Source organism: Haliotis asinina, chromosome 5 (genome assembly GCF_037392515.1).
Source record: "Haliotis asinina isolate JCU_RB_2024 chromosome 5, JCU_Hal_asi_v2, whole genome shotgun sequence".
NCBI lineage: Eukaryota > Metazoa > Mollusca > Gastropoda > Lepetellida > Haliotidae > Haliotis > Haliotis asinina.
This window is the reverse complement of record NC_090284.1, coordinates 46,084,754-46,206,649: the sequence shown is the minus strand read 5'-3', so window position 1 is coordinate 46,206,649 and position 121,896 is coordinate 46,084,754. Positions and strand designations below refer to the sequence as shown.

The 121,896-nt window shown below is 39.9% G+C and overlaps 1 protein-coding gene across 1 annotated transcript; it reads left to right on the top strand.

Annotated features, from left to right (window-relative positions):
- The first annotated feature begins 496 nt into the window (after window positions 1-496).
- LOC137283628 (endoplasmic reticulum magnesium-transporting P-type ATPase-like) lies at window positions 497-71,603 on the top strand. The gene is made up of 29 exons (XM_067815221.1): window positions 497-534; window positions 3,115-3,365; window positions 5,179-5,330; window positions 6,765-6,958; window positions 9,800-9,957; window positions 12,616-12,721; window positions 13,390-13,476; window positions 14,367-14,480; window positions 16,630-16,797; window positions 17,218-17,440; window positions 19,173-19,225; window positions 39,456-39,521; window positions 46,679-46,800; window positions 47,495-47,588; window positions 48,183-48,291; window positions 49,266-49,368; window positions 50,018-50,179; window positions 51,218-51,401; window positions 52,453-52,536; window positions 60,660-61,220; window positions 62,582-62,681; window positions 63,636-63,744; window positions 64,805-64,979; window positions 65,642-65,887; window positions 66,816-66,952; window positions 68,311-68,414; window positions 68,983-69,076; window positions 70,078-70,245; window positions 71,391-71,603. The coding sequence occupies exons 1-29, from the start codon at window positions 532-534 to the stop codon at window positions 71,461-71,463; spliced, it is 4,200 nt and encodes a 1,399-aa protein (XP_067671322.1). The 5' UTR covers window positions 497-531; the 3' UTR covers window positions 71,464-71,603.
- The last annotated feature ends 50,293 nt before the right edge of the window (window positions 71,604-121,896 follow it).

Below are 121,896 nucleotides of genomic sequence, written 5' to 3'. Positions count from 1 at the left end.
GTTAGCTCCCTTTTCATTTAACCATCCGATATACGTTATGTGTGGTTTTACACTTATTCACTGACAATATCACACCTCTGCTACAGGTTAAACGAAACGGCAATCAAGGAATAAACGGTCAATGGCCATCTTATGTCGCTTTCAGGTGTGCTCAGTAATAGCCAAGGTAAATCATATGCCATGGTACTGTGACATAGGCAATTCATGATCACCGTCACAAATAAGAAACAACAACAAAAACCCCAAACCAAAAAAAACCCCACCAAACCTACTGCGTACCTCCGAATTACTTATGGTATAAATTTATGTCAACAAATCCATATCATACTAAGTTCAAAGCTGCAGCTAAGCTAGACATGCATATCTTCTATCACGACAAAATGAGCACTTGCGTCGTCTGCATTGTCCAAGATGGCCTTGACAAACGAAGGTTATCATTGGTTGATCAAGGAGGGCTATTCCCATCTCGACCAATCACACTTTAATATTGCGAAGGCGGAAGTGTCATAATATGGCGGTCTGCTGCGAACTATGGTGAGCTTGAAATGTGAAAGAAGACTGACATTGTATCTGTCTATAAACTTCTGTGCTGTGTAGTAATTTTGACGCATTTACTGTATAACTCTTTGGCGAAACGTACTGATAGTGATACAGATTTGGGTCTGGAGGTCATGAGCTAGGGGATATTGCGAAGGTCGAATCTCGGTATAAGCTATCTTGATTCCCGTTATGAAGGTGTGCAAATTGGTAAAATGAATGAGAAAATGGCAACATGCAAAGTCGGAAGAGAATTAAGTCTCGCATCTGAACATGACTTAGCATGCACCCCAATGTTACATTTTATGGTTCCAGAGTTAGATTCAAACCTGAGGCGAATTCACCACGTTGTTATAACTGATGTGTATCAACACACCACATACACACGCACACGAGATACGAGAAGAACCCCAAACGCGGAACAGAATTGCGATACTTATTTTGTTGGGTCTAGATAGATACCATTTTTGTGAGTGCAGACATCGTTAGCAGACTCTGATCACACATTTGCTAGTTTTGAAGCTCATGACAACGAAAAGCTGAAATAGCAAATGATTTGATTTCTATTGCATATGTTCGGTCCAGAACAACATACACTCATTTTGGTTTAGACTGACTCATTAAAACATAGTGACAATGAAGACCACAATGAACACATAAATGACAAATGTATTTTTCAATACTGTTATTACAACTACACAATCTGAAGTAATTCTTGAAAAGAATAGAGACTTTAACTTTCATAACATGGATAATTAGTTTTGGGTCTGTGGTGAAAGAAAAAGAAAGGCTTTTCTTTGTTTATATCCACAGTCACATAATCCAAACAGGGAATCTTGAAGTAATGTGTCATTAGTGACACCTAAGGATATGCACCCACAAAGATTCAAGTTTTTACTGTCCTGTTTTGTGGCTTGTACAGAAGGAAGCCTTATACAATTTCATTCAATGTTTTCTAATGGATCTAGATTAAACTTATCATGTTCATAGTGTTCCTGTTATTTCATGAGAATAGTAATATTTACGCATTCTATGTATTTATAGGAGACCCATGAAAGACTCATGCTTGTTACAAGAGGAAACTAATAGGATTGGGTGATCAGGCTTGCTGACTTGTCATATCCCAGTTGTTTAGACTGATGGTCATGGTGTTGGCTACTTGACGTTTTGGGTCCAAACTTGGTTATTTACAGACTGCTGCCATATGCTTGGAATGTTGCTAAGTGTGGTGTTAAACAACAAACAAATAAACATGAACTGTGAATTTGATGAATATCATATTTTTTCAACTGTTTCTCTTATGATAATGATCAGTTTGTGATATGGATCTTCCATCTCTCAGCACTCTGTTGAACCTTAAACATAAAAATTGGTGCCTGACTCTGTGGGTGTGGGACTCAACCGAAAAAGTACTAGAATTTGTACTTTACTAAGAAAGTGAAATCCCAAATATGACATATGTTGCAAGACTATTCACGGCGTATTGACATGTAGAAACATTGCAAACAATTGTTTTGTTGTGTCATCAACGGTGGTGACGTCATAAAATCATATTGTGATGTAAAGTTAGAATGACGTCACAGATGAGCAGCTCCAGATTCTACCATGGGAACCAGTTGAAATAGTCAGCTGATGACACTTCACTGCTGTACCTATCCTAGATGTAAACGAGTGCAGACAGTTAAACCGTTTGGTTCACTTTTTATTTACAATGTCAATAAACGTTATGTGTTGTCCAATTTTAGGTTGGAATGCTGGAACCATCAGCGTCAGCCAGAGGTTTCAAATGAAATATTCCTGAAATGAAATATTCAAATATTTAATAACACCCGGAAATTGGACAACACCTGACGTTTATCTCCTAAATGTTTTATGAAACATGCATTCAGGAGGTACACACCCTTATCCCAGATTATTGCATTGATACACTGTATAGTTCAAATGGATAGAATTATCATTAGAATGTGCTCACGTTATCAGAAATGACGCAGCCACTATAACTTGAAAATGCTTGACAACGGGCCATTACCAAGCCCGTTGTTAAATGATGTCATAAGTAGCTCAGCTGTTGATGTTCAATCACCTGTGCCTTGGGTATGACTAGGGTTCTTTATTGATGGTATTTCGGACTAACATTCATCACATGTACATTTTCCATCATGCACTTTCTTGCCTGTGCCAACCATAGCAGTTGTACTTTGAATTAAAACATACAGCATTGAAAACATTGACTATAACTCTAACATTGTCGAGCACTGAAAACAATGGTGGCTGGTATTATGGGCAAAGGTCAAGGTCCATTTTCGTCACTTTTAATAGTGACGTCATCCGTGTTGTTATATGACATGTCCATATTTGTAAAAAGTGCGTCAGTGACCTCCGTTCTTTGTTTTTGCAGTAAATGATTAAAAGACAATGTCTTTTTTTGTTCTTATTTTATTTAAAATTCTACCCATTTTAGCAATAATAACAGTAACACTATTTTTCAGGGCATTATCATTTGCAGAAGCCCTTGAATTCTCATCATAAATAACAAGAGCATAACTGTTTCAGCCTGACACATTGTTTTGTTTCCAGGATCCCCTTGATGTAGAAGGAAGTCCAAGGGTGACCAGTGGTTATACAACAGAAGACGCCTTGTTTGTCCTGTGTCAAGAGCTTCAGAGAGAGATTGACAAATATGACTGCCAAAAAGGGGATTGGCTAAAACTCCTACGTTCTTTTGTGCACACAAATGTTCAGTCTCTCTACCACTGGACTACAGCCATCTGCACAGTTTTACTCGCATGTGTACTTGTAACTACGTATGCTATTCATAGCAGTGTTGGGTAGGTCCTTAATCCTTTGTCATATATTTGGTATGCCCATTTAACAGTATAGGTTTGTATGGCAAATAACAAATAGCTTTAATTATCTGCACATGCATGTTACATTTTCTAATAATACGAAGTAAATGTAGTTATTCTTGTTCATTAACAAGTCTTTTGTTATTTTTTTGGTGACACATCTAAACATATTTGTCTTTTTGTGACACATGTAAATATGTCAAACCTTGTATTTTGTTCACAAAAAATGTAGATTTATAGACCAGAAATGGTAGTGTGATTCTTTTAATCCAAGTGCATAGCAGTTGAAGCTGTTATTACAAATAACTCCTTGTTGTAGACACACTCACCTGTAAGATTATAGTTACAAATGACTTCCTTATTGTAAACACACTAGCCAAGAAAAAACACCATGACAAATACCTTCACTTTTTGCTCACATACTTGCCCAAAACACCACCATGACATGACATTTTTTGTGGACCTGTCAGTCAATAACACATTCTAGAAAAAACAGACACCAGATCTAATAACACCATCTTGACAACCGACTGCCTGTTTATAGACGCTCTAGCCAAAGAAACATGAAACAGATGACTTCCTATTTGTAGGAATGATAGCCTTTAACACCATCATGACAGATGAGCTTCTTTTCGTAGACACTTTAGCCAGTAAAGACACCCTGACAAATGATATCCTTCTTGTAGATGCCAGAATAAAACCTGCCCTTTATAGCATGCCTTACCTTAAACTGACTGAACAAGCTGCTTGGGTGCTGGCATTTCGCTGTGAAAAACTAAGGGATTGACTTGTTTTTATGAAACAAGTGTCTGCTTTCAATGTACATTCAGTGAATTCTGTACTTAGAGTTTAAAACTTGAGTATGGTGTTCTTAAGAAGGAATTCCATTGTGATGCAAGTCTCATGGTCCTTCTGGTCTCCAGCCTTTAAGTATCACTCCATCATGTGTATAGCTTCCTGTAATAGAAGCTAAACATGGACGTATTACGATGTAGTGATATCTGTAAATAATGTTGTTAACCATCACATAGTAATGGATCAGAAAACTGCATACAAGTTCATCATCAGCTTGATTTTAAGAGGACACCAGTGTTAACGAATGGTGTTTCACAGTAACAGGACATTGGGTCCTGTAAGTTTCAGATGTCTGCCTGACCCACTGAAAATTCACAGGACCCACAGAATAAAATTTAACACACATTTCAGATTTAACATTTCTCATTATTAGCTTTGAAATTATTAACATTATATAATGACAAACATTATAAACATAAATTTAGAAACAGTGAACAAGTGTCACATGCCACAAATAACAACTTCAGACAAAATTGTTGTGACATATTCAGTCAGACACTGGGGCCAGCAAGTTGGGGGCTTCTGTCTGACCATTGGCAAATCTGCCAGATTTGTCAGAGGGTCAGACACTATTCGTGAACACTGGGACACTGCCATCTGTTCCCATACCTTTAACATCCGTTATGTTAATGGTGTTCTTATTGTGCTTTATAATTGTCTTAAGCATGTAAAATGTTTCTTAAAAGTATCTAATAATTGGAAAATAACCCTTAAATTGATCACATATTTCAGGAAAAGTGACTGCAACTATTAATTTGCTAATAACATTCACCAATGTGGTGCTTGACTATTGGTCATCGAAGATTCATGAATTAAGTGAAAACCTGTATTGAATATACGTTGTGAAATGTCTACAAAGGGAGATAACTTGTGTTGTTCTATTTTTGCCCAGTCTGTTTGCTAATCTTGTGTTTTTAATGGTGTATGTACACTGTTTCAGCAATCCGTTTGGTGTGTGTACATGGTGGCTAGTGTTGGCATTCTTCCTAGTGTTGGCAGTTGTATTCAACTCTGCACTCAATATTTGCTGTGTTTTAATGACTCGCAGAGAGTACAGTGACATCGTTAAAAGAGTCTTGAAAAAGATATGGGGTGAGGATGTGTTTCTGTCTTTTAACTTCTCATGCTTTTGCCTACTAACCTTACCTGAGGCGTGTTCAGAACTGTGAGTGCCTGCAAAATTGCCTTCTGCGAGTGCTCACATGGGTCCTGACCAGATGCGAACGCTTGGTTACATTAAACCATTTATGACCAGTTCGTGTTATTCCAGGAAAATCTGAATAGCTTTTTGTCTTCTTGTTGGAGGTTACATAAATGGGCGAGTGGTGATGAATGACATTAAACATGTACACAATGTTTCTTGGCTATTTCTTGCCACTTCGTCAGATGGATGCTAACTAATGATGATGATTTGAATGGTTTTTTTTCCATTAAACATGGTCACCGTCTTTGTTTGCTTGGCGAAGCAGCTGTGAGGATGGTTCATGGGCACTGGTGCAGGCACAGGCATTCAGGATCGAGCGTTAGCGGGCTTTCATGATTCTGAACACACCTCTGGATGTAATTTCACAGATTTAGTGTTGTTTTGATGAGATGTGTAGTAGATGAGAAGACATATCATGGTGGATACAGTTTCCTGAGAAAGAGGGCTGCACAGGGGTGGTGCGTACTGCATTTTCACGAGAGTTTCAATGGTAATTTAATCAACTTCCGGGACAAATGGTGGGGAGTATGCACCTCTGCAACCCACCTCTGGATCTGCCTATGCATATGACGAAGAAATTGTTAATATGGTTGAAGAAATTGTTAATACAGTATTCTCAAATATTGAGAATATTTTTAATATATTATTACTTTGTGTTACTATGTGATTTTTCCTTTTCTGTTTTTATGAATGAGGATAAATGAATGAACTAAAGTAGAAATGCTGCCATTCTTGTGCCGTAGATTTATGACAGAATGTCAAGATGATTCCTTAATTAGCATTTTTACATAACCTCGATCAGGAACTGGGGTGACTCTCAGAAGAATTACTGTTTCTGTCATGTTCAAAACAATACCACTATTGATAGTGACTTACAAAATCTAATCAGTTGAAAGATCAAGACGAACAAACTGCATGTCCATGTACAATGCTGACTTAGAATATTGCACAAGTGTATTCATCAATGAGTTTCTGTATAAATTGTAGTACATGATAACAGGAGGCTTTTATCAATACATACAGAACAGTCTGTTGTCTCATATACCCATGATGGTATGGACTAGGATTTGTCTTCATCATCCCATGCTTGCATAAGAGGCAACAAACGGGACTCTCTGACGTAGTTAACACATCATTGTATTCCAATTGCATAGGTGCTTTTGATCACTGGATTGTCTGATTCAGACTTGATTATTTACAGACCTCGGCCATATGGCTTGGGTACTGCTGAGTATGCTGTTAAAACAACAGCCAGTGGAATATCTCTAATATTACTTGACAAACCTCCTGACATCAGTGCCAATGTTCTGTTCCTTATTCAGACTGTAGGAAGGTAACGGAATGGAACGCTTCCAACTACCCCAGCAGCACATCCCCCGTGAGCCCCTGTGTGTCCCTGCAGTGGACACTGCGAGATGGAGAACGGGTCAACCTACCGCAGCCACTTCTGGCCATAGGGGACATAATCATGCTGCGACCTGGACAGGTGGCGCCGAGCAAGTGTCGAGAGCTGGAGGTAAGTCATGACTTATTGAATCGCCAGTTCTATGGATAGAACAACCACTAACAGAACAAAATGGAGCAATAAATATGGGTGTTAATAGCGAGTACAATGCAGAGGTCCAGATAAGCTGTGTATCTGGGTAAAATGTGCACAGAAATTTCCAATTTCTCTTTAGAAATTAATTGTAGCATACCGCTTATGCATTAAAAGTGTTAGATATGCAAAGGTTAAAATCACAGAATATGTTTCTGTTTTTTGTAAAAATCATATGGTTGATTGAAAATGAGTGTGTTTTTATGAAATCATTAACAATATATTAAGATAGTTTTGATTAGGTATGACATAAAGCTGTACATACCTGCTCACAAAACTTGCTCAATGACATATACTTAGGTGAGTCGCTGAAGTACATAAGCAGTGGGTAATGGAAAATCAAATACTTACTCAATGTTCATAATACCAGGGAGACTATATATAGAGGGAGAAGAGACTCCCATTGTAGCTAATATGGCGGCAGCATAGTATTTAAGATTGAGCCCAGTTCATTTCAAGCAGCTGATTAAATTTGCTGAGTGTTATAACTACTTAAATCCTACATGTAGAAGATACATTAACTGTTTGGTCACTTTTGTTTAATCCAAATAATTGGTATTTGTGTCCGTATAAAGACAGTAGATTTGTAGTAAAGTTTCAAGTCGGTAAGTTATAGCTCACTGGCTTCTATTCTCGATTCACTGCGAAGATAGACTAAATTGTGCCGATGAAAACTTCTTTAACACTTTCGTTTAATTTTTAGAAGGGAAACATACCTTTAGTTGAAGGATATTTGCAAGTAATAGCAATAGTTTTATGACTTAATAAAATTGATAAGGTGTTATTTAGGTGTGTGAAAAATATGACCTATCGCCGATCTGTTCTAATCCGCAATGGAAATGCTACACGCTGTTGTTTGAGTGTTTCAAGTTTCTTCAAAAACATCTTTCACATACACCTTTAATTATTATGAGGGAAATATACTATCAGGTGAAATGTGTTTGCAAGTAATAGTGATAGTTTCATAATCTAAGAAAGAATGTTAGGGTGTGTTTGGAGTGTGTGAAAAATGTGACATATCGATGATCTGGTCCGCCATTGAAATAACACTCGACGTTGTTTGAGTGTTTCTAGTTATTATTTCAAAAACATCTTTCACATACACCTTTAATTTTTAGGAGGAGAATATACTTTCAAGTGAAATGTGTCTGTGTGTGAAATGTGTGAAAAGTAATAGCGATAGTTTCATAATCTAAAACAAAAAGTTAGGGTGTATTTGAGGTGTGTGAAAAATATGACATATCGCTGATCTGATCTGATCTGATCTGCCATTGATGCTTGTGATGCTTGAGGGTTATAGTTCCATAACTTCTTTCTTCTTGTTCTTATTATCTGACTAAACTGGAAAGGTGTTTAGGACGCTTTGTGACAGTTTTGCACCTTCTGTTTTTGAGGGTTGTATTACAGTGTCAGTTAACATTTTGTTAATGTCCATTTCATGCCCCACATGCAGTAAGACATCTGAATTAATTATTAATGTAAACAAAAATGTTTCAAGTAGATTTTTAAAAAAGGACAGCTGGAGTTAACACATGTGTTTTCACGATACTTTTGTGTTCTTTAAAATGTTTTTGGAGGGAAGGCTGTGGTGTATCATTTATTCTTTCATTCATTCACATGTACTTCTTTCTTTTATTGTTTCTTTCTTTCATTCAGTCACATAATTCTTGCTCTTAATTCTTACCATAATTGATTGATTGATTGATTGATTGATTGATTGATTGATTGATTGATTCATTGTAAGATTCTGACTGATACAATGAACTGGCTGAAGTTCTGTTAAACACGTGAAGTAGCGCTGTGAACGAGTCAAGTTGGAGCATGACGAGGTCACACGTGACCTATCCCTGTTGTAGAGTATCCCTGATAATACCCATGCCATACAGTAGCCATGTGAGATAAATCTTCTATGGAGCTCTTACATTGTCTGGTAGGAATCTAGTGTATAACATGAAGCATACATAGCTACAAGGTATCAGTTTCATTGAAAACATATCTCTCAGTGCTAGCAACCACAGTACAAAGATCAGGACTTCAGTTATTGGGTCTTGACTTGATTGGAATGTATGTTCTAATGCAAAATGAACACATTGAAGTTTAATTTGTAAAATACAGTTAAATGTTTCCATCAATTCATTGTGTTTCTCTTACCTCAGTTTTGATTCTCGAACTGAACTGACTTTCTATATGCACGATGGAAAGTACCAGCTTACAATGTCTGCAATCTAATAGACATTCCAGAATATTTTTTCTGAAGTTTCATATTTTTTAATCAAGAACTTTGTATAAATTTACTTCTGGAATTGAACGTGCCATTTTGAAACTAATGTCTTAGGAAAGCTGCTTTCTGATTGCCTAAAGTTGACTTCATAATGCAAAGTTGGCAAAAGTTCTTTCGTGACCTCTTATGGTATTTCTTCAGCATTAGCAAGCAGCGGGTGGATTGTCATGAGATCATCAAAGAAAGGGTTATGCACGGGTGAGGGTAATCAGGGAAAAGGGAGATAACTTTTGTGATGCTTTAAATACTGTTTGTTTCAACTGTTGTACATCATGTTTGGGGTTACACTTTGTTAGTAAATTACAAATCCTAGTACTTTTGTAGGGTTGAGTGTGCTGGCAGTTAGGTGCCTGGGGGTGTAGGTTTGAATCCCAGATGGAACTCAACCCAACCCAAGTGTATTCCTAAATATAACATCATGTTAAACAAATTAAGTTTAATTTAAAATTCCCAATTTAAGCATATTGTTGTTGTGGCAGGAGAGTGATGATGCCCAGGAGTTGGTGCTGATGGCAGGTGAGGTGTACTCCCCTGAGATCGATGGTGTCACTGATTCCCTAGCTGGACCCCAGGGTAGGATACCGCTAAAGACAAAGAAGTTTCTCTTACTAGAGACCCCATTCCTGCAAAATGTGAGGTACGTGTACATACGTAAAGAGACTTATGGCAAGTTATGTGAATGTTTGGGTTTTAAGGTGGCGATAACATATACAGTCAGGCCGCGTTAGTCTGGACCCCGACAATCCGATTCCCGCGATATCCGAACAATAACTAGCTGTAACCAATCTTGTTTACTATGTATACTCATTACCTGTTGATTCAATAATACGGTGCTTTGTTCTCCGTATCCGAACGTTAATCAGCGGTAACAGATTAGCTAATTACACATAGTTTTGCTTCATTAATCCGGCGGTACATCAAAAAGGTTCTGATAATCCCGTAATTCACACCGTGAGACCCATTCAGTGGTAATTGTTAAGTGACACTTCTGAGTTGAACATGTCGTAAGTTTGTGATTTTGATCAATTAGTAGGTCTCACTTTTGGTTAGTTGGAGTAATACCTGTCATGCTTACTTCCTGCATAAAACACTGATCAACTGACGCTTGTCAGTCACAATGGCAAGTCCCACCCCTAGGCATAAATGATGTGAAATTACTGCCGCACAAAAAACAGAGAAATTTGTAGATACAAAGAGAAAACCCTAAAGTCAGTTTTGATCTTATGTGTAAACATTTTGGTAAAGAATTCGGATATTCTATCGGCAAGAGCACAATTTCGGACATCGGATATGTTTTGTGTAATGAAGTCTTTTGAAACTGTATACGTTCATATATTTTTGTATTGCCATGTCAAAGGGAAGTAAATGTAGTTGTGTCCATAAAAGTTTGTTTCAGTAGTCCGTACGTTTCACTATCCGAACGTTTTTGATGAAAAACAGAAGTGTCCGGATTAACTCGGCCTGACTGTAGATGTTTTTAGTTTTGTGGATGTTATTAGTTGCCCTGCTTTTCATAGTTAGCATTTTTTCCCCTGACATGTAATGCTGGCGGTAGCCGAGTGGTTAAATTGTCATGCCGAAGGCCCTAGTTTGATTCCTCATTTATTTGATTCCTCACGTGGGTACAACGTGTATATCCCATTTCTGGTGTCCCATTGTCGTGTTGTTGCTGGAATATTGCTAAAATCGGCATCAAACTTTCCTCACTCACTAGTTTGGATATATCTGTAGGTTGTTATACTCAATTAGACTAAAATGTGCATCAGGTGTCCAAGACCTCAAAAGATTTTGTAATTTTTGTTATAAATGAAATTTTGTGTATTAGACCTACCATGAAACTTGATTTATTTAGAAATGACAATGTCACTGGTGGTTGGTGTTTTACGAGGGGGATGTCAATAAGTTTTGAGCCTTGAGCAGTTTTCATACCCAGGTGTCACAGCCTATGGTACGACATTGAACCTTGGGATGTAGCTGATGTTATTCATAAGTTTTGGTATCCTACTCTCAGAAGTTATTGAATAGCTCACACTGACAGAAAGAGACCCCCCCTCATGGCAGTGAAAATGAATAAAATTGAGTGTAGAGCAGTGATTAAGTTGTTAGTTCTTGAAGGAAACTCGGCGAAGAACATTGAAGAAAGGCTTTCAGCAGTTTATGGGAATTCTTCCCATTCATCTGCTACCATGAAACGATGGGTCAATGAATTTAAGCATGGTAGAGAGAGTCTTGAAGATGACCCCTGTCCAGGTCACCCAACAACAAGCACTAGTCAGGAAAACACTGACAGAGTGCATAGACTTGTGCTGGAAAATCATTGAATCACACTCCATGAGTTAGAGGAGACCACAGGCATTTCACACGAATCCATCAAGACAATTCTTCATGAACATCTCGTCATGTCTAAGGTGTGCGCAAGACGGGTGACAAGAATGCTTACAGATGAAACGAAGCAAACAAGGGTCACCATAAGCAACTCCATGCTAACCAGATGCAACAAGAAGCCAGAAGATTTTCACTTTAGGCTAGTAACCTGTGATGAAACCAGGATCCACCACTATTATCCTGAGAGCAAACAAGAATCCATAGAATGGAAACATGTCACTTCTCCCTGGACCAAAAAGTTCAAAGCCTCCAGATCAGTGCAGAAGGTAATGGCGACAGTCTTCTGGGATAGCAAAGGCGTCATCCACATAGATTACTTACCAAAAGGAAGAACAATGAATGGGGAACATTACGCTAACTTGTTGAGGCAAGTGCGACAGTCAATCAAGGAGAAGCGCCGGGGCAAGATCAGATGTGGTATTCTTCTACATCAAGACAGTGCTCCAGTACACACCTCTGGCGTTGCAGCCGCTGCTGTCCAGGAATGCGGGTACGAAATCTTGCCACATCCCCCCTACTCTCCAGACCTGGCACCAAGTGATTACCATCTGTTCCCAAATCTCAAGAAACACTTGTGTGGTCGTAGATTTCAGGATGATAATGAGCTTATTGCTGCTACTGAGGCTTGGTTTGAGGACCAAAATGGCGCCTTCTACGGAGATGGCATCAGCGCCTGGCAGAAAGGAGGGAACAAGTGTCTTGACTCACAAGGGGATTATGTTGAAAAATACATGTGGTTCATACCAATATTTTGTGTTTTTCTATGCAAGGCTCAAAACTTATTGACATCCCCTCATAAATATTATGATTTTCTGTTCATCAAATTCTCTTTAACACCTGCAGATAGGACACAATATTGTGTTTATCTCCTGAGAATCTCACAATTTTCGTCTGTTATGATCTGACACAGGGATATTCTTGGGGAGGATATTTCTCGACCAGTGAGTATTCTGGACAATGAGCGCCATCTACTGGTTCAAGTGTGGTTGGAGAGGAGAATTATACCTTTAGTACTGGTATGTATCATGTCATTTATGAAAGTGTAACAATGTCAGGGTAAAGTTCATTCAAAGATTGATATATCATTATTGAAAAACGTTATGGATAACAATTTCTTTCATTTTATGTTTGCGACTTGTCGAGAAGGAATTTCTGTTATGCAGCGTCACATACAAGAAATAAAAGATGTTGTTATCCGTGAAGTTTTTCAGTACTCTACTCCCCAACTTGTAAAATGCCACTCAAAGAAGTTGTCAGATTGTTTATAAAATGTCAAAGTATGGATGGAAGATTCTGTGAAAAATTGATGTTTTTATGCATCTGGACATTTGGCAGAGTGCCTTGTGGTCCGTGCAGTAGAGATATCAGTGGTGAAGATTAGAGTTAAAATTGATTTTCAGTAATCCATGCTTGTTGTCAGAAGCGACCAATGGGATTGGGTGGTCTTTCACCAACTTGGTTGACACGTCTCACTCCCAGTATCCCAATTGCGCAGATCGATGCTCATGATCACTGGACTGGCTAGTGCAGACACAGATATATAGCTGGAATAGTGCTTAGTGTGATGTTAACCAAAAAACAACCAACTGTAGGTAATCAAAACCCATGATGATGTCTTGGAGCACTGATGATATATGTGGCCATTGAGTAATGTTATTGTCATGTAATTGTTGCCTGGTTGCAGGTGATAATGACACTGACCAATGTGCTGAGGTGGACATACCAGGACAACCATGTTGGCCACTGGTCAGAGATGCTGTTTATTCTCCTGGTAGGTGGCTATGTGTTGTCATGGTTATGTTAACTTCATAACTTTAGCTTGTTCACAGGTTTTTCAGCACCCTGCCCAGCATAGTGGGTTTCCATCAAAGTGATAAATGTCATTCATGTGTTTACTTATTTATCAATAAACATTTTCAAATTGAAAATAAAAGTTATGGAATTTTATTCATTTTAGGCCAGACCAGTTTTATTTCTTGTTTTACGGATTTTTGTCCACTGAAAACATAAAGGCAGGCGGGGAAAAAAAAAAATTCCAATCAAAGTAATATTCCTTCTAAATACTCAAAGTATTTAACTTTTGGCTATTTATGAAGTGAATGTGGGTAAAAAAGCAACCTAAAAAGTATTTTCTTATGAGTTTACAATTTTAACCGGTAAGAACATTAGGATTTTATTTTTTTAGTGGGGAAAATTCCTTTTAATTTTTTTCTTATTCTTGAAAAAACATGGCAGATCTGTAAAACAAGAAATAAAATTGGTCTGACCTTAAGGATGTTTTTTATTTTCCATATTCAAATGTATTTGGCTTTGCAGTTATTGCACTCATGAAAGGCCCTTTTTCCTATATAAGTGAAATTGTATCTGTTACTAGAGTGTATTTTCTGTAATTTGTATTATCATTGATTAAGTGATTATCATTGGGTCACAATGTTTAAAGTTTTGAGTGTGCATTGTGGGTCACTTTTATTATCATATATGTTCAGTGGCAATAGTATTTTTTCGTCTACATCAGTACATCACCATCATTTGACACAGTCTGCCTGACTGCTGACTTTGTAAACAAGCCTCGTTTATCATGTCTCACTGTAATACCAAGATTCTGGTGAGTTGATATTTGATTATTGTCTGACATGTGGTGGGATATTACCATGATTACAGATTCACAGCTTGCTGCCATTGCTGACTCTTGTGTTCCCCATCATGTGGGTTCTCATCAACATCTATGGCCAAGCAAGGATATTCTCCGTCTTTGAAGTAGCTAGGACATTTAAGGTAGCCTACTTTACCTGGCCTTGTGTTACATAGTTTTTTTACCTTCAGACCCGTGAAGATTCAGGCAAGAACTGGTCTTCAGTAACCCATGCTTGTCTCCACACATGAAGATCCAGGCAAGAACTGGTCTTCAGTAATCCATGCTTGTCTCCACACATGAAGATCCAGGCAAGAACTGGTCTTCAGTAACCCATGCTTGTCTCCACACATGAAGATCCAGGCAAGAACTGGCCTTCAGTAACCCATGCTTGTCTCCACACATGAAGATCCAGGCAAGAACTGGCCTTCAGTAACCCATGCTTGTCTCCACACATGAAGATCCAGGCAAGAACTGGCCTTCAGTAACCCATGCTTGTCTGCACACATGAAGATCCAGGCAAGAACTGGCCTTCAGTAACCCATGCTTGTCTCCACACATGAAGATCCAGGCAAGAACTGGCCTTCAGTAACCCATGTTTGTTGTAAGAGGCGATTAACTTGATTCGATGGTCAAACTCACTGACTTGGTTCACCTGTCATCATATCAAATTGTGTACGTCGATGGTCATGCTGTTGATCACTGGATTGTCTGGTTCAGGCAGGATTATTTACAGGTGCAAGGTCTATTATACTACTACTGCTGCTGCTACTACTATTAGTACTGCTGCAACTGCTTAAAGCTAAACTGACTTGCTTTACTATAGTTATTCTGGATTTTAAATTATTCACAGCAGAACCATTTGCTCCCCTGAATTATCGACTAATTGTGTCTGATGGCCAGATTTAGTGATTTCCTGATGATATTTGCTCATAATATCAGTCACTTGATTGTGTGGTCTACAGACTGCCATCATACAGCCATGATTTTGTTGAGTTTGATGTTAAGCAAGAAACACAGACTTTCGGTTTTGGAACTATGTAATTCAAGGGCTCCTTTAGTGTAAATATGATAAAAAATTGTTGGGCAATATGACTTTGCTGCCATGATTACACACCTACAACAACTTCCACAGGACTGTGTTCAAAGATCCTTTCATTAAATGCTTCATGTTTTCACATCAGCATGGTGATGAGGTGAAAATTATTAAAGGGAGACCACTCTGGCAGCCCTATTGACTTGTAGGTGTGGAGTACATGATAGGGAGGAAGGAAGACAGTTAACAATACTTTGATGATAAGTTTATAACATACATTACATGAATGTTTGGATGATAACTCTGAATGTGTATTTGATATGTAGGAAACAAACAAACGAAAATGATGAAATTTACTTATTAGTTGTTTATATTCCTTGATAAATGCCCCCGATATTGATGCAAGTTTATGTGAATTTCACATATGGCTTACTGTAGACAATAATGAATTTAGTGACATAGGTAGAAGGGAATCACAAATTATAAGCCCCACCCATTTTGTGATCAATTATCAATTATTGAGAAAGCAGTGATAGGCATGGCCTGATTATGCTCTGGTTTTTGGAAACAAATGAGAAAATAATTGCCTGATTTGCCATGTAATCACTGGCAATTCAGGGTTTCCCTTCACCCAGACAACATGCGTATATGATGCAATGTGAAGTGAAAATATGCGTAAGAAACAAACACTGTGTCGCTCCTGATGCAATAAAATAACTAATTGAAACCACACAATCCAATGCTGAAATGTAACTTCTGATTTCAAACTTATTTGAAAGTATGCACAATAATGCTTTAGAATTCGGACTTAGAGAAATAATAATTGTGTGTTGAAAATTGACCATCTTTGTAAATTGTTTGACCCCCAAATTTTTATTTTGACTCCACCCCTAAATTTGCAGAGTCAGTCTGACCTCCCAAATGTAAATGTCTAGGGGAAACCTGCAATTCTATTTATAGATATAGGAAACCAACATTGTTTGCTTGATGTGCAGGTATGAGCGCAGTCACCAGATTTTTTATTTATGCCTCCATAAGACCAAACCAAAGTTGTAATATTCTGTCACTGCAGGAATGTGGTACTGAGTGTGATGTATAAAGTTTTAACAAATGTATGTTCATGACATCATGGGGAGCTATGTACCATGGTCAACATTACTGCAGTTTTCTGATTTACCATGTTTATATTCAGTTACATTTGGTTTTATTCATTGTGATATGTGGATTGTACAATTACCCCCTTTTGAATATTCCAGCAAGCTGTAGATGAGAGTTTTGACAGCATGAGCACTATCTCTGTGGATGAGGCTCGTGTGGACATGTCGGGCAAGTTGGTGTTTCGCTGGTTCAGAGAACTGTTCACTGGAACGGCTCCTGTTGTGTCCAGACAGGCTAACATACTCCATGTGCTGGGCAGTGTGACGGTCAGTTCATTTGTGTTTCTCACTACTGGCACCAGCAGGAGCATAGATTTAAGAGTTGCTCAACTGAAGATGTTTCAGTGCAGTTTAAGTTATGTTTCTGAGTGAAGACTCTGCTGATAATAGCCATCCTGGAAATGTTGGAGAACATCGTGAACTCATTCTTGAACAGTTTCTGTTAATATTCAGCATAACTTGAAACATTACAAATTGTAAATGTTGAAATTCCAGTGTGAAGTTAACAAGAGAGATGTAAGTTTGAAGCTCGCTTCTGAATTTAGGAAAATATGAACTAAAAGATCCACAATTTTAAACAAAATAACATTTTCCCCAAGTTTCCCCAAATTCTGGATGACTTCCTGAACCATTTTACAAATTGTTTTACCAGTGTACTTTATAGGTAATTGAAGGTTTCTGTTGCAGTCCCTGTGCTGTGTAGACAAGAAGGGCATCTTGTCTTGGCCAAATCCTTCAGCTGAGAAAATATTTTTCTTCACCCCTGGTCACCGTAAGAAAGTGTCCCGCACTAGTGACATTGCTGTACTGTCACAGACTCCCCTTACTGACACTGTCTTCAGTGACATCCCAGAGGAGGAGGCCGTCAAGAAGAAGAAAGACTCTGGCAGGAGGTCAAGTAATTCCTCAGGTAATATCATACCTCTGTAGATTCATTGTAGAATTTGTCTTTAACAGTGTTTGCCCGCGGCATGAACATTTACGAGTCATCATGACTCTCTGGTGTCATGAAAGGTAGTCCTGGACTTGTGGGAGTCAGCCTCAGTATGGAACTTTCATTAAGACGTCAACTGTGATTATTTAATAATGAAAAACAAGGTATAGCAGGTCAGGTGTTTAATCAACACTGAGCATTTAACTGGCAAACAAGAAACTAAGTAGTTTTAAACAACAGCAAATTACAAGCTTAGATTATCTGAACTAAGGGCCCAGTAGCATTGCATTAACAAAAACGCAAGCTTTTATATTCACTGCCTATTTGATATAATTTGTGTGTCAAATATGCAGGTTTTTTGTGTCCAGGCAAACACAGCTTTAAAAGTGGTGTCTGATAATTTATAGACAAATCTTCAAGGCTGTTGTCATGGCTATCTGCATGATTTGCCATTTGTCTCAAAAACTGCAAATACAGATTTGTGCATCAAATACATAGGTTTCTGTGTCGCAGCAAACACTGCTTTAATGATGATATTACGATTCATCGATACACACACATGCATTAATCATAGGCTGCTGATTTGGCAAGTCAGTGAACAGTCTCTGGGCTCTTTTTCATGATGTTATATTTTTTTTATGATGAGTTTTTTTTCACAAAATTTGCTAATTTCAGAGACAAGTTGTTTGTCTATGTCATCACCTGTAACTATGGTTACACTGTTTTGCTCAGAAACCACATTGCCTTGAAGCTACAGCTTAACTTGCGTTTCCAAAGTACTGATGTGTTTAAATATTTGTTAAAGTGATGCTGTTGATACATTTGCTTGTTTGGAGTATGGATACCTTTGGATTTGTAGGCAGTAAACAGGGTGTAAAGGATCACTAAAAATAACCACAGATTCATTATGACAGTTCTCGTAGACTTATGTTGTAAAACATACATGAGGCTCAAAGTATCCATGCAGCTACCTCATATCCCACAGTTTGACATGATTTTGGGTAGTCAGAATGCTACAATATCATGTGCATCCATGCCTACTAGAAGTATCTTCATGAGTGCCACAGTTTCAACAATCTTGAATGGTTCTACGTTTGTCTGATGTCCATAGTTATGGTAAACTGGTTTGAAAGTTGCAGGTGAGTCAGCTTTCAATCGATATTATCTCATGCCAATATTGAATGAAAGAATTGGGATTTATGGTTTTGATGATCTATAGTCCATTTGAGTCAAAATTTCTCCAATGAATTGCACTCTAACTCAAAACAAATAATCATAAATGACCCAAACTAATGCTAAAGTGAATAGGAAAAGCACACCAGCTCTACAGAACTTTTATATAATCTTTGTCAACAATATATAAAAAAGTTGTTTAACAAACCATCATTATTTTTGTTCGATACTGCAAGATTTGTGACAAGGGTGTAGCAACAGCTCAGGTAAGCGATAGGTGTGTGTGATGTTGATTTCATTGGTAGGGGATCAAGTTTTTGTACAACTTGAAACCCTGCTTTAACTTTTGTATTGTGTGTCAAATAACAGTGCATCAAGTGGTTCCTATGAGGCATTGCTTCATCTATAAAACAGCCACAGGAATCTGCTGAGATGGTGTAATTTGATTTACCATTCCTAAGAATGATGCATTCTGGGGCTTTGCTTGCCAATTCTCCAAAGGAAATGGGAACATGAATGTTTTTCCTGATTTCAGTGCAAGGAGTTCAGAATCATATCGAAGTGCTGGATCTCACTCATGATGCAAAGGTAGGATTCTTCCTGTATTATTACTTTCATGTGTGTGGTAGTCAAAACATTTTCCTTGGTGTGATGTCATTTCTGAGATGGGTAAAACTGAAACTCTAATGTGTGAATGTGAGCTTAGTTCTAACTCAAACACGGATGGATTATGAATCAAAAGCATTTATAGTCAGGAGGCCTCTCACTGAGAAAACAGGATTATCTAGATTTTGAGGATTGGTGTGTGTAATCATGTACAGTCAGCTCTCATCAATCCAACAATAATGTTATTGTTCAACTGACAAAAAGTAGGGAACCATTTAAAACAGTGATTATTACTCTCATTATTCTGACATTCTTGCATTCTGACTCCCACATACCAATCTAGCAACTGATTACTGTAAATATGTTGAAAAAACATTTGTTAATCCGACAATCAACACAGCCGGTCAGAGAATCCGACAGGAAACAAATAATCACATGTGAGTGGTAATTAGCGTGTTCCTTAGTGGCTACTTGACACCCACATCGGTGAACATCACACTTGTTACTGTATGTGTCTGACTATAAGTCTATAGTCTATAAGGCTACAAGTATAAGACCCCTTCCTCAACCATGTAAATTTGACCATTTCCCCATATTGGGTAGATCAACGTAGTGGCTGTTCAACACTGTAACATGACAAACACGTTCAATTTTGATGGTCAGCATCGAAGTTGTAAACAAATAGGTACACCTACAATATACCTACCACCCATATTGTTTAGTATCATGCCACCATAACCTTAACGCTAACCTTAAACCTTACCCTAACCCTAAGCCCTAAATAGAAACACAAGATAATTAATTGAAACGATTTAATTATGAAAAAATTATAGAGCGCAACACAACAAGTTATTACTTTTGCTGAGCTGAAGTTTGAATTTGGACGATCAACTGTATCTGACGTCCTGAAACGTCCTGCTAAGCGGTTTGAGTGTCTGTATGATTGATTCCAATGCTTCAAGCTATATGAGGCCAAAACATTGTTGAACACGTTGCAAACATTTCTCACACGCCTCTTAAAGGTGTTTGTTAGTGATTATATAGGTATGTTATGGCATCTTTGTAATACATGATAATAAGGATGTATTATTATTTTTTATTACTGTAAATATTTTTACAGTGAAGATGACTAAATCTTCCCTTTGTGACATGCATGCAACAGTATGATGGTCATGTCATTTAATTGATCTTTTCACGCAAATACATTAATTTATACAAACCTGTAGAGGTTATGAATTCTTTGAAGAATGTCCTCCTTGGGGTACATATATAGCATTAAAATGTCCATTTAAAAATGCCTACGACAGTTGTAACAATATTGAATAAATATTTTACAAAACAAAAACTCGTTTTTGTCTTGTGAGACCACCCCTACAGGGCCCCCACCCGGGCCCCTTAACAGCCAAGAGCAGGTAACTCTCGCCGTGTACCTCATACCTCACTTTTCATGCTGAGATTGTCAGACAGAATGTGGGGAGGCGGGTGGCCGTACCCCAAGGAGGACATTCTTCAAAGAATTCATAACCTCTACAGGTTTGTATAATTCTTTTTCAGAAGAAGTCCTCCTTGGGGTACATATATAGCATAAGACAGACTCCCAACGAACGTGAGTCGGGAGCGGCATTCTGTCTGCTGATGTGTACCCTACACACACTCTCATACACTGCCGAAGCTGCGAGAGATAGAATACACTTACCCAATCACCAAGCCGCTGATGTCAATCAGGCGGGGGCGTGGCAACATAGGGCCGAAAGAGCCAATCGACAATAACCCAGCAAAGGTGATGGACATATGACCACACCTCATGCCATTCACTGTAAATATTCCCCCAAACCAGCGAAGTAGTGCCGGGAATAACAGTGCAAGGGTAAATATGAGCGTATGTCGACGCTAATAGTGAAAAAAACGTCTAGAGGTAGTTTCTCTTTGTGTTTTTGTTGTTTTTATATATATATATATATATATATATATATATATAAAAACACCACCACCAGGGGATATCCGTCACCAATATAACAAGAAATGTTTCGTGAAAACCCACCACCAGGAACATTTCATGATAAACAAAGTCGAGATCTCAGACGCTCATTCAGCTAGGGGAATCACGACTCTGCCCACTGGTGAGAACTGTATGGCCAAACCGAGCACGTTCCCGTGAATGTTTGTCCAGTTGGTAGTGACGGATAAACGTGCTCGGTCGGCTCCAAATAGCCGCAGAGCAGATCTCCTCAATGGGCAGAGCCGCGGCATAAGCCTGTGACGTAGCCACTGCCCTAACAGAATGAGCCTTTAACCCATTAGGGATAGGTAACCCTTTATGAGTATATGCCATACAAATGGCAGAGACAAGCCACCTAGATATGGTTTGCTTGTTCGCCGGCAGACCAGCTCTTCCCCCGCCATAACAACAAAACAACTGGTTATCTTTTCGGATATCAGCAGTTCGTTTGATATAAGCCCTAAGGGTCTTACGGACATCTAAGACGTGAGCACGTCGAAGAGAGGTACCGGGCGAGGGAGGCTGCATGAGCTTAGGGAGCTCGATAGGCGCTGTAACATGAAAAGCGCCTGCGATCTTAGGACGGTAAGAATCCGGCAGTCTAATACTGACCCTGTCTTTGTGAAAGACGGTCAAAGCAGGATCCGCTGACATTGCATGAATGTCACCTACCCGCCTGCCAGACGTTACCGCCACAAGAAAGGCAGCCCTCCACGTTAACAGCTGGAGAGAAAGAGACGATAGCTCGTGAAAAAGAGGACCGGACAACCAGTCAAGAACGACTGACAAGTCCCACAGGGGACTAATCCGCCGGACAGTCGGACGGATCCTATCCACACCCGCTAAAAAACGCTGAACAAGAGGGTGCTGCCCCAAGAGAGCACCGTCAACAGGAATATGGAATGCCGAAATGGCCGTGGAATAGCCCCGGATAGTAGAGGCGGCTAGGCCTGACTCTAACCGGGACTGCAAAAATTCCAGTACTTCAACTAGAGTTGAAGAAAAGGGATCAAGAATCCCCCTGTTGACACACCAGCGCGCATAACAGGCCCATCTATCCTCATATTGAACGTTTGTCGAATCCCTCCGCGAAGCCAGAATTGTGTCTGCAACTGGTGCAGAAATTCCGCTCGCTTGGAGGCGATTCCTGACAGTGGCCAGGCCACCCACTGAATCCTGGGATTCGGGTGCGGCGCTCCGTTCTGGGATAGTAAGTCCGGTCGAAAGGGTAAAAGGACAGGAGGCAATGCCAGAAACCTCATCATTACCGGAAACCAGCTTTGAGACGACCAAAGAGGAGCAAGAAGCACTAACAGTCGAGCTGGTTGGGTGGCAAGCTGCGAGAGGACCCTGGGAATCAGCGGCAGAGGTGGGAACGCCCACAATACCCTGTCCGTCCAATCGAGCTGGAAAGCGTCCTGAGCGATGGCTCTCGGATCCGGTATCCGAGAACAAAACACCGGAATCTGGTTCGTCCCCCCAGAGGCAAACAGATCCACCTGAAACGATCCGAACAACCGGGAGATAATCCCGAATATCTCCCGATGCAACATCCACTCGTGAGGAGCTAGGACACGTCGAGAGAGCGCGTCTGCTCGAACATTGTCCACCCCGGGGAGATACACGGGACACACCCGAACATTGAACCGGTCGCACCACTGTAGAAAGTGCCACGCCTCCTCTAGGAGGGACGGAGAAACCGTACCGCCCTGTTTCAGGATATAGGTCATTGCCGTCTGGTTGTCCATCTCTAGACGTACCACACAGCCTCGAACCGTCTCCCGAAAGTGTTGGAACACTAGCCGGACAGCTCTCAATTCGAGCACATTGATGTGCAGGCGCGTTTCGTGCCGTAACCATAGGCCCGAAACTGAATGGGCGCCCAGCACGCCACCCCACCCTGTGAGGGAAGCGTCCGTCTGAATTGAAAGGGTTGGTGAGGGAGCGTCCAGGGGTAACCCCCTGGATAGATTCCCTACCACTGTCCACCACCGTAAATGAGGAAGGAGCCACTCCGGAGTGAGGAGAATCATCTCGTAACTCCTGCCGTGGGACCACATTCGCGCCAAGGCGTACTGAATGGGTCGCATCCTCAACCGCGCCCTCCAAACAACGTCCACCGTCGCTGCCATGTTGCCTAGCAACTGGAGCCAAACCCGAGCCGAAGCCGAGGGGGACTCGAGGAATTGCATAACAACTCTCTGAACTTTGGAGATCCGATCCGGCGACAGGGAGACTATGCCTCTCGCTGTGTCGAACCGTGCGCCTAAGAAGATCAGATCCTGTGTAGGAACTAGGTCTGACTTCTTGAGATTGATAATCCAGCCCAACCTGGTGAGAATACACATTATGGCGAATGTTGCGTCTCGACTCAAGTGAGCGGCAAGTGCTCGTATAAGCCAATCGTCCAGGTACGGGTGACAACACCTGCCCTGTGACCTGGCCACTTGCGCTGGGATTAACATAAGCTTGGTGAATACCCTCGGAGCCGTAGCGATGCCGAAGGGAAGCACCCGAAACTGATAGCATACCCCGTCGAAGGAGAACCGCAGGTACTTCCTGAACTCGGGATGCATCGGAACATGCAGGTACGCATCCTTGAGGTCGATGGACGTAAGCCAGTCGCCTCTTTCTACAGATGAGATCACTGACCGTAGTGTCTCCATCTTGAATGACGGTACCTGCAGCATAGTGTTCAGCCGTTTGAGATTGAGAATCGGTCTGAACCCTCCGTCCTTTTTGGTGACCAGGAAATAAGTGGAGTAAAATCCCTCTTGTTCCTGGCCCCCTGGAACCACCTCGATGGCCGCCTTGTCCAGTAAAGACTGAACCTCGGCGCGGAGAACCTCGGCTTTCTCCGGAACTACCGGCACAGGAGTGCGCCGAATTCCGGAAAAGGGAGGCGGGTCTCTCTTCCATAGTGGTAAGTGGCCGTCCCTGAGTGTGGATAGGACCCAGGGGTTGGAGGTTACCTTTTCCCAATCCGACAGGAAGTGGGAAAGGCGGCCACCCACAGGAAGGTTTGGCAGAAGGCAATGAATGCCCGACGTCGGCAGTGCTCCGACTGCTTGATTCGGGATCACTTGCAAGGGCTCCGGAGGATGACTTACTGGGAAGCCGGGGCCGACTTCCCTTTCCTCGGAAAAGGATGCTGGGGCGCCGCAGCCTTGCCCTTGCCCCTACCCTTACCCTTACCCTTCCGCGCCTGCAAGGGCTGTGCCCACTTAGCAGAGTCCTTGGCCGGAGCCGAAGGATAAGCGGAGGAAAGCACCGGGGGACGCGCACGAGAAGTGTGAGGCTGTTCTAACAAGGGTTTAGACTCCTTGAATGTAGACACAGCCTCCGCGGCCTCCCGGACTACTGATGCCGCTCCCGGGAAGAGAGTAGATCCCATCCGGAATGGCAGTGAAAGTAGCGCTTGTTGAGTGGCCGGCGAATACCGTGCCACGGACAGCCACAGTCTACGGAGGCCCATAACTGCAGACATCATCTGACACGCCGAGGACCTGATCGAGTCCCGCGCCAGATGTGACTGCACCTCCGTAAGCTGTTGAGCGAGCGTAGGGGAAACACACTCCTCCTCAACACCGCCGCCGTCAACAAGCCGACGCTGCAATACCGAAGTATATGCGGCGTGTATTGTGACCTTAAGGCATTGAGCTGCATTTCGGTACTGCTCCTCAAACGACCTATAAGCCGATTTGAGGGCAGTAACGTTAGAGGTGAACGGAGGCAGGCGGCGTCCTTGCTTAGCCGAAGCTAAGGAGCTGCCAGAGGAACCCCCCAGGGCGACCGATGCATAGATACAGTCGTCGACCACTGGAGGGTTATACAAGTCAAGATCACCCATCAGGTAACGTCGGTCTAGCTCCGGCAAATCGAAGCGTGACCGCGCTCCCGTTAAAAGAGGGTTAATCACTTCTGACAAAATAGAAGGGAGGATGCGCAACCGAGAATCCACCACCTTGGCTGGGGCAAAAGCCTCACCCGGCAGTCGGAATTCCTCGGGGTCAGGTGTCGCCGAAGCAACCACGACCTGCGGCAGGACAGAAGCAATACGCTCCCGTACCTGCCTCAGCGAGGCGCCGAGCGAAAACGAAAACTCACTCGGCCCACCCCGGTCCTCCCCCTCCTCCATTATCTCCTCGGCGCGATCCCCCATGAGTGACACCTCAGATCTGTCATCTAAGGATAGCTCCGGGGGATCGGTCGAGGGAACATCCGAAAGAGAGAGAGGCCCGAGCAGAGCCGAGCGGCCCGACGCCATAGACCCGACGCCCGAGACTGAGTCTGGGTGGCGGATCGCCGGCAACGCTCCCAACATAGGCATGGTCCCATGACCAACACTGGCAACCTCGGAGTGGCTGGCAACCGACTCTAAAGTCGGTTCCTGCGCACCCCTAATGGAAGTCCCCACACCGGCGCCAGAGGCGTGGCTGGGGAGTCCCATGGAAGCCGAAGCCGGATACACACCCGACTCCGGACGAACGCCGATCTCCTGACGGAGACCGGACATCGCATCCGAAATCAGGGTATGCACCGACGCCATTTGCTGCTGTAACAAAGACGAAAGTAAATCAAAAGTTAACGGTTGCGAGGGTTCAGTGGGAGGTGCTGCGGAGGTAGAAGCCACCGCTGGAGGTGGAACCGAAGTACCCTTCGCTGGTTTTGCCGTATCCCCCCCCGAGACTGACGCCGAAGACGCCTTCTTAATATCTTTTTTAGCTTTTTTTGAAGGCGGCTCCTGAGCCCAAATATCCCCCCCCGCCTGGATCAAAGATCTATAAAAGATCAAGTCTGCATGACGGGATTTTTGAGCCCTGGGGGAAAAGTCCTGACATACGGCGCATCCTTGCTCGTCGTGAGCTTCCTCCGCCAAGCAACGCAGGCACAGAATATGCTTATCCCTCGGGGGGAGTTTTGCGTTACAAGTAGCACACACCTTGAACTGGAAAAAACCGAACCGTGCTATGATTAATAGCAAGGCCCGTTAATCCAACAAACACATGAGTATTTAACAGAAACAATAATACGCACTGGCGATATTTAACCGTTAAATAATAAGAAAGCTATTTATGAAAACATACAATAGCATATAAGGATTTCTTTACCATGGAAAAGAAAGGTAAAAAACCATACAAATATCCGGTTTGTATTTAAAACCACCTAAAAGAATAGGCAGAAGAAATAACCACCAGGTACGTGCCGCCCGCCATCTTGTCAGCCACATGACTGAAGACCACGGTAGCCACGGAAAGTTACAACATTTCATGAATGAAAAAGAGTGAAATATGCATTCCTAATACCGCCCGTGCGTTAAAAAGGAACCATACATACGGTTTTCGTAGCTTTCTCACTCATTTCTCTTCAATTCGTAGGTTCTCTAAGTATGAGAGCTTGCTGATGGACGACTGTCCTCAAAGACGACAGCATGAAAAGTGAGGTATGAGGTACACGGCGAGAGTTACCTGCTCTTGGCTGTTAAGGGGCCCGGGTGGGGGCCCTGTAGGGGTGGTCTCACAAGACAAAAACGAGTTTTTGTTTTGTAAAATATTTATTCAATATTGTTACAACTGTCGTAGGCATTTTTAAATGGACATTTTAATGCTATATATGTACCCCAAGGAGGACTTCTTCTGAAAAAGAACTGACATTCTCGTTAATCTGACATATTTCTCTGCAACCACAAGTGTCAGATTAGCAAGAGTTGACTTATGAAATTCCATGTCTATTTTTAGTAACAACCCTAGCGATTATTGTCATTGGCTGGACACCTCACTTAGCCTCGACCCAAATGAGTGGCATTTTGGCATGAGGCTATGGTGTATCACAGTAGTAAAAACTTAGTGATGGGGCATGGATAATTAACCCATTCAACACCGCAGACCGGAACCTGACTGACATATGAATCATTTTTTAGATCTGTCACTTTTCATTCACAATGTATAAAAACATTTATCATATTTCAAATTACTATATATTATTGACAAAAGTAGAATTGTAAACTATTTTGCGTAATGTAATCGAAAAAAATATATTTCGGACACATACTTTACCGAAGTTGTTTCAACGTACTATTTCTATCTTCTATTAACATGTAAAAGTATAGAACTATGTTCCCAGTAGCCTCTATCACAAGGACATGAATCTGCTCCATGTAGTCTGGCATGGCAGTATGGCTGCAGTAGATGCCCCTGTATATCATGCAGTATGGCCTTTATCATTGATAAATTCTTTGTGCCCTTAACAATGGACTTCACAATGTTGACAATGCAGCAGAAGTGATTTCTGCACTATTGTCCTACCAGCACTTTGTTTATTACAGTTAATGTAGGGAATTGGTGGATATCTCGCAGATGATGATTGGTTCATTACCAATGATCATTTATTGAAAAAAAGTTGGTTAGCGCCATTTTTCAGATTTTTCTGTTCAGGTTATTGCAGATTATATAATTGTTCTTCAAGAAATGTTCTGTCATAACCTTGCAGAAAGTGAAGTGAGTTTTCTAAGAAATATTCACATTTTCAGACCCTGACAACTTCTATCATATGTTTCACTGTCAAGTGTTTCAAGCACTAATCAAGCACCATTAATTGTGTTTGGTTTATATTGGTTGTATGGTAACAGCAAGCATTCTTTGATTGTTTCAACTGATTGGAACACCATTGATACCAATGTGTACCTTTGTGATGATCTTGAACCATGTTTGCCCTGCTCTGAGAGGCACCATTGCCATACATTAAAAATACTGAGTACAACATGAAGTGTATGTGGTAATTTTTCCATTTTGTCAGAAAATACAACTGGCTAATAAAACCCCAATTTGCTGACATGAACTCTTTTATGATTTTATTGGTGTAGGAGAAAACACGCCTCCAAGGTTTTGTTAGGCAATGTAGAACCGGAGGGTTAGGAATTTCCGGACCGTGATGGTTTTACATTTTCTACCAAACTGAGGAGATGTGTTTTCTCTAACATATATACCGTCAATGATGGGTAATTACAATGTAGATGATCATTTAATGAAGCTACATAACAATAAATGAAGTGCGCATAAAATCAATGTAGTGGCAGTAACTATAAGTATATAATTTAACCCCACCACCTTCGTCAGCCCAGTGGCCGTGCGGTAAAGCGTCTGCGTATGGATGTGAGATTTGCTGTTCCAATCCTGCTTCAGAAAACAATTGTATTGTGAGTTTTATCTTGACCGATATTTTTCAATTGATTTCAAACACTCATGTATCATTTGAATGTTGATGTTCATATAAAGTTAGGAAAAGTAAAATCTGGCAAGCGGTCTTACTAATGAAAAGTAAAACCTGGGAAGAGGTCTTTCTAGCGAAAAGTAAAACTTGTCCCTCAAAACAAAAACCTCAAATGTGGTTATCCAGGGAAAACAGGAGATGACCCAATATATAATGAGAAACCCCCTTAAGGTTTATAAAGTGATCTCTACATCAGTTTTCGCAGTTACCAGGGTGCTTATTATGGTAAATACATCATAATTATAATATTTTAGCTGCATGCAGTGTGATGTGTCTCCCAGTGACTGTTTTATTGTCCAACCACCTTCTGCAAGGTTATTGCAGTTTAGAAATGTCTGAGGTGATGTTTGAGTTATTAAATGAAAGACAGTTTGAAATGCCATATAACAGTTAGTGAATGTATGTGTTGTATATTAAATGTTTTTCAGTTTTGAGTAAAGAAAGACAGGAGCATATTACATATTTCCTGCTTGCATATAGTCAAACCCTGTTTATCTGGACATTTTGGTTTCCGGTACACTTGGAACTTTTCCGGATAGTTAGGTGTCTGGTTAACCGGATCAAACAAGCAGAACATGTTGACAATGTATATTGGAAATTTAGCTATGGGAATGGTTTGAAAATTCTCCATGTGGGCTTTGAATCATTGGAACTGAATTTTGCCTAAAAATCATACGGAAGGCAGGATTTCCAGTCTGTGAAAACGGGGTTTGACTGTATGCGGTAGTATACTGATATTATTATGAAATTAACATGTTAGTGTCTTTATGAGATCGTGTCTAAATCCTTTTTCATCAAGATTGAAAACTATAGGCAGAAATTTCAAGGACACCTTTACCTTAACAGCATTTATTAGCATCCAAGTCCAGCTATATTTTCATGGTTTGACTTCTGGATTCTTTAAACCACATTGACACATCTTAATATAGAATGAGTGAGTTTAGTTTTACACTGGTTGTAGCAATATTCCAGCAATATCCTCGCGAGGGACACTGTTTCTGATTTGAAGTATGTATGTATTCAGTTTTTGTACAAAATATTACTTGGCCTGTGAAGTAGGTCTAAAGGGCACATATTTAGGGAATCCACATCAGTGGGTATTTAGATATCTGGGAGAAATGTATGTAGCTACCCTGAATTGTATTTTAAAGACGATAAGTGTGATATGATCATTTATGACTTCCATGCACTGTGAAGAGTTACTTCCCTTGAGCATGTCAGAAACCTATGATCTTTGATTTCATTCCTGGTTCTGGATGTGCCAGAACTAATCTTGTGCTTGTAGGGGTGTCTCTCTCTCTTTCCATCTCTCAATCTCGACTTGTTGAAAACCCAACACTGCCAGTAATTTAGTCTGCCATGTCTTCTATAGTCTGTTTGGCTCTAAAGCAGACCTATGAATTGATATTTAGCTCGAAAACCTAAAAAACTAAATGGAACGCTCATCATAATCAAAACATCATACCAACTCTGTCAGGTTTTTGCAGATATTTTGTCCTAAGAATAACAAAAAAATTGTTTAACAAGCTATCATTGAATGACAGAGTTCACTGTGCGAGGAGTGTAGAGAGACGGATAGTTATTCCAAAAGCATGTGCACAAGTGCCGACAAAGTTATTTATATACCTTTTTTGAGACTTAAGTTATTGACATCAATACAGTAAACATGCACTTGTCTATAAGGCATTAACTGTTACTTGAAAGTTAAAATGATAATTTAAAGATTCTATGACTAAAAAAAAAATTTAAATAAGCAAAATGATTAATACTGGAAAGTCAACTGGACACTGGTACAAAGTGACATGCAAATTTGCTTGCCCAACTGAAAAGAACAAAATGGACTGGAACATCAGGCAGTGGGTTATTTGCACCCCTGTATCTTGTGATTGGAGGTAATTTTTAACTTACCTTACCATAGGTCTTATGCATATTACCTCAAGCTTCGCTAGAAGAGATCAGACAGTCGTTGATTCGCCATTCCCTGGATGGCTACCTCATGTAATCTACGAATTTAGTCACGGAAGTGACGTGATTTCCCCACTCGCGCGATCACTTTTACCTCTAGCGTTCGTCTTTTTGGACGTGTTTGGTTCGCTTAGTTTACCTACTTTGTGGTTCAATAAATTTGTTTCCTCACGGGTAGGTATGGTTTGTATCCCTTAGGTGTGCGTGTTAAGGTAAGTAATCATTTAACTGCACTTACTTTGCTACCTCGTGTTGTTTTTTTCTCTCACTTCGGGGTGGGTTCGCCCGGGTCGTGTGTGAGTGCGGCATGGCGTCCGTGGGGGTATTATATCTTGCTGGTTTTTTCTTCCTCCATGTGATTTTCCATGTCGATTAGTAATTTTGCCCTTGTTTCACAGCATTTATATGGTTTTTTTTCGTGCCATGTTGCGATGTACGCAGGCAGCCATTTTGGTTGTTTGGACTTCGCTGTCACGAGCTTACGGGCGTGCCTACTTTACAGTGGGGGTGCGTTGGTGCTGCATTTCTGGTATAGGGGTGCATCTTGTGATTGGAGGTATTTTAGGGATGGACAAGGTCATATATTTTCACCAAAGATATAAAATCACTGAATCTTCTATACAAATTGAGTTTCAGATGAAAAATATCTGTACTGTTCAAATTACTTCAGGCTGGATTTGTACAAGTTAACAATAACAAACAAAAATAGAAATAGGAATGTATAACTGACTATAAACATGGAGAAATATTCATTTTAAGTGTATACAAATGCTATTTTGTTAACCTTGTCTGCATGCAAGATTTTAGGTATTTTTTACAGAAATTCCAGATTATTTGACACTTTCAGATATACATTTAATTGTAATGTTAGTTAAGGAACACAAGTGTATCTTGCATAAGGTGTAGTAAACGAGTGTTTGTGTTTTTTTAAAGTATGCACTTGCATAGGCCCTGTCTCCAGACAATTTATTAAAGAAGCAAGTGTAGATAAGGGGATAGTACAGCCCAAGGATGCCAGTCCATTAGAGAGATATTTATATGCTTTAGAAGTTATAATTTAAACTATTAATTATTTTGTAAGTGATTTGTACTATTCTAGCTCTTACTCTGACATCTCTAAAGTGGGATGTTTTTATATTTTAAAAAGTTTGTTTTTTTTTGTTTTTTTATGTTGAGTAGTAGAATACTTACAAAGTTTAACATGAAAAAAAAATTGAAAGACTACTCCTTGCATGTAAAAGATTCTCATAAAATCACACTTCAGGGAAAGACCCCAAAATACTCCTTTTGGTCAAACACCTCTTAAATAATATGCTGTCTGTTACAACTTAATTACCAAAAGTGTAATGATGCGAGTTAAAGTTTAAAATAATTGTATGGAAAATACAGGTGGCAAACAGTAGAAGTAAAACTTCCTAAACCAAGTTTTCTCATTTCACTTTCTGCAGTTTTGCGCTCCCAACCACTCATAAGGAACAAAAAAGTTCAAGTTGACTGAGACTGTGCTAATTGACTCCGCCAATAAATAGGTTGTCCAGACTGTTATAGGTTGAACTGCAGGCACAACCAGTGTGCTTCTACGTCAGTAGTGTCCTCTCTGTCTAGAGCAGACTGTCCCACATACTCTCACCAGCCTAGAAAACTGATATAAATAAACATGAAACGGGCGGGCAAGTCCATTTTAACTCGGTTAGGGGGTTACTTAGTGGCGCGCTCTGCACCAGATTCACCCAACCCCTATTTTAATGATCTCTCCCAGGTTTGATGTCACCATGACATATAACTAAAGCTTTAAGGGAGGAGTTAACACACATTTTAAATCTTAACAGATAAAGCCTGTCACAGTTTAAAAACTGGCACTTGACTTGCCGATTTTTTTTTAGGTCTGATGTATAAAAGTCGGCTGGATATATTGACTGACATTCTGACCTGTGAGTTGGTTATGACCTGTGGATAAGGTTGCTGTCCTCTGGCGACCTCAGCTGACCCGAGTCGGCAACTAAACAGAGGTAGACAACCTAGAAAAGGGGTCACTGTCTCCTTAATACACTAGTGCACAAGCAAAAACAGCCGGCTAGGCTAGGGGTGAGGGTTCGGCTAACTCCTCAGATGAGTGCTACTTTGCGAAAGCTGTGAATGCCACACATTGAAACTAGAGCACTAGGCTGATCTGTGGGGAAATAGCCTGTTGGTCAAGTACCAGCTTGCCTTGGATATATTGATTAATTTATGATGTGGACAAAAGACATTGTTATGCTCACTTAAGAGGTGATTGTGGTTGTTTGGTTTTGATCATGACATATTTAATGTATGAACCTCTTGTGTTAACAAGGTATGAAATGGATCCGCTTAATTGGTTAAGGAGGTGGATGTATTACTGTCAATTAGTATCTATATCATTGTATTGATGTGAGTTGATCATCTCATTAAATTTTGAATTACCATCTTGAAAATGTTTCTCTTGAGAATGTTACTGTAATGTATGTATTTTTGCCTGTTTTGCAGTCAAGATTAAAATAGGACATTTTTCTATTTTGGAACTTTATGTAGAAATTTGTTGTTTTATGAAGATACCAAAATTTGTATGATTAGTTTTAGAAAGATTGCCATGGCTCAGTTGGACCATCAGTTTATTTCTTTTAATTTTTTCACAATAAAAAATATAAATACAATTTATTGAGAGAAGACAACAAGGAAAACAACAAGAATGGTAAAAAGTTCCTTTGTATAATAGCACTGAGAATACTTTGAAAATGAATTTTGTTGATTAAAATCTTCAGTCGGTGTTTTTCTTTTGTCTATATTTATGATGATATTTGTGAAAAGAGAATATTTTATCTTTTGTAAAGGAAAAAAGTTACAGTTTTATGAACTGGAATTTTGAAATTGGAGTTGCTTAGTAACCATGTATTCAAAAACTTTATACAATGACCATGGAAAAACATCTTGTTTTCGAGAATCGAAAAGTGAGTCAACATATTCTGATACAGCGTTTGAGGTTACAGTTAAAATTTATTCCATTCTGTCAGCAAGCCAGTCAGTGTAAAAATGAAGTGTGTACTCCAAAGGGAAATTAATTTACTGATTTTCTATGCACCAAGTCACACATTTAAATGATGAAAGTAGTTCACTTGCAACGTGCAGTTCACCCACATGTTAACACCCACGTATGACTGACTGACATTTATGTAGGGTCATCTTGGTGTGATCGACATTGTTGGTGCAGTTGATCAATGGTGTCAATCGTGCTGACACTAGAAATGAGAGCAGGCAACAGTAGGATATCAGACCATTGGGTTAGTCCATTGAGTTATTCTTTTGGAACATACCATTGGTTGGTGATACTTTCTCAGTGGGAGATAATTTTAATGATTACTTACAATGATAATGTGCCTGGTAGGGATATGGTAATGATGTCAGGAGTATAGTAGTGATGAGGTTTTGGGGTTTGTAGTGATGAGGGGTGGGAAAACAGTTCTGATTAGGTTTAGGGTGATGACTGGTAATTTGGTTTGGCTAATGCAGTGGTGATGAGGGATGGGAAGGCCGTATACTGATTAGGCTGGGCAATAAAGTGGTGATGAGGGATGGGACAGCTGAACAGTGATTTGCTGATTAGGGTTGGTAGTGATGATGTCAGGAGTGTAGTGGTGATGAGGGGAGGGGTGATAATGACCAGGGGACAAGGGTTGGTAGTGATGATGTTTAGAGGGTAGTGGTGATAAAGGATGGGGGATGATAGTGACAGGTTGGTAGTAATGACATCAGGAGGGTAGTGGTGATGAGGGGTAGGGTGATGGTGACGGGTTGGTAGTGATGACGTCGGGAGGGAAGTGGTGATTAGGGATGGAAGTGGTAGTGACAAGGGTTGGTAGAGATGAAGTCAGGAGGAAAGTGGTGATGAGGGATGGGGATGATAGTGACAAGATTTGGTAGTGATGACATTGGGAGGGTAGTGGTGATGAGGGGTAGGGTGATAGTGACAGGTTGGTACTGATGACATCGGGGTGGGGAAGTGGTGATGAGGGGTGGAGGTGGTAGTGTTAAGGGTTGGAGGAGATGACATCAGGAGGGAAGTGGTGACGAGGGGTGGGGTGATATAGTGACAGGGTTTGGTAGTGATGTTTGGAGGTAGTAGTTTGTTGGCCAGGAATTGCAGCTGTGCTTAGGTTTTGGTGGGTGGTAATGATGAAGGAGGAGGGCTGTGGTAGTGAGAGTGACTGACAGGGATGATGAAGGGCATGAGGATGCTTTTGTCAGAGAGAGTGATTGTAATTGGTTGTGTATTAGATTATAAGATGGTTCTATTTCAGCAGGGGAATTTCACTGGAGCAAAAAGTATTGAATACTCTATATGTAGGGTGTTTTAACAGGAGTTTATCTTTTATCATGACAAGTTTTATGAAGAAGATGGACGACAATTTTTATGATATATAAACCAATCAAAAACTAGGGGATATTCCATTTTGCAAGCATACCACTAGCCAATGCCAATGCATATGAGAAAAAGTAATATGTATGCATGTAGATTAAACAATTCCACAAGGAGTGAATAAATTGTCACATTTTCCCTCAACAGGCATTAATTAACCAGATACAATGGAAAGCTCTTTAACAGTCCAAATATACTGCTGAGTCAGGGTTTCCCTTCCTGTGTACAATGGGCCAGTCCAACTTCATTGACTACCCTCTGCAGCAGCAAGAAATTACTGTCACCCCCAGTCTAAAATGGGAATTGTTAAATAAAGAAAGTGTGCCAGAAATATGATTGCCCCAATAATCTCATTATCGATTTAGACTGTGGGACACTATGTCTCTCCACTTCCCCTATTCTGAATGGATTCTTCCACTTGGAGGCAAATACAGGTGACAGACAGCAGGCCTTCTCCAGGATTAACCCAGACTTCCAGAATAATGTTGGTTGAATTCATTTTGTTGAGGGGGAAGGACACTGTCAGTTGTCATTGAAATGAAGCATTGAAGGACAAATGGTGTTCTGTTAGGTGATAAGCAATGAAGCAGGAAGCAATGTCTGGCATTGATCTTACCAATGTGATAAGTGCTGTATTAAATGTCTGGCAAGTCCAGACGTCCTAAGTCTGACCTCCCTTCCTGAAAGGAAGGTAAGCGAAATAGACTATCCCAACCCTACTCTATCAGGGCCAGCTTATGAGGAAGTCGGTCAGAGGGGATAGGTCATCTGTGAATGAGACAAAAGTGCGGATGTACTCTATGTTCAAGTGTTAATTCCCGGTCCTTTGTATTGTAGTATTGGTTTGTTTGTTTATGAGCCATGGTTAAGGTTATTATGACCCAGTGCAGGTGTGACCTCCCATCAAGGTGGTGCTGTGGATATAGCAGCTCCTTAGAGAGCAGACATCAACAGTTCAGTCGCAGGAGGCTTCATACCAAACATTGTTTAAATATGATTTTTGCTCTGTCCCAGCTTGGCATTTGGAATTAAGGAGATAAAACAAGGACTGCTGTTTATTACATGTGGCAGGGTATCCATGTTATACTCACAGTGGTAAAATAAACTGTGTATTGAAGTCTTGAGTGTTGCCTTGCAGCCTTGCTGCAAGGCTGTACTAAAGGCTAAGCCCATCTATATATAGTAATTTTATCCTTTAAAGATATGCAAGTCTAGATAAACCAGCAGGATGCCAGTTTGTTAGCGATATATTTATATTTTTAAAGGTATCATTTAAACTATTAATTATTGCCTTAGAGACTTGTGCAAGTCTAATAGCCTTTTTGGAAGAACTGCATGATACATCATGGATGTATAACAAATCTATCTTCATAGCAGACACCCTTATAAACAAACAGTTCAAGAATGAAAGGCTTTAGTAGGGACAACTTGGGTCATTTTTGTGTTACCTGTGAAAGTCCCAGGGTAGAATAGGCCTTCAGTAACCCCTGCTTGCTAAAAGGCTAAAAGGTGACTATGCTTGTAGGAGGCGACCAGTGGGATCGGGTGGTCAGGCGCTCTGACTTGGTTGACACGTCACCGGTTCCCAGTTGTGCAGATCAATGCTCATGTTGTTGATCACTGGAACGTCTGGTCCAGACTCGATTGTTTACAGACTGCTGCCATATGTCTGGAATATTGCTGAGTGCGACATAAAACTGAACTTACTCATTCTGTTTTTTATGTACCCTAATTATCAGAGCCATGTCTATGTCTGATTGACAGAAGCAACGCAACCTTATGATGTGCATTAATCTTGATTGTATCTCTAAACCCCTGACTGCAGTGTGTAGTAGGAAATCAATGTTCAGAAGTGATGTAATGTGAAAATTTTACAAAACGCATGCATCATATGATTTAGAGAATAATTAGTACTATCCAACTTAAAGTCATTATATCTCTGTCCTTAAATGTAGTTTAGGAGGTTCAGCAGGATTTACTCAAGGTATATTAGTTAGAAAATATCATTTTGAAATAGTTGATAAAGGAAAGATAATAATTATCTTATGGCTTCTATCCTTTAAGCCGCCTCTACACATGTTGTTTTGAATGTTTCCTCAACATTCCTGTAAGATATTTGTAGGTCTATAGATATCTCTGAACTAAGTGAAACAAGAGCCATAAAATACCTTGATGATGATGTACTGGATGGACAGTTAGTCGCTGTAGTGAAAATGTTTTTGACAGAAAAAAAACCAAACCAGTTCACAGTGAAATTAAAAGTAGACTTGCGACGTAAAGAATCTAGACTTGGTCTTTCTTGGATATATTTGTTTCAGGGTCTGCCATAGAAGTTTCTTTATAAATTTGGATAGGGTGTTCAAGAGAATGTGACAATAATTAGATTCTTCCGTTTACTTGTGCTTTAGTAAGCTGGTTTAGAAAAAAATGAACTGTAACTATTTTTGTTTCCCACAGGTGCTTGCTGGAGAGTGAATATTAAAACAAAAATAAAATTTTAAGTTTTGTATTTAGTGGTCTGCTCTTAAAAGCATAATGATGGTATGCATTAAGAATTCAAGGTTATCTTTACACCTGGTATCATAAAAGTATGAAATGATAATTTGGATTTGGTATTACCGAAGACCCAAGATACTTGAGACAATTCTCAACATATTTGCTGAGTATAGTGTTAACCAAAAAGCAAACAAACAATAACCACTACTGGTGTTTCTCATGTATTACATCACATCACAGCTTGTATCATCTAAATTATCTCCCTTTGTGAATGAAAGACTGCCACTTTTAAATTTTAACGAAGTTAGATTGTGATACATAAATACACAATTCTGAATGCAAACAGATGGAAATAGTTTACGTGTCAGTTGATTATTGATTAAGTAAGTATAATATACTGGATGAAAAGAGTTTAGGATATTGGTCTTTTTAGGATTGATATTTTATCAGTGTGTCAATGAAAAGTAGATCATTATTCAGAATTTCAAAATTTATATATATCCCTAACTGTTTTTTCCAGTATATGTGAATATTAAGAATTAGATCTCATTCATCAATGCATTATTTCGTCTTTGGTTTTGTGGTTGTATTGTTTGGTGTGTTCACAGGTAATTTGACCACTGAGACATGAAAGGGACTGTTAGGTAGCCTTGTGATTAAAGCGCTTGTCACAGTAATATATGAAACCCATTTCTGGTTTCGATTGATTTGATTTCGCTGGAATATTGCTAAAAGTGGTGCAAAACCTAACTCTTTCATTCACTTCGAGAGGTTAAAACAAAGCTGAGTCTTGTCAAACTGACCAAGTATTTATTGAACTTGATCATGCATCTTGAATGCCACTCAGTGCTTTATCATTGAATTGACAATGACATCACTAAGTTTATGAAATTGTGAATTTCGTTTCCTCACATTGTTTTGATGCTAGTGTCTATATGTAGGTCAAAACACAAATGAGGATTTTTATACTTTATATACATTCATATACTTATTCTGATTGTTATACATTTATTAACTAATTTTGATGGCTCCAAATATCATAAAAACCAAAAGGTAACTGTGTTATCTAAGTCAGGACTATGAGGTGTCAAAATAAATTCATTATCTATTTTATGTTTCTAGCATATTTTCTATGAACCTTTAAACCGACATAAAACATCTTTTGCTTACAAGCAGGCAAATGCGATAGTTTTAAGAGACTTGGGATGCTTCTGTAGTCAGGTGGCTACATTTGTACATTCTGATCAAGTGCAAAATAAATGTGTTTGAAGGGACATTCAAAAGTAAAGCTGTGACTTGTATAGTCATAGAACTCATAGGCCCACTGTTCATCATGCCAGCTTTTATATGACACTCAAAGAAGTATTGTCACAAGTTGTATAGCTAGATAAAGTCACTCGGATAATATACCAAACCTCCTTATTTTGTATGTTATCTGACTGGTGAACAATTGATGATGTCTCTACAGGCTCCTAAATTGTGTTATCACAACTGTTTATTGACATTAACATTTCTTGCTTCGAGAAATCTTTTCACAATCACCTGTACTAAGGAAAGTTTGAAGAAATAAAAAAAACGTTAATATTGATCAATATGTTTTAAAGTGACAAATTCAATAAATGTTTTCAGGCAGTTAATGTTTATTATTAGCAAGATATATTGATTGTATACAGGAAAAATAACTCTTTGTTTTTGCTGTGTGTTGTTCAGGCATTAAATGTTCTGCCTTTTGTAGTTTATATATAGAGCATTAAAAAGAGCAGGTGATATTCCATTCAATGCCAGTACATATGAGAAAAAGGTATATATATTCATACAGATAAAACATTTCCAAAGGAATGAAAAATAAATGGTTACATTTTCCTTTAATTTCTCTTCATCATCTGTTTCCTACTTGGCTTCATCATTTACATTTATCAATCTTGTAACTCCAATATCTCGTAACTTTTGGAATAGTATATAAAAATCATGTGATTATTAGGAATTTCATTAAAGTCTTGTATGGCTCTGAAGTGAAGTATAAATCTCATAATGTTTTCCATACATTTCAGAGTACGTTTGGGCTACATTTTGATGATCCATCCTGGAAGAGACACCTAAACTCATTGAAACCCTTGGTAAGTCACAATACTGCCATTAGCAGCGAACTGCCACTTTGCACTGGGAGCGCAGGTATGGTCTGTTTTTACATCTTGAGGTTTGAAATGAAAGTGAAACATGTCCATATTGTTTAGTTTAAAGAAATATCTTATGTGTAATAGTTTCTAAGACTACCATCTGTCCTACCCTGCCCCACAATGAGGCTCACATGATAAATGTCAGGTAAAGTGTGTTTGTGAAAAACTGCTTCTGTTTACCCTGTAGAAATTGGGTACCTGATGGGATAACTCATATGATAATATGTATTCAGCAACTTGCACCTCAGGCAGCTTAGCTTACCAGGGATAATGATATATGTCCATGCCTTCGCAGCGTGGAATTTAGTGCTTTATTAGCGGCCTCATTATTATTAATATTTTCTTTTAGACACTAATTTATTTTATATTTGACAATTTGTTTTGCCCTGAACTTTGGAATTAGACTTTCATTGTATCTTATAAGCACATTGCTATTGCCTGATGTTCACCTCAAGTGCCTGATGTACACGTCACGTTCAGGTACTGACTTTCAAAGAACTGAAAAAAAATATAAAAAACATCTGTCCTGGAAAGCTATTTGCCTTGAAATCTGTAACAAGAACATGCTACTGAAGCATTAAGTGAGTCCGGGACAGTCTGCCATTTGAGTTTAAAAAAATCCATAAAAAGATTGGTTTGCACGAAAAAAAACCTCAGCAGGATTATTAAAAAGAACTGGCAGAGCCGTTACACAACAAAGTCGTATTATTGACAAATGGCATGGTAGCTCATTATCAGTTGATCGACTGGTGACATTTCCCTCACTTTAGCTACTGCAGTGGGGCTATTTGCACTGCAGACCTCCAGGACTAAAATGTCATGTCAAGTGGCCTACATATCACTGCAGGTCACACCAACACATGCAGACCCGTTATGTAATTACACCAGCGATTATCAAGACATGACTTCCATGTCAGATGTTTGTGTGGTGACCTGATAGCGACACTTTGGCACTTATCACTCCTTATGGGGAGAACTACAAATACTACTGGAATTTGAGGTCATGTCAAGCAGATCTAGATCACTGGCGAGATGTGATAATGCATTCGCTCTGAAAGCCTGATTTTTGCAGGGAGAGTCCATTGGTTTCTCTAGTCCAGTCCAAGTGAGAGGTATGCCAGATAGCTTGGGCTGTACCTAATATGTTGTAAGTTTATGTAAGATTTAGTTCAAGTGAATGTGTGGCAAGGCTGTAGGTAGTGATCATATTTTTAGTTACAGTTAATGGCTTCTTGACTGACTCTTAGTCTGCAGTACTTCCATTGTGTTTAATCAGGGATGTACATAGACTTGAACAAGGCTCGAAGGTAATAATTAGTAGTTTAAATGATAATTTCTGTAACAAATAGAAATAACAGACTGGGGACCTGTACTGTCCCTTTTTCTTGGCTTGACTGTTTAGAGGATAGAATTGCTATATCTCCATGCTTAGCTTTGCTAGGAGCAAGGCTAGGGTATTTATATCCTTGTCTACTAATTAGAATCAAGTTTTAGTCAAATAAATTAATGTGAAGGTAAGTTAATAAAAGAAGTCTAGTATGAAAAGGAACCCTAATGTCCCATTGCAGAGCTGAAAAGGAGCTCATAGTCTCTGATTGTTTTATGTAATGTATATATACACCTGGAACTTAATTAAGCACCCCCTGATATATTTCATGATAGTAGAACAACTGTTAACCATCGTTAAACATGAATGGGACTTTCTTGGACATCATGTGAGATTGAGAGAACCCCCTCTCCAGAATCTTGCTCAGTTGGAAGCTGCTTTGCATGAAGAATGGCGGCAGTTGCCACTTGATCTTATCAGAAGGTTTAATAGTAGCATGAGGAGGAGGATTCAAGCTGTCATCCAAGCACCAAGGGACACTCTGGATACTGATGCCAGACACATCAGACGTCAACATGTGACATTCCTTGTGCATATATTCTTGTGATAGTCAGCCATTGACAATGCTACGACCATACTTGTTCAGTGACTGTTTTCATCAAAAATCAGTAGTGACCAAATCACATTGGTTACTCTATTGAAACAATACAAATTGGAATCATTTTCTTGTTTTTCATTTGCCAACAGATCGTATGTTTCACAGTCACTAAGGTTCCACTATATTTGGAATAGTGAGAGAGTTACATTAAGTTTTGTTTCTCATCATCCTGAAAATAGTGGGGGTGCTCAATTGCTTTCCAGGTGTATCTATAAATGACCTTTTCACTGGTCAGATGGCAGTGGATAGACAGTAAGGAATAGATGTTGTTAACTCTTAAAGTTACGCCTTTCTTGTGTAGTGACTAGGCATGTAATGGTGCATTGAGGTGTCGATAGATGCTGTTGTAGAATGGATGGTAGGAAGAAAAACTATTTATGTATTGATAGTATGTGTGATTGTTGATAGTTTAGTAATTGACTGTTAATAAATGCACAGCGCAAAATATACAGGAAGTACCAGACTTGTTTGCTTTGATTTTGATTTATCCAGCCCTGTTACCTGTGAACATGGGTATAATGTTCGAGGCCCATTTTCTGGTATCCCCTGCCGTGATATCGCTGGAATATTGCTGAAAGCAGCGTGAAACCAAATTCACTCACTCACTCACTCACTCACTCACTCACTCACTCACTCACTCACTCACTCACTGTTACCTGTGAACTGTTTACCTGATCTAGGTGTCAAGTTATTGAAAGAGACTGAAACTACTTCAGCTTGTTTTTATTTCATGTAAAGTATTCATTCATTTGGGAAATGACTTCAAGTGAGACAATTCATGGAGAAAAAATATATTGCAATAGTTAGTCGCCTTAGTCTATACTGTCACAGTAGTATGTTGCAGTGGTTGGTTCCCCTCAATAGTCCCACCTAGTACTGACCCTTTCCTGAGCCCCTCAACTCCCCAAGACTAACAACTAGTCTCTGAAATGTACATATTTTACTGGAAAAAGTTCACATTAAAAAAAAGTAATGTAATGAAATGGAGCCCTGAGACTTTCTTTATTTTCAGAAGCTAAGGAAATCTAGACTTGCCACATTTTCTAGACGGGCATGGGCCTTCTTAGATATATTTGCTTCAGGGTCTGTTCAACAAACTACAACTCCCCCAAACCCCTTGATTACGATAGTTTAGAACATTGATGATCACTATAGCTGTTAGGAAAGAAACATTGGTGTATTATTCTGCTTCTGTTATCGTAAATTTTGATTTATGACACTGTAAAAATTTCTTGTTGATTTATTCAAAAGAAATAATTAACAAGCATCGGTCAAGAAAATTGTAGAGATTGGCCATGTGTTTTGGTGGGTCAAGAGGTCATCCTAGATGTATGTGGCGTCTGTTTGGGTCAATCCAGAAAAATAAATATTGATGCATTTTGGTTAGGTTTTGGTCTGTCAAGAAAATGTACAAAATTTGTCACATGTTTGTTTTGGTCAAGAAAATTAAATGTTATTTTGGCATTTGTTTGGTTTGATCAAGAAAATTACAGTAATCTTCTGTTACATATGTTTTGGTCAGTTGAAAAACTGAAGCATACATTTGGCCTTTGTCAAGGGTCAGTCAAGAAAATTAAACATAACTTTCACATGTGTATGTGTCAAATATACATTTGGAGAGGATGATCAAAATATAATGCATATACTCGAGAGGGCAAATCAGACAATCATGTTGAACAAAAAATCATCAATTCACAAGGCAAAACCAATCAGAATGTAGTCTGGCTGGGACACTCACAAACTTCTAACCAGTATCATTAAGTTCCATTTGTCTTCAAATCATGTCACCCTGGTTGATACAATATCATGTTTATCACATACTTCATCATCATAACTTCAGCATGTTCAGTGATACCACTGGTAGATAAATGTTATTATAGCCACACTGACAGTTTTATGAGCAGGAACTGCCTGATTTCTATAATTACATGCCATTACAGGACACGTCTCTCCATTACCAATATGTGCCACTCTGCCCACTAACACGAGGCTATCTGTTACTATGACAGTGTCACAGTATTGATTTAGCACTGTGGTGATTGCTGAACTTGGAGCAGGGAGTGCAGCCACAGATTACTGGTACACGCTAGGGCACTTTCAGTGCAGATCAGGTCATGACCAGGCTGTCACAGGGTCCCTTCAGTACACACAGGGGGAAATCCAGGCCTTTCTGCCTCCTCACAGTGCCCCACTGTTGACTTAGTGCAAGGCTTTTGACTAGAACTCGGTCAAGTGGTCATTGTTCTCATGATGCCTGAGGTTTATTTGTAGCAGGACGGTGTATGGTGTGATGTTGATACAAGGGTGGGATTGATTGCCGTGTAATTGATTGGTGACAGTGGTGACAAGTCAGGGAGGGGAGTGTGGAGGGGGAAGATGTTGCAGCTGTGTCATTCACAGACAGGAAGGACTTCCCCATTGACTGCATGCTGAACACCTGCTTGATGTCTTTGTGAATTACGAGTTGTAACTGATTATCTGTCATTTGTGAACTAATATTGGTTATCATAAGCCTTTGATAGGGACAAACAGCTTTCTGTCAAGGGAACAGAAGAAGAAGAGTATTGTTCTGGTGACGTCATGTCATCAATTTGTGGTGTCATCAACAATGACATGTTATTTTGTAGTCTTCAACAATCAAGCATGGTGATGTCATATGGTTTGACATGACCAGTCATGACATTGTATGCCAATTGTGTAGATTGATACTCATGCTGTTGATCTCTGGAATTTTTGGACTAGATTCGATTATTTACAGACTGCCATCATATAACCGGAATATTGCAGAGTGCAGTGTAAAACTGCACTCACTCACTCACTCACTCACTCACTCACTCACTCACTCACTCACTCACTCACTCACTCACTCACTCACTCAATCTTTACAGACTGCCATCAAATAGCTGGAATATTGCTGAGTGCAATGTAACACTCACTCACTCACTCACTCACTCACTCACTCACTCACTCACCCACTCACTTATCAGACTAAACTTTCTGCTCTGTGTTCAAATGGTATTTTGACCAAATATAGACATTTCTGTAACACCAGTAAGTAAAATTGCCTTGTCTGTTGGACTGAGTGAATTATCTAGTCTTCTTAATAAGTGCATTGGTCTGGGGCTTCAAAGACCTGTGGATTTTTCACCTTCCACATGCTGTTGTTAAGCGATGTTCACTCTGTCACTCTCCTCCAGATTCCTTGACTTGATTTAAGTATTTGATTGTTAACTATTGATTTTTATGTGACACATTTACTCAGCTAATACTGAATAAATGAACTCAAATAAACTCAAAGGGACTCAGTCAATTATAACTGGGTCACATAAAAAGACAAATCATGTAGAATCATTTCACAACCTGCTACAAAATTAGTTATAACTGTATTTGCTCCAGTGATGTCAATGAAGTGTGTTAGCAGGTTGTGAAGTGCAGACAGGTAGCAGAAGGTACAGACAGGTAGCAAAGAGTACTGACAGTTAGCGAAGAGTACAGACAGGTAGCGAATTGGCCTACATAAGCTATGATATCATTTCGTGGCATGAAATGGTTACAGACTAGTACAGACAGGGCACTCTGACTGGAGTTCAGGTCAGGCTGAACATGGGAGTGAATTGCACTGCAGTGCACTGGTTTAAGTTGGAATTTCAAGAGACAAATTCAGTGTGGCCTGAGTGTGACTGGTTTGGACTGGTTTGGTTTATTAACTAAGTTATTACAATATGTGGGTCAGGTCAGGTGTAGTTTCAGTGTGTGTTTGTAAAAGTGCATTCCTCAAAGTTCATGTTGCATTTGGTTGCCTAGTTTTTTACAAGAGAGTGTTCAATATTGCAAGGACTCCTGGTGCATAATAGGTTTGTTGCCATAGTATTCCTCCAAATATTTAATTTTAAACATTATCGGCTTTTATGCACCATTTAAAACATGGGCTTGCATAAACAATAAAACAATGAAAATGGGATTATTCATTCAGGTGCTTTGTGACTAATTTTTTTAAAATCCAATTACTGTTTTTTTTACTGGCAGGTCAATTCAAAACCTTAAAATGTGGGATTATTTAATGAAATATCATTGTGAAATGAAGGGTTGCACATGGTATAACATTGAATTACGTAACAGTGTTTTGAGCATTTGTTCTGTCTGACAGACACTGAAACAAATATACACAGTTCTTGTTATTCAATAGGGGTAGTGGGTAGCCCAGGGGTTAAAGTGCTGAGGACCCATGTTCGAATCGCCACATGGGTACAGTAGAAGTTAGTCACTGGTCCCACGGGGGATGGGAGGATGGGGGGGCATGGGTTGATGTACCCTCGATGTTTGTTTACATGTTTGGGAACATAAACATCAAGGGTACCTCAACCTACGGGCCCCGAGGGATCAGTGAACAACGTATTTATCTTACTGAACACCTCAGTGTTAAATTTGAACTGTTGAAGCATGGGTATCAGATCGTACTACCTGTGTGAATCAAATGATTCTTGCAGTTTGCTGTATTCTCATGCAGGTTTTGTCTTGGTAAAACCGCCACAGTGTAATTCCCATTCTTAATATTCACAGGTACCACGTTATCATGTTTGAATTTTTTTGTCAAAATGTATGTATTGGAATGTGAGACAAATCTTTTCCCTATATTTTGAAGACAACACATAAAAAATTATTTGAGAGTTATCTTCCTTCCATCAAATTGCATTCGCAAAATATCCATAATTTCTGTGCATCATGTGTGATTCAATGTTATTGGAGAAAAAGAAGTACTACCACGAAGTACTGAATAAGTTGCCATTGTCAGCGGGGGACATTGAAATGTACTTGCTTGTAAGTGGGGTACATTGAAAATAATAGAAGAGCGCTTAGCGAGTCAGAAAATTGTGAGGTAAGATAATGTGTCAAGCCCATTTCAGGTGTCCCTGTCTCTAATATTTCTGGAATACTCACTCACTCCAGCAAATCCTATTACTGCTAAGGGACATGATCACTTGCAAAGTTCTGCATCTTCTGAAAGCATCATGTCATATGTCATAGAAGCAGAATTTGATTTTGCTCCCAGAATGTCCCTTTGATAAAGGTTTTCACAGTAACTTTGATTGGGTGTGATCCTCTCTGTTACAGGGCTTGAACATCCTTCTGAACACATGCAATCTGGCCACAGAGGAATGGTACACTCAGTTCAGTGACCATGTTGCCTGTGCTGCGCTGGAACATGATGAGACAGTTGCAGTGGTCAACAGAAGGTCAGTACTGTCTGGAAGTATGCACTGCAGTTACAGTGGAGAGTCTCATACGGTGTATACAACCGTTTGAAATACCTGCCTGCCCCACCACCTAGGATGGATTAATGTTATTTTCGCTGTCCCTACAGATGGTCAAATTCTCAAATTCACCTGCCCGACAGTCACGTTAAAATTTAGATATATGCATGGTGATATTCATCAAATTTCAGGATAATAAATCATCATCAATTCACTCATAAAAATGGATGATGAATTCCTGTTAGATGATAAACTACATCACTTGTCAAACCTAAATTATTTGCATATGGGTAAGTTTTGGTCAGGGCTGGAAAGTTTTACATCTACATTTTAGGCCTGTGGCCTGGCTAAAATTTTTGGTTTCATATCCTGGTGTACACAGTGCAGAGTATATATTGAAACCTTACAGAAACCTATAATCTCTGAGATTCTCTCTGTCCTTGAAACTGTCAAAACATTATAATGTTCTCATATTGACAGTAACCTGTTTACATGCAGACTTTAATCAAATATGACCTAATGTGATGATGATGGTGATGGCACTTGAGTCCATTGCAATCTTAAGGTTTTATATACATGTAGTACTGAGTGCATTCAATTAGCAGGTCCCAACATCAAGACAGGGATGCCTTTATCTTTTGATCTCAATTTTGAACATATTTTCTCTTGTCTTCAGGTGTATGTGTGATCTGGCAAAGGAGATTGGCTTCTCTCACCAAGCCCTTCGCGGGTTCAGTCATGATGAGTGCCTTGGCATGTACAGACAAGTGGTGAGATTTTCTCGAAACAAATCCAGGAATGAACCTTTTCCGCAAATCCGCCGAATTCCGTGCTCTCTTATTGTTAGGAATGAAGATTTTTATGGATATCAACTTCTTTATGAGAGAACACAACGTTTCGGAGTTAATGCTTACTCCTTCATCAGCCTGATGAAGGAGTAAGCATTAACTCCGAAACGTTGTGTTCTCTCATAAAGAAGTTGATATCCATAAAAATCTTCATTCTTATGTATTTTCACTTCTAAATGACATTCAAAGACTTCTCTTATTGTTCATAACATCTATTATATTGTCTCAGTTAACACGACTCCAAAGAGGCCTAGCCCATATTCCTCTTTTGTCACTCATACCCATTCTCATCCCTGCAAATCACACTATGTTTGTACACACCTAATGGATGCAATGGAAATAAACCACAAACTATATCAGATGTACCAGTACCTTGCTTCATTCAAACCCTATGCAGTTCTGATTCTAGTTTACAATGTGAGGTTAATATCATATGCTACTATGTAGCGAATATGAGATCCTCATTGTTAATAACATGACCTGGTAATGACCACATTGCCTTGTCAACTGTTGCAGCCTGACGAGGAGTCTGCCAAAGAGAGAGTGAACCGAGCCAAGTCGTTCATCCAACACAAAATCCCAATGCCCAACATGGTGTCCGTGGTCACAAGAGATAAAACGTCAGGTTGGTTTCCCTTGGTTACTAACTGTAACAGATGCTGCTGTGGTTCATGATACAGTTACTACAGAAATGTACCCCAAGGATTCTTTCTGTATACACACATACTCAAAAAAGGCAACAAGGTAACAAATATCAGGTTAAGTGGCCGGGTCATTTCTGATAACATGCAAGTGGTTTAATAATCCTATCCATTTTAACTATAACTGTCAGCTGAGATGTTGCTAACTGTAGCTTGATAGCATGGATCTTATCTATCTCTGCTGATGTCTGTTAGTATCTGGTTAGGTTAATCATTCAGTGTATTAAGTCTTCCTTCTATTTTAATTGACCCATGAAGGTCCTAGGCTAGAATAGGCCTTCAGCAACCCATGCTTGCCATAAAAGGCGACTATGTTTCTTGTAAGAGGTGACTAACAGGATTGGGTGGTCAGACTCGCTGACTCGGTTGACATATGTCATCGGTTCCCAATTGTGAAGATCGATGCTCATGTTGTTGATCAGTGGACAGTCTGGTCCAGACTCTATTATTTACAGACCGCCGCCATATAGCTAGAAGATTGCTGAGTTCAGTGTAAAACTAAACTCACTCTATTTTAATAAATACCCTTAACCCTTGCTATTTCTTATTAAGTGATATCTTTTTGCCAACTTCACTTTCGTGATTTTCAACTCAGTAACAATAAAAATACTTCTTCTGAACAATAGTCTCTCCTAGATCTGCACCTTTAAATTCAGTATTGTCTAGTTGAAGCAGAAGGCCCTATAAGTTAAAGGGCTTGGCAGGGAATGATACTGTTTAGAGTCGAAGGACAGGAGGAGATGTAAGCCACAGTACATATCGTCAGTCCAGTATTGCTCATAATGAGTTGCTGGATACAAGGTATAAATAATTGAAACTAGATTTTATTTCCAGGATGGTAAGGGGAATTTTTGGGAGCAGTTTCAGTGTACAAGTCAGTGTGTTGCTTGTATTGCAGGAATGTGTCAGCTGTTGACCCAAGGCACAGCGGACATTGTGCTGGACTGTTGCACTGACTACTGGACAGGCAATGACCTGTGTGTCCTCACAGAGAATGATAAGTAGGTAGTCTGGACCAGAGGTATAAGCTATTCTCAGTGTCTAATGTTTCACAAGTGATTGCCCCATTGGCACATCTGTATTTGTTCATTAGAGTTGTGAGGCGGTGTCGTAGCCCTGTAGTTAAAGTGTTCACTTGTCACGCCAAAGACCTGGGTTTGATTCCACTCGTGGGTGCAATGTGTGAAGCCCATTTCTTGTGTCCCTGCTATAGTATTGCTGGAATGTTGCTAAAAGTGGCATTAAAACCAAACTCACTCACTCATTATCGTTATAAATGATGGGTTTAGTGTGCCTATTTTGAATCTTAATTTTATTGTAAATGTCAAGTTTTGTTGGTCTTCAAAGAAAAGAACTGATATTAACCAAATAACCTGCTGCTGCCAAATAGGCTGCTTTGTGAAAGGAGCACCAGGCCAGTTTTACTCTTTCTAAAATGTTGAACAATAATATTACCATAGGTGCATCCTTTAGTCAACATCAGGCACATGCTTGTGAGTCTAAGGGAGATAACTCTATGACCAGGGTTAACATGAAGTTCTCCCGTGTGAAATAGTTCATCTGATAAAGTAATTTGATAAATACGCATTATGTCTTAGGATTATGTAAATGATGCTTCATACTATCAGTGTGGCTGAACATGTGTTTCAGAAAGAAGATTGTTGATTTCTACCACAGGAACAGCATGGCAGCCTACTGTACAGCGTTCTCCTACCGCCCCCTCGCACAGAACATCTCCCCATTACTGGAGAACATGTACATTGAGCTGCCGGATAAATTTGTCCGTCTTCTCAACTCTGGCAGATCAAATAGGTACTAGCATGTCCTTCCTTTGTCTCCCTATCTTCAGCATACTACATCCATGGTCTAGCGGATGGTGCTTGTCTATGGAGGGGAAGGTGGGGTTCGTGGGAATGAGGCAGTTCGTATTCCCCATGTACAGAATAAATGAAAAGTCAAAAGAATTATGTCTGAACATTTAATACACCAAAGCTGAAACAAAACAATAAACCCTAGTAAACATCCCCCCACAATGCACATTCATTGAAAATGTGAATGATAGCTGAGCTTCTGTATAAATGTCTGCCCGATAATGGAAGCTATATGTTTTGTATTTGTCAACCCCCGACTGGAGCTGGACGTCTTTGCCCCTCAGCAATATGTCTAACAATACACTGACAATGTTGATCTGACTAATGCAGTTATCAGCTGTGACTTTGAAATGTATGAGATTTTAAAACCCATCTGCCTATATACCCATAGCAATGGGTGTATTCTGGTGGATGAATGAAAGGAAAACATCTGTTTCCCTTGGTTCAGTTCAATCCCTTTCAGCATTGTATGTTTGTTTCTCTGTACTGTGCCTGACCCTCAGCATTTTACGGCAACATTATTCTGTTTCTGAGTCTTGTCAATGGCAAAGTTTTGTTTACCGCAAAAGTGACCAAATGCCAGATAGAGTTAGTGACTCAACATCCTTGACTTTGGACCACAGCAAGGGCAGTTGTGAGACGTTTTCTACAACACAGTGCTTGGTTCCTTTCTTGTAGTCAGTATCTTGTAGTCTTGTAGGATTTGGAATGTGTACCAACTTCATGTTTGATGGTTACTGTTAGAATCATTGGGTATTTTCAAATCAAATAATTTAAGATAATCCCAAAAAAAGTATTCGTAAATTCTTCCAGCTTATAATATCCATAACCTATTTCCATACACCTGTACAATTAGTTACTGACTCTTGCTCAGGTGACTGATTGATGCCATGATGCCAGGTGACTGATTGATGTCATTTGTAGGTTTTGAGAGTATAATGGAAGTGTTATATATTCATCACTCTTTCTGTGACTGTAGAACATCTGAGTGTGAAGATCCCGAGTCTTCTGTTCTCTTGACCAAGTCATCGAGATCGTTCAGTGTGGACTCCTTGATGGAGAGTGAGAGTATGTCGTCTATTGATGACATTCCTGGATGTCACCAAGCTCAGAGCAACCAGATCTTCATTGGCATGGTGACTCTACAGTACCAGGCCAGGCAGGTCAGTTACCATGTATACATAGAGTCAAACCTGTCTAAACCGGCACCCCACAGGACAGAAATAAATGCCGGTTTGGTTGCTTATTAGGACTGGAAAGTCGTGCCTGAATACAGAACAGACAGGTACTGGATCAGACAATGTGTTTATGATCATAATATTGTTATAAAATGGAAGGACCAAAATTTTATGACGACTTTGACAGTGTACCAGATTAGACAGGGGCTGGTGTTGACAGGTTTCACTGTACAGTGTTTTTGTGAAGAATACCAGTAGGTGACCAGTAGGTTTTACAGACTAAATGAAGAAATGAAGAGTTTTATACTGAGAAGGTTTGGATGAAGAATAACTCACTTGTGCAGAGTTTATTAAATTAAGAAGTATACTGTTTCTTTCTTTCAACAGCTAGGTGACAAGTAGATATAAAGATGCTGCATTGAATGTGTACATTTAGGAGTTAAATGTTGTGTTTTCAAGAGGTTACCTGTACATTTAAAGGAGCAAAACTGAGTTTTGAATCAGACGAGTGTATTGAATTTGTTTTGTTAAATCTACAAGTAACCCAGGTCTGCAATGAAAACACAGTATGTTTATCTTTATCTGCTGTGACTCTTTGTGAACTCTTTGGTGTTTGTAATTCAATACTTCACTTAGTGCTATGACCAGTAGCAACAACCCATGCTTGTCGTGGAAGGTGACTAATGGGATTTGTTGATCACTGGATTGTTAGGTTCAAACTCGTTTATGCAGGGATCACTGCCATTTAGCTAGACTATTCCTGAGTGCATGTTAACCAACTTACCAACTGTTTATGCTATATTCAACCATGAATGTGGAAATTAATCAAGTCTCATTGTCAATATGAGATTATGTATCACAGTCAACCTGCTGTGAAGCAAATTGTATTAAAAATTTGATGCACATGTTCTGTTTGATCTGCCTTAATTCTACAGATTTTCTTATATGTTGGGCGAGACATTTGATAAATGTGTCATCAGTGTTTATATGATTAACTGTTACCTTATTCTTATCATACATTTGTTTAACCTTGCAGGAGATAGTGCAGCTGATTGAAAAACTTGAAAGTGCTTGCATAAGATTTGTCCACTTTTCAAAAGAAAATGAGCTGCGCAGCAGGGTAAATATTGTTACAGTCTCTGTATGAATTTGTGAGTGTTTGCTGAGTTGATATTGAGAAATTCATGGAAGATCATACTAATGTTGCTGAACTCATTATGTGAGTGAGTGAGTGAGTGAGTGAGTTTTCGTCGCTTTTAGCAATTTTGCGGCAATATCACGGACACCTGAAATGGGCTTTACAATTCTTTTTCAGAAGAAGTCCTCCTTGGGGTACATATAAGCATTTTTATGTCCATTAAAAATCCCTACGACAGTTGTAACTATTTTGATAATAAAATATTTACAAAACAAAAAACTCGTTTTTGTCTTGTGGGACCACCTTTACAGGGCCCCCCAGGCCCCCTACAGCCAAGAGCAGGTAACTCTGGCCGTCTACCTCGCACCTCACTTTTCATGCTGTCGTTCGACTAGAAAGACGTGTGTGGTCCATTTAGATAGTTTTTGTGCTATCTGCCTACGGAATTATGAGTGAGAAAGAGTCAGCTACTGTATGTATGGTTCCTTTTCTTTCGCACGGGCGTTAGTTGGAATTTCTTGGCTGAAATTTTCATTCATATATTGTTGTAACTTTGCCGGTCGGGTCCTATCTTCCTGTCATGTGGCAGGCAAGATGGCGGTCTTTATGGCTTCTTTTTAGTGCGGGAAGTGTTTCGCTTGCGTCTCACTTATTCCTACGTGTTTCTTATTAGTATGTTTTACGTTCTAAGATGTCTTAACCCATTTGTTCTTGTTTCAGTCAAAATGGGGATGTTGGTTTTTAAGACTTTTCGTCTTTTTCATTGCATTACGCACTTGTGTGTGCACACTTGTTATTGCATTTATCCGCTTATACTTTCTTGTTTAGCTGGGTTAATGTATTTTGGCAATTTATTATCGCCCGTGCGTTTATATTTTGCATATTGTGTGTTCAATTGCGTATGTTTTCTGTACATCAGTTACCATTAGTTGGTTCTGATTGTTACAGTTTCGGGGTGCACCCAAGTCTTGGGTCTAGGCTCAGGCACGGGTGCTGTCCCTGTGGGAATCTCAGATCCAAGCTACGGCTCTGGTGTCGTTTTCCCAGCTGGCTCTAGGGGTTTTGCACCAAGCACCGGCTCGGGTGCAATTCTGCTTGCCGGCGCCGGTCCATCGGGTCTCGTACCGTTGGTCACCGGCAACCTAACTGGTGGTTCTCGAGCACCGGCTTTGCCGCCTGCCTCGGTTCCGCTCAGTGCATCGGGTGTCCCTGCTTCGGCAGCCGACCCCACAGGGTCTCGACACCCTGGTTCTTCAATGAGCCAGGGGTAGGCGGACTCGGACATCTCGGCTCTTCTGGGTCTGTTGTCCTTGTTGACGGGTCCCTTGTGCGTCGGGGTTACCGGCAACCTAACTGGTGGTTCTCGAGCACCGGCTTTGCCGCCTGCCTCGGTTCCGCTCAGTGCATCGGGTGTTCATGCTTCGGCAGTCGACAGCACGGGGTCTCGGCACCCTGGTTTTTCAGTGAACCAGAGGTAGGCCGACTCCGACAACTCGGCTCTTCTGGGTCTGTTGTCCTTGTTGATGGGTCCCTTGTGCGTCGGGGTTACCGGCAACCAAACTGGCGGTTCGAGCACCGGCTTTGCCGCCTGCATCGGTTCCGCTCAGTGCATCGGGGTCCCTACTTCGGCGGTCGATCTCACGAGGTCTCGACGCCTTCTTTTTTCGGCGAACCGACGGAGGCCGATTCGGAGCTTTTCGCTCCGTTCGTCCACGGGGCAGGTACGCGAATGGATCGCGGTAGCACTGACCCGATTCCACGGAGTTTCGTCTTCCTGGGAAGTGTTTACTCCGTGCAGGGTAGCCGAGATCAAGGGGCTGTGCCGCAGGTGGTCGTCCCTGCGGACGCCCCCGATCCCGCGGAGTTTCGTCTTCTTGGGGAAGCGTTTGCTCCGTGTAGGGTGGCTGAGGCTCAATTGCCTATTTTACCTTCACTCCTCAGTGAGGTAATTAATCCGCTCCTTTAGGGTAGCCGTTCGCGGTTCGATCTCCCGGAGCTTGACCGGCTACTTGATGGGGGACGATGCGCTATTTGACCCTCCCGTTGTCGACGAGTGCGTGTACGCCTCGATCGCGCTTGGGGGGTCGTCTGGCCACTGCCAGGCGTCGGCTTGTCAGGGTCGCCGCTTGCCGCTTTGTACCTCATCGAACCAGGTGTTGCGCTCGGTTTCCGCTCCTTTGAGGAGCAATATCGGAACGCCGTGCAGCAACTTAAGGTTGCGGTGCACTCAGCCTACCTCTCTGTCTTGCAGAGGCAGGTGGTGTCGCAGGAGGACGGGGACGAGGATTTTTCCTCGTCCACGTTAGAGCGGCAACTTACGGAGGTGCATTCACATTTGACGTGCGACTCAATGGGTTCACGAGTCAGATGATATATGCTGTGATTGGCCTTCGTAGGTTATGGCTGTCGCCAGGTATTCACCGGCTACACAGCAGGCACTGCTGTCTCTGCCTTTCCGACTGGGCTTGACCCTGTTCCCGGGGGCTTTGACGGGAGTTAGTGAGGCTGCGGAGGCCGTTAGTCAATTCAAGGACTCTTAAGTCTTTTCTTGAACAACCCTCCACCTCTCGCTCGCGGCCTTCGGTCCTCAGCTCAAGCTATCCTGCGACTCAGTCTAAGGATGCGCCGAAGTGGACTGCTCCACTACAGGCACGGAAGAGCAAGGGCAGGGGTAAAGGGGGCCACACGCCACAGTGGAAGCGAGAGCTTACTCCTTTTGCCGGGATTCGCTGCACTCCGGTGCCGAAGTCGCCGGAAAAGGTGGCAATCCTCCGTGCCGAAATTCAGTCTTTACTGGACAAGGCAACTATAGAGATGGTTCCATCAGGACAGGAGACTATGGGGTTTTACTCCACTTATTTCCTGGTAACCAAAAAGAACGGAGGGTTCAGACCCATTCTAAATCTCAAGGGTTTGAACAACTTGATAGAGGTGCCGTCTTTCAAGATGGAGACACTGAGGTTAGTGATCTCGTCTGTAGAGGCAGGGGATTGGCTTACGTCAATCGACCTCAAAGACGCATACCTCCATGTGCCGATGCATCCCGAGTTCAGGAAATACCTTCGGTTTTCCTTCGACGGGGTTTGTTATCAGTTTCGTGTGCTCCCCTTCGGCATCTCCACAGCGCCAAGGGTGTTCACCAAACTCATGCTAGAACCAGTTCAGGTCGCCAGGGCGCAGGGCAACTTTTGTTTCCCGTACCTGGACGACTGGATCCTCAGAGCGCTCTCCCAACACCTAAGTCGAGAATCCACACAGTAGGTGATGGATATTCTCACCAGGCTAGGTTGGGTTATCTATCTTAAAAATCAACTGGTGCCGAGGCAGGATCTGGTTTTCTTAGGGGCGAGGTTCGAGACAACCCGAGGGGTGGTTTCTCTGTCCCAAGAGCGCATTTTCAAGGTACAGGGCATAGTGTTAAGGTTCCTTCAGTCCCATATTGCCTCAGCACGGACGTGGCTTCAGTTGCTAGGCAACATGGCGGCGACGGTGGACATAGTCTGGCGTGCACGTCGGAGAATGCGTTCCATTCAGCAGGCGTTAGCACAACAGTGGTCCCACTCGGAGAGCTACGAGAAGAATCTGGCTATTCCCCAGTGGTTGATACGTCACTTGCGGTGGTGGACAGATACTGGGAATCTATTCAAAGGTTTACCTCTGATGACCCCGGTACCGTCGCTCACAGTTCAGACGGATGCCTCCCTCACAGGGTTGGGGGGGATGCGTCCTGGGCGACCTCACGATGTCGGGACTATTGTCCGACCAAGAGGCGACCTTGCACATCAATGTGTTAGAGTTGAGAGCTGTGACGTTGGTGTTCGAACGCTTCGTGGATCAGGTTCGAAGCCGAGTGGTTTGTCTAGAGATGGACAACCAGACGGCGATGTCCTACATTCTGAAGCAGGGCGGCACTGTGTCTCCGTCGCTCCTTCAGGAGGCGTGGCAGTTTTCTACTATGGTGCGATCAGTTCAGCATACAGGTTATGCCTGTGTATCTCCCAGGGGTCGACAACGTGCGTGCAGATGCGCTCTCACAACGTGTTCTGGCTCCCCACGAGTGGTTGCTCGATCGGGAGATATTCGGGATTATCTCCCAGTTGTCTGGGTCGTTCTAGGTGGATCTGTTTGCCTCTGGAGTGACGAACTAGATTCCGGGGTTTTTGTTCGCGGATTCCTGATCCGAGAGCGATTGCCGCCGATGCCTTCCAGCGGGACTGGACGGACAGGGTGGTGTCGGCGTTTACGCCAATTCCCCTGATTTCCAAAGTTCTGTCTCAGCTTGCCACCCAACCAGCGCGGCTACTAGTGCTTCTCGCACATCTGTGGTCGTCTCAACGCTGGTTTCCGGTAATACTCAGGTCGCTAGTGTAGCCGCCGGTACTATTACCGCGGCGACCGAACCTACTATCCCAGGACGGCCAGCCTCACCCCAATCCCCAGGATTCAGTGGGTGGCCTGGCCACTGTCCGGAATCGTCTCCAAAAGAGCGGAATTCCTGCATCAGTTGCAGACACAATTCTGGCTTCGTGGACGGATTCCACGAATGTACAGTGTGAGGATAGATGAGCCTGTTATGCGCGCTGGTGTGGAAATAGAGGGATTCTCGATCCCTTTTCTTCGACTGTAGTTGAAGTATTGGAGTTCTTACCGTCTCGTTTAGAATCTGGCTTAGCCGCTTCTACGATTCGAGGCTACTCCCTGGCTATTTCAGCCTTCCACATACCCGTTGAGGGTGCCTTGTTGGGACATTACCCCCGGGTACAGCGTTTTCTTGCAGGCGTGGACAGACTGCGTCCGGTCGTGAAATTTGTCTTGAGTATTGGAATGGTTACCCACTCCTCTCGTTTATGACTTGGCCAACCCGTCGTTACAACTGTTAAGTTGGAAAACGACTTTTTAGTGGCGGTTACGTCTGGTAGACGTGTTAGCGACTTACACGTCATGTTTTCAGACCCGGATCTTACTATGTTCCATAAGGATCGGGTTAGCATTCGCTTACCGGATTCATACCGCCCAAAAAAATTCGATCATTCGCTCTGAATGACCGCGCCTATCGATCTAACTGGGTGCATGCTGCCTGCGTCGTCTGATAATACATACCGTAAGGTTCGTGTATTAGACGTTATGAAACCTCTTAAAGTTATTTTAAGAGAATAGCCTTGCTCCGTACGGAGAAACAGCTATACTGAACATCATTGAAAATGCACCACCTGTAAATTTTGAAATAAGGCAATAGAATCTTTTGGAAATGGAAAATTAATGGTGGGAATTTTGATAATAACACACTAGATCGTAAATAACGCTCTACAGTAAAAAACGGATCGTTCGAACACATCATCGAACACATCACATGAAAACAACAAAATTCATGCACATCACACATGAAGGGCACAAATTGCATGCAGAAAGCATGCTGTTCAGGGGTATAAATGACCTTCGGCACAAAACCGTTCTCATTTTCGCAGTACTTTCGTAAGTAAAGTTTTTTCGCCATGCCAAGATTGTCACCAGAGGAACGAGAACAGGCCTTGGGTATGTTGCAGGTCGGCGCTTCAAGCAGAAACATTGCACGACGATTTGGGTGTCATCATTCGACCATTCTGAGGCTTGCTAACAGATACCAACAAACAGGAACCAGCAGGGACCGGCAACGCCCAGGTCAGGCACGTGTTACCACCCCTCGTCAAGATCGAGACATTGTACGGCGCCATATTCGGGATCGAACCTTGCCCGCTGCCAGAACCGCCAACGCTGTCCAGGGTCGACGTGGTTTGATCAGCGCTTCCACCGTCTCCGCCGTCTCCGTGCGGCAGGGTTACGTTGTCGACGCCCTTACGTTGGACCCATCCTGACTGACAGGCATCGCCGTGAACGCCGACAATGGGCTGAACAGCATCGTGTGTGGTTGTTACGACGTTGGCATGGTGTGGTGTTCTCCAACGAGTCACGTTTTCACTTGCGAAATGCTGACGGGCGTCTACGGGTATGGCGTCGCCGGGGTGAACGTTATCATCAGGATTGTGTTGTGCAAACCGATCGGTGGGGTGGAGGCAGCATTATGGTGTGGGGAGGGATAAGTTATCACCACAGAACCGCTCTGATTGTTTGTCGTGGCAGAGTGAATGCCGTTTACTACCGTGACAACATTCTTCAGAACAACATCGTTCCCTTCTTTCACCAGCATCAAGATCTGCACACATTTCAACATGACAATGCACGAGCCCACACTGCACGTGTTTCGATACAGTATCTGGCTAACAACAACATTCCTCTACTTCATTGGCCTGCATTGTCACCAGATTTGTTACCCATCGAACACTTGTGGGATTACATCGGCCAACGCCTCGCACGTCGTCCGCAGATCAACAACCTTGGGGAACTCGACAATGCCTTGCAGCAAGAGTGGAATGCAGTGCCTCAGGACTTTATTCAGAGACTTATCCGTTCAATGAGGAGACGTTGCACAGCTTGTGTTGCTGCTAACGGGGGTCATACACGCTACTGACTTTCCATTTTGACCCCATCTTTATTTCATTGTCAGCTGCATTAAATCTTCACTGTTTTGCTTGATTGTTTTTTGCTTCTTTTCTTTATCAAACAATGGTCTACACAAATATGTAAAATTTACATAGATTGCTCACTTCTGCTCTTAGAAATCCACAATTTTAGGGGTGGTGCGTTTTCAATGATGTTCAGTATATTTTGCTGTTGTGGTGGCGGAATGGCTGGCTATCCGACTGATACACAGACGGCATCCCGATGGATTGTATCGGCAGGCTGCAAGGTCTATATACATAAAGGCTTATCTCCCCAAAAAGGGGTTGTCAGCTCACTCAGTGAGAGCAGTGGCCACGTCAGAACCGTCATTACCAACTGAACAGACACTCACGAGAGTGTGCTCGGTTCGGTCAGTCAGTTCCCTGAAGTAGACAGAATAGTTCTGCTCAAGCTGATTAAGCTTTGTTTGATAACTATATCTGTTTGCACTTGGTGTTGGGTAACTATCCATTCCCATTTTATCGGCGGTGATATTTGGTGATGGTTTCTTAGTCCCGCCCCCTTTGGCTGGGTGCCTTACTTTCCTTTCCATTTCCCTGCTTAGCTTGCTAGTGCGGTATGGACAAGGTTCAGTTTGGCGAGTGTCCCGTACGTCCAGGTCTCCAAACTTTGATTTGGGTGGGCAGGGTTTCTCATTTGGGATTTCCCAAATTCTAGCCAATGGGCATGTAAGCTTTAACAAGCGGGTCCTCAGCTTTGTCACGCCCCCGCCTTGATTGACATCAGCGGTCAGGTGACCAGGTCGGTGCCTTTTCTATTTCCGTGTGATTGTAGATTTGCACTTCGATCGAATGGACTGTTGCTGTCAGACAGAATACCACTCCCAATTGCTTCTCTTCGGGAGTCTGTTTAATGCTTATATGTACCCCAAGGAGGACTTCTTCTGAAAAAGAATTATACAAACCTGTAGAGGTTATGAATTCTTTGAAGAATGTCCTCCTTGGGGTACGGCCACCCGCCTCCCCTCATTCTGTCTGATACGTTCAGCATGAAAAGTGAGGTGCGAGGTAGACGGCCAGAGGTACCTGCTCTTGGCTGTAGGGGGCCTGGGGGGCCCTGTAAAGGTGGTCCCACAAGACAAAAACGAGTTTTTTGTTTTGTAAATATTTTATTATCAAAATAGTTACAACTGTCGTAGGGATTTTTAATGGACATAAAAATGCTTATATGTACCCCAAGGAGGACATTCTTCAAAGAATTCATAACCTCTACAGGTTTGTATAAATTGTACCCATGAGGGGAATCAAACTGAGGTCTTCGGCTCGACAAACTAATGCTGTAACAACTGGGCTACTCCATTGACATTTTGCTTCTTGACGCTTGAGACATGAATCTAAGGTTGCATTAAAGATGAGAAAATTCAAATCTAGGACCTGAAATAAAATGTAACTTGGTTATTAATGTTGACCTTTCATAATGATCAGTTTTCAAATGAAAATGTGCTAAGTTAGTTTCAGGAATCTGTAAGCATTGTTTACAACTGCTGATGGAATACTTTCCCTGCAATTGTGGAAGAGCTGTCTCTTACATAATATGTTCTGTGGCAGGTATTTTCTGAGAAGATGGGATTGGAGGCAGGCTGGAACTGCCACATCTCCCTCATGTCACATGACAACTTTAAACTTGAAGGCAACATGTCCGGGCCGGAGTCTGTCTCCCAGCGCCCATCTCACCATTCCAGCCGCCATTCCACCGAAGATCTTGCGCGCGACACAGCTGGTAATGTGGCCTCTAAGGCACAGTCAGCAACTGATGCAGTGTGTTCAAGAAGCTACAGTGCTCCCAGCATAATAAACCTGGAGGAGACGCAGGTGAAGTTTGATGTGGACAATATCTCTATCAAAGAAGACCAGTGCACCGTTACCATCAAGGAAAACTCCCCAGTGGTAGTGTCCGGGGACAGGGAGGCCCATGAGGAGGATGAAGATGAGGTGGGAGAGGGGGAAGGGGAGACGCAAAGACTCATGTCACCGAAACGACAACGGGGCTGGAGTTCCAGTGATGATGATGCTGAAGGAGAGACAGATTTTCAGTCTGACAGTCGCTATACGTCCAGTTACGTGACTGACAACACTGATGACAGTCTCACTGGGGCGCTGGATAATAGGGTGAGTCAACTGCATTGTTACAGAGGGGAAACTGCAACATTCAGATAATTCAGTGTCAGCTTATGTCATGCAAAAAATGGAAGGATTACAGAATAGCCAATAACTTTCGCCATCTCTGAACACTTTAGAACAGCAAAACAATGTGTGCAACTGAACTGAAATTTTTAGTACTTTTCTGTCTTAGTGTACTTCTTATCTTAACCTTTGGATATCATTACTATCTTCATTAGGGTTAGTATAAAGAATGTGGTTAAGGTTAAGGTAATTTTTAGGTTAGGGTTAGGTAACTTTCCCATGCGTGTTCACTCCAACTCCCAGAATCCATAGCTCAAATTTTTCAAACACACAGTGTATAATTGTTATTTGTGATAACTTAGTTTTCATTTGAAAATTGTTAGTAAGTTTTACAAATAGGAAGTCACCCCAAATAATCTGATTTGTATCCCAAAATGGTTATTCTTTATTTTGATGCTATTTGTTAGAATTCTTTATAGATCTTGCTTCACTATACTAGAAGTGCATGTGACACTAAAAATTATGGCTAGTAGGTATCTGGTATTCTGTAACTGTACCTAAAACATGTGGAATCGTCATCTGATGTATTGGTGCTCTGTTCACATTCATGGCATGAACAGATTTTATGTTAAACTGTGTATATTGTATCCAACATTCAATGTTTGGATTTCTTGCTCATATTTATTTGCACTACAGATAAAGGGAGGTAATCCAAGTCATAGACTTGAAGTATTGGACTTTTTCTTATGTTGTTTGACCTGTGCCAGAAAGTTAAGTTGTTTTTTGACAGTTCTCAGGATTTTAGGGTTTTAGTTATCATCTGAACTGTGATGTCAGTGACAAGATAAATTGCATTGTCACACTCAAAAATTTGGTGTTACACATGAAACTTTCAAGCACATCATAAACGAGAAAATACAGATAGAAATTCTGCCAATTTGTGATCCTTGGAACAAATGTAGACATAAAGCACTAGAAATATCCATATTTTTCCTAATCCTCTCTGATACTTCCTGTGTATCTAGAGAATATAGGGACAGAGGTGTCTTTTCAACCTTTCAATGGAAACCAAGATAAGCAATAAGCATGAGTCAGGATAAGTATAAAATAACAAACTTGGTCAATGAAATTTTGAAGTTTATGATGAAATATCACAAGGTTTGATGATCTACAATTTTTTTGTGTTTTCTGTTCTGCTAGGCAGTGCTTCTTATGAAGACTGTTAAATGCTCATGGTAATGTTTTTCCTTGAGAAGTAATCAAAACATATTTATTTCAATGTTGAAAGAATGCATTGTTACACAACAAACTATGGTTTTGCACTGTCACTCATATGCTTGATGCAGGCAAAGCTTCCAAGAGGTATTGAGAATATCCGTCCCCATCTGGCCAGCACCGACAACGTCCCCCTCCTTGTCAACCTCTTCACTGACTGCACACCTGAAGGTACGGAAAGTGAATTGTTTCGTTTTCAGGGGTATTGAGTGAGCAAGTGAGTGATTGAGTTGACTGCTTAGAGTGAGTGAGTGAGTTAAGTCTTATGCTGCTTTTAGCAATATTCCAGTAATATCATACTGGGAGACACCAGTAATGGGCTTCACACATTGTGCCCATATGGGGAATTGAACCTGGGTCCTTGGCGTGATGAGTAAATGCTTTAACCACTAGGCTACCCCACTGCCACTTGACTGCTTGGAACAGTATTTCAGTATGGTGTTGGCTATCAGTTTTTCTATGGGGAAAGGCTGACATAATGTAAGTTGAAGACTTTTTACTTAGATCCTGTACACTTGGGGATAGTACTTACAAACCTGTATTAATTAATGGGATTTACAGGACTTGTGGCATGCTTAAGGGACATTACTCTGCCCAAAGAATTGTAGCTTGCATGACTGCACCATCCATGAGTGAGTGAGTTTAGCTTCATGCCACACTCAGCAATATTCCAGCTATATGGTGGTGGCCTGTCACTAATCGTTTCTGCACCAGACAACCCAGTGATCAACAGCATGAGCATTGATCAGTTGGGATATGATGACATGTTTTGACGAAGTCAGCAGGCTTGACCACCTGATCCTGTTCGTCACCTCTTACAAGCATTGGTTACTGAAGATCATTGGTAGCTGTGAGTCTATGATTTCTCCATCTAACACAGCTAATTGATTGTGGTTCAGAAGGCCCTTTAGAATTCTTAGATTTCCAAGATATCAGCTGAAAACTGCATTTTGTGAATATGAAGTAGCTTGGTTTGTAGAGGTTTTACAAGCAGATATTTTAGATATGATATGAATTTTCAGTAAACTGCACGTTTTAATATTGAAATATAGAAATAATATGAAGTACATTTTTCCTATCATTAGATTATCACAAATAGCTGAAATTCTGTTGTTGTTTTGACAGCCACCCAGGAAATGATGAAGATCATGCAAGAGAATGGGGAGGTGGTCCTGTGTATGGGAAGCTGTGCCAACATCCAAAACACGCCACTCTTCCTGCAGGCAGATTGTAGGTGAGTGTTCTGGAGCAGATTGTAGGTGAGCACACAGGTGTACTGGAGCAGATTGTAGGTGAGTATTCAGGTGTACTTTCGCTGACTGTAGGTGAGTGCAGGTGTACAAGGACCATTTGTAGGTGAGTACACAGGTGTTTTGAGGCCGATTGTAGTTGTGTACACAGGTGTACTGGGGCTGATTGTAGGTGAGCACACATGTGTTTTGAAGCAGATTGTGTAAGTACACAGGTGTTCTGGAGCATATTGTAGTTGAGTACTCAAGTATACCTTCTCTGTGGGTGAGTGCACAGGTGTACTGGGAAAGATTGTAGGTGAGTACACAGGTTTACTGGGGCAGATTGTAGGTAAGTACACCAGTTTACTTGAGCTGATTGTAGGTGGGTAATTGGGGGTACTTTGGCAGATTGTAGGTGGGTAAATGGGGGTACTTTTGCAGATTGTAGGTGGGCAAATGGGGGTACTTTGGCAGATTGTAGGTGGGTAAATGGGGGTACTTTGGCAGATTGTAGGTGGGTAAATGGGGGTACTTTGGCAGATTGTAGGTGGGTAAATGGGGGTACTTCGGCAGATTGTAGGTGGGCATGCATGAGCATGAGTACTCAGTTGTTCTCAGGCCGATTTATATTATCGGCAAATGAACCAGTGGCAAATGGAAAAGCTTAATTACACTTGAGTGCACACCCACCAGCTCTTACTGGGTTTGGTATCGTGACTGCTTCATTTCAAGGGAGGTAAGCCCAATTACAAAATATTGCACTTTGGATTTGCGATTATATGCTTATAATGTTGCTTCTTTGTTTTTTCGTAACCAGCAATGCATTTAATATATGATGAGTAAGTGCTAACTGTGTTTTAATTATGTTTGCTTTTTTGGTTGCATGTGACCTTTAAGTAGAGCACATTGTATACCGAACAGTTTTTTTCATGTTTTTATATCTAAGACATAAACATGAATGCTTATTTTTATGTGATTTCATTTTTTTAAACTTGAATTTCTTTTGCTGTTCTGTATTAATATGAAAAAAAAATGAAAGAAAGCTTCCTATGTTTATTGCAGTTTCTCCCTGGAGCCTCTCTACCCACAAGTGTGTGCCAAGCAGCCGGTGATGGCAGAGCCATGGGATGAGGAAAAGCCCACCCCCATGCAGATAGCCAGTGCCCTGATCAGTATACCCTGCCCACTCTCCTTCAGGAAGGATGACAATGTCAGTCTAGTACAACTCATTGCAGAGGTAGGTTGGCATAATGTGCATTGTGGCTTGAAAAAACAGTGCAGGATTTATTGCCTTATAAGTGGATGTTTCCACAGTCGTTGAAAAGCAACACATGTTTTGTAACATCACAACTCACAAGCGATCTCCATCACAACCAAATAGAGCTTTACAACCTGTCAGTACCCCTTCTAAGCTCATAATTAATCTGGTGTGAAGCCCATTTCTGATGTCCTCCATTGTGATATTGATGGAATATGGCTAAGACTCACTAGATTACTCGCTCACTCATAGGTAATATTTAAAATTTTCTTTTTTTGTTTTTAACATTCCACCAATATTTGTATGTAGTGGAAATATTCTGAACAGTAACAGTCTATTTGATTTCATCGAGACCAATGAATTGCTCACCAACACAAAATGTAATAATTGCATCAAACCCAAATTTTGCACATGAAGTTGACAGACCAACACTGATGATTTGTCCAATCTCCCCCATCCCCCTTCATAAAATATTATGAAAATATAGCACTTGCTGTTAGAACAGCCAAACTGAGTTTTGCTGCAATGATTAGATTTTTTGTTAGTAAGCAATTCATCAGTCTCAAATAAATAAAACGGGCTATACATGAGTTTTGTTTCAGCAATATAAACGCATAAATACCCACCCCTGTGTGCTTCAGGCTCGCCACTTCACCCAGGCAATGAGGAACTGTTTCTACCTGATGTTGTGTTTCCACCTGTCACTGACCTTGACCCAGGTTCTAGCCAGCATGCTGCTCCTGCCCCCTACACTGGACACACGCCACCTGCTGTGGCTCCTCCTGGTGGTCGTTCCACTCCTCAGCCTCACTCTCATGGGCAACCCTGTCGACCCTCGCATCATGACGGTAGCCACTCGAAAAAACAAAGACCATGTCAATGGAGAGGTGAGTCCAGTCTTCCTGTCACATATGAGAATTGATGTAAATCTGCAATGGAAGACCCCCAAGACCACTGACTGTTTTTTGTGCTTCGCTGTTCTGATATCAGTCCTATCCATAATACTAAGGTAATAATTATCCCCCGCAACACGTTTTGTGGGAGGTATTAAAATGCACCCTCTCTGTCCATCTGTCTGTGCACATTTTTCTTTTCCATATCAAAATTCTGAAACCATTCAATATTTCACCAAACTTGACACATAGATGGGTCTAGTGGTGTACTGGTGTCTTTTGATAGTTTTGGAATTCTGAATAAAATATTTTTGGTGTCTCCATGGCAACAAGTGTGACTCAGACTGGAATTGGAGGTAATGTAGGGGATATTGATGACTGTGTCTTCTTGTTTGTTTTATGCCCTTCCCTTCCTCTTTAGATTTGTTTATGTATCTCTGTAGAAACAAACAGATTTCAAAGACAGTATGTTTAATGGAAGTTAAAAGGCACAGTTCTTTCAGAGGTCACTTTAAGAAAAGCACTCTGTTGTACAAGGATTTCTCATGGTGCTGCACAGCAGTGCTCCCAAGACACACTAAACATATTTAACTGTGGATATTTTAGGTCATTTGGTACACTAAATGTGAACACTGATCTGTTGAATAAAATCAACCTCTGTTTTTCTGATCAGCTTTTCATTCACTTTCGCCTTTCAAATTGTAATCTGTCAGCCAACGAGTTTGTGATGTTTATGAATATATTCTCTGATCTAATGATTTATGAAACGGTCTTAATATAAGTCTTGAAAGATTGAATATTGTGTTCAACAGGCAGAAATTTCTTTCCATTAAAATGGTTCAATCCCCCTCTAAGATTGAACAATGTTCTTGGAGATATTTTATAACAGAGAATATGAACCGAATTCGTCCATTGATTTCAGATGCTAGGGCAATATATCGTGCAGTTTAGCCTGAGGTTCCTGCCTTCTGTGATAGTCCCCCTGTTGTGCTATGGCCTGACCCTGTACTCCTTCTGTAATAGGACCACCAACGTCACATGTGCTGTATATACATTCAGGTACGTACTATGTCTACAGGTACTTGTCTATTTTTAGGATCATCACCAACATCACATTTGCTGTCATACATTAAGGTACGCACTATGTCCTACACATCTATGTATATACATTCAGGTACGTACTATGTCTACAGGTACTTGTCTATTTTTAGGATCATCACCAACATCACATTTGCTGTCATACATTAAGGTACACACTATGTCCTACACGTATTTGTCTCTTCCAAGGACCATCACCAACATCACATGTGCTGTCATACATTAAGGTACGCACTATGTCCTACAGGTACTTGTCTATTCCTAGGACCATCACCAACATCACATGTGCTGTCGTACATTCAGGTACGCACTGTGTCCTACAGGTACTTGTCTATTCCTAGGACCATCACCAACATCACATGCTGTCATACATTCAGGTACGCACTATGTGTCCTACAGGTACTTGTCTCTTCCTAGGACCATCACCAACATCACATGTGCTGTCATACATGCAAGTAGGGTCAGTGTCCTACAGGTTCTTGTCTAGTCCTAGGACTCTTGCTGTCACATGTGCTGTCATACATTCAAGTAGGGTCAGTGTCCTACAGGTTCTTGTCTAGTCCTAGGACTCTTGCTGTCACATGTGCTGTCATACATTCAAGTAGGGTCAGTGTCCTACAGGTTCTTGTCAAGTCCTAGGACACTCACTGTCACATGTGCTGTCATACATGCAAGTAGGGTCAGTGTCCTACAGGTTCTTGTCTAGTCCTAGGACTCTTGCTGTCATATGTGCTGTTTATACATTCAGGTACATACTGTCCTATAGGTGCTTGTCTAGTCCAAGAACTCCCATCATCACATGAGCTGTGTATGCATTCAGATAGGCCGTGTACCCTGCAGTTATTTGGGCAAACACAGGACCACCACTATGATGTGTTTCACAGATACTACAGGCTCCTACTCTGATCTTTATTTCATTGCTGTGCATGATCTGCTTCCTAAGCTTGCTTGATATGAATTTTCCAAACAATGCCTCAGGGAATGAAAGCAATCAAATAATAAAATATAATGCCAGAATATGATACTGTCTTGTGGAAATGACTTAAGAAACAACCGTGTAGGTGGACATCCTGTTTTTTGCCTTGAATTTTGCCTTGAGGGTGTCCCAGTGATGATTTCCAGACAACTAGGAGCCTAGAAACACATCTCAATTTTCAGTTGATTCTTGTGGAGAGGAAATACATTTTTCTTCCAGGATTAAACATAGCTGAAACCATAACTACTGTTGATGTTTTTCAAATCTTGCTTCATTTTGAAAATATGATACCAATTTCAGAATTATCAAAGCATTTATGTGGAATATTTGTTTTTTGTTTCAGTGATGATGGAAATCAGACAGTTTTTCATAACTGGTATGAGAAATACTCAGGAGGAATAATCCTTGCTCAAAACATATTTCTTTTCCTGCTTGTATTTTACTTTGGTGAGTACAGATGTGGAAGGGGCACCTGCTTAGTATGAACAGTGGCTTTATCCTAATTCTGCAGCAGATCAGTAGAAAATCCAGAACATGAATTGCTCATTTCCCCAATTCATCTTTATGAAATTACATCTAATGCTGCTGTGTTATTGCGACTTGGAACTGGCCTGAAATAGGAGTAGACTGTAATGCTTCATTATTCATAATTTCTCTGAATACAGTGTTAGAATTAGACTGCAAGATCTTCCTAGAATAAACCTTACCCTTTGCAACAAATTGAACAAACAAATGTTTTCTCTTCTCAGTTTGCCTTTTTTGAGACAAATTCAGTTGATATCACATCAAGACTGATAATATCCATCTGGTATATTTATATTGAGTTGATATATGTTTATATGATGTAAGGGTGTTTGGTTATGTACTTAGCTTAGGTTAAATAGATTCTTTGTTACTTTTCAATGACCTTGTGACCCTTTTGCGTTTCAGTAAGGGTGTTTGGTTATGTACTTAGCTTAGGTTAAATAGATTCTTTGTTACTTTTCAATGACCTTGTGACCCTTTTGCGTTTCAGCCTGCATATCAATGAGCTTCGTCCACTGGTCAGATCACCTATGGAAGAAGCTTCCGTTTACAAATAAATTGTGGTCAATAGTCACACCCACTCTGTAAGTAGGTATTGCAGTTTCTAATTGTGTATGGTTGTTCATGCAGATTTTTCTGTGGTGTTTGGGCATTAACTGGCAGGAATCTTGTGATCTCATGACAATGTAGTTACATGGTATCATGGCTACATACTTACAGGAATCTCATGACTGGGCCTCATCTTAAACTGTTATGTATCTATGGGTCTTTGTCACAAATATAAAATCATATATACTCCCCCATTTTAACAATGATTGGTGGAAACCTAAGGACTTTCGGAACACCATTAATTTGAAACACATGTCGTTTCAGTGTGCGACTTTGTTGATGATATTCTATGTTCCTTCAGTGTTCTTTGTTGCTCATGACATTTGTCCTACTGACTCGACCACAGGTATTGACAAGGTTGTCAAATTAGACTGCTTTCATGGAATGCCAGTAGTGAAGAAGGGGCAAGAAGTAGCCCAGAAATGTCGTGTTAGACAATAAGAAGAAGTTGCCATCAATACACTCGTCTTATTGATTTATTACTGACATAAGCGATCATTGTTCTGTGGTCATGTTCTGATTTGCCCTTGGGAAAACCACTTATGTCTGGGATTTGACACTGCATCAAAATAGTTAAAGGACAAGGTCAGCAGTAGTGTTCATGTACACCTTCCAAGGTGTGGAATGTTTCCTGACAAGTTGCCACAATGTCAGTTGTGTTTATATTAAACAGTCAAGGTCACTTTTGAGGTAGTTATGAAAAGTGCTTTATCATACTTTCTCTAGAATCTGGTAAAAAGATTACAGTCAGTTAACCTTCAATGAACCTACAGTTCCATTTGTGTCAAGGGAAGTATGGCACATGGTTTGGAAACATCAAAGGTCAGACTCAGGTTCAGACTGCTGTCATAAAGCTGGAATATTGCTGAGAGTGACGCAAAAACAACATACTGACAAACTACAATCAATTCTTAGTCTACAAATATGTCTGATTTTGATTCAGTCAGTTATAATCTGACCATATTTTCTGTTTCAGACTGCTAGCCCAGCTGGTGTATTTTGTGGGTGATGTGGCATTGCAGTATCGGAGTGCAGCCTTCACTCTGCCACTGTCTAGTGTCCACCCTGCCGTGTGGGCGCTGGGGTTAGGCTGGCCAGTTGTTATCATCACTATCAATGAACTAGTCAAGAGAAGGGAGATCAAGTAAGTTAGTCATTGGATAAATTTTTCTATACCCCATGTTTGACACCTGTTTTGTGAGGATGCGGATTCAGGTATCTAAGGGACATAACTCTTGACAGCATGATGTATACTTGTTGGCCACACAAACACAGAGTATATTCAGTGAACACCACCACTTACTATTGCCATAATAAATTTGTGGGGTTTTGGAGGTCTAAAGTTTAAAGTTTTGTTTAAACAGTGTCTCACTTGTGCTTTAGATTGCTTGTCAGGAGTTTTTAAAATGGCTAGTAGAAGCCTGAATGTAGCTACTGAGACCATACTGTCTAATGAATCGAAGAACTTCTTTTATTTTGTGAGTGCGAAAAGAGAATATGTACGTAAAGGATGACTGTGTTGATACAATGAGGAAACTGATAAACAGGGCTATTGCATTGCTGTTAGTTGGTGTGTTATAGATATTACGTATGAAGCTTAGCAAGGGTTTGACTTCTAAAATAACCCTGATTATCGCTTCAGCGAGTGAGTGGGTCAGTTCAAAATAAAAGTTTCATTGGTATTAAGCCAGCGACATAGTAATGATATCAGGTTTATAACATATTCAAATCCATAATTACACATAGGTACCCACTAAAGCAAATTTTGCTGTACATCTGGCATCACAGTATTATCAGTACACAGTTAGCACCATACCTATGTACAAGTCAGGTGACACATCTGTATTTGTCATCTTCAGAGCAATACTATGTTCAGTTCAGATGGTCCCAGGTACAGTAGATCAATGGCCTCACCATGTCACAAGTGTAAGGTCAGATTGGAGATGTGTGATCTGATTGATAGATTGTTGTTGTTATTCCTGAATAGTCAAGTCTGAACCAGACAATCCAGTGAACAACATCATGAGAATCAGTCTACACAGTATGGATACGATGAACTGTGTCATCCAAGTTAGTGAGCCTGACCATCCAATCCTGTTAGTTGCCCCTGACTAGCCTGGCAACCTGGGCCCCTGAAGACCAGTTTTAACCCCGATCTTTACAGGCCCAGTCAGATACGAGATATGCCAAGGTGGTTTTGTACTATGCATTATTCTTTAGCCGTATACCTCTGTAGCAGATGGTCAATGTGTATGTTCCGGTTATTAGAGAATATATTTTATTTTTCAGATTGGCAGTGCGGCATCAGAAAAGGGCACGGTTAGATTTTGGAACCAAGTTAGGAATGAATTCTCCATTTTGATGCACTTGTATAGGATTCCTGTCGTGCGTGACCACAAGCTGCCAAACATCTTTCACTTCCTATCATTCTGTGTGAACAATTTAGTGATGAACAGTATTTATTGTCAACTATTTAAGCAACACATTTTATCCATTGTTTTGTTATGACTCATTTTGTATTCAGCCTGGGAGAATCTTTGAAAACACTCTGTGTTGCAGGTGTTCTTAGTTGTCTGTATGTTATGTATTTTCATTCAGAGGACTCCTGGACCTCGTGGTCCTTGTGTCTGGAAGTGTCTGATTAACTGTCAATAATTAAAGGCAAATAATGATATTGTCACCTGTTAGTGTGGAATAATTGTGTTTCTACAATATGCTTTCACCAACATTTTTACGATAATACTTTCATTTTGTGTAATTGAATTCTCAGTTTGAAAACTGGCTGTGTAGAAGGTACTGTTATTTCTATACTTGAGGAATACCAACATGTTAATGGTAGCGATGCTTGGTGTATCTTTGAAAAATGAATAGTGAAAGCATTTTAATGATGATTATCATGATTATCAAAGAGAAAATTATAATATGTTGTATTGGTGATCATGTAAATGCTTTTTATCCATCAATAGGTCTCCACATGGAGTACTTATAGTTAGTTCTTTGTTTTCCATGTGTTGATCATGCACACATATTTGATCATATTCAGTTAGTGAGCATAGGAGTGTTTCAGGTGCTCCACTTATTCTAGTATTCAAGGCCCAGATTTTCGAAGTTCACCTAGTGCTAAGATAAATGTAAATTAATGTTAATGTAGTGCACTTATGAGTAATATCTTAACGCTAAAAGTGCTTCGAAAATCTGGACCCTGGTGTCTACAGGAATTTATCTGAGGGTCGAAGTATTTCTGTGTTAAATTTAGTAAAATGAATATATTTTGTAGTACATGTATTTCCTTACTCCTTTGTAAGGGATTTATCTGGACATGCTCAGAGGTTGATATTTGGCTCAAATCTGCACTCAAGGGTGTTAATGTGCAGAAATGGAAAAAAGAACCATTCAAATTTCCCAGTTCATATAGTCCCAGTGACCAATAACAGGGCTCTGTCGAGGTGATTTGTATGTCACTGATAACAAGTAGATTATCGAAGGGTAGGCTTGAATGCTTAGTTTAACATTATTGCATATAATCAATGTTGGGATTTCGATAAAATTCATGGACAATAATGAGGACTTAAATGGCTTTATTTACTGTTCAACATTGACTTCAGTTTTGAAATACCTCTTACTTTGAGGAAATAAGTCTTACTTTTAATAAAGGTCCTAGCTTTGGAAAAAGATCTGGTTTGCCTTGCAAAGGCAGTTACTTTGGAATATGAGATAAATCCCTGATCAAGATATGCTTGAACCATTTCCATTGTTTATGCTATTGGTAGTGTTTTTACATCGGGGAGGGGAGGGTGAGTGTAACAATAAAACTGAACCCACTTTCCATCTGTCTATATATACTGAGGGAAAAAATACGGGATCACCTGAAAGGACAAGTGTTCCTTTATTGTTGTTCAGGTTTCTTCACAAGTTTTGTATTGCATAGCCAGCGAAGAAACCTGGAGAATAGAAGGGAGCACTTGCGCTTTTATGTGATCCCTTATTTCTTACTCTCAGTATATATACATAGTGTTAATATTGATGACCCCACTTGACAACAACCTCATGCTTTCTCATAACATTGACTCTTGGCAGTGAAATTTCTTATTTATCTTTGCGGAATTTTAATATCTTTGAGCACTTACATCAAGAACTAGTGCACTATGATGCATGTTCTATTTATTTTGGAAATGTGCTTCTCCTCTGGTCTTGTTCAACTCAGAGTTGGTGCTCGGGAAGGTATGAGTCTCCGATGTATTGATGCTTTGTGAATCCATGTAACACTTAACATGCATTTGTTTAAGCTTTAAGGTTGCACTGTTTTTCAAAAAGTATTGTGTATCAACCAATCAGCCAAATTACCATGACTCGCCAACATAGGAACAAGAGGAAACATGCAAATATTTAGAAAATGGAAGAACGTGAGTTTCCCTTTTGTGAATAAAATCATCTTTGTGATGACTAAGAGCTACCTCTTGCCTTATGAAATGTTACTAAAGGATTATAAATATTAATGTTGCCATCTATAAGTAAGTGTTTTGTATTCATGCTGAGTTTATTGTCATCTGAGTGAAACACAAACAACAAATCACTAGTTAGCTAGTTAGAAAATAGAAATATTTTATGCAAAAACAACAAAACTCAAGTAACGCGATATGTATCATTTATCATGTCTCAACTGTTACTGTGAACAAGGTCTTGTGACAGCTCTTGTGGCTTTGACTTGATGGGAGTCCACTGATATTTTTAAATCATTCATATTATAGTACATTCTCCGATATAATGCTCATAATTAATAGCTTTTCAAACACATATATTTCTGAGTCACACTGAACACTTTCTACATTTTCAAACGGAGTGTTGATGTTATTTTTGGAAGGTACATGTATTATCATACCTGGCTGAAGATTTTCATCTTGAATTCAGGCCTACCATACAAACGGTGAACAAATCATCAAAACTGAACTAACAGGGGACCAAATTGTGCAGAGCTGCAAACCTGACACTGGGATGTATGAACATAGGTTTAAAGCTTAATACAATAGGGGGTTGGTGCACTACATCCTGATATCAAATTTTCAAGATTTCAAGACTGTTGGTGACGAAAAACATCATTGACTACAGTCTGTTCGTCCCCCCTCGCCGCCATCTTTGATGATATTTATGCTGTTTCGGGATGCTATGGTTGCCGTTTTTGGATGATGTGACTGCAGTTTTGTGCACACGGCAACTGTTCTTGGGCGCTATTGTAGCTGATACGCAAGTTTTGTTGCTATTTCGAACAATTTGTTTTCCATTACAGGGGGTTTGTTTCAGTTTTAGAGGACAATGTGGCAGTTTCTGGTGATTTTTGTTCTGTTTTGGTGTACATGAGTTCTGTTTTGGTGTATATGAATTCTGATTTGATGATTTGTGCACCGTTTGTATGGTAGGAGAGGAATTGTATTTGTTGTGCCATAGTTCCTCATCATGTACTGTAGTGATTCTACACTGTACCCTGTGCCTTGTGTACCTTCTGTTGTGATTGTTGACAAATGTCCTGTGTACTTCCTGTTGGGCAGAGCAACATCTGAGGCTGAAGTGAAATTTACTTCAGTGTGATGTGTTGTATTCTGCTCTGTTTTATTTGAAAAGATATGTTTTACCTTTGTGGAGATTCCTGGTTAGAGTCCCTAAGCAATAGCTGTTTTGCTGCACTTGGTGTCTAAATTGATATTGTTTTCAGGCACGATAACTTAGTTGATTGTGTGGCATCCTGCCTATGGGCATTGTCGATATCTCCTGTGTATATGTTCTGATAAGTCTCCACTATACCCTGAATGCATTTATGACCCAATAATTTTATTACCTCCCTTTTCTGGCTCCGTGTTCTCACAGTGGCCAATCAGCCAGTATTACCGAGATTGCCAGTGTCAACAAAGGTAGTGGTAGCAGCTGCAAAGGTTTGTTTGCAGTGCGATCAGATTTGAGGGAAATGATACAAACAACAGGTCAAGAATTTTAAAAAATATATGCAAGATATCCTTCTACCCCTGTATCATTTGTGTTGCCATGTTTAATCGGTTAGATAATTTATAAGCAAAAGTGTCTTGTGTGCTCAACTTTCTAGCGTAGACCCCCGACTGGATAAAAAGCCAGCCAAAGGAGGAAATAAAGTGGTAGATGTGTACAGGGTAGAGTTATCAGAACGTATACCTAGGAGATTATTGAAGATGGCCCCTGAGTGTGTAGTCATCATGTCCTTGCCTTGTTTGTTTGGTCCTAGGTTGATTATTTTCAAAATGCTGTCAATGAGCAGGATTGTTGATTTGTTTGGATTTTATACATAACAGAAAACTTAACTGAACAAAACCGATTTTAGTTTTATGGACCTTTGGTGAATTGACACCTCTTGATATTTTACCTATAAATTTATCATGCATCTACATGCATTTGTGTAGATTTTTTATAAACTTGGATACATGATATCAAAAAGTAAGTCTTACGCAAATCATTTTTTTTTCATATTATTTCTTTTTGAAATTAGAATATGTTAATCATTTTCAATCATTTATAATGTGAACAAAGTACTCCATGCGTAGTGACTTCATTGTATTGGTTGATCCTGAACTGATGACTGAACTAATCAAAGAAAACGATGCGTTAAATTCAATTTTTGTAACCACTTCTTGGATTGGTTGTTAGAAACACAGTCAATTTAAAACATGTTTTGCATTTTTGAATATGTCAAAATGGTAGACTGTCACACATGCACTGTGCCTGGGAACCCGTCTTGTTTCTGAATTAAATCTGTGGTCATCTCACTGACAAAGGTTAACAGTGGGGTTGCACCTGAGTTAGTTTAAGGCTATTACCTCTAGATAATTTTCAGTGAATATTTTTATTTTACTCATGGAATTTCAGTAAGTCATTGCATGAACAAGCAGAGAAAGGAGTTCCCTTTGTTGATTTCATTTTCCAACTATGTTTTTATTGTGCTAATAATAACTAGGTCACAAAATGTGTTTATCATGGAAGGTGATGTAATTTTGTATGTCTGAATATTTGTAAAGTACTTGTCAGGTTTATTTACAATCTCATATCCTTTGATATCCCATACAAACAACAGAAGTTCAAATATCACTGTGAATTTATGCTTCTGTATCAAGACATTTTCATGTTTTTACTCCAATCTTACTGCAATATTTTCCTGAAACTTCATATTAGAAGTCATCCCCAGTAGTCTATGCTTGCCGCAAGAGGTGACTTGTTTGGTTGAGTACTTGTGCTTGATGACTGTATTGAGTGACATCTTTCTTTGCTGGTCACAATATCAATCACAGGTTTGTCTGGTCCAGCCAGTTCTTTGTAATGTTGTTCAGCTGGAATATTGAGTGTAGAGTAGACATCAGGTGAACAAATCATTGAGATGTGTATTCAGTATCTTTAGCTGAAGCCTATGTTTCATACCGATGAGAGGGCTATGAAACATGGCTGTGAAACGTAGGCTTCAACAAAGTATTTTTCTTTCTCTTGACATGTTATAACCCACAATATCCTATCAGCTCAGCACAGGTGCTTTAACCTAGAGTATTGCAAGTAAACGTACCTGTCTCTCCTTGAGAGTCCACTCTGTTTAAACCAGAATTTTTGTGTGATGGGAAGATAAAGCTTTATACAGTGATTTGTGGTATGGCTGGGATGGGTCCATATTTTCCATATGACCCCACCCTGTATTACCCTAGCAGGATACTCGTTATGTAAATTCCTGACATCAAATTTGTAAGAATTGGCAATACATTCTTCAGCTTGAAAGCTAAAATATCAAGTTTTTTTAATATCTTAACCATGTATTATATTCAATTATGTCTAATTCTTTAAAGACAATACAACCTTTTAATTATGAAACAATAATATTTTATATTAATTTATCTACTAGTCACATGATCACAGTGGATATGGGTATAGAGATGGGTGCCCGTACCATCTGGGTTACCCATCCCAGCCCTGGTTTGTAGAGATATAATTGTATAGTAGGGTGATTGCTAAGTTATACTGGCATTATTCAAAATATGATTTCAAGAGATTTAACTGCATGAGAAACCTGACCTAGAAATGCTCAATAATTAAAATGGTTGTGTCAAATCTTTTGGATGGTTTTGTCTTTGAATCCAAAGATCAGTTTTTCACTTTGCATTTACATATTCCAAAGGCTAACACCATACATCTTATACTGTGTCCTCATGATTGGGACATGATTTATAATAATCCTGACAGATTATTTTGCATGCTTTGCTGTGGAGGGGTAGCCCTATGGCAAAAGTGATTACTTGACATGCCAAACACCCGGATTCTATCCCCAACTTGGGTACAATGTGTGAAACCTATTTCTGGTGATGCCTCTCTTCCTCCCTGCCCCATGACATTGCTGGAATATTGCCAACAGCTGCGTAAAACCATACTCACTCACTTTGCGTATCTCAAAAGCACCAGGCAGTTATCTTTCTTTTTTTAAACTTTGTTTTAACTTTTTTCCCCAAACAACTTATGTTAAAGAAAGCACCCATTAATCTCATACCAAGAAGGATAACATACAAGCACACTAGTCACTGTTTATGCTGAAGAATACTTTGACCATTAGGTACACGCTGTTGGTTTTGCATGGAAAAAGTACATGCACTCGATATGAAAACCTTTGTCAATAAAAGTTCCTGAATTGGAAATAGAAATGCCAAATTACACTCCCTATTTTGCTTTTTGGACTTTAGTCCGTGGAGACATTAATACTTAGTTCTCAAATGCTGGTAATTTTAGGTAGCCTCTTTCAGGAAGCTCTATACAACAACAAACTCATTATGTTATCTCAAGTACTGATGTTGAATCAGCACTGTGCCTATTTGTGGACAATAATGATTGTAATGATTCAGGGATTGATCTCATTAAGTAAACAATTTTCTGATGAAATCTTCAATCAAGACATGATAACCTTCAGTCCTTGTGACAGTAATTAGTATGTCTTGCATCTAGGAATTATAATGTAACCATTATGTATGGAACTATGACCCTTGTATTCATGGGGGTTTCATTACGTTTAATTAAGATATTCAAAGACCAGCTTTCTTATCATCAAACTCATCCTCTAGGATATACATAATACCACGGTTTCATGTTTCCACAAGTACAGAAGTACAACTCATGGACCTGGATTTCACATGGAGACCTACATAAAGAGCACTGTATAGTCAGTGCTGAACCACATCAATAAATTGAAGCCAAGTTGGAAATTTTGTACAGCACAAGCTATTAAGTTTATTTATAAGCTCCTGTTTTCTTTCAGTTTCATATTGTAGGTCAAAGGAACACTTTGCTCAGTACTAACATGCATCTTGGCTTTGAAAATATTATGAAAATAATACTTTTAGTTAAATCCATGAAAATACAGTTCTGTCATTGATGGCTCATATTCATGAATACAGAGAATTTTCTGTGTTTCATCTTCCATTTATTCTTTTATACAATGTTTCAGGACTTCTTCTGGTTTCATCATCAGATGAAATCCAGAAATTTCTCTATGCTCATCAAATATCGTCTTCTAAAATGCCAATTAAGTGTCTGGCAAGTGTACAGTTGCAATATTCAGTGCTGATGGTATTTGTCCTTAGATGAAGAGAAACATGGTCAAAGTTTTCTTTCCTACCTCCTTTGTAAGCTTTTGAGTACATGTGTGGGTATTTTATTCCAAATCTGAAAATTGCTATCAGAGCAAAATAGGGTGCTGTGAAAGTGAGTTGTTGTTTACCAGTCAGTTGATACATGTTTTATTTGTTTAATTGCAGTCAAAAAGAAGGTTGCACACAGATCTGATGCATTGAACATGTGACAAAGTCATATATGCAGGACATGAACAAGCAATGTGAATTTATATATGTATGTAGTGATGCCTTGTTTAGTGTTGACATCATTAACCAGATCCTGTGCCAATCATCTCTTGCGTGCTTTTGTTGTGTTCAGGTGTCAAGTCATGCATTCATACATTTTACAGTTTTTACAGTTTTACAGTGTGTGTTTTCTTGTGTTCCTTATAGGGCTGAGATCAGTAGCCAGAATACCCTGTATGGATGGGTAAGGCGTTGGACATGGTACCGGTCTCAATCCCTGGACCTGTTATGATCATGTGACTAGAAAAATTAAGAATGCCTGAATATGTTATTCTTTCATGATTAAAAGGTTTTATTGTCTTTGAAGATTTGGACATAATTTACAGTTACTTCTCTTGAATATGATACATGCTTAAGATATTGAAAAACTCAAAATTTTAGCCTCCGAGCTGAATATATTATTTTTGCAAATTTGATGTCAGGAATTATCATAACTGGTATCCGGTGGGGTAAGGGGATGGGGTAACTGGGTAAAAAATTTGAACACATCCCAGCCCTAGGTCCTTTTTTGTGTTCCTTTGCACCTGTCTGTCTGTTCAATAAGAGATTTTTAACTCTGCAGTGTTTAGATGTTGTCAGCAGGGTCACCCACAGACATGTGATTCTCACATTAGTGTTGGGAGATCTTGCTACTGGAAGAAGACGAATAAATCCTTCAGATGCTTGTTTGTGTATAAATGGATACACTGATGGCTCCATTTCATACAGTTATTATTTGAGATCTCGGACACTGTGGCCTTGAACTTTTAGGTTTCTATGACCAAGTGGTCAGGTGAATAAAAACTCAACTAAAATACTTTATTAATGGTGAGATAAAGTCATGTCTTGGTAAGTTGGTTTCAGCAGAGTCCGCTATCTCTAAGAAATCTGTTATTGTGCATGGTGTATGCTGTTCTTAATGACAAGTAAGAACCTTTCTGAGAAGGGGTTAATCGATTTAATGTAGATATGACTATACTTGAGGTATTCTTGGTAAAAGGTCAAATATAATAGCTTATTCTGTCACACAATCAGAAACACAACAGATGGTTGAGTGATGTGAATGAAAAAAAAATTATTAAATATTGGATGCATCTAATGATTCTCTGTGAGGAATTTAGATTTGTGTGACCTTCCCGAAACAGTTCCTGAAATGATCTCTTCATAACCACCACCTTTTGTTGGTGTTATGGTTGTTTCTGAGAAGGATGTAATTAAGCCAGTATCACTCTTGTGTACCTCTGTGCAATAGGTCTGAATAAGATTTCGTTCTTGTTAAAATGATGTACAAGAAATGATGTGTGGGAATGATATTATGATACAATTGTATATTTAGCAACACATTTGTAATTTAAGATTAGTTTTGACCCAAGTATTTTTGTGTAAGAGAAACTATTCACCACTTCGTGTCAGCTGGTGTCTTTGTTAAATTTGTGAATAAAATTGTTGGTTATATATTTTGTTTGTCACTGGACACAAAGGTGGCGGTGGGGTAGCCAAGTGGTAAAAGGTTTGCAAGGATTAACTGGGTTCGACTCCCCTAGTGGACACAATGTGTGGAACCCATTTCTGGTGTCCTCTGCTGTGATATTGCTTGACTAGTGCCAAAAGTGGCATAAAACTACATTCACTCACAGAACACAGACAACATGATAAGTCATTTCTTGATCATGTTAGCATTTTTATTTTCACACGTCAAACCATTATTGAAATTACAACATCCATTTGCAATTGTAGTGTCCACTAATACAAAATGTCTTTTTCAGTATATCTTGAAAAATTCGTTGCAAAAACGTCTTTGGCCATGTGCGAAAGTACGAAGCTAAAGAGAAAAAGTCCATTTGTATAACTGAACAAATCAAAGAAATGACATAAAAGTGACGACTGAAAAAAAGACTTCTGTAGATTCAGATCTAATGAGAACAATACCCGACTTTTTCTAAATATAACAGCGCTTAGGATTACTAAACAATGAATGCCAGCGTTATGAAACTCCGGGGCAATTTTGAAAATGGAGGCCAAATGTGCAAACTCTTTTGATGTGTTTTCGTTTGGACAGATGCCATTTTGCAAAAAATAATAACTTACGTGTAAGATTTCACACCACCGAGAGTAAGCGCATGTTCCGACAGTATGTATATTGGCTTATTCTTTGTGCATCCCTAAATGCCTCTACACATCTATGAAGAGGAACAACTGCTAGAAGATTAAGGTCCAAGAAGAAATGCTCCTCTGACAATTGTGTTTCAAAAGCCTGGGGTATTCTTGCAACGTGGCAAATGTGAATTTTGCTTTTACTGGTAAATTAATGAAAGGAAACCATGACAGGCGCTGTGCGGTGGATGTGTAGTTATGTGTCCACTCCCCATTTTCTTATGTAGTCGTAGACACTGACAAACAGTCGGACAGGTTTTGCTACATGTTATGCTGTATACGCATATCATTTGCAATAGTACGAAAGAAAAAATAAGAAAAAACCCCACCAAATAAGGCATAATACAACTAAAATCAAATGAAGTTAAAACTTAGACGAAGTAAGACGTTTCTAGATATATGAAAAATATTGATGTGGTAACCACCTTTAAGTAAAGCGCTAAAGCAGCTTTGTAAGAGGACAATTTAGTGTTTTTGAAAATGATGTGGAGAAAGCTGTCAGAGATGTTGGTTGCTGCAAGACAGGTGAAGACATTAATAGCAATTGTCTTGCTAGGCACGTAAGGTAGAATTAAGTGATCACCTTTCTCTGTTTTGTTAGTAATGCTGTGACGTCAGAGAAGATCCGTTTAGAACTGATCTTCAGTTACCCATGCTTGCCGTAAGAGGCGACTAACTGGATCGTGTGGTCAGGATTGCTGACTTTGTTGACACGTCTTCGTATCATTGAGCGTTGACTGATGTCCATGCTGTTGATCACTGGCTAGTTCGGTCCAGACTCAATTGTAGACAGACCGCCCGGCGCCACTTGGCTGGAATATTGCTTAGTGTGGATTTAAACAATACATGATGTGGGAACATGTATCCAATCTTGATCCAATGTACTGCTAGGGGGAAAAAGACAAATACAGTACTGCATGGAGGCGGGTTCAACAAAACAGTATCGGGAGATGATGCGCGCCACAAAAGAGCTTAGATCAGTTGGTCATGTCTTCAAATCCCGCAATATAAGGATTCCGTGCTGTCGTAGCTAGGTGTGTGACCAGAATTTGGTTTCCATGGCGTGGCAGGATCCACGGAATGGTGAAACCATTACTCTTTGACTTTGGTTCAGTCAACACGACACCAATAACTCCTGTCAGCAAAGTGATTTACGTTTTAGATCTGCGCCACTGGACGAGTTTACCCCAAATGAAACGCGAAGACGTAAAGTAGCATATTAAAGCAGTGCTGAAACTGAAGTAAATGAGACTAGAATCTACAGCCAACTGGATTTCAAGCCATATGACACTCTGATGATACCAGGCGAGCGTATCCTGCACCATCGGTGGCACCCGTTGGAAATACACGCAAAGGCACCTGAAACAACACGGAAAAAAATGTATGGTACTTCTGACTTTTTGTCAGTGGTGAGTCAGATATGGAAACAATGCAGGTCGGAAGGAAAGTCACAGGAAAAAAAGGGTTTCCTTTTGGCTAGGAAAAAAGTCACAGGTAAACAGTGACATTAAATGTTTATTATCTGTATATTAATCTTAAATCTCAGGATCAATCTCATTACTTGATTAACAGAGTGGCCCCGCTCAGTGATCGGTTGCCTCTCCCACTCTTGGTTTCACGCCCCAATTACCTCATTAATTATGTCAGAAACGGTGAATGAATGAGTGAGTGAGTGAGTGAGTGAGTTAGCTTTACGCCGCTTTTAGCAATATTCCAGCAATATCACGGCGGGGGACGCCAGAAAATGGGCTTCACACATTGTTTTTCGTGCTGGGATTCCTGCAGATCGTAAACGGTAAAGTACAGTCTGAACGGTTCACCTGGATTTGGTATTGTTGTGAAGTTAAAGACCCGTGTTTTCAAGCTCCTCACTGGTGACTCAGTCGTCAAAAGATCAGTAACTCGACGACGTGTGTCTTAGGAAACACATGACAATCGGCCACTCCCTGAAAAGTCCCCCATGATGGTTAGACCCTGTCCATGCTTGTGAGTAGAACACTGGCGTGCCCATCTGATAACGTCCAGATCTGCCCACACAGAAGGCTATAATAACTGAAATATTGATCAAAGTGACACTGACACAGAAGCGACAAAACCCTTCAACGTGCATGAGAACTATGTGCTGAAAGCAGATGACTAAATCGGGAGCGTGCTTTCATGGATCACCACTGAACAATGTCGTTACCTAGAAGCATACTTCTCCTTCCGATAAAACATTCTCAAAATCTTTAGGGTTTGGTTGAAATTTAAATGATTCAACTCCAGGAAATTGAAATCCGGATTTGTCCAGATTATCTGCAATCTCATTCCCATGTATTCCAACATGTGCTAGGGCTCACTCAGTGTCGTATACAATGAACTGTATGTTTAAAGATGTATCCACTTTTAATATCTCATGAACAATTTCAAATCTAGATCCATTTGCAACAGCTTCTGCAGCTCTTATTGCTGCCATAGAATCCGTAGAGATAATTGCTTCTTGTCCATGAATATTTTCTCGTGTTTCTTGCATGGTTGGTGTTTCATAACGGCTTATTCTTTACGACAGACGCCATGTGTCTCTTCAGACATCCGATCACTGCATCATGTGACCCTTCAGAGTCGAAGAAGTGGTTGCTACGTGCCAGAACACATGTGGAATCCGACATGAAAAATAAAGCTGCTATACGAAACGAAAAAATAACTGCTTGAACGTAACTGTCTTGTCATAGTCCTGTTACACCTAATTCTTTGGAACTCTGATTCTGTGTGCATAGATCACGCAATAGATATATGCATTTTGGAAAAGGTTTGTTCTTTATTTATATGTACTATAATACACATGATATGAAACAACGTTTTCATGTTTATGGCACATGATATGTTGTGTATATGACGAGTTATTTCCCTTATAGTATCGGCTAAATACCAAATGTTCCCTGCTCATGTTCAGTTAGGTAGATCCATCCATGTATTCTATCTGCTGTGTGTGTAAAGTTTTTATTCTCCAAAATAAGTTATTGTCAACCTTTAGAATAGCGGTGTTACAAAAACAGTCGGTGCGAGATGTCATTTTCCTTTCAAACTCATCTGCAATATTTCCTATTTTAAACACAAGAACGCGCAAAGTTACCCTGTTTGATGACATTAATTCAAACTTTACAATGTGCGAAGACAAGCTAAAACAGAGAAATAATTTGAATAAACTCTTTCTGTCACACCTCGCCATTCAAGTCTGACTGCTGTGTAGGTTTGGTCCTGTTCCCGAGGCCCTACCTGGCAATACCAGAAGTCACTTAATCATTTTAATATTCAATTCCATAATGTGCTTGCGCAAAATTGTATAGAATGGAATGATCTTCTGCAAACCGCATGCTTCAATTCATATTAGGCGATTTCCGTGTATCCACATTTTGTATTTCACCAAATGCATATGTACCCACAGAATGTTTGTCAGCTTCTGGAATATTGATTAGTTCGGTTGATCTCTATTTAAACAAATTTTCGTTACTTTATTTCAACTGTCATCATTGCCCACTTTAGCTTTTAGTTACTTCCTCGTAGTGTTAAAATCAATTCACGTATGTACGTGCTTCATTTCCACCAAACCAGATCGTCCAGAGAAGCAATATCCGGACATTAATTAAATGTAATTCCAATCTGACGCGATTACCGATTCGAGATGTCTAGAGTTATCTGTTGATGTCTAGAGGGGTGTACTCTGACATTGCATAGTGCAAACAGAATATGTATTGATGTCCACAATGTTAATCAGAGACTTGCCCTGATCACTGTTATCTGACATTTAGTGGAGGAGCACATGCCCCGACATTGGTTGAAGCAAGGTACTTGCTGGTTGTTCACACAGGGACTGCACATATATGCCATGCTGCACTTCTAAATAGCATGCAAGTAATATAAATCTTCTTAGAAATAACTCGAGCCTGCACATCTTCCGACAATATGGAGCTAGTGATTGGAAATAGCCTGTGATGATGGTGTTTGACCAAAATTATAAGTCGTGGGGAAGATATCTTCAGACGACGCATCAGCGACACAACTAGTGTCTGATGCATTTACCGTCTTTGACTTGTATTATACTTTCCCCCTTTTTTCAGGGAAACAAATGGCTAATATGTGCTTGTATTTAACACCTGTGCCACCGGTGGGTCAGGTTTCGGCCAGATAAGCTCCCCTTTTGCGCAAATTCCTCAAATCATCATATTTGATATATCGATGTATCGTTACAAAGTCACCATGATATAAATATCAGTACTGCACTTGTCTCTAGTGAGTGTGGTTTTACGCTGCTTGTAGCAATATTAGTATTCAAGTAATTATGTTTTTTATTTCCACTTTTGGTTACATTTGACTCCATTTTATAACACTAATACATATACTCAGTATATATGTGCATATAGATGTACACAGGATTGTATCTCGTTTAATTGTACTGAAAAGCATTCCTAGACCCAACCAAGGGTGTCATAAATGCCCGCATGCTGATGATTCATGAAAATATCATGTATAAGACATTCACCAGCTTGCTGTTAAGTACTTGTAGAAGATAACACCATAGATGTACACAGGACTGTAATATATGTCAATGACATTACACAGGATTACTGCAAGCAGATGGAGGGAAAACATATCGAGACGACCAAAGGGCGTTGTAAATGTTTACAAGAATGTGATCAATTAAATGTCATATTAAGGAATTAAACAGGGTAACTGAAAAGCAGGTGGGGAGAAGACCAAAATGCACGGAAGCTTGCAGTTTGAGGATGCTGTAAATTTTGTTGCATGGTTGTATCTGCATACTCCTTGGTGTAAAGCTTTTAAGTTTGGTTTGATTTACCTAATAGTACATCTGTAATGCATACATTTTGTTATGAGGATAATTACATTCAAACGCTTATTATGCATACCGTAAATACAAACAATTATACATTCTCTACATTAAATTCGATGTTTTCTTCAGCATATTTAGCATGTCATTCATACAGTTATCGCCTTATGATTTTGGCATATTGACAGCTATATAGAACATGCGTAAAGATTCAACTAGTCCCATCTTGAATAACAACTTATTGGTACTCGGTATATTATGAATGATGTTAAACTGAAACCATCTTAGTTCACTACTTTGTGTACATCGGTTTGCCATAAGATGAATATTCTTCCACTCTGTCAGTGTATTCTCTTTGTACATGATCTTCCCATTTCAGAGGCGTTTTAAACTTTGTAAACATTGGGTCTAATATACGCATACGGAAAGCTAAACAGCCTTGTTTATTGCTTATTATTGACATGTTATAAGGCAGAATGGGTCTAGAACTGGGTTCAACACAAGGGTAGGTGTTATATAAAAAGGATGTCACTAATTTCTTAAATCCCTCATAAGTCAGAAAGCCTGTTTTGATATTATACCTTTTTGCAAAGTTTTCATAGTCGTATATTTTCCCATCACCATCAATCATGTCTCTAAAATATGTTACACCTTTTTCATGCCATTGCTGTAGATAAATAGGTTTACTGCCAATTCTAATTGCATTGTTATTTTAAATGGATTTTGACATTATCTCTTTACCACTTGTGTTTTCAACATTGTCACAGCTGTACAAGTATGTTGACCACGAGGATCGTACCTCCTTCAAGAACCTATCATGTGGACTTAGTAATGCAAATGGAATCTGACAGATAAATTACATTAAAATCTGTAATATATTCTGACACCAGCTTGGTCAAGACAGCATTGATATAAATTAATCTCCTAATCCATCTCGGTTTTTGTGCTGCAATAACTGTTTTCTTTTTACTTCAGGAACACTGATACCACCTTACTTAGGTGGTAGATACATAATATTTTGTATTATATCAAGTTTACCTTTCCAAATGAATTGTTAGCACTTCGTTTGAAGTTTTCCACTGTTTTCTTAGACGGGCTGGGGATACTACTGAACAAATGACTAAGTATTGGAAGTAATAGTGACTTCAAGATAACATTTCTACCCAACGGTGTTAGCGTTCTTTTCGTCCACATTGCCAATTTTCTTTGTCAGTTTTCTCAAAAAGTTTTGTTATAATTCAGTTCTGTCATATTATCTTAGTCAAGATCAATTGCTTCGAAGTAATCGAAACTGAGTCTGTGGCCAGTCCATTTCCACCATTTTCAGAGGTTATACCTTGTTCTTTATTTTTGACCCAATCCAAAACAGTTTAGTTTTTTCAGCATTGACCTTTATTCAAAAAAATCTTGCAAAAACAAATAAAGTATTCATTGTTGCGTAGAGGCTATCTTCTGATCCATCAAAAGTTAGTGTAGTATCATCTGCAAATTGGGAGAGAAGAGATAGTATTTTTCCTATTTGTATACCATGTATATTTCCATTACTTCTAATCATGGTTGCTAGTATCTCTGCACACAATATAAATATATATGGTGATATTGGATCGCATTGGTGACAACCTCTTGAAACTTTTTAAAAATGGGCTTGCATATCCATTTACTAAAAACATGATTCAGTATCCACAAAGTATCTTTACCCATTTCTTTAAATGAGGTCCAAAGTTGAAAAAATCTATGACATTTTGCTTCACCTTTCTATCTATCGAGTCAAAGGCTTCGATATGTAGTAATAAGCCTTGTTTCTGGTAGGTTTCTTTATGGCCCGTTACATCTTAGATCATGCTTGTTACTTCTCCGATATACGTACCAGCCACAAATCCCTTTTGATCCTCATGCACCATCAAAGGCAGTACGTGCTTTGTTCTGTTTGCTATTGCTGCAGATGCTAATTTGTATGAAACATTAAGAGGGGAAGTTGGACGCCAATTTTTCAGATATAATTTGGATTGATTTTTTAGATACATGTTATCAGTCCTTGCCTTTATGTTATTGAAAAGGAACTATTATCAAACGCATAGTTTATAAGGTATTTATGCAAATCTAACAAAAATAAAAAAAATGATAAATCTTAAGGAATTCTCCCGTAAATCCACCATGGCCTGGACATTTGTCATTTTCATACATTTTTAGAGCCATAAGGACTTCATCATAACTCAGTTTACCTTCAAGAGATTTAGAAGTCACATCATCTAGTCTTGGAATTGGTATCTCTGTAAAAGGGTTTTTGAAAAAAAGTCGATTTGTGTGCAGTTTTCACTTGTATATAAATGTTCTTAATATAAATGTTATACTAATAACTTCTTGGATAATATGATCTTGTGTATTCAATACAATTCCATCTCTATTTTCAAGTGTTGGTATGGATGTTTAAAGAAAACCTCTGGATTCTAATTGTAAAAAAATATTTGGATGTTTTTTCCCCTTGTTCAGTCCATTTGGCTTTGGATCTTATCTTTGGAGCCTTCAGTCCATATTCTGTTCAAATTTTCTAATGCGGATTTAGTTTCCTTAAATTTTTCCATTGATATGTCTTTTTCAATCTCATCATTTACTTCGTCTGATTGAATTTCATAACAACCTAAATCTTCTCCTCCTTGGGCTTCCAGAGCAAGATTTTTCTTTTTACGTGTAGGTGAATAATATATTGTACTCCCCCTTATGTTCATCAATAACATTTCCCATAGTAATTCATCATTTATGGTAAAACTATTATCTTCTTTGATTGTATGATCTTTATATTGTTCTAAGGTATCACTTATAGTATCTTTTACAAGATCTACATACTCTTTGTCTTTCAAGAGAGGATTATTTAGTTTCCAGAACCCCTTTCCTGTCTGCACATCAGATAGTGATATAGTAAGTGATATGGAATTTATACTTGGAAATATGTCAGTATCAGTAATTGACTGCAGGATATTATCCGAAACTAGAAAATAGTGAGTGAGTTAATATTTAACGTCACATCGGCAATATTTCAGCCATATCGTGAACAATGAAAAAGACCACGTGTACTTTATAAAACCTGTCAACGAAGGACAGTAAAAGAACTAGAATATCACAATTATCATTAAAACTAGCGTGGAAAGTTAAAACCAATATCACTATCCGGACAAAACAATATAAAACAGGCTATAGATCACCAAAGGCCGGAGGTAGATCACTATACTAGGGACCATGGGGACTTACAGTACCTTGTTACCTGCATGGACCCTAGTTGGAGAGTGTATGAAATGCTAGCTAAAATTAAAATAACATGAATACTACGATTAAAAACCTGGTAGACTTAAATTTGCTATGAATGTTTTTGGACTTACGTACCCTCTCAGGAGGACAATAATGTTACAATGCTTCAACCCCCTTTGAGGGTACAGCCACTAACAATTCTAGTTACTAATCTAAACTACCAATCATTAAAAGAAATCTATTTACATATTTCTCAACATTCAACTATGAAATCAATTTCCTTTAAAAAACCTACGATTAAATGAGAACTAACGGTGTTACAAAGATCCTTGATAATTTTGACACTGAAATATTTATTCCTTGTGATGGAGAATTCAACACAGTCAAGCAGGATATGCTTGACCGTGACTCTCTGATCATAAGGGATACAAAATGGAGGAGTCTCGCCTTTTAAAAGGTATGCATGAGTATATCTTGTATGGCCAATACGACATCGTCGTAAAATAACCTCTTCAAATCTGGACTGACAGCCCAAGTAGGTGTAACCACTATACGGTCTTATTTCATGTAATTTATTTATACATACTTGGGTGCCCCAATTCTTCCGCATCAGATCACAGATATAGGATCTAATGGTAGCTTTATAATCGGTGTATGGAATAAGAAGTGGTGTCACAGATTTGTTGAGTGCTGCCTTAGCAGCGTTACCAGAAATGCCTACGTGGCTGGGTAACCAACAGAAGACGATGTCGTATTGGTCAGTAGCAAGATTATTATACAATTCAAAGATGTCAATTAAAAGTGGATGTTTCCAAGAAATGTTTTTATTAGCCTGAAGGCAAGAAAGAGAGTCTGAATAGATTATATACTGTTTATGTTTGGGATGTCTTTGAACATATTTAAGAGCCGTTAATATGGCATTAGCTTCAGCTGAAAAAATGGAACTGTTGTCTGGTAATCTAGAAGATATTGTTCTGGATCCAGTGACAGTGGCACAAGCCACTGTGCCACCGTCCTTGGACCCATCTGTAAATAAGGATTCATAATTGCTATATTTATGTTGTAACTGATTATATTCTTGTATATATTGTAATTCACTCGCTTCTGATTTTTTAAATGCGGTCAATGTTACGTCGTCTTGTGCCCTAACCAGTTGCCAAGGAGGAGAAGAAGACGGAAAGGGGCTACACTGTCCAGCTCAATGCTGGCGGCAGAAATAAGTGGTTTTATTCTTAAACCAAGAGGCGGAACAAGAGATGAGTTCTTATGGTATAAATCCTCATACAGAGGAGTGAATACACAGTTATATGCAGGGTTCGACTCATTAGAATAAAGTTTTGTTACATACTGTAAAGCTAAGTTATACGTCGCTGCTCAAGATGTGGTTCATCAGCCTCGACATACAGGTGAAGTTCTAAAGGACACAAGACAAAGTCTTAGACCTTGGTGGTGGACAGAATCTAAGAATTTTAGGTTGCTGTTGCATGCTCCACCATAGACGATGGAACCATAATCAAGTTTAGAACGGACCAGTGATCGATATGGATGGAGGAGGGCAGCTTGATCACCTCCCCTTTTAGAATTTGAAACCACTTTCAACAAGTCAAGTGCCTTCAAGCATTTAGTTTTAAGGGATTTAATATGAGACAGAAACGTTAAGTGTGAGTCAAAACTTAATCCCAGGAACTTGGCCTCCTTGTCCACTTTGATGGGAGTGCCATCTAGAGATAGTTCAGGGTCTTTATGTGGTTTGTATTTGCGACAAACATGTATGCAATTAGTTTTCTATTTAGAAAATTTAAAGCCGTTTTCAAGACACCATTTATTGTTCTTGTTTAAACACAACCGCAGTTGCCGTTCAATAATATTCATATTTTTACCACGACAAGAAATATTAAAATCATCCACAAATATCTATCCATCAATTGAATCGTTTAAAACGATTGATAAACTGTTTATCTTGATACTTAAAAGTGTGACAGGCAAGAAACTGCCTAGTGGAACACCCTGATCCTGATTCTAATGATCAGACTGGGTAGAACCCACTCGGACCTGGAACTGTCTATAAATTCAGGCAAACGACCTCGCAAGCCGAAGTCATGTAAATCTCTTAAAATGCCATATTTCCAGGCTGTGTCATATGCTTTTTCGAGATCAAAAAAGATAGACACAGCGTGTTGTTTATTAAATAGTGCGTTTTTAACAAATGATTCCAGTCGCACTAGGTGATCGACAGTACTTCTGTTTCTACGGAAACTACACTGTATATCTGTTATGAGGTTATTTGTCGATTATTTATCACGCGTTCCATGGTCTTGCAAACACAACTAGCTCATGATATCGGACGATAATTGGATGGATCTGTATGATCACGTCAAGGTTTAGGTATTGGTACAACTATAGCGTCATGCCATGAAGGAGAAAATTTCCTGGAAGTCCAAATATCATCAAATATATATAAGAGCGTCTCTAAACAGGATTCTGGTAAGTGCTTCAGGAGTTGGCAATGTATGTTATCACCTCCTGTAGCAGTGTCATGAGCTTGATCAAGAGCAGTATGGAGTTCATGAATAGAAAATGTTTCATTATAATCTTCCATTATCTGAATTGAAATTAATAGCTTTCTTTTCTTGTTGTTTCTGATACTGCTGGAATTCAGGTACATAATTAGAAGAGGAAGAGTGTTTAGCGAGGGTTTCACCCAGTTTATTTGCAATATCCGATTTATCTTTAAGTAATTGATCTCCATGTTTAAGATGATGGACATTAGATTTAGTACCTCTATCTTTAATTTTCTGAACCATGTTCCATACCTCGGACATGGGTGTTCGAGAATGTATCTGCGATACATAATTTTGCCAAGATTGGCGTTTGTTCTGTTTGAAAGTACGCCGCGCTTTAGCATTTAAAATTTTAAATGAATTTCAATTATGCACCATAGGATGGCGACGGAAATAATGTTCTGCTATTTTCCTTGCCCTCCTAGCTTGTTTGCGGTCATCGTTGAACCATGGTTTTCGGATATGTGGAATTGCAGAGGACTTTGGAATACACTCATCAGCAATGTTATTTAGTTCATCAGAAAAGCACTTGATAGCATCAGGAACGTCAATAAAATGTTCAGGTTTAAGTTTGTCAGCATATTGTAAGGCATATAAAGGCAAGCTAACCTTTTTAAAATTCCATCTGGATAATGGAGGGGTATCAGATGGGGTCACACGTTTAAGTATAGTAGGATAATGGTCATTTCCACAAACGTCATCGTGGACTGACCATTCAAATTCATTTAGTAAGCTGGAGTCAGTTATTGACAAGTCAAGGGCTGAATAAGTTCCTGTTCCAGAATGTAAATATGTATCTGCACCATCATTGTATATGCATAAATTACTATTTGAAATAACATCTTCAATAATTTTATCTTTAGTGTTTGTGGTCGCACTCCCCCATAGCGGGTTGAGGCTTTTCAGATCGCCCATGAGTACACATGGTTTGGGAAGTTCATCATAGAGAGATTGAAGATCAGCCAGAAAAAGAGTTGATGACGGCGGAATGTACAATGAACACAGAGTAAGTGTAACGTTCAACGTAAGTCGCACTGCAACTGCCTGAAGGTTTGTTTTGCCTGTGGATAACGCCATTTCTAACAAGAATGGATGACTCTCCAGAGGCCGTATTATCAGCAGGAGAATAATAATTATATGCGCTGGACTGACGAACGTTTAAAGAATCTGTCTACTTCAGATGCGTTTTGTGTAAGCAAATTGCTGAGGGTTGAAAGTCTTGGTCTGGTAGATGTAGCTCATGCAAATTATTTTTAAGGCCTAAGCAGTTCCACTGTTTAATGTTCGAAGAAGCTATTTCTTTGGGGGTTTTATTGGGGATCTACCCCTTGACTTTCCAGAGGGTGACATACTATGTGCCCTGTGCTGGATGTTTTCAGACACGTCCATGGCTCCAAGGGATCCAAACCTATTGTATATCTGGATCTTGTCTTCTGCCCCTTTAGAGGCTCTGCCACTCTGATTTTTCTAAGAAGTATCATTGTCTGGTTTCACTTTTTTAAAACTTGCTTCGCATAATTTCCAGTAGAGAGTGTTGGAGTAGACTGTGATGATGATTTTTCCTCTGACAATGACTGAGATTGAACTTCAACTGTGACTGGTGTTTTTGATTGTGATTCAATGGTTTGCGCTGACTGGTGAGGTGAGTATACCACAAGTGTATCCATGTCAACACGATGTGCAAAGAGTTACCTTTTGACTCGTTCCAGCGGATACTCAAGTAACTGAGGCATATGACTGATTTGGTTCTGGGGTCTGGGGTTTTTATTGCATCAGCAAAACTATTATTTCTGGTGAATTTAATTCTATTTATCTCCATTTGTTGTTTCCATAATGGACAATCTTTAATGAGAAAAAGATGAATGAGTGCCAGAGCAGTTTGTGCATTTTTTAAAGTTACTATCACAATCTTCAGTCACATGAGTTTTTCCACCGCAGTGAGCGCATGGTATTGGAATTTGTGCAGCTATTGACAGCATGTCCATACTTTTGACATTTAAAACACCTCAGAGGGTTTGGAATATAAATGTCAACGTTGATATTGCAATATCCTGCTTTAATTGATGTCGGAGCAGTTGAAAAAAAATGGAATAAGTAGGTATTTGTCGCTCTTTTTTCAGAATTTATCCGTGTCATAAATCATTTTACAAAAGTTACTCCTTGGTCCTTCATTTCTGAGACAATGTCCAGTTCATTCATATTGGCAAACAGTTGGTCCCGGTCTCGCACGATGCCTTTACTTGAGTGCAAAGTTCTATGCGGAGTAACTGATACCGGTGCTCCAACGAATAGCTCAGTTGACATCAAATTTGTTGCCTGCTGTTTTCTACTACATTCTATGAGCAGAGAGCCTGTATGTAACCGTTTTATGTTACAAACTTCACCAGCAGTACCATGTACACCTTTTGATACTGCAAAAGGATTGAGTTTTAGAGGTGATTTGTCAAGTCACTCGATAACTAGAAATCGTGGCTAATATTCATTTGAGCTTGAAAGTCGTCGATCATCATCATCAGTGTCCAGTTGACGCTTGTTTTGTTTCCGGGGGGTTTTGTATTCCATAGTAAGTGTATAAGTTTCCCCACCCACCACGGAGTATCACAGGGACACTGCTAAAAACAAGCGGATCTCCAGCTTGCAGCACCAAGGATACCCGGATGATATACTCCAGTAGAAAAATTAAAAGATTAATGATTCCACCAGATTGGCCTATGAGCCATACAACTGGCATATAACTCTAGGCAAAAACAGACATGAACTTATGTATTGAAATTCGGAGTCCAAAAAAATCGCCAAGACTTTAAAACATGTCATATGATAATTTAAAAAAAAAGTGCAACAGTACAATATGTAGCACAGGGCTTGGCGTGACCAGCCGATTGATTGAATCTGGCCTATTCAATCACCAGTCTAGGTGACGTTCGGGCCGAAGTGGTGTGTTGGGCAACAGGATCACCTAGTCCTTGTTCCAGTGCCCTCAACCACCAGGATCCCTCCTCCACCGACACAGGGGCGCAACCCACGGCCAACAGGTTGATCAATTTGGTCGCCTCTTACGACCAGCAGTGGGGTACTGTGGACACATTCTGCCCACGGGAGAAGAGCACTTAGCGTTACCCAACACCCAGCACCCAGCACCCACCACGACTAGGTGGCTCTTCACGGGTGCCAACTAGAAAATAGTTCAGCCGGGTTTGTTTCAGCGATGTAAGTTGTAGCCATGAAATCTTCCATCTGATGAGGTTTATCACTCGCCATGTGTCATAAAGATCTAAAGCATATGTTTGTAGCGACATGTGACTTTCTCTGGGTCAATAACTATATTCCAATCACCACACAGAATGGTTTGTTCTCCCTCAAAATCTTCAACTATGTTCTTGATTTATTGTATGAAGCCATATCAAGTAATATCACGGCGGCGGACACCAGAACTGAGCTTCAGACATTGTACCCATGTTGAGAATCGACGCTTTTATCACGAGGATACCTACTACTACCTACCTACCTACCTACTTGTCTTGAGCTACGGATAATTCAATATATGTTTACTGGTCTTCGAGTTAAGGAGAATTTAAATGGCGGATGAACTTTTCAAATACATGTACCCACGGCTCGGCAGCAAAGGAAAAAAAAAGAGATGTTCTTGCGTAAGAATTCTTTTTTACTGCGGATTAGTTTCCTCTGAAAGGAAATTGTCAGCGCCTGGCCGATGGTGTGAACCCAAACTGTCAAGGATTCACTTGACGAGGGAGAAAGAATTAGAAACGTAAATAATAAGTACAGGCTATTATTCATAGCATTCATACTCGTCCTTCATGTGCGACTAATTTCTTAATGCCTTTCAAGAACGTCAAACTTTCAAGGTTATCTGTTTGCTATACTGACATACATGTAGGTCACGGTACTGGCAATGTAACACTGATACAATCAGGGCCAAACGTAACTAAACTACTGTTGGCAATAGAAAAAAACCCTGTTTTTTCACATTCATATCTACAGTTTATGCATTTAGTATGTGCTAGTGTGAAATATCTGTTAAGCTAAATTCGGCCTCAATGGTAGTGAGACAGGAAACGTAAAATTAGGTCTCTACTGAGGAATGATTAGTGCACCAGTGAGCAATGTGTTATTTTTATGAGTCCAAAGTGACTTATTTGGAACTGACCATGGCTTTACGCAAATCGGTGTGCGATGATATTGTATTTCAAAGGACGCTTTTTATTTGTCCATTTTGAAATTAGACTTAGCTGTATTATAAATAATAGCTGAAGGAAAAATATTAACTTTAATGCTCAAACTAGTAAGGATGAAAGTACCTTAGAGTCTCACCGTTACTATAAAAACGAACAGATAGGAGGGGTCGTCTCAAAAGCTGAACCAGGACAGGTGTCGCAGGCGGTGGTTGGGGTCGGGCTTGGGAACAGAGATATCAACTGAAATAAGATAATCTTATGGAGGGTAGTAACAGCATGTTACAACAATTTACAAATACTATCCCGTCCTGTCGATCAGCGGGTGGTCATGCCACCTATATATTTTGAGGTGTTTAATAAGATGGCTGAAATAACCTTTTCTATGGGTAGCACACTCTCCTCTATATAGCTGAACATAACCTTTATGAAAGAAAGACATGTAAGGTGTTAGTCAACAGACGAGACATATTCAACACACGTGAAAAATCACATGTGTTTAAGATGACCCTTTGTGCCTGTAGGCAGGCCCCAGGTGAGCCGTCGCTCTGCCTTCATACCTGGCTGAGCGACCATATTGCGATCTTTAGTATGATCTATTGTTTTGAACAGCTATGAGTAAGGTTTGTCCGATTTTACGAGTAAACATGCTTATCTGGATATCCTATTACACATCTCACTGGACGCCCATTTAGGTCGATGTGGTATATTTCGACATACGCTATTTGCAGTTGCGTAAATTCTACGGATGCAGAGTAACAGCCAAAACACATTTTTTCTATTTCTGACAACACTTTAGTGAGATCGATGACATGACCCATACTTTTCCAGGATTGTACAAGTCTATGGCTTACTTCTTTCTGTTTTAGGGACAATAGTCAGCACTCACGTGCTCTCAGACGCGGTTATCTGTCTTACTTTTTCCCTACCAGGAACAAAAAGCGTGCACCCAATTCTTATCAACTAGACACTCTACTGACGTCCGTGAGCTTTGATGTCAAACAACCATCGTCATACGAAAATGACAGCATTAATAGTATGAAGATGTTCTGGTACAATGCCGACACGAGGGTCCCCTTAAATTGCGGACAGGTTGAGAAAAAAATCTATGTTCACTCAGATTTAAAGCCGAAAATAACCTTGAAATGTATAGCTCTCAGGATCTCTATAAAGACGGGTTGATTGCTTCACGAAAACCTTGAGATAGTCTTCTCGAGCTTAATTTCTCTGCTACAGGTTATCTTGAAAAGCCTTTGGCCAGGCAGCGTGTACTGCTCACGTGCCACAAATCCTGTGACGTTACCTACTGGTCACGGCGGATGGTGACCGTGTACGACTTCTGAGACTCTAAAGGACATTTTGTTTCACATCGAACGATCCATGTGGTTACATGATACATCATACGGAACAGAAGTACCTGTAGACATTGTACACGTAGTTGAGGTTGGGTGTGATATTAACCACGTATGTCCACAACTCGAAATGGTGGAATGTTTATCCGTTCCTGGGGAGGTGGGGTGGGGGTGGGGTGGATGTGTGTGTGTGTGCGTGTGTGTGTGTGTGTGTGTGCGCTTGCTTGCTTGCGTGCATGTATGTATGCATGCGTGTGTGTTTTAATTTCATCAAATATCACAGTAAAACCAAACAAGTACAGTCATCAAAATGATCAGTTTGTAGTGTGTTCATTTCCTGACAAGCGTACAGTCTTTATCAGTCGAAGCGATAATAGTCATGCTAGGTCTAAATGATGTACAGTGCGCTCATAGACTGATGTAGTTCCCTCGGTAGAATAGACTTCAGGACGAATAGCGTTAATCTGTATGAAGTAAATGATAAATTGTCGGCGTCTGCTTACTGTGTTTGAGATGTATTCACAAAGGATCTTCATTGTTGTTTATCACCAGATGTGTCAGACCAAAGACGTTAAATGACTTGCGTTTCAGTTCGTGGAGGTCGCTGTTTGGGGATTAAACTGGGATTATTTAGCTCGTTCATCAGTAGCTGGGTACTATAAGACAGGAGCAAGTCCATCATATGAATTAATCTCGTTTGGTTAGATCAGTTCAGTTAATAGGCATAAACACAGCCGGTAAAAGCTAAACTAACAATGGAGATGTTTTGAACTGATCACTGACGATCACATATGACAGCAAATTTTCATGAAAAGTATAGGCATTACTTTAGTTGTTTTGAAAATTAGCTCTCCTACCCTGATGGGTAGCCTAGTGGTCAAAGCGTTCGATCGTCACGCTGAAGACCCAGGTTCGATTCCCCACATGGGTCCAAAGTGTGAAGCCCATTTCTGGTGTCCCCCGACGTGATACTGCCGGAATACTACTAAAGGCGGCGTAAAACATAAATCATTCAATAAAATTCTTGCCTGGCAACGTTTGTATAAAATCACATAAACAGACAAGCAAGGTTTCCGATGGCTATAGTGTTGCACCTGATAACACAAACACTGAGAGAGAGAGAGAGAGAGAGAGAGAGAGTGAGTGAGTGAGTGAGAGAGAGAGAGAGAGAGAGAGTGAGAGAGAGAGAGATAGAGAGCAAAAGAAACGCAAGTTTCTAAAAAATGAAATCTCATAAAAGTATGCGTAGTTGCATCTCTTTCGCTGTTCAGTATAGTTCTATTGTGCGACCGGCTTCCGTAAACAAAAAATAGTATAAAGATGCCCATAATTTTCTAAATACAAACATTCCTGAGAAGTTGGATGTAAAACGATTTTTGATGCCCATTGTCCTTCACTCAGTACGTTGTTGGTTTGAGAGTTTCCCTCGATCTCGTAGCTGTCTTTTAAGTGCCAAATATCTACAAAGCAAATCCTTCCCACATTAACCTCACACGTCGTTATATTCCCGAAGCGTTGGAACGTCTTGTTCCAAGACATACTTGCTGCGTTGTGATGACATATGTTACATTGATGTATGTCATGGTTTCTATGCAACTATGAAAGTCGGTCGGTTAAAATGACACCGACAGTGACAGTTAAATGAACATCGAAAACAAGCGTAATGAAACACTTGTTGAAGACGGTGACGTCCCCAGGCAATGCGAGCTAAGCAGCTTCTGGGTATTTGACACAAATGAGAAATGACGATTATTAAGAACTCAACTTCACCCACCAGTCGGCATCCTACAGTTTCACCTACTTGCACTCGTTAATTTCATTGTGGCCTCTCGACTGTCCACGAAGAGTGAAATTGGAGAATAGTATTCACAAAGTGAATTATGTGTTGTTTAAACATAGATCATGGATCGTAGCTTTATGGATGTTAACGTTCGTCCGCCACGCAGAAGGCTTGTTTCTTAGTTGTATGGTGTAGCAACACATAGAGCTATATATATATCGATATATAATTTTAGCCATGTTTTGTGAACAGTGCTGGGGAAAAGGGTCAACGGCTATTTTGTTCCAAAGCAATTTTTAAATTACATGAGCTGAAACCAGTGTTTTTCTTCAGATTAAATGGCGGTCAGATAGATTAGAATAGGCCTTAAACAACCTATATTTGTAAACGGCAGCTAAATGGTGTCCCGTTAATTGCAGGTCATCGCACAGGGACGTTGTTTTGAATATCTATAAGTCACTTGTTTGTCTGATCTAGATTCTATTTTATTCACAGTCTGCCGACACATAGCTGAAACCTGACTGCAGTGTTAAACAAATACACAAGATGACACATTGCTTCGGAATAAACACGCAATCTGAACTATCAGGATGACATTCCGATAGACCGAACATCCATATCCTCAACATTGCATGCATTTGAATACACATTCCTGTTTACAAGCCTCCAAGTATTGGCCCATAATGCATACTACGTTGGGAGAGCGGAAAGTCGTGGGTTCGATCCCCGACCGGGTCATTCCAAAATATAATATGATACTTGTTGGCCCCTGTCTGGCGCTCGCTTGCTCGGAATCACTATAATGTGTCTGGGTGCGGTATTGTGCTTAACTTCGGCATGGTATCTCGGTGAGCAAGCACTATAAAAACCGGCTTAAGTCTGGGCTAGTACAAGCAGCCATACATACAGACGGATGCACGTGAGTAATATGAGCGAAATATTGCGACGTTACACCCAGTTTCACCTCATAATACTCCGATATTTCCTCTAAGGTCGTCCATTCATCCAACATGTTGCACATCACTGATTAATGTCTTACTATTCTACCTGTGTAATGATACATCAACACGACGGACCTGAAGGTGATGGTGTGCTGAATCGCTAATGGTTCAGCAAGGTAGCTGTTTTTGTTGAAAGCATTTCCTGTCCAGACGCTTAATCATTTCCAGACCGACATACATCTCTGGAATACAGACATAGCTACATATGCCACTCTTGACCTCTTACATTTATCTGGAAAATTATATACAAATTATATTTATATTATATCTGTATTATACACATTTATATAGCGCCTATATCCAGATCACCTGCTGAAAGGCGCTTTGTTTCCCCCTCCATCACTGGATGTCAGTCACAAGCGGTACAATTGTCAATCTCAACTCCCCGGGGCCCTTGCAGCCACTAGGCGCATCGAGGTAATGTTGCTTTCCCACCCTTATGAGGTACTCATTCACAGCTGGGTGGACTGGGACACATAGTCACAGGCCTTTGTCCAAGTTTACTGTACGTCGCAGGAATTCATGTGGCAAACATCTGGTATTATACCAACGGATTCGTGGGTTCGTTTATAGTGCACGGGGTTGTGTATTGTACACTAGGGGTTGTGACAACACTGGAAGCGTCTGCACACGATGCTGATTTCGAGGCTTTTACACCCGGTCACCGGTGGGCTCGATCCCGTCACCTCAGGCTCGCTGGATCAGTAGCCTGGCGCCTTAGCCAACTCGACCACCATGCCCCAAAGTTAGTGTCAAGGCATACTGATAACCTTGGAAAAACTACTAATCTCCAGAAAACTGGAACAAAAATCTTTATTGTTTCTTATACCTAATACATCTTACTGATTGTAAAATGTGCTACTTTTTGTACTCTTTGCCCTTTTTTAAAAAGAAATTAGGTTAATAGGATCTTGACGAAAATAACTAGACTATAATATCTTTCCAAGATCGTCTCTGTCTACTCGAATCTCAAGTGCCATCTCGTTCATTATACCAAACAGTAACCAGTAAATCAATAACTTGAACTATATTACTAACATTAAAAACCAACTGGGCTTTATACAACTTCATAATAACAATAGCAGCACTTCTTTCCATAGATATACATGAAGACATTTTCTCGACTTCGAAGTTTGCGCATTTGCAACAGAAAACCGTACAGCAAACATGAGTGAGCGAGTCAGTCAGATTTTACGCCGCCTTTGGCAATATTCAAGGAGTATCCCGAAATAGGCTTCACACATTTTACCCATGTGGGGATTCGAACCCGTGTCCTCGGCGTGACGAGCGAACATTTTAACCACTAGGATACCCTATCGAACAGCAAACATGAAGTTGCCACACATATATTAAGCATAAATCCAAGCATAGTATCATAATAATAATGTTAAAATTTGACTGACACCAAACGTCCTCATGCTCACTGGAAAATTTCTGGGTAGTGACCAATTGGTCGCGGAACCCTAGGCACCTGTTTAATGAAGCTGAACATACGATCCTGTGCCGTAAAATCAGCAAACAGAACCTCAGGCTTACTCGTCGCCAAATTCAAGCACCTCGAAAGGATGTCTTCACCAAGCTCTGTGACTCCATCGTATGACCGATACTGTTCTATGGCACAGGGATATGAGGAACCAGTGAACAAGCTGCTGCCAAGACCCTTCATCACAGAGGTATAAGATTCTTCATGGGCGTTGGGACAAACACCTCTAACCTAAACAGTAACCGAAACGGATGCATGGTTAGTCAACCTGAAAAGACAGATGAATAATTAGTGAGTGAGTTCAAATCTAATGTTACATCGGCAGTGTCATACATATATAATCTGATCTGAAGCTCAAAGGACTGTCTTCTTTACCCCACCTACCTTATTATGTTAGATAATAGTTTGGTTATTTACTGATTTCATTGACAAATTATCAAAATATTATTTTGCACCAAGTTTCCATAAACTTTAAAATAGCAAAGCTATAGCTGGAATATTGCTGAGGGCGGCGTAAAACTAAAGTCATTCACTCACGCGCTTAAAATAGCAAAAAGCACGTCAGTTGGTCATGGCTAATATGTGTGTAAAGCTTGGTGAACCCAACATGTATACTTATCCCACAACTGTATATGAAACACAACACGCTTTTTTGCAAACAATGGATCAGGTGATGAAATAGATAGAAGTCATGAGCTGTGAGTTTTGTTGTTATCAACGAACTCCGTCTGTGATCTGGTGACATCCACGTAAAAAATCAGAGGAATGTTTACAAATCATGTTTTTCACTAAGTGCATCTTATAATACATGAAAGTTTAAAAGACCCTTTAAGATACACATTCCACTGCCACTCAATGCCTAAATGAAAAAGAGGATGCAAAATTTAATCGAGTCATTATCTGATCTCCAGTGGCACGCGAGAAGACATCAATATCAAAGCGGAAGCAAAAAGAATAAGTCACTTTTTAAATTTTCATTGGTGATATCATTGTGCAACTGACATTTAATCGATAAAATAAACTGCATTAACGAGCCGTTGAAACCCTTGCAGTATCTCTTCTTGTATGAGTGACAATGAAAATGTAATAGTAAATCATAAAAGCCAAACTACAAGTCAATTTGACAACGAGATATTTGTTTTTGCTAACGCATTTGCCTTTAGCAATTTGTCTCATTTGAATCTAAATTGCTAGCGAATTGCTATCACGCTTACACGGGATATATGTCACAACTCAGACTAGTGGCTTTTCAGACAATATATTTTCTACTCTGTCATGAAGGTAGATTGCGTTGTCAGCACTAGTCTCCTGAGACAGTCAGATTTTGAAGAAACAAACCACGTCGATGTCATTTTACATACTATTCCAGCCTCCTGTGTTACCCATTTCTGTATTAGGACCAAAAGCCTGCATTCACATGCTCACTGACGGAACAAATCAAGGGCGTTCTTGAGCTTTGATGTCAAATAATGATCGTCATACGAAAACTGAAAAGACTGCACTTCTCCTATTCCGACAATGGTGTCGTATTGCCTCAAGGATCACTGCAAATTGTGCACAGGTTACGAGAACGACATCCCATATCCACAATGTTCAGATTAACAGTCGAGAAGAACTTTAAATGATGAGCCCTGGGCACTAATATGCACTGACAGACAGATGAAAGGAAACTGGTAAATAATCCTTCGAATACTTTAGTTCTTCTCAAAAGACTTTGACCACCATATCACGTGATGATATGCAATGCACACATGTAAAACATCTGGTAACGTGCGGTCACGTCACGTAGTCGTGATGATGTTTGCCAGCGCTTAAGATCTATTGTGTGAAGTAAAGACGTGTTTAGATACTGGAAACATGCAGAAAGATATTATCCCACGTGACCACAACCAGTCATGCTGTTTCGTTGTGCCCGAGGCTAGTAGGGAGAATAACGTGTCCAGCAGATTTAATTTGTATTGATGTTTGTGAGGAAATTCATTGGTTTCCATAAAGACATGTAGGAATTGTACAATATGCTGCGAGCTACTTGGCTTTTTCTCTGAGAAATGAATATGTACTCCAATACGGAACGGGAAATATATTTTACATCAAAGGCAGGTAGATAGTAGACTGCTAGAAGGGAATGTTAAACATTACCTTCCAACAGTTTTCTGAACATGTGAGTGAGTGAGTGAGTTCATATTTAACGTCACATCGACAATGTTTCAGCCATATCGTGACGAGAACATTTAATTCTGAAATGGAATATATGTATAGTACAAAAAACCTGTCAGAGAAGGACAGTAAAACAACTAGAATACCACAATTGCAATTAAAACTAAATTGGAAAGTTAAAACTAACATCACTATTCGGACAATACAATATATAACATCAGGCTATAGATTGCCAACAACTGAAGGTAGATCACCATACTAGGGACCATGGGGACTTACAGTGCCTTTGCTACCTGCACGGACCCTAGTTGGATTTACATCATCCCCTCAGCTGTTTAGAATTTAGACATATCTAGCCAAAAATTAAAAATACACATATACTACGACTAAGAACAGTGGAAAGTTTAAATAGACTGTGAATGCTTTTGGACTTACGTACCCTCTCAGGAGGACAATAATTTTACAATACTTCAACCCCCTTTGAGGGTACAGCCACCAAAATTTCAAGTTACTAATCCAAACTTCCAATAATTAAAATACATCTATTTACACAAGTTTTCAAAATTCAACCAAAAAATCAATATCTTTTAAAAAACCAATAATTAAATGAGACCTCAAGCTGGTGAATGGATCCTTAATTGTTTTAACTGTATAATACTTATCCCTTGTGATGGAGAATTCAACACAGTCAAGCAGGATATGCTTGACCTTGACTCTCTCGTCACAAGGGATACAAAATGGAGGATCCTCACCTTTTAAAAGGTATGAATGAGTATATCTAGTATGGCCAATACGACATCGTTGTAAAATAACCTCTTCAAATCTGGACTGACAGCCCAAGTAGTTGTAACCAATATACGGTTTTATTTCATGTAATTTATTTGTACTTACTTGGGTGTCCCACTTCTTCTGCACCAGATCACGGATGTAAGTTCTAATGCTATTTTGTAATCAGAGTATGGAATAAGAAGTGATGTCACAGATTTGTTGAGTGTTGCCTTGGCAGCAAGATCGGCCATTGCGTTACCGGAAATGCCTACGTGGCTGGGTAACCAACAGAATACGATGTCGTTCTGGCCAGTAGCAAGATCATTATACAATTCAATAATTTCAATTAAAAGTGGATGTTTACAAGAAATATTTTTAATAACCTGAAGGCAAGAAAGAGGGTCGGAATAGATTATGTACTGTTTGCGTTTTGGGTGCCTTTGAATATATTTAAGAGCTGTTAATATGGCATTAGCCTCGGCTGTAAAAATAGAACTATTATCTGGTATTCCAGAAGATACTGTTTTGGATCCAGTGACAGTGGCACAAGCAACTGCGCCACGGTCCTTGGACCCATCTGTAAATAAGGATTTATAATTGCTATATATATGTTTCAATGGATTATATTCTTGTTTGTATTGTTATTCATTAGTTTCTGATTTTTTAGATGTAGTTAATGTTAGGTCCACTTGGGGCCTAACCAAATGCCAAGGAGGAGATGACAGAAGACGGGAACGAGCTATACATTCCAGCCCAATGCCGGCTGAAGAAAGAAATGGATTAATTCTTAAACCAAGAGGTGGAACAAGAGAAGGTTTCTTTTTGTATAAATCCTCATACAGAGACCTGAAACACAGTTATATGCAGGGTTTGACTCACTGGAATATAATTTTGTTCCATACGGATTCACCTTTAATGGAGTTTGATCAAGAGTCTCAAGAAGTAGGAAACGAGGCCAATAGTCAACAGATTTCAAAGGTCGCTGTTCATCATAATCAATGTCAAGTGGACGTTTCGCTTTTTTGTTTGGGGTTTGGTATTCCATGCTAAGTGGTAATGATTCGTCATCCGAGCTCCCCACCCACCACGGAGTATCACAAGTACAATGCTAAAAACAAGCGGATCTCAAGCTTGCAGCACCTAGGATACCCGGGTGATATGCTCCAGCAGAAAAATTAAAAGATTAATAGTTCCACCAGATTGGCCCATGAGCCACCGCCTTCTGGGCATACGACTCTAGGCAAAAACATACATAAAAAGATGGGTTTGAAATAACAATCTTAAAATAGCCAAGCATGAAAAATCAAATCAACAGTTTTATATATTTTGAGCATTACATATTTGTAGCTCAGGGCTTGGCGTGACCAGCCGATTGATAGAACTGGGCCAGTTCTACCACCCGTCCAGGTGAAGTAAGGGCCGAAAAGGTGTGTTGAGCAATAAGAGCAAAATGTTTCAGTCTCCTACTGCCCTCAACCACCAAACTACCGTCCTCCACCGACACGGGACGCAACCCACGGCAAACAGGTTGCCCAATTTAGTCGCCTCTTACGACAAGCAATGGGGTGCTGTGGACACATTCTGTCCCGGGTCCACACGGGAGAAGAGCACTTAGCGTTACCCAGCACCCACCACGAGGAGGTGGCTCTTTATGGGTGCCTCTGAACATGTTTGGGACCAGAAGTTAAACTGTGGGTAAAACTGATCTTGATAGCTATAGAGAGTTGTGTTTGTGTCACAACGAGAATTGACGTACAGTGAACACAAAGTAGTGATGTGTGGACAGACTCGAAGGGTGGTAAAAGCCACAAAATCATTCTCGTTCCAGTCAGACGTTTAGTTGGTCTGAACAAAGAGTAATATTTGCCTTCACTGACTTCGCTACCTAGAATCACACATAATTCGTCATGTAAAGTGTGTCAGTAAAAAGACAAAATAACTTTCAAAAGGTTCGTTCGAGTGATATTCAAAGGATATTTAGCGGTACATCGGGTAATCAATGTTTGAATGGCGGCCTTTCCACTTTAACAGCTGACGAGCTTTTCGAGCTATTGGATATGCTACACGATTTGAAGTAGAGAAGCCAGATTTAATCTGGGCGTCTGATCGCTACTCACGCCCATAATTACATCAAAAAGACCAGTTTGCAGAGTTTTCATTTCCTGACAAGCGTAGCGTCATCATCAGTCGTCGCAGTGTAAGTCATGCTGGCCCTATATGTCTTACAATATGCTCATGAAACGGCGTGGCACTGTTGTGTGAGCACTTGAAGACGAGACGTGTCATGAGTTCCGTGTAGGCAAATTAGACAATGTCCGACGTCTGCTTCTTGTGATTGAGAGGTAAATGATTATGAAAAACTGGAATCAAACGTTCCCATTCAACATTTGATTGCTGGAACTAGCTTCAATCATGGCAGTACAGTGTGCACATATGTGTAGAAATGGCCTTCTCATGTTTATATTAGGGAGAGCAAGTCGGTTCAGACCTCAACCAGACGGGATAGTGTACGTCCAGTGATCGAATTTGTAAGCAACGAATCACGGAAATATTTGCTTGAAATATGTACGTGGGCCTGAGGCCTCCTTTCTAAATACTATAAATAAAAAGAAAGTAAATGTCATTTGGCGGTAATTGAGAAAGCAATATTTGATATGCTGGACAACAGCAAAATCAAATATCAACAATATCAAAATTTGGGGTATAACGTTTGGACAGAAGGTGGGCCAAGCGTTTTCCTTCCACGAGGGTCTGTTTCTTTATGTACATGAATCAGAATTTCTGCAAGGGTTAACAACATTAACCCAAAGTAATTTAGCAAAGAAGTTAAACTTAAGTTTCAGGTAGATCGGTCATCTTATATCATTCAATGACCATCACATAGCCTGTTCCCATCCACCGCAGTACCCACCTGGACATGAAATTAGTGAATCAAGTGAGCACGTGTCAGCTGTTCAAAATTTACCTCTGTTTATAAAGGTTCAGAGTGACAAAAGAAAGTCTGCATGACAAAAGGCATGCTTTCAACTGTCCAATAGTCAGCTTCCTTTCACGTCGAGCAATGCTCCGACAGCACCGACCTTTGGTCTTCATTAGACTGTTTCATTGATAACAACTTTGTGAAATTTGGGGGTAAAACATTTCGTCAAGATGTAGGCATCCCTGTGGACAGCAATTGTGCACCCCTCCTTGCGGATCTGATCCTCCATGCACATGATTCATAATTTCTGCTTTGGTTGGCAAAATCAAAACACGCGTAATTTGGCCAAGAAGTTTTAAGTTAAGCTTCCGGTACATCGATGATATAATACTGTTCAATGACCATCTAATAACCAATTACCTTCCACTGACTGACCGACCTGAACTTGAATTGAAGGACTGGGCCCCTTGAACTGTTTCATATTTTGACCATGCATAAAGATTCAGTGTGACAAAAACATTCAAAAGGCTGTCAGGAAAAGGAATGATTTCAACTTTTCAATAGTCAACTTCCTTTTTATGTCGAACAATAGTCAAACAGCTCCAGTCATTGGTGTTTACATTTCACAACTTTTAAGGTACAATCGAGTTCATCGGGATTTCAAAGAACGTTTTGCGATTTGTTCACTGAAGTTGTTCCATCTGGGTTGCAAGGTCTCAGATTTCAACATGTTTATGGTACACATGTGCAGAACAAGTTCAATATATCAATGTCAAAATGATGTTCGATGCAGTTCCCTATTTATAGTTGTACCATGTTTTCCCGAACAGTGTATAGGTTTGATGAAACAGCTACCTGATACAAAATATGGAGTTAATGGTTCTGGTAGACCTGCTTTTAACCAACTTTCCTCTGCACGTTAGATACCGGATGCAAGCGTCTATTTTGACTTTCATGTTGACCATTATGTTCCCTTGTCTTTGGATGTAAAATAAGTTCACCTTCTGATACCATGTGGTAAAACATGATGTAGGGAAATCTCGCACAGTAGACTCTGGTTATAACAGATATTTCCAACCCAAAATATGGAAAGGGTATATATGACGACATGCATTCGATGAAGAGTCATATGATAGCTATCATAAAAATTTATTTACTTCTCCATGAAGCCATCAACCTTGCGCAGACGTCTCTTAAATCAAAACGCACTTTGCATGGGGCTACATTAACGTTTATTAAATTTATTTTCGATTTAACTTCCAGCTGTATTCATGATACTAAGCGATAAACAGGCAATAACAGTTCACTTGCTTTCATTGAGTAGAACTAATAATAATACATTCTATTTTAAGATCTACCACAGACAAGGGCCGATAGGCTCTCGTATGCAGTCTTGATGAGCAACACTACCAATGTTCCTTACTCTGTAACATGAAATGTTCGACGCATGAGTCAAATGTAGTTTTGAAACTAATGAAATAAATCTAACTTCACAGAAAATACAGTGCCATCACAACTGGTAGTGTTGAATCGAAGTGTAGTTGTAAATAAGAACCACGAGCCCTTTTCCGTATTCACATGAAATCTCTTCCAATAGCAGTGTTGACCCAACCATTCCGACAGTATCGATCAAATTCCGATCAAATAGTGATGACACACCATGTTCCTACCTTACCGTTAAGTAATGAACACACAGACACACGTCAGTCGTTGACTTGAAAAACAAGTTTTCAAAGGCGTCTAGACGTCATTGTTCCGAGCAATGATGTTTCATCGCAATGTTAATGGTACATTGACTACATTCTCTTTAATAAAAAAAAACCCCCAAAAACATTCGTGTTCTCACAATGCGTTACAATGGTCATAAGATTTGCAAAACGAACTTCTTAGAATAGGCAAGCCTAGTAAGAGTAGATAGACAATATACAGCACATCATTTGGAGAAAAACAGTCCTTACTACATTTAATGATATACTTATTCCGATTTTAGATTTCAATAAAGCGGTCATTTGTTATACCTGTTTGGTTGCAACGAGCTGCAAGCCATGACATCTTGCTCAGACTAACATTCAGATGAATAGAAGATTGGTAATCTCCAGCATGCAATCTTTCAATGGGACAGTTCCCTAGTGATTTGACCTTCAAACTTCCTTCAAAACGAATGCCAATTTCTGAAAGTATTTTGGATTTTTATTGCCAGACAGTGAATGCTCTTTCCGACACAATTTCATCTGGATTTCTGTTGCGTTGTGGCGATTGCCTTTCTAATCCTTGTAAGAAATCTCACCAAAATAAACATTTTCAGGTAGAATCGTGTTTATTAATGTAAGAGTGTAAAATCATATTATCAACACTTGTGTAACATATTTTGACGATTGTTAGAACACAATAGGTAATTAAGAGATATTTTCAAAATGAAAATCTCTTATGCGTTTCTTTTCTTTATTTGAATAGTTATATATTCAAAATATCATTGTCTTCTCTAAACGCGTCAAACTGGAAAGCGTCAAGCCCCGATCTGTTATAAAACATTTGGAAACTTTATTATGACCTTGAATAGTATGGTGCAGCATGAAAACCATGCGGAGAGAATGTTCGATCGCATCTCAAACGTTGCAAAATGTATTTGGAGAAACATTGACCGTCAGAGAGCTGACTGTTGAAAACTTCAAATCAGCCCTCGTGAACACCAGTTCCTCCTGTTGAAGGGACTTGGTTCAGACAGAGGCGCCAGAAGTTAGCTGTGAAGAGTTATGTCCCTTTGTCATGCTAGAAAGCTATGTTTGAACAATCCGCTTGGCTCAAAAGCGGTGAATGCTAAGTAACTAGAAAACTAATAAGCATATCATACTCAGTGAAACGCTGATCATGATCAAAACCATGCAAGAAAGCATGGAGACAGTACAGCACAGATAAATGAATAAATAACTTTCTAGGCACTTGTGCACGTGCCCCTGGAACACCTGGCTGTGCCATTTTCTGCACTCCGCCCTCGTACTAAACTCTGAACTGTGTCAATATTTTAATGGTAGTTTGTTAACAACTTGTTTATTATTAGGACAAAAATTCTCCAAAAACCGCACAGAGTTGACATGATGTTTTGATTGTGATCAGCATTTCATTGAGTATATTATGCGGATTAGTTTTCAAGTTACATTGCAATTCATCGGTCAGCTTTTGAGTCAAACGAACTATAGTTGGGGTATGTTTTTAGTTTCACTTCGAGCTTTTCTCCTACACATAGGCGACAGTCCACGATAAATTTATAATAAAACACAACCAACACACTCGTTTACTTGAATTCTTTGAGTGAGCGAGTGAGTTAATGTTGCATCGCATCGGCAATATTAAAGCGATGAAAACAAGGTCATTCAGTTAAAATATCTGCCGATAAAGGACAGCAGAAACAACTAGTCTATCATAGTAAAAACTAGTAATGAAATCTAAGATACTTTACCTATAGAAGACTATACAATATAGAAAACAGGCAAAGGATCGCCAACAAATGACCTACGAACTCTGTGATGTATTGTTAAAAACTTACTTTTACACTTTAACTTTAGTTCATTGTGTATTCATCAAATACATTCAATTACCGGAGGACATCAATCATATTCTAAAAAACCTTTACAACTTGGCACGCTTTTGTACATGTACACTCTCCTAATCAAACACGGGAAAGTTTCTTTCAAAGTCTTCAGTGTTTGCTTACAATTTAAAATTCGACGCCAGCATTTGAAGCCCCCGCGTCTGATTGAGTGGTTTCTTTCATCAAACATTATTCAAATAATTTCTTCCCATCTCGAACGGGCCTGATGGTCGACAAGGCTGCTGCCTTTTAATCTTATTCAAAGGAAACATGTTACATCGTATGAACAAGTATCGCATTACCATTTGTTCTCAACTCTCTTGCCTAACGATTTCTGCTCCTGTAAAATTGAGATGTTTGGCCCACGGGAACACCGGTTTTCGAAATGAACCAGTGTCAAATAATGCATTGAATTAATGTTTTATTGGAATATTCGGTTATAAAATTGTAATGCTTGGGAAAGAACAGAATATGTTATGATTGGTCATGGAAGTTGGACAGTTTCATACATATAGCAGATCCCACATGGTAAACATGGAATAGAGTTTAACAGGGCAGAGGTGTTTGGATCTTTAGGTTTGCAAGGTATGAATCCCATGGTGACCCCAGTTAAGGTCAGGTAAGCTTTAACAAGAAGCTCCAGAAGCGACGTGCATTGGTGCGTGCGTGCATATGTTTGTAAATGCCATTTAGCCACGTCCCAGTTTTACATGAGTACCAGCTTAGACATGATATACCCACTCTCACTCCGAACCGTCACTCCAGTTGTGTTTCGTTGAACGCCGAGCGTCAAGTTGGACTACAGCAAGAGCCATCTATAACATTTATGATCTTCCTCTCTCTGGACCGCAAGTTTAGAGCAGGTTCCCAGTATGTTCCTATCACATTTGCCGCAAGAGGGGATGGTTATGGTCAGTGAAATGGTTGAGCATAGGGTGTATAATATGTCACTAATATATTTGGTCAAGGGGGTATCATCTACAGACCATCGAGTTGAGAAAGGGTTGTTTCTGAATGTTCCTTCTATAACCATGGTACATGAAGTGTTTTCTTCTGAGCCGATCACTCATGTCAGAGAAACTTAAGACATATACTTAGAGTGTGAGTAAAGTGCCATCTTGTATGCTCTCATTGTAGCTCAGTTGATTCGATTTGCATTTTGGCTACATAATGGTTGGCACTGATTTTAATGCGGTCATCGTGTGGTCTAAATGTGCCATATACATGCTGTGGGGCAACAAATATCAGCTCTGGTTGTTCGTTTAACTCCCTGCATTTAAGGAAAACATTCCAAGAAAGTCCTATTCTGAAACTAATGGCAGAAAATAGGATTTCCTACGCTCATTGCACTTAGCATTATCGAATACTTAAGTAGAGCCCCCTTGGCAAATTAGGACCCCCATTTTCAGATCATAAATCGCTTTAATTGTATAGTTATTGAAAACAGGAAGTGCCGAAGAAGTAGTTGCACATTGCTAATACACACCTCCAGCTTAATGTATAATGTCAGCTGTAATGCCTAATTTGTCGCTCTTCAGACATCAATACTGGTCTACTGAACGGACGGTAACAACGTCTACGTTGTTGGTTTGTCTAGCGTCTCTCTAACCAATGTAAAATGTCAACCGTAAGACATATCTTAAAAGATTCATAGTTCTGTTGCAGCACTCATGTACAGTATACACTGACATAATGACTGAAGTCATAGTGACCCACACATAACAAACTTTGGAAGTCGTTACTCAAACATCCATCCTGCTCTGCTGAAAGTGCAATAACAAGCTATGCCTTGTTGATCTTTGCCATTTGTTAAAGTATCTCCCATTAAAGTTAGAAGATTATCTACTTTCCTCTTGATAAATTCCAGACTTCACAATGTTGTCTCGCAAGATGATTACAAAATATAATTCATATTGTCGCAAACCCCAATCTTAAATGTTCTACTTTCATTTCCATAAACATAGTTCAGTCCTCTCATGGTAATATTTAACACATATAACACCATTCATAAAACAGTAGTTAGTATGGTTTTTCTCATTTTCTCCTGGGTGATTTTAAACCAAAATTTAATTAAATTCACTTCAATGCATTTTTAGTGAACGCAGTTCAAAGGAATGAAACTTCCATGACATTGATTTGATTACATAACAGCATAAGAAACCCGCTGGATCAAGTGCTTGAGAGGCAGTTAGAAGTTGGAAAAAAAGGAAGGCACAACACGTTATATGGATAAAACATCAAAATTGCACGTAACACGATATTTCCATGCGACTCTTTGCCAAAGTATTCGTTCGTGAAGTCAGTTCCCTAAAATATAACATCCATGCGAGAGACAGATTTCGATCAATAGGAAAACAATCTTATGTTATTTAAATCTCTGGCCATTTGATGCATGAAAACTTGAAGCTTTTCAATGACCAAATCTTCAGTTTATTGGGAACGCCTCTTCATTGCCCCTGTTTGCCCATACATCATTCACATGCTGAGTGGTCGAGAGTAGACCTGGAATATGTCCTTGTCCAGGGTTTCTCTGTTGCGTCTCTCTCTGTATCTGATACGGCCAGTTTGGTGGAAACAAGTCATCAGTCTGGCGATTGTGATGAGCGCCCAGCCCATGGTTGTTGCCGTGATTGATATCTCCTGTTTCATACAAATGACATATTCTCTTTTAAAGTTATACTCTTAGCATAATTTTCTGGTTCATACCGCTGGTTAGGTTTGGGTCTTCTTTTCTAGAACTCCTGATGTCATCACGATCTACAACTGATGCATGAATCAATGCCGGAATTATGAACTAGACGTTTGTATCATAAGGGAAATGGGACATATGTGAAAGTGACATATTGGAGTGAGTTGAGTGAGTTTGTTGAGTGAGTGTGTGAGAGAGTTTAGTTGTACGCCGCACTTTTACCTATATGTCGGCGGTCTGTAAATAATCGAGTCCGAACCAGACGATCCAGGGATGAACAGCAGGAGCATCGATCTGCGCAATTTGGAACCGATGACATGTGTCAACCAAGTCAGCGAGCCTGACCACCCGATCCCGTTAGTCGCTTCTTACAAGCATAGTCGCCTCACATTGCAAGCATGGGTTGCTGAATGTCTGTTCTTTCCCGGACCTTCATGTGTCTCTTTGTTGAGACAGTATATTGTGGTGTTCGATGTTAAGAAGGAACATTCTAAAAGTATAGTCGTATTTTCTTCACCGGTCATTGTACGTAATAAAAATATTCAAATACTGCGAATAAATGGATGGGGCGGTCAGGTTTAGTGTCTTGGTCGATATTATCATGCCATCATACCCGATACTGTCGGACGTTGGTCTTACAATCACTGGACTCAGTTATTTACAGACTGTCGTTATAAAGCTGGAAGGCTACTGATACAGGAGTGAAAAACAAAACGAAACAACAACAACAACAAAACAACAAAAAACCCACACAAACAGAGATAGATTTACCATAGGCAACCTACAGAAAGAGAAAACCAATGCCACTTCACGTGACATTAAGAGGCAACACGTCTTAAGAGTACATTTGAACTAAAAACAGTTACAAAGCCGAGGATCAAAATGCCTTTCTGTCAAACAAATCATGAAGAAATCCTCTAGTAGTCCGCCGCTGTGGCGGCAGATCAAAACAGACGCACATCGTTGTGTTCAAATTGTGTTCTTAAGTTTGCGTTCTCTGTGACATTTCATGTGACAGATGTATGTCAGATGTTCGTGGTTCTTACATAATTCAAACCAACCAGATGAGACTTTTCCATAAGAGTACATTTTGAATTCCAACTATGTAATGGGCACGCGTCTGTGAATCGCTATTAGTCATCAAGGACAGTAGGCGATTGTGAAAAGGTGGGCGTATCCCGTTGTTGACCTAATAGTCCCGTAATACTGGTTCAAGTCGAAATAGGGAACTGCATTAGACACCAGCTTGACAACGTTCTACACAAACGTGCAATCTGAACTCTTAACACAATGCGTCACAGTTTGTACTTTTTAGCATGTAACACACGGAATGTCCAAATATTTCTAGTCAACCTGGGCGGTTCCACAAGTATATGTTCAGCAGACACAACTTCCTGTTCCAGTCATGAATGTTTTTTGTCACCTTTTTTAAAGGTTTTGCGTCAAAGGATGTTTTTGTTAGACTTTCAACGATATTTTTTATATAGGGATATGTAGACATGCACAGCAAAATAATGTAGTAAGAATTTGACAATCGTTTACAAAAAACCAAAATTTTGTCATTGCTCAAAAAGCATACTAGGAGGAAGGAATAAACATGACATGAGGAAGATGAGCAAAGCATTCTTTGACGGACTGATGCCCTTTGTCTCAAATTTTTAATCAACACATAACAGTTTGCAAGATGATATCATTTCGCTGCCAGTTAGTTTGGGTAATGTACAAATGAACATTTCACGTCCCGTTCGGGGACCCATGAAGGTCCGGGGTAGAATAGGCCTTCAGCAATCCATGCTTGCCATAAAAGGCGACTATGCTTGTCGTAAGAGGCGACTAATGGGATCGGGTGGTCAGGCTCGCTGACTTGGTTGACATATGTCATCGGTTCCCAGTTGTGCAGATCGATGCTGATGTTGTTGGTTGATGTCACACCGTTCGAAGCTTTACATGTGATGCAAATGATACATGTGTTGGTTTTCCGATGGAACAAACGGATCCGAAAACATATTAAAAAAAGTTCTTTATTCTGTTGCGTTTGAAATATGTTGACACATTCACATGTTGTCTTATGTTCTACATTATACGCACTGTGTATATTTGTAAGACAATACACTTTGAGAATACATGACTCAGTGTATATTAGAATTTTCGATTAAGAACATGATCTCTAAATAGTATTTAAAATATATTTGATTGTAACTTGATAATATTGTATAAATGACTTTAGTTGTTATACAGACTAATAAGATTTGTACAAGTCATCTAAATCGGAATGTACACTGAAATATTTGGACACAGACCAGTTCCTTCATTTCGCTTTCACTATGTCCTCAAAAATAGAGACTAAGTTTATTTACCCTCATACTTCAAACTGCATGTTGTAAACTGAGCATTGATGTGATTCAGTATAACACAAGCTTGAAGATGAACAAGTGGGCGATTATAGCCGCTTCGGGTTCATGTGCAGGAAATTGTTATAACACAACAGCGCCAGTGTAATCATACGTTATCCGACATGTATCCTACACAGATTACATTGAACATCATCATTGACAACTATCTGCGAGGATGCTATACCCACGCTCTCACACAGGCTATACCTGTATGATAAATAGAATAGTTTGCTAAGGATTATGTTTTGAAAAAATGAAATATCCCGTCATAAAATATTTGGGGGATTTCATAAGGTCTTTGGAATTGTCTTTCGTGTCACACAAACCGGTTATCGATACCTCATATTTGGGTTAGTCAGACAGCGACTAGCATCTCTTAGACGGCGTTCCACCACCCTTATCCAGTTTGCGGTAGAATGCCATTACTTTGTCAAATAAAGTGACAATTTAATTCAATCCTATTCAAGCAATAGAGGAAGGTATCTGGTCAGGAAGACATATGTCTTATCGTTGTCTCGTCATTTGCAGGCAATGAACTTTTTTCTGGAGTGTATTTTACCCAATATGTGCTCATTTTGATACAAGTACGTGTCCTTAGTCATTGGTCCCATTTTGTAATACTTTCACCTCAGCATGATATTGACAGTAGATATCGCCAGCATGCCTTCCAATTCGATGATATAAATTTTGTCATCTTCAGATTACTTACAATGCATTCAAGATACTGTGGTGTATGAGACACACAATGATGTATGATGCATTAGGCAAAGTGTGGAGTATTGAGAGATCATGTGAATGTAAAGGTTACAAGTGATTTCGGATTGCACGTCTAGAGGCTTTAGGATGGATGGATAAAACTGGAGCTGCTTGCCCTGCTCAGATCATTGATGATGATGCGAAGTATTGAAGCCAGGTTTGAAGGAAGGCAGATATAAGCGGCTGTACCTATTTCCGGACTACGTGTACATTAAAGTATAAGGGAAGGCCAGGAACAGACGTATATATTCGATTGCACGAAACGGTTAAGTTAGTTAGAAATCTTAGGGTCCACACACACACACACACACACACACACACACACACACACACACACACACACACACACACACACACACACACGTTTTCAGAAACGAGTTTTGATCCTTAGGCTATTAGCTGGATAAATATAAAACGGTATCAAGTTACAAAGAGTTGAAAAAGACATGTCATGCAAGTAAATGCACACATTCATATGACTGGCAACTTTCTTTGTGTCTGTCTTTGGAATGGTTATTTCATATGATGATTAAAAAGGATTAGTGTCTTAAACTTCGTAGAGCAACCTTCCAAAATATTTTAATCAAAGATGGATGTTTCTCAATGTAACTTTTTGTACGTCTTAACCTATATTTGTGAAGCAAATAAAAAAACTAATGTTCCGTTTACTACAAAACGTATGTCTATAATAATCACCTCTTAAATCATCCTTTGAAGAATTCTAATACATATTGTGTATTTATTAATCGAAAACTTGTACGAGTGAGCTTAAATTAAAAAAGTTCTATATGTATCTTATGTACACATCATAACGTTTTCTAAATAGTCTTCTGTAATGTTGAAGGGGTATGGGTTTACCATTCCCCTAAACAGGCGCAGGATTCCGTCTTGTTGGCGTGCCAAAACAAAATAATTCCTAGTTAATTCTGACTGTACTTTGTTCATTGTCAGCACTGCTTTCAGCTGGTTTCCATATACAACCGAGTTTCGCTCTGAAACCATGCCATCCTTGATATCGAGTCGAACCGATAATTTTATTACCTTAGTAGAGATATATCGGAGCGTACACCCAGGAGATAACGATGATGGTCCTATGCACCATTTTGGACCAATCTCTTTAATTAAGCTTTTACATCGTATTACAACTGGAAAAGGAGGCGTTACGTTTTTTTATACGTTTTAACTTAGAACATTATTGAGGTCTAGTTTTCCAAAGAGGGTCATTTGCATGTACATGTAACTCGTTTCGTCGAGTTTCTACCTGGATCTATCATTCATACATCGTGAAGCCAATCAGTGACTGTAATAGTAGATACCAATGGCGTCAACGCTGTTACGTCATTATGTCATGTGTCAGACATCAGCGACGCGTTATTTTGCTCAGGTGTTCAGACAATAATCTGTTTAACTATCACTATTTTACAACTCTTCGCTTTGCTTTGTTCAGCTGGAATGCATCTACCATCATGGTCATATGTACTTGAAAAAAAAACAACTTAAAGCTTTTTTATGAACACGTTTCAATTTCTTACTATAGCACAGTAATGATAACACGTGGTCGCTTAAATAAGGAGAGCGTATCATGCCCCACCGGTGACACCAATCATAAACACATTGTTTGCACGATTATCTCACGTTACATATAGCTAGTTAGAGGCCTTGTTAGTGGGAACATCTATGAACTTTTCTAGCAGGGCAGGGCAATAGTGATTATACCAGGTGTATACAGGGTGAGCGTGTCCTACCAAACAGGTGGCATGTCAGCTGTTCACCTGAAAACATTTGAAGTTAAAATAGGGAATTGCATCGAATATCATCTTTGTCACTGAAGCATCAAACTGTGATATGTCCACCACATGTCTATCACAAGTACTTCTGAAATCTTTACGTAGACCTTGCATTTTGTAATCTTGATCCAGCAACTTCTGAACAACATTCGTATCACATGAAACCTTGGTGAAAAGAACATGCCTAATTAATTGTGTCTGAAAAAGTTGTCAAATGTAAACACCAAAGACTGGAGGTGTTGGAATATTGCTCGACGTGAGAGGAAGTTGAGTGTTGGAAAGATGAAATCATCCCTTTTGTCACACAGCCTTGTATCTCTATGCACAGAACTAAATGTGAAACAGTTGAGGTGAAGGAAGATGTCTTGATCAGTACTGAATAATGTTCACTATAATAATAGCCAATTCCTTTCCGCTGAATTACCAACTTGAAGAATAAAGATCAGTGAATTGCCCTCACCTTTTCATATTTGCATGTTTCAGAAACTATCCATAAAACCGAATGACAAAAGGGGGTGTCTTCAACTTTCTACAGCCATTTATTCCAGGAGCAGTATTCAAACAGATCCATCCTCCGGTGTCACAACATCACAGGTACAATCAAGTATGAATTTCAAAGAACGCTAATTGCGGTTGCTCAGAAGGTGTTGATTAGGTTTTGAAAGGTTGTGTAGACGATATTGAGGTTACTCTGAGCACACCTTTCAACATGAGTCATATTCAAGAGCACTTTTATCGCTACCAGGTAATCGACATGAAGGAGCTATATGTTGGTTCACAGCTGGTCTCAGACAAAGATGATATTAGTAGTTCAGAATAAACGGCACAGTAACAAGATTTTCGTCTCTTTTTAGTACATTTGACCGGCAAAGTAGACTTTTATGTAGAATTCATCTGACGCCAGGCATCTGCTGGCGACATTACCCTCGAGTTACTCTTTATGTAGCATGTTCAAAACATCATACTTAAGGCAGAATTAGACATTAACTAATAATTGCAAGTTTAAATACATCACGTGCTCTCACATCGACCGAAACGATTACCAAATCTTGAGGGATTATCCCTTAAATATATGTTCAAGTTAATGTATGTGACACCTATGCAGTGCTACCCTATTTTCACAAATCGAACGTACGGTTAATTATGTAGCATTGTATTGGAGTTAAATTTGAACGTATCCTGAATTTCTGTTACCCATTCCTCTAAAAACGTATAGCGTTCGACAGCTGACGTGATTAGCCAGTTGAATGAATTTGTTTCTCTTTGAAAAAAAACAACTTACTTTGAAACTGAAAAAGATAGTTTTCTCCTTTCTGGTTGTTGCTATCAAATCATTTATAACATTATATCCCTGAATAAATGATTGTTAGAAATTCAATTCTGAGTATAACTGAACACATGACGAACTAATCGGTGGAGTTTTGTTCAGTTAACTTGGGCATGTATGAATATACAAACATATTCTTGCCCTTTTGTGCAGTTCTTTTTACAACATATTTTACGTCTCGGACGCCATACCCAAGTCAATAATACTTACTTACATGGGGCAGTTCTTTTGTCTGGAGTGATTTACCATCTTATAATTCACATGGCAGGCTTCCAGTTTCCTGTTTTTTTTTCAGAATGGTAGTTACCATTCAAGAGAAAAGACCGTTTACCGTTACGTGAAAAATAGCTTGTGGCAGTTGGCTTATGCTAAATCACCATTCGCATGAGTCATCAGACAGGCTTTCAACTATGAAAGATTTGCGCCGAAACATCAATTAGATTGAGAAAGTGTTACAAATAAGGTGGGAAATCTTGTGGAGTAACACACCTCAATCTGCTATTCAAGCATAAGCAAACAGACAAGACCCCAACAGCGGGACTTCGAAAAGACATTAACCATTAGATCATGTATAAGCAGGCATGTTCCAAGGATCCGTGATTGAGACTACGGTATATGGGCCTGCTTATGGACCGGCTCTGGTATGAAATTAAAACAGCAAATCAACCAGATGTTGTGCGAGGTACATCAGACCCTCGTCTTGATTATGCAATTTCATGACCGCGTTTATGTCAAGAAAACACGAGCACGGGTACTTCTTCAGACAGTAATTACTGGCGTATTTTATGCTGAGGGAAACACGGTTAAGAGAGTCTGACGGTTTTCTTGTATGATGAGAGTCGGAATACTGTGACCAAAATATATCTTGAGCAATAATGTTGATGATCAGGGAAGTGAAACATCATAAGTGTGTTAGAATATGTTCACGAATTACACAGAACAGGCTGTAAAACACGATGACGACAGCTGCAAACTCCTTTTGGCATAATTCATTATTGCAATTGTCATTGTAACTCTAAGAAATCTCTGCCTAACGTTGAATCATTATTACCATTCTGAGTATTTCGTGAGCACATGCTCGCACCATCACAGGCAGACCCTAACATATTTAGACGCATGCAAGCGCGCACGCGCGCACACACACACACGCACACCTAACATACATAGCACAAAACATACCGATGAAATTGAATGATAAAACCAAACCTGCATCAGCTCAAGGACCAAGAAATATTGTCGAGTCGCAAAAAGGGTATGATTGATTTTAAATATGATTTGAACTTGGATAAATATGATTTCCCTGGTGATCTTGTTCGTTGGTTATTGCATTTCAGTGACCTAAAAAGTACTTATCAGGTTAAACCAGTGTACCTCTTGCTTAACAAAGGCTCCAACATGTTTCCATGGGCAAGAGGATCAAGAGAACATTGAGTACATTAAAACGAACATACTGCGCAATTTGGACTTCCAGTAATTCGGTTTGGAAACAGATTCGCCCTGTTTCAAAGACCTTGACATTTTATAGCGCGACTGGGATGAATACGTTCAATTATTAATGGATGTAACGCAAGGCTGACTCGGTTCTTGAGCTTTCAGAAATTGGATAAGAATAAGAATAATCGGATAGGAATAAATCCGTTATTTCTAGGTTCATTCCGTCAAATAACCGATAGCGTGAGCTTGAGCGTGGCATTTTACCAAAGATATTAATCCCTTCCCTCTGGTTCTGAAAAGTAATCTTGGAGCAATGTTTTCATGCGCTGACTAACTGTGTAGTTTAATCCTGACCACATATTATGTATCTTAAAATTCGATACAACTGGATCACGAATTCTGTAATTGAAATTCCTCATCTTCCCTGCTGCCTCGATCACTTGCATTTTAACAGTTTAAAAATGGCGTGTGACTTCTTCTTGCTGACCATATACTTTAGATGAGA

Excerpts from the sequence above, each read along its gene's own strand:
- LOC137283628 (XM_067815221.1), top strand. Across the intron at positions 3,366-5,178 it reads GCTATTCATAGCAGTGTTGG|CAATCCGTTTGGTGTGTGTA; the intron begins GTAGGTCCTTAA and ends ACACTGTTTCAG. Across the intron at positions 6,959-9,799 it reads GCAAGTGTCGAGAGCTGGAG|GAGAGTGATGATGCCCAGGA; the intron begins GTAAGTCATGAC and ends TTGTTGTGGCAG.